We start from the raw sequence: 125714 nt of genomic DNA, 5'->3' as shown, positions 1-125714 counted from the left end.
CCTAATGCTGTATTTCTCCTAGGAGCAAAGGTACGGTGTTTGCTAATTTAGTGTTTACAGTGACTTTTAGAACTTAACTACCAAGAAAAATGAGAATTGACTACATATGACATGACATTTTATATAGTTATATAAATAAAACAATAATCATATATAACATTAACAAAAGAAGGAGCTGACATTTACTGAACAGTTTCTATAGCAAGAAACTCAAGTATTTTACATGATCTCATTTTGTTACCTCCTTTAAGCGCTATGAATTCTCCTACTATACAGTTGAAAAAACTGAGGTCTAGAGTCTTGTGCAAATCATACAGCTGTGAGTGCTGGTGGGTACCAGAGCAGTCTGATTCCAGAGCCCTCCTTAAGAACAAACAGTTCTGCTTTTTAAAAATGATTAAATTGATTTGTTGATTTAATCAATCAAGTTAGCAATCAGTGTTAGACTTGTAGTAGGAGTTGGAGACAATGACTGAACATGATAGCTCTGGCCCTTGTGGAACCTACACTAGTGAGGATACAGGCAAGTAAATGCCCATTTTAACAGAGTACTAAGAGAAAATAGGTGTTATGCAACCTCATAGCAGGGCACCTAATCAAAACTAGGGGTGTCAGGAAATGTATACCTGAGAAAGTAATACCTAAGTTAACCCTCAGACTATATGGGAGCTTGCCAGTTAAAGAGGTAAGGGAGCAGAGTTCCAGGCAGAGGAAATCAACATGTGAAAGTAGCTCTAGAGCAACCCAAATAAGTCTACTTTAAGGAATAAAAGAAATCTCAATCTCTCAATCTCAGTCTCTGTCTCTGTCTCTGTCTCTGTCTCTGTCTCTCTCTGTCTCTCTGTCTCCCCTCCGCTTTACATTGTATTAAGTGTCAACAGTAGCATGGATTATGAATTTGAAAATAACTTCCTGGATTAACTGGCATCTTCCATTCCTTTGTAAACTACACTGACAGCCACTAAGGCACATGCAGCGAACAGGACACATCTTCCTGAATGTCTGCTTGATTTTGCCCCCACAAGATGGTTTATGGGTGTGCTAAAAGTCAGTTTTGTTTGCTCACAAATTTTTTTTTGCCAATTTATGTGTTATAAGAAAGGATGAAATATAAATTCTAAAAGGTACTTTCCTATGAAAACTAAGTTTAATACTAAGTGGGTTAAATTGTAAAAATAATCAAAAATGAAGAATTTGACACTCATTGCTTGTCAAAATCTTTAAGAACTTCCACTTAAACTAAAACTGCAAATCATAGGGATGCATTATAATTGTTTATGATTCAAACCCTAGGATGTGGTTAGAGAGTAAAAAAATTCTTGGCCGTACATCAAAAGATTGGTAAGTGAATATACATTTACTTATTTAAGGAAAAATAAGCAGTGTAAAATACATTTAAGATATATTAATTTTTATGTCTCTTACTAACTTTTTTGATTCACCAACTACTAGCCTGGATTGTATAAGATAATATGACTTGTGTATGTTGCACAGAAGTTAAGCATAAGCTATTTGAGCAAAGGGTCATTTAAAAATCATCTAAAAACCATATAGACAGACAAAAATCTCTCTCAACAGTCCCCAGTATTGAGAGATTTGATGTTCATCCTCTACTGGGGGTTATAGAATCAGTGGTTTGTCTTCAAGGTCAGCTTCTAATATACTAACGATGACTGGACCACCATAAGACAGGATGACAAAAATCCGGGCAGCATCCTATTCCTCTTGATCTGCCAGTCAGGTTTTTAGAGCCATTTTCATTTTTTCCTTTCTTGTCTCCAGGAGTGGGGATAAATTGGGAGAAAATACAACAAAAACCGCTTGATGAAACTAACGAAGGCTCTGTATTCAGCTTTTCCTCAATAGTTCCTGCTCACACAGGGAAGCAAAGCGGTGACAGAACAATGGTGCTTAATGTGGAGCTCTCACTTTGGCATTTATTTTTCAAATAATTCTGTGCCCATGTATGTAGTTCAATGGGCCTAAAAAAAAAAAAAAAAAAAAAAAGCGATACGAGCTCATGGTAAAAATTATCCAAATGGCGCAGAAAGGTAAAGTTACCCATAATTAGTGTATCTTTGGGCAAGTCAGTAGCCTCTCTGATCTTTATTGTGTCCATTTGATATAAGATGAAAGCTAATTTATAAGATTGCTCTGAGGATACATTGGGAGGAGCACACATAAGAATAGTGACAGTGGGGACATGGTTCCATAGTGAAGCAGTCAGCATGTTGGCTTTACATGCAGAAGGTCCTGGGTTTGCACCCCAGTGGAGCAGTGGTCCATGACCTATGGCCATACCACCCTGAACAAGCCTGATGTCTGGTTAGTACTTGAATGGGAGACCACCTAGGAAGACCAGGTTCTGTAGGCATACATAATAATAAATAAAAAATAATTAAAAAGAAAAAGAATGGTGATAGTGGAAAGGGACTGTCTAGTTAGTCAAATCAGCTAAATCAACTATGATGGTAAATGATGTGATATCATAATCATATCACATTTATATTATACTGTGAGATCTCACAGGAGCACTCCTAATGCAAAGAGATTACAACTGGACAAACCATGGCTTATCACTTATTCTGCATTCTGTATTATCATTTAATCTTGACAATGTCATAAGCAGCCACCAATGATTTCGTCTGTCAGTTTGGGTGTCACATTGGCATGCCCATCTTTCTCCTTCCTTCCCTGCCCAACGATCAGTCACATCTCTGTTGATTCTAGTCCTAAACACTGAATCTCCCACTTCTCTCTTCAGTCTCACACACTTACCGCATCACCTCATGGGCTTTGGCAAACACCTCTACATTGGCCTCTTCTCTCATCTATCCCTCTGTAATCCATCCTCTATACTGATAGCAAAGAAATCCTTCTAAAATGCAGTCTGGTAGCAACTCCCCTGATGAATTTCACTATTTCATAAGCACTTGCAGTGTAAATTTCAATTTCCTTATATAGAATCCAAGATTATTACAGGAGTTAACATATATAAAGCACTTAAACAGTGCCTGGCACACAGTAAATACTACAGAAGTGTTTGCTGTTATTTTTTTTTAATGGCCTGATCTCCACTTCCTTTCAGTCTAAAACTCTATCACAATCATTGTTCACAGTTTTCCAAAAACATTGTGCTTTAAACACATTTGGGCTTTGTGTGTGTGTGTGTGCGTGTGCGCACACACACACACACACACATATACACACACACACACCTTTTCGTCGACTCCTATCTATGTGTGGAGCACGTATCCTTCTATAAACCCCACCTCTCCCAGTATTTCATAGCTTGGTTCTATACACCACACAGTTAACGTCTCCCAGTTCAGTGCGACCTGTGCACATTGTAGTGTTTCTCCAGTGGCGGCCACCACACTGGATTATAATATGCTTTCATGTGCCTCTCCCCTGACAGGTAGTGAACTCCTAGAATACAAGGCTTGTATCTTGCTCATTCTGACACCTGACTAAATGCTGGCACATGATTAGCACCTAGTACTCATTTAGCAAAATATTTTTTGAACAAATCAAGTGTAGGCTACAATTAGACAATATGTAATTTAGGATATTTTATAATATAGAAATTCGCACTTGAACAGAAAAAGAAAGTTTAGTAAAATCCTGGAGAACCGCAGTTTAATTTCTAATCAGTGATGGCCGTGAGGCAGCATAGTCTATATATGGTTAAGAGACCCTGGTTTTTTGATCACCCAGTACTGCGTTAAGTATAGTAGGAGGAGGATCAATATACCACCTTCTCCTCTACTTTGGGATCAGGTGGGGGTAATTTTATTCCACCTTCTGCAAAATTTCCCGGGGCCTTGGTAGGAGCTGGAGAATATGAAGGTCTATCAGCTCGCAGACTTCCCTTTCTTGTTTACCCTCGGAGGCCATCAAAGCGTACAGCGCCCAGCACAGAGCCTAGCACGTCCGCTAGGAGCAGCCGGGACGCAGGTGACAGCAGAGCAGCAGCCTGGGCGCTCCCAGGTCGCCCCGCCCCTCCCCGTGCATCACGTGCGCGAGGATGCTAACTTCCCCCCTCCTTCTTCTTCTCCCCGCCGCCTCCCTCCCCCCGGCTTCCCGGCCTCCTCCTGCTGCTGGTGAGAGAGTGTGAGAGGCAGACGGCGAGGGGGAGCAGCTAGCGGGCGCTGCCGGAGCCCGCAGCCCTGGCGCCCGCCGCCGACCGGAGCCCCGCAATATGCCGCCGCGGCCCTCTGGCTCTCGGCCATGGCGAGGCTCATTCGGCGCGTCCCTTGCACCCTGCTCCTTGGCCTGGCCGCGGTGCTGCTGAAGGCGCGGCTGGTCCCCGCGGCCGCCAGAGCAGAGCTCAGCCGCTCGGATCTCAGCCTCATCCAGCAGCAGCAGCAGCAACAGCAGCAAAGGCAGCGGGAGGAGGCTGAGGAGCAGAAGCCAGAGGTGCCTGGGGCATCCTCCACCCGCACTGTTCCAGGTAGGTCACGGCAGCTGGGCCCTGCATTTCCATCTCCGCTGGCCATCTTATCTGGAGTCTCTGGCTTCCTCGCCCCTTCCCTAGCTAAAGTGCTTCCCATGGCCTATCCCACCCATTTCCATCTCCCCAATTTCGCAGCCCAGGACTCGGGCTCTGTTTTGATTTCGGGAATCTGCCCTATGGGTGAGAAGGTTTCTGAGAAGCACCGAGCACTGCAGTAGGATGAGGAGGGGGCGGGAGGGATAGGGGTGAGTGACTGCCTCGACTGATATTTTTCTTGTTACTTCTTCCTGAATTCTTCCCTCTGCCCCGACAACACACACACACACACACACACACACACACACACACACACACACACACACACACACGGTTCTCAAATCCCTTAAGTATTGTTTTTTTTTATCTTTTCTAAAGACTGAAAAATCTTGCAATATACACCCACACACCCCTTTTCACCATCTCACCCCGCCTGCCTGCTATATTTAAAATTAGATGTGGAGAAAGAAATCTTGATTTATTATTTATTTTTACCTCTTCTTATCCTGGGAAGGATTTAAGGCAGTTTGCAAGAATGCCTTCAGTATAATAAGATGTAACAATACAAAATGGAAAAGGAGTTTGTAATTGAAGGAAAAGGAGAGGGGGAAAGATGAAGTCAGAGCAGTGATGTTAGTACAGCAAAGCCTGCCCCCCAGAGATGGGAATCTCCCTACTTGTTAGTGGAACTTAATGAGGCAGATTCTTGACACTGTTCTGTGAGGGTGAGGAAGTACGCTATAGTATATTATGGTCGCTCAGTCCATGCCACATTCTACTCCCATTAAAAGCTCACGGGTAAGCAAAAAGCCAAAAAGCCAGATTATCCATTTTAATAGCCTCTTCCCACCCCTCATCCCAGTTCCCTTCCCTAATGTCGATGCTGGCCTGCTATTGGGGGGGGGGGGGCGGGGAAAAAAAAAAAAAACCATCAGTTTGTTGCCTAATGAGCTTAGGTTTCTGCAAAACCAACATGAATTATAACATTTGTTTTTGTTCTAAAGTCCCGCCTGGAGGATTTTACAAGATGCTGAAAATGAGATTTTAAAGAGTGGAATCAGCATCTTATTTTGTATTGCTTGCTCATCATCAAAGAGCAATACTCAGACATGCCAGCTGCAATTCATGACATAGCCAGGATGATTTAATTTATCAGAGCGCTCTGAGCAAAGAATGAAGTCACTAAAGTGTGCAGGAAAGCATGTGTTTCTGCCACTCTCTTAAAATAATTAACAACACTCATATATGGCTACAAATCCTAAAAAGTCTGTGTGGTGTGTGGTGGTTTTCCTACCTAGGTTTTTATAACCGAAAGTGCTAACAACGTGGTTTAGGCGAGGCTGCTTTTAGACATATGCTGCTGCTGCTAAACTTAAGGAAATTAGAGATGCAGAGTGATTGAGAGCCTGTCTTCATATGACAGGGATTTCATAAATTAATTAAAAAACAGAAGTCGGTGTTGATGGATTTTATGGTTTGCAATATATTTTTATTTCTATGTATCATCTTTCAAGAATATTAAATGGTTTTCATTACACTATAGACAACATTGTAATGAGGGTTATGAATAAGTGCAATAATATGAAATCTAATATGTATATAGTGTGAACATTAAAGTATTTGCTGATATTTGTGAGGGGATATTTTTTAAAAGGATGGTTTTTGGGAAACTAAGTTTTTTTCTTATTTACCTATTAGATTAATTGAGATAAAGGAACCGCTATCCAATAGATCGATCAGCTTACAGCCTGAAAAGAAACATATATGACTCTTTCTCTCAAAAACTCTAGCTCCTCAAGCCAGTGGCAATTAAGAGAACAATCAGTTGATTGCTGTTTATTGGAAAATCTTGTTTAGATATTGGAAAATCTAATTGTATAATGAAACATAACCTATAAACAAATGAAGTTAAAATATTCCTTTGACTGCATTGTGATTTCTAGATTGAACTTGGTCTTCCTGCTTTAACCTTGTTCCTCTATTGTCTATTCTCCTTATATAGCAAGTGATCTTTTAAAAAACATTAAATAGAATCATTTCTTCTCACAGTCCTCCAATGGCTTCCCATCCTTCTCACACTAGATGCCCAGATCCTGAAAATGGCCTGTCTGCCCCTCCCTTTCCCATCTCTCACAGCTCTGATCCTCATTCTATGGTAGCCACACTGGCTCTCTGTTTCCTTAGTTTGCAAGTAGGCTCTAGTATGGGGCCTTTGCACTTATCATTTTCTCTGCCTAGAATTCTGGAACTTCACATCCTTCAGGTTTGCTCACTGGAACAGGGAAGCCTTTCCTGACCAGCTACATGAAATTAATTAGTCATTTGCAATGCCCTTCCACAGTGATTCCCTTCCATGGCACCTAGTATTCTCATCCCTTCTTATAAGCCTGTCTCCCCTTACTAGAATGTAAGCTCTATGAGGGCATAAATTTTGTTTTGTTCACTGTTATATTAAATTATATGGTTCTAATATCTAGAAGATCACCTGTTATGCATAAGCACCCATAGGTTTGTTGAATGAATGAATGAACAAAAATGCTAGCATCAAGGATCATTTTCACTTTCTGAATATTTGTTCTATAACATCTTGTGAAATTCTTTATTGAAATTTAGCAGGGGATGTATACAAAATAAAAAAAAATGTTAGGTAGAACTATTTGTAAATAGAGGTTATAGAGTATATAAATTTTGGATCTTTAATATTAGCTAATTTCAGTGTTTATTTAATACCTACTATAGAGAAATGATTGATACCAACATCAGAGTCCAATTATTAGGTTCTGTCATGAAGATTTTCTACCCAAGTGTACTTGTAATCCTCTTATGACCTAGGAAGATATTAACATATCTTTAAATAGCTGTGATTGAGCCTGAGTTCATTCTTTGCCTCTGTATGGTGTTTCTGATTCTTTGGACATATTATATGAAAAACTATAGGACTTTTCTCAGGAAAAATCTAGAAAACTAATAAATGTGTTTAGTGACTAGTGTGTGCAAAGCATTTCAGTACACAGTAGAGAAATTGATCATTGACCTTTGTTAATATTCTCTGCATTTTATTCTGAAGATTTACGTCTCTTTGTATTACTGAGAAATAACACGAGGGTAAAGTTAAATATGAGATTTTAAAAATCAGGATTTAAAAACAGTAAATTTACTTTTTCTCATTAACTTATAAAACACCATCTTCAGAGAGTATTGAGAATAAAGACTAAGGTTCAGATCTGTCAAATCAGTTGTTTTTTTCCCGTGTATGCAGCAGCTCTGATTTCTCCATCTGTCCCAGTGTTTGTTAGAAATAAATATTTGAGGGGTCAGAGAAGAATTAACTCGAGGACTGATGGTAGCTGAGACAAGCATATCAGATTTATTCTGATGGGCCATTAGATGGGAGGCATGCTGGGGGTGGGGGTGATGGGAGCTGGAGAAAATAATGAGCTCCATTTCAAATTCTCCACGTGAAGTGTAGACACAGGGGACCTCCACTGATTTTAATAAATGTCTCCTGTATACAGAAAAGGCTTTTTAGAGGCATATTTTCATGGTATAAAATTTTTGATAGTGTATTTCACTGATATATATTTTTAAACTTTTTATTTTGGAAAATGTCAAATATATAGAAAGTAAATATAGCATTTGAAAAGTCCATATCCATCACTCAGCTTTAACAATGATCAAATTCTGCTGTAATTGTTTCATCCACACCTCTACCCATTTCCACTATGCAGGCTTCTTTTATTTCTTTGAGGTAAAGTGTACGTACATTGAAATGTGCATGCCTTAACTGTACTGTTTTGACAAATGGATATGCCCACGTAACCATCATCCCTATCAAGATGTAGAACATTTATATCACCCTAGAAAGTGCCCTTATGCTTCCTTCCCAGGCAATTCTTGCCCCTTACCCAGGCAACTACTATTCCAATTGTTTTCATCATTTTGAATTTTCTAGATCTTCATGAAATCATATAGCAGGTACTCTCTTTGTCTAGCTTCTTTAGCTTATTCTAATTTCCATAGGGTTTCTTCTATGTTGTTACACGTTCAGTAGTTTACTCCTTTTTACTACTTAGTAGTGTTTTATTGTACGAATTACCACTGTCTGGTTTATCACTTCTGTTGATGGATATTTGGGCTGCTTCCAGTTTTAGGTATTGTATATGGAGCTGCTATATTTTCATACAAATTTTTGTGTGGACATGTCTTCATATCTCTTGAGTGGAACTAGAGTTCCTTTTTAGAGGAGTGGAATTGCTGGGTCAAGTGGTGTACTTTTGAAGTAAAAAAAATATTTTTTCATATTTTTTGTAGCTAGAACCTGCCTCACTTAATAAAATTTAACCTAATTAACTTTATATATATTATTACTGCATGTTTTTTAATTAAATTCAGATAACTTGATTTAAACAAACCTGATTGAAATCTTCCATCCATGAAAGCATTTTTTATTTGCTCTTTTTGTTCAAGGAATTTGAAAATCAATAAGAGAAGTGGGATTGGAAATCTCATCTATCTAAAGTACTCATGCTTAAAAGGCCATATTCCCAGATGGGATAATTATGATTTCTTTCCAAAGATTTTAATAACTAAAGGGAGCTGTTCCTTGGTGTTGATTACAGGTTGAAAAACACATGCCATTGTGTTGAATTTGAGTCCAGTTTGTTTTAGTTGTAATTTTTCAGTGTTCTTAATGTGACAGAACAGAAACTACCAAATATTTTTCTGAAACAAAACTCTTTCTCCAAAGTATATAAATATTGAACTTGATTATCTTTCAACATTCTGTTTAAGTTAACTGCAGCATTGTTGTCATTCATTCACTTGGCTTAGTGTAATGTGTCTTAAAATTTCCTTTTGTCCAAATTGCCTTAGTTAGGAAATGGATATAGCATTTTCCATCTGCTATTGGTAAAAATGTGCTTTGGAATATTTACCTGGAATGTTCTAAAACTATGAAAGCTATGCATTGTAGTGAAATATATCATAAACTTAAGAAAACAGCTTCTGTTTGCTTTGAAGAATCTATTTGGAGATATCTCTTTAATTGGCCTTTTGTGTAAGCACAATCCATATGTCTAAGACATATCAGATTTTGTGCTTAAGTTCTTTCGTGACAGTCTGTGTCATCAGGTCTAGGCAGTATTCTTAAATACTTGTCGATGATGTCTGTGAGTATAAAGGCCAGTTCATTTAGGCCTGAAATAAGTGAGTGATTCTGAGTGTCATTCCACGTAGTATGGAGGGTGTCAAGGAAATGATCTTTTTTTTTTTTTTTTGAAATGGTAATCTTCACTAACATGTCAAATCTGACTCAGTGACCTAGTGAACCAAGACTCTAAAATGTCTGAGAAATGTATTACACATCTCTGAACCTTTGAATTTTGATGCCTGTTAAGCTCTCTGTATTAAGGTTCTATGTCTTGCACAGAAATTAAGATTTAAAATTACTTTCATTTACATGTGGGTGAGATTTCAGTTTTTATTTATTTAATATGCTTCTGCTCTCAAGTATGGTTCTATATTATAACAATTTAGGGAATAATTTAAGATTTAAACATTCATCAGTATTATCAGTTCTTGTACTTAGTTTATTTTTGTTCCTGTTCAGTAAAGAAATATTATTTATAAACTATATAGTTTTAATTCACTTGTTAGCTCTGCTAAAATTTAAAACATTTAGATAGCTAAGCCAATAGCAGTTCATTTCTGTGGACCTATGTGCTAATTGAGTTTTAGGAGACCAGTTAGTTGGAAGGGTGGAGAGATGCCCAGCTTCAACCTTGGGCTCATGCTGTGCGCCCCCTGGCTTATTTCTGGGGTAAGTACTCCAGGGAGCTTATAGAATTCCATATCCTTTGGCCTTCCCAAAATAAAACTAGTGCCCATGGTTTTATTCTTACTTATTTATTCCTTTGATTTTTTTTGTAATAAGAATGGGACAAACAGAAACAGGATGGGTAGATGGATGATTTGTTTTTCCTAATAGGTTAACTATAATGAGGAATTAAATTTCAGCTTCAAGCATCCTGGATTTTGTCACTTACTAGATTTTGCTACTCATTCTGCCATTGCTTGCTCTTCGTGTATAGAAATTAAGGTTCAAAATGTGGCTCTATATAATTAAGTAGATTAGGTTTTTTGAAAACTTTAAGCATGCTACTCATGTTCTTTCATATTTGCATGAGTAGGGTTTGTTTATAAATATATGGATTACCAAAAGAATTGACAAGATTCTTTTGACAAAAGAGGCAAGATTACCAGAAAAATATCCATTTACTATAAAATCAGAACGAGATCACACTTTTTGTCAAAGGGAAAAATGTCACCAAGACCAATGGGTATAGTAGTAGGATTTATTTAACAATTTTACTAAGTAAAATGAACCATGCATGGATCAATGAGTGTGTCATGAAATATGGATTATGATTAATTCAGTTAGTGTACCTGAAGTTACAAAATATATCTACTCATTTATATTTAAATTGGTGTGTTCCAGATATTTGCGTTTAAAACAACCTATTTTCATAAAATAAGAATTTCCCAAAGTACATTTTACATTATAGTTGTGCTATTAGATTCTGGACTTTTAGCAGAAAAATTATTACCTAATACTTGTCAAAAATTTCAGTGTTTCTTTATATTAATCAGAGCTTAACTCTCATTCATAATCATATGCAAGAAAAATATTTTATAGTAATGTATGAAACAACATATCCAATCTTCTAATGCTATTTATAATGAAGCAATGTCTAATATCAATTAAAATATATAATAATTCAAAATTTTTCACTTCACAGAATATAATGATAAGCCTTTTTGAATCATAGGTTTATGAAAAATTAGATAGAAATGACCTTCTCCTAAGTGCTTTGCTCTTGCAGTGTTTAAAAAGTATATGACATAAGCTAGAACACATCGACATCATAAAAATAAGTAGTACCACCTGGCAGTTACAACATCTGATGAAACTGTTATTTAAGGCTTATTTGAGGATTTCCTTCACAGCACAGTTAACTATGATGAGAGATCTTTTTTATAGTCTAAATTTTCTGTATGAACTGATTCAAGTTTGTCAATCAGAAGAGTTAAAAGAAGGTGTATTTTAAAATTGCTTCTGTATCTTAGTATTTCTAATAGGGAAGGAGTCTTATCAACCAATAAAGCTTAATAAATGTAGAATGTAAAGATGTAGGAGGTGAAAATTTGGAGGCTCACAAGAAAAGAAGAGAGAGTTATAATAACTTGCTGTGACAAGTATCAGAGAGGGTCAAACAGGTTCACGGAAGAGCAAAGTACTCACAGGTGGTAAATCTTTTTCTCTACCTGGACATCTAAGGAACTCATCATCCCTTATACGGCCGAGGTTCTAGAGAGCCAATGGAAGGATGTACACAGTTCATGGGCATCCTGAAATTAATTATACAATCTCCAGTTATCTAGCGGTCAGAGCATTTGTAAGATTCTCAAAGGAGTCCGTGATCCCCCCCCCCCCCCCCCGCCAAATGGTTAATAAAACCTGCTTTGGTTAATTAGGCCTTTGTAAGTGGACTCAATAAGAAAAGAACAAAGGGAACATTCAAACTCAAATAACATTTTTGTATTTTCTTAACATGTGAAGTTTTTTTGTTATTGTGCACATGTGATGGGTAAAAATAATAGTAGTATAACCAATCCTGCCGGCAGGCAACCCTTCAAAGAATTAATTGCTTAGTGTGCCCCTTGGTCAATTCTTTCATTCTTTGTCTTTTTTATTCTGTTTATAAAATGGCCACCAATACATAACCAATATCTTTTGATAAATTTCATGACTTCAAATTGTTTTATATTCAGGTTTTATTATATAATAAACTAGAGAGATACCTTATACCTGAAAAAACTCTCTGTTCAGAAATCTTTGGCAGTCAACTCAGAATCTCTGCATCTTGGCTCTTAGCTATTTCATTGAAGGATAGTGTCACTGAGATTAAGTTAATAATCTTAATAAAGGCTCTGATGACTTTGTGAGTCATCTAATCCCTCCAGGTCTGATTAGAAACCTCAGTTGATCTTAGCAGATAAGGGCCTACCCTGGTTGTTATTAATTCTCAAAGAAGGCATATATGAAAACTTAAGCCTTCATTTACCTGCTGAAACAAGTCTTAATCTTTGGTCTTTAAACAGTTTTGGGGGCAAAATAGTAATTTCAGCCTACAGCAACTTAAATCTACCTTTGAACTTACTATTTTTGTCACCAGTGGTATTCTAGACTTTATCTCCAAACTCAGTGAAACCCATTTTTTCCTTTTTGAGTCATACCTCTCCTGGTTCACTAATAACTGATTACACTGAAAAAGCAAATAGCAAAGTGAAGAATTTCTTCATTTTGAGAAATAGCTTTATCTTGTAGAATTGTTCTCTTATTTGAAAATATTAATGGAGAAATTTGTATTTCAACATATCTGATGTTCCAAAGATAAATAATAGCATATGTTGAGACTTGGAAAGCTGCAGCTTCAGAGAATAGTGTGGGGCACAGATATGGAGGTTAAAAAATGTAGGCACTCTTAACAAATCCAAGTCTTACTGTGACTCTTGTGCTTCCTCTATGTAAGGACTAGCTCACAGACTTAAACTCGATGCAGTAACTGTACGTAGGGCCCATCATGGATACAGCAGCTTAGAGATAGAGATGACAAAGGCAGATGAAAATATGGCTACCCAATTTACTGCCCTTTCTTTCCTATCAATATTCTTATCAGCAATACAGTATCAAGCCTATAATTTTGAATAATTTGCTTTGTAATAATTATATTTAAAACTTGTTACGACCATAAAATGTTTGATAGTGTAATATATAGGTCATTAAAATCTCTATATTCTAAAACTTAAAAGTAGGAAAAGTAGTTTATTTTTCTGTTTAATTTAACATTCTCTGACTCTTCTCACTCTCACCTCTCATGAGGTGATCTCATCTATTCCAATTGCTTTAAATACCATCTGTATGCTAAGATTCCCCAGAGCTCATTCCTGAGTATATTCACCAATTATTTTGACATCTTCATGTGACTATATCACAGGTACCTCAGTTTAAGCATGTCTAAAACTGGATTCTTGATTTCTCACCATCCCTTCCAATATAAAGACTCCTTCCTTATTGCTAATAAAAACCAGTAAAGTTCCCCACTTGCCAACAAAGGAGAGTTGAGAGTGCTGTCCTTGCCACTTGCTCTACCTCCCTCACCATCTGTTCAATTACCAAAGCACATCAAGTCTATCTCTTAAGTTGTCCTCATCTGTTATTTTTTCTCCATTTTCAGTGCCCTTGCTCATGTTACTCTTATGCTCTAGTTCAGGTTATCGATATTAACTCTAAAATCCATACTCCCCAGAGCAACTATAGGGATTATCCACCTCCCCCAACAGTGATTATTTGTCAGTACAAATCTAATCAGGTTTCCCATGACATTGAGAACCAAGTTTAAGGTCTTAACATGAGCCATAAGGCTTGTGTGATTTATCACTCCAGTCTCAGCTCTAGCTTCTGTCTGTCTACATCATTATGCTCCAGTTCTCTTACCTTGAATGTGACAAGTTTTGTACCTCAGGGTCTTTACATAGATTTCTCTGCTTGCAACACTTCCATGATCCAACTCTCACACACACACACACACACACACACACACACACACACACACACCATTCACTTGGTTAATTGCATTCAAACTTCAGATATTAGCTTACGTGAAACTTCTTTCATAAATGTGTCTTTGACTTTCCAGGTCCCTGTATTATGTATTCTCATAAGTACCTCCTGCTTATGTATGTATAAACTTCTTTTATAAACTTCTTTTATAAATGTGTCTTTGACTTCCAATATGAGCTAGGTTCCTCTATTATGTATTCTCATAAGTACCTCCTGCTCAAAGTATCTAATTGATCTATAGGTAGGCACCCCTTCCATATTTCCCTATTTATCTTCTGTAAATAGAAAGCTAGATGAGGCTAGGTGCAATAATAGTTTTGCTTGAAGCTGAATTTCTATATAAAAAATTACTGAACATAAATAAATGGCTTAATATAGATAAATATTTGTGCAATTGAATATCTTCTGCTGGCTTATCTAGAGAGTATATAAATAAAACGGATATTATGTAGGGAAAATGCTGTAGGACTTTTGGAGTGAAATGGCTAAAGTATACAGGTTTTGGATCAAGAGTAATGTCTGCTTTAGGCAGGAAAGAGAAACTGGTATTCAAATTCAACACAACATATGGCGATTTATATATGGGGCTGGAGATAACATACAGGAGTTCCACAGTGACTGATTTCATTCATTTTTTTTTTCTTGTTTTAAACAAAATTAATTGAGTATCTACAATTTGCCAGGCACTTCAGCATCACTGATCACAGAGAATACCCACTGTAAATGTAGATAAAGAGATTGCAGATGATAACAGTGTGATAAGTACTATATTAGAGGTGTGTATAAGATACTGTGGAAACACGGGTTTAGAGGAAAGTAATCTGGCCTGTTTTCTAGAAGAAAGCACACTTAAAATGAGTTTCGAAGTGATGTAGAAAACTCGAAGGAAATAATTATTTTTTATTTAGATCTATTTTTTCCATTTCTTTCTGTGATAACAATATCATATTCTTTTCCCTTTTAGCATAAGTCTTCTCTACAGTTCTTTGTATTTTTTTTACTTTTATGGCTCATCATTCCATATTGTTAGAAAAGAAAAAAAATGTAGCCTCTTCCAAGATGCCCACATTTCTTGGAGACACCAAACTGACAATACACCCTCCTTTCTTAAATAAAGGAATTGAAGTCAGTATGCAAACGTAAGTCCCATTTTTTATCAGTTTAGAAATATTCTGAGCTAGCAATTGGTACTTTTTTACCTTTACCTTGATATGTAGCAGAAATACTTTCCTTTTCCTGTGCCATTAAAACAGTGTGATACACCACTTTGACCAAATTGTGTTGTTTCCTTAACATATCAGTCCTCGACATGAAGACAACATAGACCAGGGGTGTCTTGATGTCTCCTGTAACCTTCCTCCTCCGCCCCCTATCTGTGCCAGCCTGCTGAGTATTTTCCCAGTCTATCATGGAAACAACCTGGCTTCTCTTCTTTCTCCTTCAGCGACCCCAGATTTCATTTCCACACCCCACCACATGGCAGTGAGTGATTTAAAATATATTTTGTTAATGATTGTGGTTGTACCATCTGAATTGAGACTTCTAAAATATGTCATTGCATATAGCACTTGCCTGGTCTTCTGCTAAATCAAAAAGTTTGTGAAAACGAATGGAAATGTTATATATTTTATGAAGTTTTTCTCCATTAAGGTTAATCTAGAGATGTGCTCATATCAAGTGGCCAGTTAGCTAAAAATTACCAGAGCATGAGAAAAGCGTATCACCTTTACTTTAAGCTGCATACATTGATGTAGTTTTGTGGATAGAGTCGAAGTTTGCTCTTTCCACTTAAAGCACCCTGTCATGTAGTTTTTGCACTTTTCTAAAAAATCTCTGAAATTCTGTAAATCTTCCAGGCTAGAGGAACTGAGACACTGAAACAGGTGGCTTAACAGGGGAAGCATATGGGCTGACTGGCTGTTCTTCCTCGGGCTCTAGCCCCAGTGTGTTTGCCTCTCAGGGTACTTGAGTGCTATGTTGCCTTTTGCGCCCTCAGAGACTAAGGAGATTAAACTGCATACACCACCATTGAGAATGTGAACTGTGTTTACATGGAAGAGGCAATATGTAAATCTATTTAATGAAAGGCATTGTCTTAACCCAAAAGGTCTGTTTCCATTTTAGGCTTTATTTCTATCCTTTCTCTCATCATCTGACCTGGAGAACCTGCGATCATTGATTCTGTCTTCTCCCTCTCCCACATTCACCTGTCACTCACTGGGTTCTTTTAAGTATCCATTACCGTGTCTTTAGTCTTTAGTTCATTCCTTCTGTTTTATTTTCACAGCCCCTGTCTCTATCCAGGCCCCCACTCCATCTGTTTGGATTGTTACACTAACCTATTAAATCTCCCTATTTTTTCCTTCCTCTAACGCAAACCACACCCTTACTGCATTCATCTTCCTGAAACACTGCTTTTCTTAAGCTTTGGTATTGTCATTAAAATTTGAAATCTTCTGTCAGGCTTATACTTCTCTCCCACCTTTTATAATGATTACTTTGAAATACATTGAAAAATGATAGTATAATGAATATTCATATATCCTTCACCGAGATGCACCAGTGTTAAAATTTTATCACATTTGCTTTATCTCTATCATTATCTTTCTGTACATACGCATGTGAGTGCGCGCGCGCACACACACACACACCCATACACACACGGTATTGCAGAACCAGTTTAAATGTTCTTTGCATCTTGACTTTTCATTCCTACAAGCTGCTACATACCTCTCACGATCTAGGTAACTTTCAGTGGGCAAGTAATTTTTTTGAAATAGTAAACAATTACAACTTATTAATGAACTATCTAAAAACGAGGAAAGGGTATAGAACTTCAAGTAATGAATGAATAAATGAATTTTATAGATTGTATGTGGCAAATTCTTACGGTTTCTTTTTGACTGGCTTATGTTTATACAAATCACATTTTATTTATCTACTTGTCCACCAGCTCGTGGTAGGACTGAGTTTTGTATAAAGGTAGCATTTTAGGTACATTGCTGTCCATAATGGGAGGTTTTGCCAGGCTTTCAATTTATTTTGTTCTTTGGTCATTTCCTACCAATCTTGAGTCATTTCCCTTTGGTTATCTCTTAACATGTAACTTTTATGGTAAATGTGTGTAGAATGATCTGTCTGGTACCTCCTCTGCCCTTTCTTTTGCTTATGCCACCCTCATCCATCCATAGCTGATGGTGGAAATGGGAAGATGTAAAACATGAGAGTTGTCTTTGGCCATTGTTCCCCACCATATGGGAAAAGCCAGTAGCCTTTGAGCAGAAAGGATGAAGCCAGTACAGAGATGGAGTTCCAGATTCCAGTCATTCCCAAAACCCATTGTTATCCCTGTGGTTTGCTTGTACAACCTTCTCTTGTATTTCATGAGGTGATAAATTTCCATTTTTGCCTCAGAAAATTCTGGATGGATTTCTGTTAAATGCAAAGCCTTAACTTGCTCAGTATGTTATTTCCCAAACTAAGTCCTAACTCCAAGCACACACATTTTAAATCTGCAGACACTTTTCTCTCCCCATTAGAACTGCCCTACCTCTGTCTGTTCCTAAGTCCAGCAGAAACCAGCTTAGCTCTACTTTCTCCATGAAGCTTTTCCAGTCCACAATTATTTTTTTCTTACTAGATCACTTATAATCTCTATTTCAGTACTTGATAGTGTTATTTTAAATTAATCTCTAATTCTTTTGGTACATTTATTTTGTGTCTCTCATGAGTGTCTGAATTCTTTCAGAGCATGGGTATATTCATTCACCATTTTACAGTCCAGAATGCCTAACTCTCAATAAGCCCTCAGTAAAAGTATATTGATTCATTATACTTTATAATTGTGTGTATTGAGAGAAATATCTAAGGAACTAAGTATCTTGTGTTATTTATGTATTTAATCCTCATGCTTATCACTGTACTGGGCACATAGTAGGTACTCCACAGTTCATAGTAATTAAAAGTTGTTCTTAAATTTATGAATTTAGGGGCAAGAGCTGATGGCATGAAAATGAATTGGAAGATATTGAATTGAATAATGCCATATAATGCTTTAAAATTGAGAACCGTCAGTCGGTCATTATATTAATATACCAAAAGATAATTCTTAAACCTGGAGCACTTTTTAGAACCATCTTCTTTCCCTTTTCTATTTTTTTTGTTTGTTTCTTTCCATTTCTCTCTCTCTCTCTCTCTCTCTCTCTCAATCTCTCTCTCTCTCTCTCTGTCTCTGTCTCTTATTAGCACTTAGTTTTATCACTTTTTGGTCCATGATGATAATCTCATGCCTCTCACTCATGCTCCCCTCCTTTTCTCACCTTCAATATTCCTTTCACTTCACAGTACTAATTTAGATGTCCTCAGGATTTCAAACAGGAATCTTTTTTTCTGCTCAAAATACTGCCTTAGGGCTTCTGACTAATAAAAACACATTTCTAAATCTGCATTGCAAACAATCAGTTCTCAATAATTATCAAATAAAAGTTCCCTGCCACAAAATGCATAATAAATGAAGATAGTCATTAATCTATTTTCCTGGCACGTTAAAAAAACTGGGTGACTAGCTGAATATTTGTTCATGATTGAAGAGGACAGGCTTTGGCAACTTAGACATGTAAGAAGACCACCATAGTGGTCCTGGAGTGTGGTGAGGGCACTGTGGGATGGGGTCATAAAGGGAAGCAGAGCTCAGGTGTGGTTGGTCAGGTCAGAAGCCAGGCTTTGGTTTCAGCACATTGACATGTGCTTCTGTGGTTAATGTCTTTTCCAGGGAGGGATCATTCTAGGGTAGCAAGATTGGTGGCTCGAGCACGGGGCTTTGCAGTTTGGGCAACTGAAGTTCAATTTCTGCTCTGCGTCTTCTTAGGAGTGTTCTTGGGCACACTAATTACACTTACTCTGAGATAGAGAAAATAAGACTTAACTTGTAGAGTTGTTAAGTTGATGTATGTGAAATACTAGAACTTAATCAATTACTGTTATTGTTAGAGATGCTTTTTGGTAAGTTAAATATTTCAGAAGTATGAATATTTTGTCTTGATTGATAGTCTTGATTTATATTCTATTAGATTAGCAAGGGTTGAATAGGTAGACAGAAAAGGTAACACACCAGTTTAACAGTTTTCTAGTAAATTAGGGTGGATTTCTTTTCATTGTTTTGTTGTATTTTCTATAAATTGGCTCTAAGAGTATATAAAAGTTTCTGTTGTAAGAAGTATTAAGGCATCTTCTGGAATAAAATTACTGTTTTTCTTTTAAAACAACCTAGAAACAACATTGTCTTTGGAACATTATCTAAAGCAAGCAAGCAAAATATATTTGAAAGCCAAAAATCAGAGTGTGGTATTCATCTGGAGCTCCAATTTTTCTTTATTATATTGATTCCTTTTGTTTTGCTGAGAAGACAAATTGGTTCTTAAGAAAGGCTGAATTCAAACATTAGTTTTTACTAATTTTTTTTTTTTGGTCCGGAAATTCTTAACATGAGCTAGAATATTCTCAGCATACAAATAAGCCAACAAACATTGGCTATGGTCCTTTTAGAAAATTTTGTATTGAAAAGATAGTGTTTCTTCTTTATGGAAAGAACAAGAATGTTTTGCAGCTCTCCCTTCTCTTTGGTAGTCTTGGCCTTGTTACTGTGTTGTTGAGTATTATTTGTCCATTAAAATGCTGTGTCTTGAAACTCTAGGAACAATTCTGCTGCAAAGCAGATGAAATCCTTTTTTTAAATATATGCCTCAGAGGAGTAGTAAATTATGTTTCTCTCTAGAATTGCGGTTACTACTCTACAGCTGAAAAGGGCATTCACATTTTAATGGAGGAAGCTGATTGATTAACATATTGATTGGATCTAGGAGATTGTGTTCTGTGAAATTCGAGGCCATTTGAATTCTCAAATTGTTGTGGCGCTTGCATCTAACCACTTGAAAAATTTCTAATGTTAACAGTATTTACAAGTAAAACAGCATATTAAGGAGTTTTCATTAAAAGATGGGATAAAAAAATGGAAAAGAATTATAAACTACACATTAAGACTGGAGATTATTTGCCACTCTTATTTCTTTAAGTAGGAAGCAGGAGAAAGTTATAAATTAGAAAGGTCAAAGAATTTATCAGGAGTTTACTAAAAATTACTAGTCATGTTATATATAGGTTGTTTCCAAATTAAAGTAAAAAAAAAACACAACAGATGAAAGTGTAGAAAGTTGGTAGGACAAAAATAAATAAGAACAAGTAGTTTAGGAATTATTTTTAGTCCACTTTGAAAGTAACCGAAAACAAAGGATTCAGCCATGTCGAACTGATCCTTTTTGCTCTCTGTACTTTTAAAGCATTGCAGGAAGGCAGTCTCAACCCTGGATTTAGGTTGAGTTTATCGTAATAGCTTACTGAATGGTTGGATTGATGGATAAATGTTTGCTTCTCAATTGGTTAGGCAGAATTGATTGACAGGTGTGGCAAAGGCTAATAAGACAGCTGTGTCTAAATTGATGGCCAACTGAATATAAGATTTGACCTCTATCACTCAGTGCTTAATCTGAAGCAGCTTATGCTATTATCTTAGTCTTTGCCATACTAGAAAGAATTAGAAAAATTTATTTTTGAGGTGGTAATTTCTTAGTATATAACATCTCATAATTAAAAATTAAATATAATATAGTGAAATTCAAAGATGGAAAATTATTCAAACAGTCTAGAGAGATAGGTATGTAATGTAACAGTCAAATTCAGTACAGCAAGTACAGGTGAACATTGACCATGCGGAGCCTCTGACGTTTTGAACGGACTTTGAAGAGCAAGTTCTCTGCTCTCAAGATACCCAGCATTTACGGGAGGAGAGAGCATAAACATATAAATATAATATAAGGCAAGATATCATAATATGCACATTAGAGTTTCAAAGTGCTGTGAGAACCCGAGAGAAGGAAAAAGAAACCTTCATTTATTAACGTGCCGATTTCCTGACTGCTTATATGACTTAATTACCTGGTTTTTGATCACCACCGTGTAGGTTTTAGAACCAACATAAAAGAAGGTGGCAGGAAAGAAATAAGGAGAATGTTTTGGGTTTTTTTTTTTGCCAATTGTCTCTAAATGGAAGGCTAGCTGGTAGAACTTAAGGCAGGAAATAGAATCTAAGATTTTGGTTTGTATTTTTATATTTACTCATGTATTCACTGTAGGAATAAAGTCTCCCACTTCTATTCTGTTTTTATTTTTAAAATGTTAATTTTGAAAATTTCCAAACATATAGAAATACAGTCTAAATGTAATGGGTACCCATGTACTCATCACTGAAATTAATCAAATATTAGCTTTTTGCTTTATTTGCTTCAAATTTCTCTCCCTCTTTAAGAAATAAAAATTAAAGATAAAATCAAGCCCTACTCTCATCCCTTTCCATCATAATTAATCACTATCATGAAATTGTTGTCAATCTTTCTGTTTAAAAAACTGCAATAGATGTACATACATATTATACATGACCTTTTGCAGTTTGATTTTTTTTTCATTCAACATCATATTTGGGGGACTTTCCTTGATTTTCTCTTATTAGTCTGCCTTTCATAATTTTATTAGTCCATCCGGAAGGACTTTATATTAAAAATTTTATTTTTCAATTACAGTTGATATTCAATATTATATTAGTTTCAGGTGTACAACATAGTGATTAGACATCTATATAACCTATGAAGTAACCACCCCACTATGTCTAGTACCTGCCTGGCACCATACATAGTTACTATAATATTATTACTATACTCTCTATCCTGTATATTATATCCCTGTGACTGTTTTTATAACTGGCAATTTGTACATTTTAATCCCTTCTCCTTTCAAAAGAGTTTTTATTTTATATTAGTTTCAAGTATAGTGGTTAGACATTTACATAATTTATGAAGCAATCCACCCAATCAATGTAGCACCCATCTGGCTCTACATGTGGCTGTTACAATAATATTGACTATATTTCCTATGTTGTATTCTCCGTACCTGTGACTGTTTTGTAACTACTAATTTGTATTTCTTCGTTTCTTCGCCCTTTTCACCCAGTCCCCAAACCTCCTTCCTATCTGGCAACCATCAGTTTCTTCTCTGTATCTATGAGTTTCTTTTTTGTTTGATTGTTTATTTTGATTTTTAAGATTCCATATGTAAGTAAAATTACATGGTATTTGTCTTTCCCTGTCTGACTTATTTAACTTAGCATAATACCCTCTAGGTCCATACATGTTATTGCAAATGGCAAGGTTTTTGTTTCTTATTATTATGTTTCTTGATGTCGTCCTTAAGGAAGGAAGAAAGAAAGACAGGAAGGGAGAGGGAGGGCGGGAGGGAGGGAGGGAGTGGAGGGAGGGAGGGAGGGGAGGGAGGGAGGGAGGGAGGGAGGGAGGCGAGGGAGGTGCAGGGAGTGAGGGGAGGGAGGGGAGGGAGGAGGGAGGGAGAGAGGAGAAAGGTGGGTAGAGAGGGAGGAGGGAGGGCAGAGAGAGAGGGAGCGGCAAGTAATGAAGGAAGGAAGGAAGGAAGGAAGGAAGGAAGGAAGTAGGAAGGAAGGAAGGAAGGAAGGAGGAAGGAAGAGAGAGAGAGAGAGAGAGAGAGAGAGAGAGAGAGAGAGAGGGAGGGAGGGAGGGAGGGAGGGAGGGAGGGAGGGAGGAGGAGATGGGGCGAGGGGCGAGAGAGGAGAGGGCGGGGGAAGGAAGAAAGAAAATGGAAGCAAGAAGAAGCATCCCACCTCCAATCCCTCCCTCCACCCTCATTAATCATTCCTCCTTCCTTCTCCTTCCTTCCTTCCTTCCTTTCCTTCCTTCCTTCCTGCTGAGTAATATATCATTGTATATATGTACCACATCTTCTTTATTCATGGTCATCTATTGATGGGCACTTAGACTGCTTCTCTATCTTGGCTATTATAATAATGCTGCAGTGAACATAGGAGTGTGTATGTCTTTGAATTAGTGTTTTGAATTTTTTTTTGGATAAAGACCCAGAAGAACTTAGAAATACCCAGAAAAAGATATTCAGAAAAATAAAAAATATATTTTTTCTCCTCCACAGTGCTCAACATTTTTTCATATTTTTTTCTATTCTGCTTTTCTTTTCTGTGAGTTGTCATTTTATATGCATTGTCTATTTTTCTCTTGGGTGTTTTTTTTTTTTTCTTATTGATGTTTTTAGTTTTTTATATTTTCTAAATAGTAATCTCTATAGTTTATATGTTTTGCAGATTCCTTTTTCCAGTGTCTGGCTTATCCTTTAACATTGATTTTTTGGAATCTTTTGTGGAAAAATATTTTATATTTTAATGTAGCAAGATTTATTAATCATCACATTTATGAATCTGGTTTAAGAATTTCTTCCCACATCTGATATAATTTGTAAAAACCTATTTAATTCTAAAGTTTTTCTATTCATACATGTTTAATTTATATGAAATTTATTCTGGTGTAAGGTGTGAGAGATGAGAAATAAAATAATTTAAATGTTGAAAAAAATCCTTCAAAGGCTGTATATATTCATCCTTTCTTTTTTTAGTTCTCAATAAGCTTTAAGAAATATTAGAAAATTTTAAAAGCACCTATACTTTTTATTCAATATTTATCATTATTTATATTTGGTGCATCATAATTTTTATTTAAATATGTATTCTGTTATCTTATTAATGAAGTAATATTGCTTTCAAACCATTCAAAATGAAAACCACCCATATGGAAAATGATGTCATGTCATACGTAGTATTGGCGTGAAGGATGCAGTAATAGGCTTGGAAGAATGTAGGGAAAATTATTAATGTAGAAAATATTGTGTTCAGTATCTGCTAAGGTTTGAAACACATGCTTTGTGTCATGGATGAGACCACCATTCGGTATCTGCAAAACCAAAATGCTGAATATACTGCCTTCTTGACAGGGTGAGCTATGCTGGTAAGGCACAGTTTTCTCAGCAGAGCAAGAAACTGACCATACAAAGAGTTTTGGGGAAGTGTGGCATTCAGGGGTTAGCGGACTTTCAGAGGTGGTGGTGAGATGATATTAGCGATAGAAGCTGGCACCTGGCTGCTTGGTTGACACAGAACCACTATCATTGGAGTGAGTCCATTTACTATTGGCTGATGCTTGAGAGTGTTGGTCACTGATTGGTTGCCTTACAGAGGAGAGTTCACTGAGGCAAGTAGCCAATGATTGATTAGTTAAAGAAGTTTCAAACCAGTTCTGCAGTTCTAAGTCTATAGAACTGTCACATGTTAATTAAACATGTGTAAAGTCTGTTCCTGTGGCCACTTATTACCATGGTTACAGAACAGCCTGTCTTAGGAGTGTGAAAATTTATTTTATTCTTACATGTACAGTTGTTTTCCAAGTTGACTTCTTCAGAAATTGGGTTTTTATATACCTTCTTCAGAGAAACCTGTATTCACAGTTGTGGGTAGAAAAAAGCAATATTTCTGGTTCTACAATAAATTTGCCTCAATATATCTTTTGGCATTGTTTGATATAGGGAAAAGAATTACATACAAATCCATCTGATGTTCTAGAATCCTCCATAATGGCTAATGTCACATCATTGGATGCCTCAGTTTTTCTACTTGAGAATGATTAACATTTTCAGTTGAGCAACACACTAACTTCACTATTTTCTAGCAGCGAGACCTTAAGGAAATTCATCTTTGAATCCTGTTTCTTCATTTTTAATTGGGAAGAGTAAAATGGGTTTGTGAGACATGAGATGAGCTAATATATACAAGACACTTAAAACACTGTAACTCAGTAGGCAAAAGTGTTATTATCCATCCCAGTGTGATTTTTTTGCTTAATATTTGTTAAATATAGAAAATTTCTTATTTGAACCAGACTTCCTTTTCTAGTCAGTTCATTTTGAATAAATTAAATGAAGGTTAAAATGTATGATTAATATCTTTGCCTAACAGAAATACTAAAACAATTCAAAAATATTTTTCTAATTGCTAACTCTCAAATGTGGATCACTTATCAAAATTTGCTCTAAGACTTTAGTAAATATTAATTAGCACATGTATATATATAACTTGTTTCGTGCAAAAGTATTTTTGAGGTTTAGTTTCATAGAAATAAACAGCCTTCTTATAAATTATTAGAGTGAAAAAAATTTCGGAAAGGCCAAATTATGAGCTGTGTGTAAAATATATGCTAATTTTTCTGAGGGAGATCTTGGTAAATTCAAAAATATCAGAGGAAACATGTTCAGAAGCTAAAGAAATATTTATAAATATGGAGTTATAATACCAAACATTACTAGTACTTGGGGCCAGGAGCTATTCTAAGCATTCTATTTATTATTACATTTAATCCCACAGTAACCTTATGAGGTATATCTATTAGGTGCTATCATTGTTCTCATTGCACAGGTAAATTTTAGGCATAAATTGGCTATATAACTTGCCACAATCACATAAGTAGTAAAAGATAGAACTAGGATTGTAACCCTGGCTGTTTGGCTCTTAAAATATGTTACAACACATTTTTGAAATTAACAGTGATAAACAGTCATTTACATTAAAAACAAAAAAAAAATGGAAAACAAAAACGTGAAGCAGCAAACATGCTGATGTCTTTAGCAATATTTAGAAACACTCATTTATGGGAATCTCTAACCTCAATGAAATTATGTGGAATATTTATGTGCATTTGTGGTTACACACAATTTTGGGGGGGGGATAGAGGTGAAGAGAGATTATAGATTCATCAGATTCTTAAAGGGATTAAAAATTAAAGAATTGCTGCCATAAAGAGGGGAGATCTTTTCACCTGAGTTATGTCATTGAATTACCAGGATGGAGTAACTCTGACAGTGTGTTTCACTCCAGAAGGAGGGTAGGTAGGCAAGTCTACTACAGTGGGTGCCTCTGTTCATATGCCACTCTTTCTTCTCTCCATTCCGTGCTCTTATCAGGCTCCCTTGTCTGCAGTTCCTGCTCTCTGCTGTCTTAGGTCTCAGCTCTTTGTTCACTATGCCTAGAATTCTCTCCTGTCTGGTTAGCTTCTGCTTGTTAAGGTGAGAGGAGCTTGCTGGTGTCAGCTTAACTTTCGCCTCTGTCAGGAATTCTGGACCCTACAGGTCTGGCTTGGTGTCCCTGCTCTGGGTTTCTATAAACTTTATAACTGGATATACAAAAGCATTCTTGCTTTCAGCTCTCCGTTGAAATAGCCTGTTGATTTGTCTGCGGCCTAGTCTTTGCTGTCTGCAGAGGAGGGATTATGCGATCTTGTTTTGTTTGGCTGATTGTCACTGCCTATCGTCTTGGTCAGGCATTATCTGGTACTCAAAAGTAAATGTTAAATGAAAGAACATTATTTCTGTCCTCCTAGTTGAAGCTCAAATATTTCACATAATTTTAAATTTCGCTCAATGTCAATATCATGTCAATGCCAGATCCTCAATGCTTATGCTTGTGATCTTTCTTTGCCCTTGCCTCTGCTCTAATTTTGACTTTCTTTCCTTGATCCTAAACTATTTCAATAGATGCCTCCAGTTTCTCACTATCCAAGTACACTTTACAAATTGCTTCCAGAGAGGTCTTTTTATACCTCTCTTAAAAGGTCTTGTCACGCGCTGTTTAACCTTTCATTATGCAGACAGTGAAGTCAAATTTAGTCATCTCCCATTGTTCCCAGATTCTTTTTCTTTCTTGCTACAACTGTCTGTCATTCCTTTAATATGGCATTTATTTCCTTTTTTTAAAAAAATATGGTGCCCTTCCTCATGCACTTACTTCTTCCTGAAGTATCCTGCCTCAACTCTGTATTTTAAAATTTACCTATTCTTTCTACCTCAGCTTCAATTAATTCCTACTTGAAAATATCCTGAAATCTTTCATTTATAATCCATATTTTCCTTCTCTATATACCTATAATACTTTGTTCACATCATTTTTGTGTACCTTTCCCACTAGATTTTGAACTACTTCAGACTTCTAACTGGGTAATATTAATATAATAACATACATAAGAATTTAGCATCATATAGTTTCCGATACAAAGAAGGTGTCAAATAAATAAAATTTATGATATATGCTTCCATTGAACCTGGTACTTTACCTAATGCCTGGTCAGTATTCAATAAATGTTTACTTACATGAATTTAATGGATATCTGAATTTTTAAAAATAATGCAATATGAACCTTTCTATCATACAAAATGTGTACTGCATATGCATTGTCATATCTGCTTTTGTCCTTTAAGTTCTTTCAATTTCATGTAATTTTTTCACTGAAAAAATAAATTAGTGAATGATTCATTTTACTTAAAGTTCCCAGGCCAGGCAATATGTTAGCTACCCAATACTAGACTGCATCCAATTCATGCTTTGGTATTGACACTGTGCTAATTAATGCGTTAGGCATTTGATGTTCTCATAGCACCTGAATTTTCTATTTACTGGTCAGTATTCCTTTCAAATGTCTAATTACAGGGGAAAATGCTACATTTTATTAAGGTGTCAGAGAAGCATTGGAGAAAATGCTGGGACTTATTCTGTTTAAATCTAATCACTCTCCAAGTGGGGTGGGTTTTATCTGTTTAAACAAAATGCTGACAGTAGGTTTCAAACCCTCTCTAAAAGACATGCTGAAGCATGTGTCTGGCGGGTTCTAAATAAATCTCATTTTCTCTTCATTGATTTAAACATTCTTTGCATGTAGAAAAAAACAAGGAGAGAAAGCCTTCTATAAAAAGGAAAACGGATGTTTTGTAAGCTCTTTCCACTTTTTCTTTGAATAAAGTCTATGAGTTTACCAGTGTAATCCCAAAACAACAAAATAGTATGTATTGTGCTCTTTGTCAGGATATTGTTTGTGTATTTAGTTTTCTTCATAAGAGGCTCTCTCAACCAATCAAGAGAGTGTGAAAAAAAAAAAAAAAACTAACAATGGTGGGAATGAAAAGTAAAGTTAAAGGGAAATAGAATGATTTCAAAACTTTATTGAATATTCTTTTTTATATTAACTCCCTAGGGAGAGTTAATAACATGTTGCTATATCGACTACAGTAAAATAAATATGAATATTCTCCTGTTTATAGTATAAATTGGTATCACATTGTGGAAAGCATTTTAATGTAATACATATCAAGAAGCTTTAAACAATTTATACCTTTGACCTATTATTTGTCCTCCCATGTAAATAGTAATTGAAAGTGCAGATGAAGGTATATGTACATGGATTTTTAATTAAAGCATTGTTTGCAAATGTGAAAAATTGGAAAGGACTAAACATACACTAATAGAATAGTTAAATGAATAACCATAGAATGTTTTTCAATAATAAAATATGGTAATTTTGAAAAATATTTAATACCATAGATATATGTTCACAATATAATCTTAACTGGAAAACAACAGCATATAACATTTTTTATTGGCTTATTTTTTCCTTCCTACCTATAACACATGTTCACTCTACACCTTATGGCAAGTCAAGTGATAGGCCCCTCCCCCATGACCCAATCGACAGAGTCAATATTAACAATTTGGTGAGTTTCTTTCACACCTTGCCTCATGTTTATATAAACATTTACACAGTTATATACATATACACAATATGATCTTAATTTTATAAATCTTTTTTTCAATATGCTTTTAAAAGTACTGGATGGAATCCATGTTACTTCTGCAAAATTGGATTAGGAAATATTTATTTTCCTCTATTTTTTGCATTTTCTAAATTTTCTATATAGAAACTTAAAAAAACTAATGAAAAATATTGAGTGAAGCCAAACCTTGAGTTAACTGAGTATTTTAAACCTGAGAAGGACACAGAAATAAAAGACCAGAAAATGGCAGAGATCAGTGATTAAAAAAAGAAAAAAAGACTAACTGATAATAACTATCAATAGTGACAGCCCCCAAGGTCAACTTTCTTTCTTGTCAGTATTCTGTATCTTTGATTCTCTGGTGCTTGTGCCTCTAAGGGAATGAAAAAGAGGAACCAGAGCAAGCCATGCAATAAATGTATGTGCCCATTTCAATCAAAGATAAGTACTTTAAATTCTTTTGTATCAAAAGAAACAGAACAATTAAACTAAAGAGGTTGGCTTTAGGTCATATTCCTATTTCCTTTGGGATATATATATATATATATATATATATGTATATAAATCATAGGTCAGTGATTCTCAACCTTGGCTGTGCATTAGAACCACCTAGGACTTTTTCAAAATGCAATTCCCTGGACCCCATCTGTAGTGACTCTGACTTAATTGGGCTGGAGTGAGACCTGGGAATATAACAAAAGTTTCCTAGGTGATTTTAATGTCTACACGAGGTTGAGAACTGTTGTTCTAGGCCAAGAGCATTGAGCATACTGGAAAAGTTAACACATTAAGAAATCGGTAATCTTGAGGTTTTGTATGATTTTCATTTAATATTTAAATTATTTGTTCATTCAAGCAATTGGTCATGCATTTAAAAAACATGTTTGTTTACAATACTAAATATATATATATATTTTAAAGAAAAATTGCTTTCTGAAATATTCTTACACAGACAATAAAGTGATCAGGCACTTTTTAGAAAGATGTACACTCAGAATTCAGATATAACTTATTTGTTCCTTAACATTGTTAAGCAGAATATTTTAATTATATAGCTCCCTGAATCTCATATACTTTATATGTACTTTTCTTGGTACTGTCACTCTTTCTATTTGACTTTTTTATGTATGTATTTGAAGGCAACTAATTTCTTTGTGTATCTGAGTGACTAGTACAGCTCTTGCATATAGTAGGTTCTTAATAAAAATGTGTAACATAAATAATTGCCCAAATGCAGAGGTTCCCAGACTCCCTCAGTTCACAGTCCCTTTAGAGTGTCTCAGTAAATTTTTTTGTGGCCAAAGAATTTAATGATTTCTAACAACTTGGTAGTCATTAAAAGAATAATAATACATATTTGCTAATTACCTAATGGGATATATTTGTCTATTAGACGCTGTACAACTTCTCAGACTTTGAAAGGAAAATGAACACTGCTATCCTCATTTCCTGTTCAACATTTATTTTCATGCAGTGTTTGCTTTTTATCAGAGTAATCACTGAACACCCAACCTCAGAAGATGTAATGTCACTGATTAGAGTGTAGTACATCGAATTATGGACTCTCGAGTTTGTGTGGTATCCAACAGATGTCACTAATTGTATGCCTGCATGAAAATTTAGAATATCTTCTGGCATCCCTGTGAGTTTGTTATATCACTTTTGATGGCTTCTAGCACAGTTTGAGAACTTTGGCCGCAAATCTTGGGCTTTTGATGTTTTTCTGTTTTAGGTATTTTAAAGGATGTGTTTATGTAGTATTTGTTAGTTATGTCATTGGTTTTAAATATTCAATTGCTAAACCTATGCACACCTTCTAACAGAAGACTAGTCACACTATTCTTGGCAGCATTAAGATGTACAATCACTAAAAATAGGTACTTAAAAAAAGGCAGTTAACTAGATTCGAGGCAATATTACTAAAAGTACTTTATAGTACCATAATCTTCCATTCTGAGATGTTTTTGAAATTTGAACACATTGTACAAAAAATGCTGAAGAAAACTTCCCTGCTGCAGGATAAAGAGGACTAGGCTTAGAGATGACTATGGTCTTTGGGCAGTGCTGGGCAGGTCTCTTGGCAGGAGGTAGAGGCCGTTGGCCACCTCTATTGGTAGAGTATTGACCATACCTTAAAGCCCTTTCTGGAGAACTGTGCTAACATGGACTCCAGCAATGAGTTCTCTCTCACTCAGGGACCCTAGCTTAGAGTTGTGCAGCTCAAAATATTCATCACACTTTGCAATTATTTGGGGATATAGCCTTTCTAGAAACTTGGTGGAAAATGTTTTTGGGAGATAATTTTGGAGGGACATTTTTCAGTTTAGTATGCTAAATCCTTTTCAGGATATTATATAAGAAGCAATGGCTTGATTCTCCTTTTGGCCTGGATGACAATGTTCTCCAGACTCATCCATCAATTATGCTGAATTAGTAATACTTAAGGACAATGTGTCAGTAAGTTGTAAAGGAGTCTAGAGTATTCTGTGTCCAATTCAAGTAATTTATCCCCCAAGTGGGTGTCATACCCTGGCTAACACCTAAAGTAATTTCGATCGTTACATTCATGAAAGGGAAGATTCAGTGACAGTTCTCCAAAGGTAGTCTTGTCTTATATACCATCATCAATACATATAAACATCTAGGGGAAAAACACGTACTGCTCAAAGATTCCTAATAGATTGCTCCTTTTAAATAGCAATTTAATAAGAATTCTAGGTCTGTGTGCAATATATTTTATAACAAGTTTGTATTTTAAAATTTATTTTCCAACATGGGGCTTTTTCTCTTACAGCAGTCTGTGTCGTAGCCTGTATTACTTGTTTCCATTTTTATTGGAACTGGAACTCCAATTTTGGTTCCTTGATGATATATCCCAGAGTGTTTTTCTGATTATTTAAACTTGGGTAATTTTTGGTAGAACTTTGTCTTCATGTATATAATTGCTTTTCTAAGGAAAACAACAGTGGTTGCCCTAATCTTGTTTTTGGAAGTTCTTTCTCAATATCACAAGAAAAACGTATCTGTTGCAGAAGAAACTGAAGGAAGAAGTGATAGTCAAAGAATTTGTACTTTTCTTAAAGTACATAAGTTACAAATATTCTCTGCACAGAAATGATTGCTTACACATCTTTTTCTTGTCCCACTCTCCATTCGAAGGCTTAACTACCTCATTCTTTATATCACTGATGAATGAGATTTTATATGCCCAAACAATGGGGCATGCTGTTTTAGCTTGTCAAGAGTGTTTTCACAAATTCATGGTATCTATCTTGGGTATCCATGGTAGGGTTCTGGTGTATCTATGGTGGGGTTCTGTGCTTTAGCTATCATGGCTGGTTACCCAAGAGGAAAGTGTCTATGTGACCAGTGTCCTCATGCCAGCCTTAGACCATAGGACTCCACTGGCCTTCCCTGAGGAGAAACAACTTACATGCATCTCCGCAGTTCACAACTAAGAGAGAATTTTTGTACTGTGTAGTTCCAGCAGAGAAAGGACTTGGAAGCCCGTGCCTGACCTCTTTGGACTTGACCGATGCATTTATTTTTCCTGTTTTTACTCTTCATCCTTTGCCGTAATAAATCTTAGTTGTGAGTGTGACCTGTCATTGAGTGGTGTGAGTCCTTCTGGTGAGTCACTGAACTTATAAATGGTCTTGGGACCCCTGAAACAGGGTAAGCGGGAATGGTTGGGTTGGAGTTACCAGAAGTGTAATTTTGACAAAGACTTTAAAGAGGTGAGGGAGTAAGCTACGGATACCTGGGGGAAGAGAATTCTAGGCAAAAGAAACACCTGTGCAAAGACCCTGGAGGTGGGAACATGCCTGGCATGCTCAAGGGGCCAATGTGGATCAGAAGGAGTGAGGATAGAAGAGGGAGTGAGCTCAGAGATACAGTGGGACACATCATCAGACAAGGACATTCTTGAGGGTGCAAGGTGGTGTCCATCAGCACATGTTCCCTCGACGATTTGCTAAATTCCCGTGTCTCCTCCAAGGAGAAATATATTTCTCATGTTTTCTCAGATAACTTCTATTTTGGGCAGAGTCTTGGTATAGTCTTCTTAACCTCATTCTTGTTCTTTCCTCAATTTTTAAAAAAATTTGTAGAGTTCCCTCAGGGAAAATCTTTCAGACTTTTTTCGTCTGTGATGCCAGACATGACCCTGATAACACAGAGTTGAGTTGTGATGTATCAGTACAAAGGAAGAGGAAAACTAGTCCCTTTTATTCCCCAACATATCCCTGTGTCCTGGAACTAGGCGTGGTGACCCAGAGAAGGCCTCATTGTGGAGGTGATAGCTGAGCTGAATCTTAAGGATGTGTCAGTGATTGAATTCTTGGTTTTAGGGCCTGTATTATTCACCTCCACACCCCATCCCTTTGTCAAAACTCAGTTCTGATTTTGCCTCCGCAAAATTCTCCTCTTCTACCTTAGTCTGAGTCAGGCGCCTAGTATGTCAATGGCAGCCAGGACCAATACTATTTCAAACTCATAAGTAAAAAAGGGATCTCTAATTTTTCCTCACTGGGCTATATGCTCTTATGTCTCCATATTTAATGCCTACATATATAGAGTGCTCAATACATGCATGTTGAATGAATTTGTGAGTGAGTAAATGAATAATTCTAAGTGATTTCAAGGCAGTATAAAAAACTGGGAAGAAATGATAAAAGTCAGGACAATAAATGCCTGTGGAGCGAGCTCGAACAATATGTTTTAGGAGCTCAAGTCTGATTTATTCCCATTGAAGAAAAAGACCCTTCGGGTAGGCAAGAAGGAACTGAGTGCAAATACTAAAGGCTCAGCTCTCTCATTTGTTCCCTATTCAGTCTGCAATGTTCTCATTACATTACAAGGACTCTTTGTGTTATTCATTTCATTAGTTTTGGTGAATCACACTCATTTAAGCCTTTAGTCCTAATGGAGAAAATGGGTATTATATTTGCCCCATAACATTTTTCACCTTTGGAGATCATGTCCTTATTTTATCTCTTTAATGTCTTCTTACTTTGACGTTTTCTTTGTGATGAATATTAATGTACTACAAATTTGTTTTTGTTTCAAATAGGCACAGATATTTTTTTTCTTTCAAACTCCAAAGCTTAAGCAATGAAAAGGAGGCTTTTCTACTTTACTAAGTTTTTTTTTTCTTTACTTCAGCACCCTTTTGTTCCTTTAAAAGAAGGACCCTATGTGTCCATGTTTGAAATGCTGTAAAGATTAAACTATTGAAGCCCTTTCCATTTGCTTTACAGAATGCAGAATAATATGTCCCTTTCTCTTTTCAAGCTCCTTTGTTGTCCTCAGCCTTTTCTAAACTTTCCACCTTCCTTCCAATTAAATAGAGAAATTGTGCTGCTACCCTGGGAGAAAGAATTATAAAATGACTTTGTTGGTATTGTTTTGTAATAATAAAAGTAAATTTTTAAAATTTAACATTTTTTGTAATATATTTGCATTACATTTATTTAGCAAGTTTTGCTATTTATGTATTCTTTAGTGAAAATTTCCAAATTAAATATTCTTATGAAGAAGAAGGAAAAATCATATTAATTTCCAAAAGGAAAAGGAATCTTAATACTTATTTGTTGTTGTGATTGTTGTGATAATAATAAAAATATTTCTCACTGGCAACTGTGAGATTAAGCTCAAAATTTCATTGACTACTGGGGCTAGAAAGCTGGCTGCAATTTTCAGTGGCTTCTGTGTATATCCTACTGTTATCATTTTTTCCAGGAATGCTTAGCCACTTCTGATCTCTATCCTTTCACTAACTTTCTTTACTTCTCTCTCCTATACTCATCTTTTTCTCCCCACCACTCTTTCATCTAGTATCCACATGCTAACCCTCTTATTAAGCTCTGGCAAAACACAAGGCTGAGTTTGAAGCAATATTGGCTATCAAAAAGCTGACTCTTGTAGAGAGAGGAGACAAATACATAGAAGAGTAATACACACACCAGAATATATCCTGTGCCATTAGAGCATTCAGTACAGAAGAGAAGACCTCACTCAGCTGACTGGGATAAGGGCAAATTTATTTGAAGAGGAGGCTTTTGACTTAAGCTTTGAAGGATGGATTAGGATTTTGACAGGGATGAAAAAAGAGCTTTCCATATAGACGAAAGAAATGAATACTATAGCAGGAAAGTGGATTGGTTTTAGATCATGACCAGTGACCTCTTTATGTGCTGGTATAGAACAGAGGTCAGCAAACTTTTTCTTTGAAGTGCCAGGTAGTAAATATTTGTCTTTGAAGGCCATATGGCTTCTGATACAACTATCAACACTGCTGTTAAAGCAAAAGCAGTATGGGCAATACTTAAATGAATAAAGTGGCAATGTTCCAATAAAACTTTATTTACAAAAATAGGCAATGGGTCATAATTGGCCAGCAGGCTATAGTTTGCCAATCCCTAATAAAAGAGCATGATTAGATAAGGCTGGAAATGGAGGTGGTGGCCAGATCTCAGATTTTGAATGCTAGACTAAAGAGTTAGGAATTAATTGATATTCTCTTTAGTGAAACCACGATTGTTATGACGTTGATAAAGGTTTTAAATAACCATTTAAATTTAGAATTAGTTCTTTTCTGTTTACATTTTTAAATATTTGTATAGTTAGCTTTAAGATTTCTGTGACCGAATATCATATAAAAACAATGGGTAAAGAGCAAACTAGGCCTCTGAATGCCCATAGTAAAGCCTGATTTGGGTCATAGCTAGAAGTTTGGCATCTTTGGGATTCTCACCATAAAGTCTCTATTATAATGGACCAAAAAGTCAGATCATGAAAAATAGGAGAAAATGAATGAGCAGGAACCTTGGAGATCTGAGCTCAAAACAATGATAGTGTTTTCAAAAACTGATTGTGTGAACTGATTCCAATGTAGATATTAGATCCACATTTTGGATACTTATTTTTTTAAAACTGACTTTGTTGACATATGATTGACATATAAAAAGCTGTACATACTTAATATATGTAACTTGATGAGTTTGGAAATAAGTATACACCTGTGACATCACCACCATCAAGGCCATAGACATATCCCACCTCCCAAAGTTTCCTCCTGTCCCTATTATTTTTATTATTATTTTGTGGTAAGAACACTTAAAGATCTACTCTCTTAGGAAATTTTAAGTAGGTAACACAGCGTTGTTAGCAATAGGCCGTATGCCGCATGGATCGCTAGTACTTACTCGTGTTGCATAACAAACTTTATTCTCTTTGACTATCATCTCCCTATTTCCCCTATCCCAACTCTACTGTCCACTTCCATGAGTTTGACTATTTTAAATTTCACGTATAAGTGAGATCATATATTATTTGTCTTCCTGTGTGTGGCTTATTGCACTTAGCGTAATGTCCTCCAGGTACATCCATGTTGTTACAAATGTCAAGATTTCCTTCTTTTTTAAGGCTGAAAAATAGTCCACTGTATGTATATATCACATTTTTCTTATTCATCCACTGATGGACATTTAGGTTGTTTCCATATCTTGGCTATTGCAAAAAAAAAAAAAATGCTACAATGAACATGGGAGTGTGGATAGCTCTCTTTGAGATTGATACTTATACAAATTATTATACATTTGATTCTGAATTTCTACATAATTTCACGGGAGACTATATTTGGTACTATAGAAAGTTCTCTTGTTTGTGTTTCGATATTGCTTTTTTAAAACTTCTTTTGTGGTAATATCAGATAGTTCTGCAGTGCTATTTTTTTCACGTTTCCTCAGAATAAGCTTCCTCAAGGCAAGAACGTGTCTTATTAATGTTTGTATCCCCAATATCTAGTTAGAGCAGATCTGGCCAAAAATAAGCAGTCAATAAACATTTGTTAGGTGAATTAATATAGGTGAACATTTCTAATTGTTCCCAACCAATTATTTCATTCCACTATATTTTTGTGCTCTTCATTTTTTTCTAGTTCTCATTAAAATGCATAAATTTTAGTTAAGTCTTGAAAATTTTATTTTATTTTTAAAATATTTTTTTTTAAAAAAATTGGACCTGTGACCTATTTATAGAAGCTTTGTGTATCTAGTATATTTCTGTATTTTTTTGTTTTTGTTCTTTTTCCCTTTGTTTTGTTTTCACCTAGTATATTTTTAGCATTATATCCTTAGAGAAGAAAAAATTTATTGTATATAAAATGAAATAATTGTAGGTGCTTGAAACACAATGAGAAAGAAGGCTAGTTTCTGTACTGGAGAACTCTTAAAATACGGTGGTTTCTCCATGGCACAATTGAAACCTGCATAATGGTAGCTGCATAATAAGATGATGTCAAGTCCTCTTGAAAAGAAGTGAATTGTAATTATCAGCCCACCCAACTTCAAGCTCTAGATATCACCCAAATAAATAGGTAGCAGTATTTTTTTTTTTAACTCTTTCTGGACTTTCAGTTAACTATCCGGATCCTGTGGTAAAACCATAATATAGTGTTGGTTCTGATAAGCTTTTTCAAGAACATTTTTTTATACCTATTTATTATTACCTTTTGATTTCAGTAATTCTCACTGCTTAACAGCACTTCTAATTAGGCACTAAATAGTTAAATTTTTTTTCAGCAACTTCAGGACCTTGCTCATTGATGTATATTTTATTTTTACTTATTTCTCTCAACATTTAGATTATATGTTTTCTAAGGGCGAAGTTGAAATCTTTTGATACTGAACCATTTTTAAACTAATAGTGACATATTGAAAAGAAGATTATATAGGCAACATATAATGATTATAATTATGTGACACAGAAAATAATATGTGCATGGAAAGCTGAAAATACAATAGAGAAGAGTAGGTAGACTAATGGAGACAAAGCACTTCTGGTTGAAAACTCATATTTAATCATAGAATCCACTTAATCTAAATGCTAACATGTTTTTGTTGGAGGAGAAAACCAGTAAGGGGGACTGTTATGGATATATATTGCTTCTGGCTGCCAGCTTTGTTTACCTCTTCAAACTTTTTCCATCACTGAAGTCAGAAACATCCTATTTTAAGTCATGGACAAGTAATTCTTTATAACTTTTCCTCTTATTTGGAGGAAAAAGAGTTATTTGTTCTCTTTAATTATTTTGGTGAGGCTTTTAGCAAAGTTCTTTGCTTCTGTTTTGTTTTTAATGCTGTTTTTGCTGCTGCTTGTGCTGGGGATGAGAGTGAGAGGCTCAGCAGGTCAGCAAAAAACACTTAGCACTGGTTGGAAGGGAATAAGTAAGCTAGCTAGTAAATAATGACAAAAACCAGATTCCTAAGGCTTTTCAATGTGAGATGTGTGTACTAAAATTCTTGGGTCCTGGAGTCAGATGAATCCGTCTCTTAATCTTGCCGATACCCTTCTTAACTGAAATTTTAGCCTCTATTTCCCTGCCTTAAAATGGGAGAAATGTCTACAGGTTTGTATTAGGATGAAACTAGACAACTTCATTGTTGTATTGTTGTGTAAAGTTTCCAGCCCTAGACCTGGGTGTGTGTGTCTGTTGGGGATGGGGGCATGTATCACACAAATATCAATAGTGTTTTCTAATTTGAGCTGAGAGGACGCTCCTGTTCAGGCTTCATTATGTCCTAAGTCTATAAGGCTATCTAGGGTACATAGATATAGGGGATCTCCTCAGAAAGGGAAACTGATTTTGGGGGCCAAGATTTGACTTTTGCAAATCTTTTATTCTGAATTTGATATTCATTTCCTCATCGAATTTGTTATATTAACATTATTATATGTGAAAAAATAAAATCATCCATTCTGGATTAGAAAATGTTTTTTAAAAACATTTTATGAATCAAATCCAGCTTTAGAATGTCAGGAGGTTTTAGTGTGTCTTATTTTGGCAACTGTGCTTTTACAAGGAAGAAACAGATGGGATATGCAGAGATTTTTAAAAAATGAATTTAGCTTAAGATGTTATTACACGTTAGAATTTGTCCAGAAATCCAATGGCCAGAGAAAATTTCTGATATTAATCTTTACAGCAAATGAATTAATAAAAATTCCCTATTGAGTCCCATATTCTTTTAAAGAAGCCATTTAAGTACACTTAGTTTGAATAAGACCAGTTACCAGATTTTAATGGAATCCTAATTTCCTTCATCAATATGGTTTATCATATTCTGATATATAACATTATCCTTCATTTGTCTTCTCTTATAAAAGAGCAGCTCTGGCTATAAGAAATAAAGGATCTTTAGAGGGATTATAATATAGGTCACACAGATCAGTAGGTGGGCTGCATAACCCAGCTTCTGGAAGGAGAGTGACCAGGGAAATGCTGGAAAGCCCAATGGGTAGGGCCTCATAGACATTCTAAGGTGGTTCAGCTCCAGCAGCCATTAGCCTCTGTGCATCTGTATTATTATTTTTGTTGTGCTTTTTTGGTTTGTTTTCATTTTTTATTATTAGCCTCTGTGTATCTTTATTCACATTTTGAGGTCTTGGCAAAATTTATCTGTCCCACATTAGATGCTTTATGCCAGTGACTCAGTGAATTTTATCTAGGAAATTAGGGGCAAGTTGCTGCAGAAACTATTTTGAATTAAGCAGCAGTTACTCATCCAATACACATAAATTATTTTCTGTCCTGAGTAGACCTACTCAAGTACATTTGGTTTAGGAGCCCATCATGTCATATACATTACAACTTTTTATTTTTTTACTCAAGTTGTTATTTCGCATTTGAGTTTGAACTCATGGTTTGGCATCAGCATGTATGTATGGGAACATTTTTTAAATCCTTTTTAATTGCTATTATTATATAAGAATTTAAGTTCTCAGTGATGATTGTAATCATATATTCCTTGAATTAATTTTAGTAGTGTAACTGCAAGACTCACTGTAACATGGTGTAAAAATGGCTTTGGAGTCATTCACAGGCACACTTGAAGGCTGACACAGCCTCTTTATATTTGTGAGATTTGGGGCAGTTTGTATCACCTGTCTGAATTCTCATTTCTTCACTGGTAAATGGACTATTGATAGTCCATATTATACAAAGGTGGGTTGAGGTCTTTATGGTGATAATATACATACAAGGCTTGGCACCAGAAACATATATTTATTCCTAGCCCTTTTTCATTTTAAATGGTTACAAGCATGATTTTATTTTAGAGTGAGATCTTAGAAATGAGCTGAACCGATGACGTGAGGGGTAAGTAGTTAAATAATGTGAAGAACAGTGGAATTAAGGCCAAGACTCAGTTGACCTTTTAATGTCTGATGCTCTGGAATTTTACCAATTAAAAGTAACAATAGTAATGACTACTCACAAATAATTTAACCTTTCACAAGGCTGTCTGTTAAAATGCTGAGAAAGCAGAGGTGGGGATAAACTTCAGTTATCTCTATTTTGCCTTGTAATCTATTCTCCATATTTACATTTGAATATATATGAGATTGTTGTTCTGGAAATTAACAGTTTTCAGACAAACTAATAGAATCTCATTTTAAGGTATGACTGTCCAGGATACAATCTTCCCCTTTCCTCCCTTTTCCCAGTTAATTCTTCCCACACTCTAAACTGGGACTAGAGTTGCTTTTAAGAGTATAAACAGAATCTTGTAGTGCAACAGTTTAAGAGCACAAGCTTTGTGGAGAGATAGTCCCAAGTCTGTGTCCTGTTTCCTCTATCTTTTGTGGGTTGGCCATGGCTGATTTATAAACCTCTCTAACCTGCACTTATTAATATATAAAATGAAGAAAGGAATAATATCTCTGTAATGATGGTTTTGAAGAGTAAATGGAATGATGTACTTAAAAATTAACAGCATGCTACAACACATTTTAGTTCTTATTGTGGTTTTAATTGTTATCACATATAAAATACATTAAAAATATGTTTGTGTCTGAATGTATAATGAATCATGTTTGGGTAACATTTAACCTCATTTTCAGATTCTTAAAAGGATCAGAGCTCTTTTCTAACTTGCTAAATTGTTTGTTCCTAGGGTTGGGCGATTATTACAGTGGTTCTCTTTGTTTTTAAAATATTTTTCTTATGTTCCAAATGCAGTTTAAAGCCTAGCTTATTTTAACAAAGTTAAACTAGATAAGGCATACAACAATTTGGAAGTTGTTGTGTTCTGACATGTTCTGACTAAAAAAATTGAGTAAAAATGTTTTTATGCAAATGCATAGCACTATAATCCTTATGAGGCATTTCTGACTGTTGTACTCTGTTTATGAAGTTGTCTTTAAATGTGAAATAATTTTCCTTATTAATAATAAATGACAAGCAAATACTGTACTTAGCACATTATTTGCATTATTTCACTTACTTTGAAAAGGAGTCACTATGCTCTCAATTTTACAGATGAGCAAATGAACTTAGAGAAGTAACTTACAGGGCTACACATCTAGAAGATGGCAGAGAGATAGACCTTGACCGACTGACTCCAAAGCTCATTTTTAGTGGAAGAGAAGTTATCTTTGGCAAAGGTGTTGTGAAACAGGCTTTGCAAAGGCATTTCCATGGTGATACAAGTTCTTTATTAAAGCTAGACATTATCATTGGTAAACCCATGAACACTCTGTTAAGATTTGTACTCAAACAGTCAGGCTGGAGGTTTAAGTAGAAAGAAGCTTTAACTTCTCATTTTTCTTAATTTATTATGTTTGTATATTTTCTCATATATTTAATGGATAATGCTTTTTGACATTTTAGAGAAAGATTTTTGTTTTATATTTTGTATATTTGGAACTGATAAGCACCCCCATGCTTTCCAGACAACAGAACAAAAGAAAGAAGCTAGCCATGCACTAATAGATTTGTTTGGATAACATTTTATTCTAAGTTTGACTGAATTCTGATTTAGTGTTAACTAAATGTAACTTGATGGCATTAGAATTATGAGACAAAATAACAATGTATTTTTCTGAAGGGAGAACCTGTCTCCGTTATTCACTGCTCTCCTTTCTTTTAATTGGCAGGAACAAATAGAGTAGTAATACCACAGCTTATTAATAGATGCAAATGTATTCAGTTTTAGGAAGAATAATGAATGTGGAATGTTTTTACACCTCTTTCTATCAATCCATACATATGTATTTCCTTATTTATCAACAATATTTTATGCTGTTATTCAAGTGTCTGAATTACATTATAAAGTATAGTGATATGTATTCTAGGATCTAACGTACTGCCATTTCTGGCTTTTTTTCTTCCAGTGTCTGTATTTATGCTGAAAGTCCAGGTGAATGACATCATCAGTCGTCAGTACCTGAGTCAAGCAGTGGTAGAAGTATTTGTAAACTACACAAAAACAAATTCCACAGTGACTAAAAGCAATGGAGCAGTGTTGATAAAAGTCCCATATAAATTAGGACTCAGCCTAACCATTATTGCTTACAAAGATGGCTATGTGTTGACACCTCTGCCTTGGAAGACTGGAAGAATGCCAAGTAAGCACTTAAGTAGTGATTTGCCTTCATTGAGTGTAAATGATTTTTTCCTCTACTTTGGGAATCTCTTAGTCTGGTAAATCTGGAAATGAGAATATGTGAAGTCAATATGAGGTTTCCTTCTACAGAGGCTTAAAAGAATTGAGTAAGAGCTCTGCTGTGGTACAAATCTTGTCTGCAGGTGGCAGTGAGGGGCTTGGCACACCCAAAGGTTTGAGAATGATGCAGGGTGGGCCAGGTAAAGTGGGGCCAGATGATGAAAGGATGTTCTCAAAAGGTGAGAAAAACAATTTAGGTTTATGTGCTGAATAATAAGGCGGTTACTGTAGATTCTTGAGCGCAGTGAATGTAAGTTGTTTGGAAACTGAATTTACTTAGTGGCATATATAATGAATAGGCCTATAGCAGGGCTAAAATGGATTAGAGGGCCTGGCTGTGAAGCCGTGGTTGTGCTCCTAGTGGACAGTAATAATGGAAATTCAACAGTTACTGATTGTAAAAAAATTAACATTCATATAATAAATACATGTTCTAACATACCAGAAGTAATAACCAGTTAGGAAAATAACAAAAAGTGATCCCTCTCAGAACAACAAGAACAAAAAATGTGCAAGGAAACCTAAAAAAATATGTGAAATAACTATGTGGGGACAAATAGAACTACCAAACCTAAAAATAAATAAATGAATTAATGAATTAAAACCCTGGATAACTGGAAAGACATTATATTTCTTCTTAGCAAACCTGAATGTTGTAAAGATTTCAGTTCTTCCCAAATTAATTTATAGATTTAACACATTAAAAAAATAACTTGGCAAAATAACTTATGAATGTGAATAGGTCCAAATTTAAAAAAAACTTTTTTGAAGAATAAATGTAAAAATACCTGGGAATCTTATTTTAAAGAAAATTTTCTAGCAGTAATTTGCCATTCCAGATAACTAAAATATTATATACCTACGAATTTAAAACTAAAATATAGCTATAACATTAAAAAAATGTATCTGGTAAAAATCAGATACTAGTACATATAAAAAAATATAATCTATAAAGTACCATTATAACTCATTGAGAAAAGGCTGAGTATTCAATAGGTAGTATTAGGATATTTCGGATAACTACTTGAAGTAAATTAATTTTGGATCCATATTCTGAAATATATTGTTTAAAGTTCAAATGTGAAAAACAAATCATACTAAATATAAGAAAATAATAAATGATCTGATTTGTATTATGATGATTTGTTTAAACTTAAAAGCAATGAAAGATGTTATAAAAGGTAGATTTGACCATATTTAAAAAAACACTATACATCAAAAACATAAAAGCAAACAAGAAGGTAGGAAAAATTTGTGAAACAACAAGGAGTAATATCCTTAATATACAAAGAACTCACACAAACCAGTTAGAAAACACCAAGGCCCTGCTAAATAAGGGAATGGACAAAATCAGGATCTAGCAATTTCCAAAACAGGAAATACCAATGATTAGTAAATGTGACAGAATGCTTTGTCTTCTAATGGTCTAAGATTTATACACCAAAGAAATACATATTCCTTAGATTTTTCATTTTAGAAAAGTTTTTGAAAAGTGAATGTATTCAATATTAACAGAATGACATATGATCAGAATTCTCAAACTCTGTTGGTAGGAGTACAAATCAGCAAAATTATCTAGTTAAAAATTTTGAAATTTGTGTATCAATGTTTTCAAAATCTTTATGACCTCTGACCCAGTATTCCACTGTTAAGAATCTTTCCTAAAAACAGACATACAAATAAAGTTGAAGGATGTTGATTCGAATATTATTTTTGTTGTAATAGTGAAGATGGAAACAATCTAAATATATAGTATTAGTGTAGTGGTTAAGTAACTCTTGATACTTCAAGAAATGAAATATGTGACCTGAAAATGTTATGAAAAGTTTCTATTGAGGGACAGAAATGCTTATGATATTTGGTGAAAAAGCAGAGTAAAAACATTCTGTATGCAATATCATACCCCCATTTTAAAAAATCACATAGCTCTAGGAAGAGCTATGTTAAATTAATAGTGGTTGTCTCAGTTCTGGTATTATAATGAGACCATCATTTTCTTCTTACCCTTTTCTGTATTTCTTAGCCTTTCCACAGTGAATAAACATCCCTTTAATAATCGGAAACATCCCTTTTATAATCAGAAACATTTTCAGAAAAGAAATCTGAATATAAGTTATAGTACGGTTCAGAAAGATTCCCCTCAGGTTTAATAGCCTCAAAAAGCTGTCTCTTTTAAGCTGCCCATGACCAAGAAAGTATCAAATATGGAATAGTGCCCTAATGAGAATCATCTCCAGGTCCTAGCTACAACCTATTACCTCCTTTCCAATCTAATGAAACCGTTAATCAGTCTAAATGTTAATGTATTCTGAACTGAAATTACACTTTTATTTAGTTTGTAGTTCTCCTTTCCTATTGTAGAAGAAAAGTATATTTCATTTTAAGTCCACCCATGCATCATCATTGCATAGTTTTTGTATTTTATCCTATCTTTTCCATTATAGCTCTTGGAAATACCTCAAATTATTAAAAATATTCCCATGCGATTAAGTGATGTAAGTGATCTCTTAAGTGATTTAGGGATATTATGTTATGTCTATTAATTTTAAATACTTAGCATACAGGAGTGATATCAAATGAGAAAGAACTCATGCTTTGGGTTACTCCTCAGAACTTATTTTTCTTTTGCAGTATTGGTAAGCTTATTTGATTTGTTCTTGCTTATAAAACAATGGTCTGTTGTTCCAGCTTCTTGCTTCTGATCTTGAAATAATTGTCTTCCTGGTACTCTGCACTTACTCCAGTTATTTCAGGCTGTTACAGCGCCATTCTGAGTTACTACTGATGGTCACCTATGAATCATTTTGTGTGTTAAACTATTTCCTCATTTACCAACTCAGAGTCTGTGTGGCAGACTATACTGTGTGAAGAAGAGCGCTGCAACCTTACATGGGAAGTTAAAAAAGAAGAGTGGATGTATCCCTATTTTAGAGAACCTTAAATCATGGAGCCAAGAAAAACGTTTTAAAAAATTATAAGAGGGAAGTAACAGTTATATGGAGAAAATAGCAGAAGGTTGTTCAAGTATTTAACTTGACCAAATATATCTTGGGTTGTTAGAGAACATCATTAGTCACTTTGGGACAAACTACTGTATGAAATAGAAAAGATTAGTAAAATAAAATGGGGATGCCCACTCTCTTTATTGTGATCCTTCTTTTTTTCTCCATCATATTTTACATTCATCCTTCCTTTGTTTTAAGTCGCTTTTTCTATTAGTCTTTTCCCACTTTTTAGGGCCTGATGAAACAGAACTATATTTGTCTGTTTTCCCCCATGTTTAATAAAATATTTTAATTGTGCTATATTTCACAGTATATTCATCAGTTACACTTTCACTGTTTCCGCAAAGCCAAGCAAATATATGGCTATTTGAAGACACTGTTTTAATTACTGGAAAATTAGCTGGTAAGTACGACACTTTTTACTCAGCTGATAAGTAAACACTTAAAGTGGTTTTTATGTAAGTGTACTTCTTCTAATGAATTAATGTTGATTATAATGTGGGAAAAATCTAAATTGATCAAGGATGATTAGTACTGACTATAAGTTGATTTGAACTGATTCTTATTTCACTATCAAACTATAGTATGGTTCTTTAGTGTCTGTGTAGTGGGAATTATTCTCTCTTTTACTATTTTAGCCTCCCAGATGAGAACATTGGACTTTTGGAAATACTAGAAAGAGCTTCTGAACTTCATTCCAAATCATATCTCTCACTGAACTTTAGTGGTTGGTTAAAGTGGAAAAAGGGCTCAGCCCTTTGGGGCTAATTTTCAGGTCACTTCCATTCCTGCCTCTGGCGTTAATCTTGCTGCCTGTGTGGGAAAAGCCTGCACTGGGTAGTTATCTGCCCAGCAGACATGATTGGCCCACTCACATATCCCAAGTGGAAGGACAGGAGAAGCCTAATTTTGGGTCTTTTTCAAGCTGTGTCATCCAGTTTGGCCTTACGAACCAGTTGGATGATGGTTCCATTCTTACCTTGCTTCCTTGCCTCCCCTAACTAGTCCATCACAATAATTTAGTTTTCTATTTACTTCTTTTGTATTAGGGAATTCATATTTAGGACTAAGGCATAATGGAAATAATTGGTAAAGGCAGAGAATTCTCAAAGTAGAATTTATGAGAGTTTTGGTAAAAATAATTGTTTTTGAAAGTTCTCTTCATTCTCAGAAGCTATCTTAGAATTACAAAATCTTATACTATTATTTGCGGAAAAATTAAACAAGGGTTTGGTTAATCTTGGAGTAGTTTACTGAATGAGGCAGTAGAATCTCTTACTTTTGAAATGCTAAGGCATTTGGAGAATTTTGATTCACTGACTTTGCTGATATATGGCAGATTGGGTGGCTGTGAAGTTTTGTATAGAAGGATGAAAAATAAATAGGAACTAGATACATGCAGAAAGAAGCTACATTTTCTGCTGCTGGGGCTTTTGTGACAAAACAGATTCTCCAGTTCCTCTTTAATGTTTTGGTTTTGTTTTGACACATTCCTGTTCCTTACTGACCTCTTCAAACCCCATTTCTGCTAGAATACGTGAAATGGATTTGCACGAACATGTCCATGTGCCACTCCTTTGCCACTATACCAAGCAGTGGTGAGCTCTCGTTTGTCTGAGTAGGACTGCTCAGGCCTTGGAACACATCCATGAGAGCACCGTGAGCCCTTTTGAATTCTCAGATCACTGCCTTTTACATCTTTATTTCCTTGAGAGTTGACCCTTTCAGTGAGGCCAAACAGGAGAGGATGGATGTTTCTGAACACATCCTCACTTGTTAACTTCTGTAAAAAATGTTTCTATTTTTTCCTTCCAAGATTGGATCAGGAAGGTGTTCAGTGTGTATAGTGAACATGTGTGAATACATTTGCGGTAACAGGAGTAGGAGAAGTTGGAGACTTAAGGAATGTACAAAACCTTAGAGAAGCTCAGCTAGACACTTCCTTAGTATACATGTTTTCAGTTGTGTGTGGACTCTAAAAAAACGTTGTAGGTAGTATCTAAGTTATCAGAAGGTATCAGATTGTACTCTCAAATAACTTAACCAACAAGAATAATATATTATAAATGTGTTGTTGTTCTTTATATCCCTTAACTATTTATTTTCCAGGTATTATTTTTCTACCTTCATATATAAAAAGTAAACTCTACAGTGATTTCAAGAATTATCTTACATTCTTTTATCATTTATTGTCATGTAACTCCTTAAAAACTGATACTTCTTTTTTTATCCAAATAATTTTAACTGATTGCCTCTGTCTTTATCAACGATCTTTAAAAAGTCCAAAGCAAAAGCTAATGTCTGATAATTTTCAGTTTTAATGACTTAAGAGTTGCCCCTTGAATTGTTAAATAAGATGTTGATTATAGAAATATCAATATCACCACTGAGTTCTTACTCCATATATTATATTAGAGGATAGTCACTTCAAAGGGATTAATGTGAGATAATATTTATAAACCGAGTGCATGGCATTTGGAAGACTTAGTGCATGTTTCGTTTTCTGATAGAGAACCTGCCCACTTAAATATATGGCTGAATATTAGCAAAGGTGCTTTCTGTTGCAATGTGCTGAAAACCCAAAGGAGACATGTATTTATTGCTCAAATAACTGATAAGTATAGGAGCTGGACCCATTTTAAACACGGCATGATCGGGGCTTTTGTTGAGATCATTGAGAACTAGTTTTCTCTCTCCATTTCTCAATTCTCTTCCTTTTAAATATAGTCTCAAATTTCAAACCAGCTCTCATTTTGGGTCACAAAATGGTTTTTGCTACTCCTGGACATACACCTGACCATATAAAATCTAGTGAGGAAGAAGCAAGTCTTTTTTCCTTACAAAGCCAAGCAAAATTCACATTGCATCTCCTTAACTGGTTGTTACAGGCCCCCATCATTGAACAAATCAATGTTGCCAAGAGAATAATGAAATGCTTTTTATTGGTTTTAACCCATCCTGGCACACACCGTTAACTCCTGTTACAGAAATGAAATGCCAGGTGAACCATATGGGCTAAAAATGGTCAGTATGTGCTTCCCTAGTGTGAAACTCAAAAAAGGGTGAAGAAATCCTGGGCAATGGAATCAAGCAGTCTGGGCTAAAGGAGCCTTGTGTGATCTAAAGAAAGGGAAATTTCTTATTCAGTTCCAAATTTAAAATAATTATATGAGGAAATATTAGTAATGTTTAGAAATAATTACAACTGCTTCCTTTAAGTACAGTGTATTGTGCTTAATCTTACTGTGTTTAATATGGATTTATTTCATCTGTTTGTAATGAGGTTTCCTTTTTCCAGATGCCAAATCTCAACCAAGTGTTCAGTTTTCAAAAGCCTTAATTAAACTACCCGACAACCATCACATTAGCAACGTTACAGGCTATCTTACAGTTCTGCAACAGTTTTTGAAAGTGGACAATTTTCTGTATACATCTGGAATTACTCTCGATAAGTCAGGTATTATCTAATTTTTACATAATGTATGTATAAGAAACAGTACATAAATCCCATCAAATACTGTTATTTAGATATTTGATATTCAGATTTTGGAGGATACATGTCACTATTGAAGCAAATCTAGTTATTAAAATGTTTATAAGCAATTAATTCCCTTTTATCTAATGAAAGAAAGATTATAACAGAGTCCTCTACATACATTATTTCAAATTCATGGAAATTTCATTTGCAGGATACTTTTATCCAAAAGAAGTAAAAAAGGTATTGAAAATAGTCTTAATTATTGTATAACTTTGCAAATTAAATACATTTAAAAATGGAAATTCAATTTAAAGAAGTTTACACATAACTTTTTATAATTTAACCTTTTATTCACTTTTATAAAATTGATCAGAAGTGTTAATAATGGTTATATATAAAATAGTTAAATATAAAACCAATATAAATATAAAATGGTTATATATAACCATTTCTGCATAAATGGTTATATATAAATGGATATATAGATATATAAAAATTATATATAAATGATTATATGTAATGGTTAAATATAAAAAAGTTAATAGATTGGAGTAAGCAATTGTAAATTTTTCTTTTTGTATGTATTTGGTATTCTGTATAAGCAAAATATATCTATGCCAGATTCAGCAGCACCAGTACATTTATATAAGGCTGTCATGACCTCAAGGTTAAGGGAATGATGGAATTTCACGTTTGACAGTACGCCTATGAATAACCCCCATAAGAACTCTACATTCCTTCTGTGTCATTCCATTATGTCTACTGCTTGTTGCAATGTAACTGAAACTCCACTGTTTAGTATCACCTCATACAATCTGTGATTTTGATGGTTTCAGTTGTATCAAATTTTTGGTTTGTTTCATTTAGAAAACAGCCATAAATTAGAGTAATAAGGGTAATTGGATGTTTTGGTTAGATGTTTGTTGTTGTTTTTAACCTGCTGTGGCTGCTGCTATCAGTGCCCTAGCCAGATGAGCCTCACCCTTCTGTTACAGGGCTATGTTTCCTATTGCACACACCAATGACTGGCGGAGGGCATTCCCTGGTAGGGGAAGCAGGCTTGGCCTTCACGTGGGGCAAGCTCTCAACCAATGACAAATAAGAGCACATAAATACTCTAATTTCTTTGCCTTGGCTAGGACAACTCTGAGCCAGATTCTGTCCAGTGAGAATGAGCTGGAGTTGTCACAGGGATAACTTCCTTAATACATCCTATGCTGGCTTTCTGCTTTCTTTCTTCATTATTCCTCTACCCCCTCAGCAGTGCTTATCTCAGGATCTGCTTCTTGAAGGAACCAATCTGAGAAACCTGCCACGATTTTCCAGATGTCAATTATAGGATGCTCAAAACAAAAACATGGACCAGAATGGTGCAAATATACTCCATCACCAATGAAGCTCATGTTTGCACTAGAGGGTTTTTGTGGACAATACTCATTAGATTTAGTGGGAAAGGATCATAATGCTGTGCCCTCCAACATTCACTATCACCTGCTTTTGAGATTATTCAATGTTTCAAGTATTCTGAGAATGCTAACATTTTTAAAGTTCTAGAGCAATGCTATCAAAAGGGAATGTTCTTCTGCTCTAATATGGTAGTCACTAGCTACTTGTGGCTATTGAGTTCTTAAAATTTGACTAGTGCACTGAGGAACTACCCTTCTAATGTCACTTAAATTTAAATTGTGACACACTGTGGGTGGCTACTCTTTTGGAGTGCACAATTCTAGAGTTCTGTGAGTATGAAAGTTTTTTTTTTTTTTAAATAAATTTCCTCCTCCTCATGTCTTTCAATCTTTTTTTTCCCCCCTTGTACCATTCTTCCTTGTTTTTGTTCTTTGAATTGGTCTTAACTCAAGGAGTGGCGTATTAATCTCAGCAGTTTCAGCTGCATTGAGTATCTGACTCATAGAGCTGGGGGGAGTGGGGTTGAGAGCAGTCACTTCAGAAAACCAGCTGGCTTTACTAAATAGTTGATAAAGGAGATTATACCTACTTACGAATTACATACTACTTTCTTTGTGCTTATATTGGAATACTTACTACTATACCAGTCTAACACCATTCATAGGACATTACTTTACTCATCTATGATCTGTGTTTCAGGCAGTTTTTAAGAGATAGATCTTTTATTTCACCGAAACTTTTCAGTAAACCAGTATTTGCCCTGTCTGATAACTGATAACACCAGATGATGTAGTGGCAATAATGAAAATTCCTTTCCATAGCCTCCAAGGTCCCATCTCTCTCTGCCCTCCAGCTCCATGGCCTGCTTTCTCTCTCTCTCCTGCCTGGAAAGCTCTTTTCTGAGGTCTTTGCATGGATGGCAACTTCTCATTTGGCCACAGCTCCAACATCCCCTCTTCAGTGAAGTATCTTTTCTAACTACCCAATTACATTGCCTTTCTAGATTTTCCTTAAATACTGATAAGGTACCTTCTATCATGCATGGAGAAAATACTGACAATAAAAAAAGAAAGGAAAAAAAAGGATTTTTGATAATAATGAGGATTGTGGGAAAAAATATTGCAGGCAATGTAAGAGATCGTGTACTCACTGTATCTTTGGGGCCTAGACAACTGCATGGTGCCAGGAGGAGATGTAAATATTTGTGAAAATATTTGGTAAACAAATGAACAAAACTTTAGCTTTTAAGCCAAAGATTCAGGGGATGTAAATATTTTCTAAATGATCAAAACTCTAGCTTTTAAGCCAAAGATTTAAAAGTTAGCCACAAAGAGTAAATAATATGTAATAAGTATACTTTATTCACTATTTCTAATGTGTAGTAAATTACTTGGAAAATCTAAAATTATCAAATTATTTGTAGAAAATTTATAGTTTTAACATCTATAACCACATTATTTCATTCACTGTAAATATTTTGGTGAATATTATAACTTTGGCATTGCTGATATTTCAAAAACAAAACAAAGACCTCTTTTGCTTTTCCCACTGAGTAATAGAAAAATATAGGTAGCTCCTGATATTTAAGGTATAAGTTATATAATCAAATTTTTAAAACCTTAGGCAAAACAGCATAATGAATTCTTATATTAAACTCCTTTCTGCTAGTTTTCAAGCTTTGAAATCTAAATAATATTGTAATACTAATTTTGAAGGCTAAGTTTATATTCCTTTAAATACAGCATTATTAATCAAATATCTATCAAGGCCTATTAATTCTATCAGCTAACAATATTACATTGTGATTTTGTTTGCTGAAACTATATATTAAAAATTGCATTTTGAATCAGAGTGCTTTTTATATAAGGTAACTTTAAGAAGTACAGCTGAATCTATTGGTTCTAGTACTTGAAACAGATGGTCTTGGAAAAGGAGAAAGATGTTTTAGACCCTTGTCTGCATTGATGATGTGGTATGGCAGAACCTTTACTTGGGTACAATACTGATAAGACGTATTTTTTTTGGTTGTTGGTTTTGTAGGTTTTCAAAGACACTGAATTAGATTCCATTGACCTTAAATCAGATGACTCTGAGTGAATTGATTTTTTGATTTTACATATGTATAGCCTATACTGGTATATAACACATATTTTTAAATTATACTTTAAAAATCCTTAATGAGGATTCAGTATCTATTTGCTATTAAAATGGATAGCTCCGGGTAAAGTAGAAGAACTAGTTATTGTAGGCCTATATTAATTTGCTATTAATATGTAACCACAACCTCTGTCTTATGTAAGATTTTAATAAACTATCTTCTCTTTTAGGTTTTGAAAGCATTGAATTGATTCCTCTTGCTGCAATATGTGTGAAAATATATTCTGGAGGAAAAGAATTAAAGGTGGATGGCTCTATTCAAGTTTCTCTCCCCCTTCTACATACAAATGATGTAAGTGCAGGGGATCACATACCTGCCTGGACATTTGATATGAACACAGGTATGTGAGTTAGGTAAAAATATTCTGAATATTTTTCTTTTGAATGTTTGATCTTAGAAATAAGTTTGTTTGTTTGTTTGTTTTGGGTTTATGGAAGGACAATTGACAATATTTCTATATTTGTAATAGAATAAAATTTAATATGCCTTATTTAAAATATATTAAAATGTATCATTTATATTTGAGTGTTTTATCTTTAGTAGAGCACTAAATAAATGTTAAAATTTTAAGCACTTTGTCAACTACCAAAACTGGACCCACTTTGATTAATATAATACAACTGAGAGGGAAAATGATGCCAATATATTATACTAAAAATAGCATTATTTACTCACATTCCTATGGTTTAATATACCCTAACATTTTGAGCAGAAATATTTTTAAAGTATGTCTGCTTTCATGTTTTTTTTTTTTGATAGGAAATAGAACTTTTATCTAAAAGCTTGGTTTAAGCAATTGAGAAATGTAAAAAGAAAATTGATAACTGTATTATTAAGGGATAGAGTGATTATTTTTTAAAAAGTATTGGGTACCAATTTTGTTCCCTGAGTTTAGCCTCCTAAATGGCTGCTGGAATTACTTTTTCCTCCTCTGCTTCCCTTGGTGGTTTTTGTGTTCCAACATAAATAAGGTGGGAGTCTTAAAGTGAACCCTCCCCTTTCGAGAAAAAAGGAAAAGGCCAGGGGTAGAATTATCTTGGGTGAGTCACAGTGCAGAGCTAGATAGTTACACAGGACTTGATTTCTGTTCTCATCTGTTTCTTCGGTGTTACTTCTTTTCTGGGATAGGATTTCCTTTAGCAAGAAGGTTGTAGGTGATCTAATTTTATACCTGCCCAGGCTGAAATCCAATGGAAAGAGATTCTTTTTCTAGTAGTTATTACACAAGTCCTTAGATTAACTGCAGTTATAAACTGAGTTTGCATCCCCACCTCAGGAACCAGAGGTATTTGCGACCAGTGAGTGAAATGTACAGACTTATTTAGGTCATGTGTTAGAGGTGGGGATAGAGCCCAAAGTTACTCGTGAAGATTGAGATTAGGAAGCAGTCAATCTTCAAAGGAGATTTGGAATAAGATTTCACTGTAACTGGAAAGGTAGGTAGTGTAGACAAAAAAGGGGTTCCATGGAAAGTAACCTCACAGAGTGATGTGATAATAAATCCCAAATCGGGCAGATCATGGTGAGTAGTCATGGCCCAGGCATTTATCATAGTAAAGGTTTATCTTTGCCTTAAACAAGCCCTGTGCATTCTTTCTGTGCATATAGGTTAACACATCTTCAAAAGGCCCTTTCAGACACCCTCCGTAAAGCATGACCATCCTCAAGAGAGCACATAATCTTAACTATCCTCTGTTTTGAGTCACTTCTTACTTTCTCCTACCTCCATGTAATTTTCCTTACATTCCCTCTTAATTTCAAATGCATAAAAGAGGTTGCAAAATCATTATCCTCCAGACCATTGGAGGTATTGCTTCCCAGCATGTCATCAGTTTGGTTCCAATAACTTATACAAATTTTCTGCAGGGTTGGACATTTCTTACATCAACATTGACTTGGCATAGTTATGGCAGGATTCTCACTCAGGAACACCCTTGGGACCCAAACCTGGTTCTAGGACAACCAAGGGCCCATTGTGTTCCACTAGCTCCCTGCTTCACATCTGAGAACTTTGGTGAGTATTCTCTTGAATTCGGGGCCTCCTTGCTTTTAATAGCGGATCATGACTTTATGTAACCTGTTCTTAAAAAATCCTCAAGGTGGACAAGGGTTGAGCTAAACAGGGAAAGAATAAAAATCGGTGGCTACTTTTAATTGGATTGCTTAGTAGGAGTCTGAGTTAAAACCTTTGCTGATTAAGAGACTGAACTCTCTTTAGCAATGAAAGAGAAAGGACACTTGTTTCCCTAACCCAAATAGCCAATGGGGTGACAATAGTTGTTCAGATTCCCAAATATCTTCAAATTCCCCAGATCTGGAATAGTGGAGATGGGTGACATGAGGCGTCCAAGTGCAGTAACACAGATGACCACCGAGAAGCCAGTGGGAGCCCCAGGGAGAGGAGCAGGACACCTCGGAATGGGTTCACTCCCAGAGAGGGGCCTATGCCTTTGAAAACATCGTGGTTCTGGTGGCATCTGCTAAGCTCTTGCTGTCCCTTGCTTGCGTATTCTTAGGTGACTAAGAATTTGGGGTGGAGGGTTTGCTGAGCAGAACTTCCTCTAAGGCATGAAGCAGTCCTATGAGTATATTCACTGCATTTGGCACATCTAGAGATGTGCACATGTGCACGTAAAGGCTGCCTTTCCCTAAAGTTTGTCTAGACTCTGCAGATCTAAAAGTTAACATGGGAAATCATGCCTCTGAGGCCTCCAAGCCCCATGACAGTCTCCCATTTTTTATAACTGAGAGGGCCGAGATGATGAAACTTTGATACTTCTAAATTAATCTTTTGTGTGCACAGTTAGGAATGTCCTGCTGTAAAGTTAGGCAGACTGAATGGAAAACATTTAATTAGTCTCCTGAAGCTTTAACAAAGGATTTAGATAAATAGATCAACCTATGACGTCATTTAGGTGTCAACCCACTTCTTTGAGCTATTAAAAATGGCTGTCCTCATTTTAAAAGGGAGAAGGTAAGCCATTTGGAACTTGACAGACATAAATTGTAAATGCCTCCAAAACAACTCAGATCCAGCTGTTCTCCGTGCATGTCTGTATGTCTACACTATTCTACCTCTGGACGATATCAAAATTAACTTACAGGCAAGCACTTGTAAGGATTGAGTAGTCTAAAATTCTCAGAAATATAGAAACTAACTCAAAATGCTTTTCGAGTTCACGTGATCTGAGACTAATCCTTAGTAAATAAACCTAGTTTAAGTTTGATAAGTCCATGTTAATAATTGACTTTGATGTCTATAAATCTCCAAGCTAAAGAATGCTAATTGCTTACTTCTTAGTTTTTGTTAGAAATTGAGATTGTAAGAGTCAAAATCTCAACATGTGTGGAAATAACTCTGTGGTGTTCCAGAAGGGCCTCTGAAACATCTCAAAATTATCTTAAGGAGAAGGGAGAACATTGTAAAATAAGTGATGGAAAACCTTTTAGGGTGTATCATATGGGTGAACAATGGTTGTAAATTAAACTGTCAGGGATATGAGAAATCTAACATGGCCACTTAGTTTTTTCCCAGCTCCCTGACAAAACCACTCTTTTTTTTTTTTTTTTTTTTTTTTGCTGTTTTTGTATTTCTTCATGCATCATAGTGCATTTAAGCTGGACTTAAATTAGATGAAGGAACTAACTTAAGACAGTCACCTCCACCTACAGTGGATGGCAAAGACTCCTCTAGGATGAGAAGCTGCTAATATCAGAGGTAGACAGTTCGACCAATACATCAACAAGGCCTGTATATCTACAGACTGATGTTGAGCTCAGAATTAATTTTGTCTGTCTGTACCTGGCTGCTAATTGTATTAGTCATAATAATAGCTGTTCTTGTGTTTTTCTGTGTAGCCCCTTTATGATTACTGAACATGCATAAGAAAACTTAATACTCTTTTCATGGCTTATGTAAATTTATACTAGCTGCTACATACAGAAAAATGAGACAGAAGGCAAAACTTGGATCATGATAATTCATAGGATACAAATGATCTGGAGTGGTTTTTTTGTTTGTTTTGGTTCGTTTTGTTGGTTTTTCGTTGTTGTTTTTTGTTTTTTTTGTTTTTGTTTTTTTTTTGTTTTTTTTTGAAATGACAACCATAGACCTGACTGTCTTCAATTTACTTGCCTTTTGGGGGAAAATGTGGCCTCAGCTCACATCCCAAGGTTACAGCACTGACCCTCCCCAATGGTTAACAAGACAACGTCCATACTGAGACTTCCTAGGAATGAGACTTTAGAGTGTTATGAGACCACACTATCCAACCAAAAATATGGTCATCGGTGCATCCTTTGGATGGATTTATGACCAAAAGGGAGAACTGTGGACAAAAAAAAAGAAAAAAAAAAGGGTTCTAAGGAAATTAATTTCACAGAGTGGTGTGATCTTAAATTCCTAATGAGGCAGGTCATGGTGAGTAGTCACAGCCCAGGCATATAACTATTTTAGTAAAAGGTTTATCTTTGCCTCAAGGAAACCATGTCCATTGTTTCTGTGCATCTACGTTAATGCACCTTTGAAGTGCCCCCTTTCAGACCTTTCCTTTTAAAGCATGACCACCCTCAAGAAAGCATGCAATCTTAACTACCCTATAATCCTGTCCCTGTCTTGCTTTTTCTCATCTTCATGTAATCTCCCTTATATTCCCTCAATTTTAAATGTATAAATAGATGGACTACATAGAAAAACCCAAAGAATACTATTATGACCAATATCATTAACAGACAGGTAGATAATTTAACAACTGATTTGAGTCAAACATCAATCGTAGACATACAGGTGGTGATAGAGCTGTCTACCTGTGATGTCAGCAACTTCTCATCCTAGAGGAGTCTTTGCTGTACATTGTAGGTGGAGGTGACTGTCAGAAATGGGTTAGATGTCCATTCATGGTTAGGGACCTGACAAAGGTCCCTTCTGAAGAGGTTGGAGAGTGTCTTTAATTTGAGTTCCTTTCCAGTAAACAAAATCTTCAGGTGGCAGTCAATAATCTTTAAAGTCTTTTCCCCTTGAGAGCTTGCTGTGAAGGGAAAAAGTCATCTATTTGGCATTTTCTTGAAGTGACTCTGCCAAACCTCGGCAATAGGGTAAGATGTCTCCTTTCAATAGCATCAGCTCATAAGTTAGTTCCTTCATCTAATTTAAGTCCAGCTTAAATGCACTATGATGCATGAAGAAATACAAAAACAGCAAAAAAAAAAAAAAAAAAAAAAAAAAAAAGTGGTTTTGCCAGGGAGCTGGGAAAAAACTAAGTGGCCATGTTAGATTTCTCATATCCCTGACAGTTTAATTTACAACCATTGTTCACCCATATGATACACCCTAAAAGGTTTTCCATCACTTATTTTACAATGTTCTCCCTTCTCCTTAAGATAATTTTGAGATGTTTCAGAGGCCCTTCTGGAACACCACAGAGTTATTTCCACACATGTTGAGATTTTGACTCTTACAATCTCAATTTCTAACAAAAACTAAGAAGTAAGCAATTAGCATTCTTTAGCTTGGAGATTTATAGACATCAAAGTCAATTATTAACATGGACTTATCAAACTTAAACTAGGTTTATTTACTAAGGATTAGTCTCAGATCACGTGAACTCGAAAAGCATTTTGAGTTAGTTTCTATATTTCTGAGAATTTTAGACTACTCAATCCTTACAAGTGCTTGCCTGTAAGTTAATTTTGATATCGTCCAGAGGTAGAATAGTGTAGACATACAGACATGCACGGAGAACAGCTGGATCTGAGTTGTTTTGGAGGCATTTACAATTTATGTCTGTCAAGTTCCAAATGGCTTACCTTCTCCCTTTTAAAATGAGGACAGCCATTTTTAATAGCTCAAAGAAGTGGGTTGACACTTAAATGACGTCATAGGTTGATCTATTTATCTAAATCCTTTGTTAAAGCTTCAGGAGACTAATTAAATGTTTTCCATTCAGTCTGCCTAACTTTACAGCAGGACATTCCTAACTGTGCACACAAAAGATTAATTTAGAAGTATCAAAGTTTCATCATCTCGGCCCTCTCAGTTATAAAAAATGGGAGACTGTCATGGGGCTTGGAGGCCTCAGAGGCATGATTTCCCATGTTAACTTTTAGATCTGCAGAGTCTAGACAAACTTTAGGGAAAGGCAGCCTTCACGTGCACATGTGCACATCTCTAGATGTGCCAAATGCAGTGAATATACTCATAGGACTGCTTCACGCCTTAGAGGAAGTTCTGCTCAGCAAACCCTCCACCCCAAATTCTTAGTCACCTAAGAATACGCAAGCAAGGGACAGCAAGAGCTTAGCAGATGCCACCAGAACCACGATGTTTTCAAAGGCATAGGCCCCTCTCTGGGAGTGAACCCATTCCGAGGTGCCCTGCTCCTCTCCCTGGGGCTCCCACTGGCTTCTCGGTGGTCATCTGTGTTACTGCACTTGGACGCCTCATGTCACCCATCTCCACTATTCCAGATCTGGGGAATTTGAAGATATTTGGGAATCTGAACAACTATTGTCACCCCATTGGCTATTTGGGTTAGGGAAACAAGTGTCCTTTCTCTTTCATTGCTAGAGAGAGTTCAGTCTCTTAATCAGCAAAGGTTTTAACTCAGACTCCTACTAAGCAATCCAATTAAAAGTAGCCACCCATTTTTATTCTTTCCCTGTTTAGCTCAACCCTTGTCCACCTTGAGGATTTTTTAAGAACAGCTTACATAAAGTCATGATCTGCTACTTAAAGCAAAGAGGCCCTGAATGCCGAGAAGACTCTCCATAGTTCATCCTATGAGAAGCAGGAAGTGATGGTGCACAATGGGCTGTTGCTTGTACCTAGCACTGGGTTCAGGTCTCCAGGGTGGTCCTGATGAATTTCTTTGGAATCCTGCACTAAGGAAGTGTCAATGAGGGAAAATAAGGTTAAATGAGAGTGAGAGCAAGCAAAGTAGTGATTGAATTACAAGATTACATCCTTTCTTGAGGGTGGTTAGGCCTTCCAGTGGTAACTGGCATTGCAAAGGTGTATTTAATCTAGATGTACGAGAACAATGGACAGAGCTGACTTAAATACCTTTCACTAAAGAAGTTGTAGACCTAAGGAGTAATTATCCACCATGGCCTGTCCAGTTACAAATTTATGATTTAGTACAGCATCTCTTTTTGTCAACAGGGAAAACGTTTTTTATTCTCAACATTCCATTCTGTGCTCATTAATTCACTTCTGATCAGATATACGGGAGTCTGTACCCCTTGCACCAAGCAGTTTTCTGTCAGCAGCTGGGTGCTCTATAAATCAGACACTCTCTGGAGTTAGCATCAGATCCCACAAGTTAAGGGCTTAGTACCCCAAGACTACCCTTCCTCCCAGAGTCCACTTTGTCACCTGTACTTCTTACCAACTGGCTATAAATTGGAAGTTCCCATGACCCTTTCTTCTACTTTGAGTCTTTGCTAGCATAGCTCATAGGAAAACAGTTACTTATCAGATTATTATAAAAGGATATAACTAAGGAACAGCCAGATAGAAAAGATGCATAGGATAAGGTATGGGAGAAGGGGCCTGGAGCTTCCATGCTCTCTCCTGAGTACTCCACCTTCCAGCGTCTCCATGTGTTCACCATCTCTGGTCTCTGAACCCTGGACTTCCGGGATTTTTGTGGAGGCTTCATTATGTAGGTACGATGGATTAATCATGGACTATTGGTGATTACTCTCAAACCACCAGTCCCTATTCCTTTTCTGGAGGTATGTGGTAGGTGGAGCTGAAGGTTCCAATCTCTCAATCATTTGGTTGTTTCCCTGGAAACCAAACCTTTATCTTTAAGGCCTTTTTATTATTTATTATTATGTATGCCTACAGCACCTGGTCTTCCTAGGTGTCCTCCCATCCAAGTACTAACCAGGCCCGACCCTGCTTAGCTTTTGACATTAGATATCGGGCTTGTTCAGGGTGGCATGGCTGTAGACCATGGACCGTGGCTCCACTGGGGCGCAAACCGAGGTCCTTCTGCGTGTAAAGCAGATGTCCTAACCACTGCGTTATGGAACCACAGCTTAGGGCCTTTTGAAAAATCACCTCATTAACATAAAAGCAAGTGGGGTTGAAGGCTGCTTATTTTGCATAACAAAAGACACTCTTTCATCTTTATGGATCTTGTTACTTAGAAAATTCCAAAGATTTTAGGAGATCTGTGTCAAGACTGGGACCAAATATGTATTTCTTATAAATTACGGTATCACAGTAATATGTTATTCTAAATCATTGAATTAAGAGCTCTGAGACCTGGATTCTAGTCCATTCACCGGTAGTGCGATTTTGAACGAATCACTATTTGGGCCTGTTTCCTAATATGTTGAATGAGTGAGCTATTTTAAAACACTTTAAAAAGGAATATCTACTTCGAGTCCTTATTTTTGATTGTTCCTTCTTGCAAAGGTCTTTGTTTCTAATGTACCTTCCAATGACAAAATTACTGAATTGATTTATTGCATATGCAACACTTATACACTCTGTGCACTATCATATGTTTAATTAGAATCCTAGAACACGTGACAAATAACAACCTATTGATAAAGTTAGATTTCACTACTCACATCCTCAAGGTATAGCTCAATATGCACGATTTCAACATTATTTGGATACTCATGATTTCCTTACATATACCTACATCTTTCTTTATAATGATTTTATCTCTTGTAGTCATAACAAATCACATTATTTATTTTACATATTATATGTACTCTATTACCATGTAATATATATCTGTATATATACATAATCCTATATATATTGCTACAGTTTTTGTGATCTTTGAAAAACCCTGCAAAATATTCTATGCATGATTATTAGCAAACTTCTGTCGGCTCTAAATAGAGATAAACTATAACCCACTGGTACTTTTTCCTTACTTTCCTTCTTAGGTACTTGGATAAATCATGGTCGGGGACTGGTCAAGGAATATAATAATCATTTAATTTGGACATATGATGCACCATATTTGGGCTACTGGATAGCAGCTCCACTTCCAGGAACTAGAGGTTTGTAAAAATGACACAAAAAATTTTAAAAATACAAATAATCATACTGGAATTGATATAAAGAGATCTCAGTTTTATTCTGAGCATTGCCACTTAACTGCTGTATGACACTAGAAAAATCTTCTAGTCTCTTGATTTCACCTTACTTTTTTCATGTATATAAGAAAATCTTAAGCTCCATGAACTCTAAGGTCTATTATACCTATAATGTCTGATGAATCTGTGAAATATGAAGTTTGTTCAAATGAAATATTTTCTTAGTTTACTTTTTGTGGATAAATTCTACCCAGATCAGTTAGAGCTATTGGTTGCAAGCAGCAGGAACAGATTTTGGATAATTAAAATAATGTTAGGATATACGGAGTTCACAGGATCCTAGGGCTGGCTGAAGAACCAGATTCTAAAAGGCAGATATCCCAGAGAGTCCACCAGGCCTACGTGAGAGTCTTAAGATTATTGCTGCATGGTGGCTGACTCCAACTCTTTGCAGTCTTTTCCTCACACTGTTCCTCATCATTCTAGGGATGAAGAATTTGTTTGGTCTAGGCTTGGGTCATGAACACACTCCTCGGTCGGGGTTGTGGATGGTGGTGTGGAGGGAGGGCTGTTGAATGATAAAACCTCCAGACTGTTCTGAAGAGAAGACAAGTGATACCCCAAAGGAAGATTGGCCTGACATATGACCAGAGTACACAAAACCAAGAACTGTCCACTAGGAATGATCTGTTCATATTCTAGGAAAAATGAATTTTCATTTTTTTTTCTAGTTTTAACATGGTATCAAATTATATCATTTGTATCTAAGGAAATTCTATATCTGGAATTGTGTGAATCTCTCAAAATACTCAAACAGTCCATGTTTTATCCATTAAATCTTCTTAAAAGAAAACTCTTTTAACCTGCTGTAGTATAGACTGGTTGCACCATGGGCATGCTACCACTTTCTGGGCTTTTTGGGTGTTCACTGGTATAAATTGAGATGCTTCTTGGCTTTCCTTGCTGTCGGCTTTGCTAAGTCAACTTTCCATCCTTCAGCATCTTGTTGATCTTTTATCATCTGCCTTTAACCTGTGGGTTTGTATATTTATAAAAACAAAACAAAGCAAAATTTTCAGTGCAATTTTAGTGTAGTTTTGGGAGAGCATGAAAGTTGAATGCATATGTCATTCCTTCATCTTTAATCGTGTGTCAGAGATAATTCTTTTGGTTTTTCAAGTGGCATGGCTCCCAACTGAGAGGCTGTTTCAGTTTGGTCAGGAATAGTCCCAGTACACATGCTGTTGAGGATGTGGATGACATCTAACATGCATTGCTCTATAGTATTCTATCATCTAGTTTTGTTATGGCTGTCTATTAATAATGTGAAGGGTCTAAGAATTTTTCCTGAAAATATTTTTTTAAATAGTTTTTAATTTTCATTTTACATGACACTCTTTGAATTTTAAACCATGTAAGGTAACATTTTTTTTTTCAATGAAGCCAAAATTTAGTATTCCAGTAAAGGAAATATGAGGCATTAACCATATGTCATCAAGAGGGATGCTCTCTCTGTTTCTATTTGAACTTAGTGCTTATGAAATTATTTATCCAGAACCAGAGGGTGGTTACTTTTGTTCTTCATGATGCAAAATATCATGCGGTCTTGCCACCTGTCTGGCCTTATCACATTATAGATTTGCAACTATAATGAAATATTGATGAAAAAGAACAATCAATATTTAATACTTTAACTCAACTAAATCCAAGTTATTTCACTTCTAATAAAAATAGCTTAAAGAGCACCTTCCACTAAACACATAACTGAAACAACTAATTTATGTAAAATGACTTTAGGAATTATAAAAACTCAATAATTTTCTAAATTAGGTTAAAGATTTGGTTCAGCTTATATGTTGGAAAATATTTTGTGTGAATCAGAGTACTAAAATAGAAGTGTGGGATTCCCATTTAGTTTGAATTAGATACCTTCTAGTGATGTTTTTATTCTGCAAGCATTTCATAGTCTAAGGAACACTACTTAACTGTAGCCCTGGCTTTACCAGTAACTGAGTTTGAAACAGATACTTTCCCATCTGGGTATTAGTTTTCTTGTTCCCAAATTGTGGGAGTTTGATATGATGATCCCTAATATCCCAAAACATTTTAGGATGTGGGTGTTGTAAAATCAAAATTGATCCTATAATGGGGCTACTTACTGTGCTAGAGCTACTTTAGTTGTAATTTGGTTAATATATCTTTTTAAAATAAATCTTAAATAAAATTCTAGAGTTCCTTGAAAGCAATATTAAGTGCTGGAAATTAGTTTTTCATAGATTGTTCTAGGAAAGTATGCAGCTGAGTATAGTCTTTAATAAACAAGTGCTTATTAATGTTTTTAAACATGCATTTCAATCAACTTCAATGAAAATATATTATAATTTTCTACCTTTTTAACTCCTTGTAGGCATACACACACATATGCAGATGCATAAGTTTTTGCTATTGTCATATATACAGGGTTTGGGGCAAACCTAACAATATCAAATTCCTATTTCCAAAAGTGAGTTTCATTGAAATCTTGTAGATTGAAAATTGTTAGCATCACATATACGTTCACATCCTTAGAAGTTGAATTTCCTAGTTATAATCAAACTTTCTTGCAGCTCTGAAACCTGATAAGAATCTGCAGATAAAATTGTTACTCTTATTTTTTTTATTGTTTGAAGAAATGTATTGTGTAATACTGTATTTAGTCACCTATTAGATATCATAAACACTTTATTATTTGTTACCATATATGAATGTATAGCCAGTACTAGAGTCCCTATTCTTATGTGACCTTGACGCTTAAACAACAGTATACTATAGCTAGCACTTACAGAATGCTTTTGTGCTAAGCACTGTTTTAAATGTTTTAAGTATTGCCTCATTTAATTCTTGTAACAACCCACATGGGTTAAGAATAACAGCTATGGACTGAGACACAAAGAAATGAAACTTGCCCAAGACCACATAGAACCAAACGGTGAGGCCAGGATTTCATTTCAGGTACTTACTTACCCTGGCCTCAAAGTCTATATGCATATCAACAATACTCCTTCTCCAAATTCTTTATGATTACTGTTACTTTAAATTTTGCATCATTTAATTTAATAAAAGTAAAGTATAAATCTAAAGACTTTGTGGCCCTTGGTCTCTTCTAGTGTCCTTGGCGAAAGTGAGAGCTCCATTCTGGATGTTTTCTCTTGCTAGAGATTACCAGAAAACCAATTGTCTCACCACTCTCACCGCCTCGTCACCCTCATTGCATACTAGAATCTAGTTGATACTGATCAGTAGACGTTACATCCATTCTTGAACAAAATGAAGCCTTAATGATACTGAAACAGATTACCTTAAGATTAGTTGCCCAATAACATTAATTTTCACACAGAGTCTTAATAGCTTGTACTTGCCATTTTAGTGTATTAATCAACTTTTACTGCACAGCAGCATTATATCTATATGCTCTCTCATAAGGAAAGATGGGTTATCTGTGCCTCTGCTGGGTTTAGCTGTTGGGATCATAGCATCTTATTACAGAGCCCAGGCTGAAGAAGTTGCAACTTTTAACTCTTCATGTCCTAGAATTTTTGGATTCTCTCTAGTCTTTTCATTCTTGTTTACTTTGGCAAATTCTTTTTGGAATTTATCTTTACAATTTTTTAAATTTTATGCAGCTAGTAACAGTCCACACTATTGATACTCTATCTCAAAACCTCTTTGCACAAAGCTCAAATTAATTAGAAATATTTTGCTTAATGTAACTTGGGTCACCAGTTTTACTGCCTACTGAAACAATTTTATCACTGCTTCTGTCTAGCCTGGAAGCCAGTGTCTTGTATTTTAGGGTTTTGTTATATCAGTATTTCAGAATCTTGGTACCAATGTCTATAATAGTCAGCCATTGCTGCAGTAACAAACAAACCTATCATCTCAGTGGCTAACAATAGCAAACATTTATTTGTTGCTTACATTTCATGACTGATGGGCTTGGCTTGGTTCAGTTCAGCCTTTCTTTCTCATTCCAGAACCTAGGTTGAAGGAATAGCAACTCTCTGGGCTATACTATTCACATAGTATAGAGCACCTTAGCAAGAGAGCAGGGGATTTCATGAAGCCTCATTTCAGTGGGCAGAGCAAGTCAGTTGGTTAAGCTCAAAGGGTAGAGAAGGTATTCTCCATCCATAAGGAAGCCTGCAATGAGAGGGGACCAAACAAATACAAATGTGTCCATATATTCAATCTGCCTCACCCAAGAAAGGACAGAGTTGAATATTAGATCTAAAATTATATATTTTTTCAAGATATATGCACCCCTCTGTTCATTGCAGCATTATTTACAGTAGCCAAGATATGGAAGGAACCTAGGTGTCCTTTGATAGATAACTGGATAAAGATATGGTATGTACATATAACAGAATATATTATGCAGTAGTAAAAAATGGCATTTGTGACAATACAGATGGATCTAGTGGGTACAGATGGATCTAGTGGGTATTATGCTAAGTGACATAAGTCAGGCAAAAAAAGACAAATACAGTATGGTTTCAATTATATGTGGAATCTAAAAACAAAACAAGATCAGATGCATAGAAATAGAGATCTAAGGGACGGTTACCAGAGCAAAGAGGGGTAATGGGTGGAAAGGGGAATATAGTAAATATTGTGATAAGTTTACATGGTGACAGATGATTACTAGGATTAGTGAAGTGATAACACTATAAGGTTATAAGGTATAAGAATGTCAAATCACCATATGTACTTCTAAAACTCATATAACCAATATAAGATTATATACCAACTATACTTATCTAAATGCAAAAAGAAAAAAGTATTTTTTCTCTTTGTTTTGTTTCTATTGAACTATTTAGGTTCAGGTATAAATGGAGACTCAAAGGACATAACTGCCTACCACACAGTGTTTCTTACAGCCATATTAGGAGGAACAATAGTCATTGTCATTGGATTTTTTACTGTACTTCTTTGTTACTGCAGGTAAGATAATATTAATCAATGGGTGAAAACCCTGAAAACTATCAAACTATAGTATCATATCAATATGTTCTGTGTATTACAAATTTATTTGTAGAAACAACAGTTTGACCTTTAAAATATGTAGATTAAAACAAAAAGGGATATATTCCAACAGCATTGCCTTTATAATGCACATATTGTGGGATGATATTTTTAAATGAACCTTCTAGATTATGAGCTTGACACATTTTTTTTGCCTTCTCTTTTACTCTAGGGATAAGTGTGGTACTCCACAGAAGAGAGAAAGAAATATCACTAAACTTGAGGTCCTCAAAAGAGACCAGACAACTTCAACAACACACATAAATCACATCAGTTCAGTCAAAGTAGCACTAAAGGCTGAAGACAAGTCACAGTTATTCAATGCCAAAAACACTTCCTATAGCCCTCAGAAGAAGGACTCATCAAAAGCAGAAGCAGAAGAAAGAGTTTCCATGGTAAAAACTCGGGACAATTTTAAAATCTACAATGAAGAGATTTCGTTTCTGTCAACCAATCAAAATAATTACTCAAGAAACCCACCACAGTCCTTGGAGTCCAATGTAGGGTCCAAGCAACCTAAACATATTAACAATCTATCTTCGTCTCTAGGTGATGCTCAAGAGGAAAAGAGGTATCTCACAGGTAATGAAGAGGTATATGGACATTCTCACATTCCTGAACAGCTTATGCATATCTACAGCCAGCCCATTGCCATCCTTCAAACATCTGACCTTTTCTCTACTCCAGAGCAGTTACACACTGCTAAGTCGGCTACTTTGCCAAGAAAGGGACAGTTAGTCTATGGCCAATTGATGGAACCAGTAAATAGAGAGAACTTTACACAGACATTGCCCAAAATGCCAATGCATTCTCACGCACAGCCCCCAGATGCCAGGGAAGAGGATATCCCACTCGAAGGTCAACAGAGCTTGCCGTCTCAAACTTCAGATTGGAGCCGGTATTCAAACAGCTTACTAGAATCTGTTTCTGTTCCTGGAACACTAAATGAAGCTGTTGTAATGACCCCCTTTTCATCAGAGCTTCAAGGAATTTCAGAACAGACCCTCCTGGAGCTGTCCAAGGGAAAGCCCTCCCCTCATCCCAGAGCCTGGTTTGTGTCTCTTGATGGAAAGCCAGTTGCACAAGTGAGGCATTCCTTTATAGACCTGAAAAAGGGCAAGAGAACCCAGAGCAATGACACGAGTCTGGACTCTGGGGTGGACATGAATGAGCATCACTCAAGTAGAAAACTCGAGAGGGAGAAAACTTTCATCAAAAGCATGCATCAGCCTAAGATTCTTTACTTAGAAGATTTAGACTTGAGCAGTAGTGAGAGTGGAACCACTGTTTGTTCCCCTGAGGACCCAGCTTTAAGGCACATTCTAGATGGAGGGAGTGGCGCTATCATGGAGCACCCTGGGGAAGAGTCTCCAGGAAGAAAAAGCACTGGTGAAGATTTTGAAGCCAATACGTCCCCTACCAAAAAAAGGGGCAGACCACCTCTAGCCAAAAGAGATAGCAAAACTAATATCTGGAAGAAGCGAGAGGAACGCCCACTGATCCCTATAAATTAACACCAAGGATAGTTATGTCTTTGCCGTCTCTTGCAGTTTATTCTTGCTTCTTGTAAATTACAGTATGGACTTCTTAAGAAGGTGAGACTGAGCAATCTCATGGCCCCTGGATGTGTCTCAAGCAGAGTAAATAGTAAAATGGTAATTCGGTAAATGAAAAAGATACTAAGGAATACTTTTTCTGACCTATTGTTTATTTTTAGGTGATGAATTTGAAGTATCCAAGAGCACAAAATGTAAAATAGCTTCAAGATGTTAGTTATCTGAAAATGTTGCTCAGTCAGCCAATTTGGCCTTCTATTAAGAATCACATTGTCAAAACTGAACTCGTACATTTGCTTCCAAAAATGTTGCCTGTGCTTTGATGAAACATTTAGAAATGAGGCATATTTTTGTGAAATGATACTATTATGTTCTCCACTGCCTATACTCGAAAATAACTTGATAAATGTCCTGGATTGATGTAATTCTAGAGTTTAAAGGCCAAACAACATTTTTTTTTTCTGTAATAAATAGCATGTGTATTGTATCAACCCCAAAGTAAATCCCATACTTATATAAGATGGGCGAGAGCTACTTCGTTGTTAGAGGGAAACTCCGGCAATTTGATTGTTTTGAGATATAATCTTACAGAGTAAATGGTAAGGTGTTAATTGGTTATTTAGGAATCTGAAAAATAAATGATACTGAATTTTTTATTTTTTTTTTCTTCTTCCTCAAAAGTGACATGAGCTTAGCTGTCAAGGAAAATTTAAACCATCTGAAGAAACCCACCCATACCTTTTGTTAAAGACCCACTGATACATATAAGCTAAAATCAATTTTAAGATATTTCTTCTATTAAAAAAATCCTGGCACTTAAATGCTATTAGACTTGATTTTTAAAAAAATCGGTGAGTTGAAAGCGTCTTATGAACACTAAAAAAAATAACAAAATATATGGAGCTAAAGGAAATAAACATTTCAATTTTTTTCTGAAATGTCATTGAGCTAAAAAATAAATGCCAATTCTCTGAGACTCAAAAATACCTTCAGGATGTTAGGTAAATCTACAAATTTTTTCCCCATAAAGTCTTTTAACAGTCATAAAAGATGTTTAAGAAAAACAGTTTCAGTTTCATGGGAAAAGTAAGTTTTTTTCTTAAATCACTTACAGGCTTTACAACATTCCACCCCCCTAACCCCCACCCCAAGTTTTGTGAGTAATGTATTCATATCATTTTCATAGGAAAAAATTCAGTGTGAACACATTCAACAGCTGTTTTTAATTTTAAGTGTCTTCAATCCTGAATTATCATTCATATGTCCTAAAAATAAAGCTATTTGTTAATTGTAATCGATTCATCCTATTTTTCTTAAAATTTCCATGAAGGCAAATGTCTGAAGCAGCTTCCCCTTTCCCAGGGGAGAAAAATGAAACTAAATTGCTTTATTACTCATCCCTTACTAATCAATATGGGAGCACATAAACAAGTTGAAATAAACAATTAGCTCTGTTAGCTTTAGTCAAATTATAGAGGGATGTATAATGAAAGACAACATTTTTCCCAAGATAGAAGACTTCAGCCATTTTTTTTTCCTGTAACCCCTTCTGAAGCATATAATATCAGATAACACTGCTACCTTTATGTATTAACCCAAAGAACTTAAAGACCAAGGCAAAAGTTTGTTATATTTTACTCCAGTCCATAGAAGAGATAAATGTTTTGGGTAATACCTAGGTTTACTTTCTTTGCAGGGGGAGGGTAAATGATAAAGCCCAAAATTAGAGGAGGCTTCTTAATGGTCTTATACAGAAAGATGCATTAGAAGAGGCATAAATGAAAATGACTTGGAAAATGTTAAGGAGTTAGTGCTCTGCTGAAGTGCCTTTGATATAGACTTGCTTTGTTAGAAGGATATGATAACATCTTTCTTAAATGTGCATTTTCTTTCTGTTAGCCAAATTAAGCAGATGTGCAGTTTTTAATAAAAATATAGACTTAGTGTTTCATGTTGGAACAATGAATTTTGCATGCAAGTAACATTTATCTCTTTTTTGAATCCAGTTTATATTGATATATTATGTTGGAATGAAGTTAGAAACTATACAGTAAAATATATTTCTTCAATATTTCAAGTGTATATTTCTCCCGCCTTTAAGTAAAAATGTTTCATCTCGGCTTAGTAATGGAATGCACATGTTGAAATAAGGGGATACCATTCAGGTATGCCACTCACTCATTCTTGTGTAAAAGAAATGAGAGGCTGTATCCCAAGGGCTTTTCTAGAAATACATTTTTGGGTTTCAGAATAAAACCTTATTTTTTATACACTGCACATTCTGTTCTCAATTGGGAGGTATAGTCAATTTATCTTTTCTAATGATTAAAAATGTGTAACTTCTCATTTGTGAGTTCACAAATTTCCTGTTAAAAAGCTGAAGCCATCAACTTTTTCTTAACTCAAGTGATAATGAACCTACAGTATTCACAGCTTTCTTAAATTTTTAAATTGAAAACCAACCCAGTTTTTTTGCAAATGTAAACCTAGAGAATTTTGGTCGCAAATTATTAACATTTGTGGATCCTTTGTATATACTTCGGATATATCTTAAAAGCAAAATTATCTCAATTAACTGATGGATTCATTTACTAAAGCACAGCTATATGCATTTTTGAATACATATTAAGATCTTGAGACTTTATAAAATCCATTTTTATGACATTTATGCAGGTGTATGGGGATTACACCGTTTTATAATGCACAGTATACCACGAAGGTCACAAAGGTTGAGAAATAAAAGCACTTCTTTGCTTTGGCAATCATTTTCAGATCACTTTCTCTGTGTTTGATGCTCTGGTATCAATGCATATTAGAGAGTTTTAGGCATCTGTGGGTCAAATAATGTCCCTCAAAACTTCCCAGAAAGGTGAAGCTCAAAGTTACATATTAATTTATAGGGGATGAGTTACTCATTTCCTCATGTACTATCTTTGTAAAGAATTTGATCATATTAATTTCCATTTTAGACCTAGAGTTGACATTTTGCCCTCTTGTTTCCAAGCGTTTTTGTTTTTTGTGTTGTTTCATCAGAGGAATCTCACATTTCAGTGTATATTTATTGTCATTACTGCATTTACTGCTGAAACTGTAACAATCTCAAAATTTGTAAAATGTTAAACATAGTTCATTAAAGATAATAAAAATAAATCAAGCTGTATTTGATGCATTGTTTAATTTTAGATAGTAGTCCTCTCTAAATTCTCATTTAATTCAGTAAATATTACTTTTTTTTTTACTATACTCTCTATAGTAAAATAAACATTATATGTTTGAATAGACTTTGTTTTAATAATAAACTTGATCTCTTTTTGTGTGTCATGTTCTCCAAAGTTCACATTTTTACTATTTATTAAAGCTGAGTATAGACAAATTATTTTTCTTCCCATGAGAAAACTCATAGACTGTGAAATAAATTGCAATTCTTAAAATACCTAAGTGAGAAAATGATACAATATCTCCTTCCCACCTTTAAAAAATTCTTTGAACTTTGAACCTAAGACTAAATAATAACAAAACCTGTTTACATTTAGAATGTAGATCTTCAAGTACCCCTCTGCTCCATGAATTGGACAATACTTAAGTTCAGCCAATTTGTATTTTGAACTTTAGAAAATCTTTAGAACTATAATCCTGGCTGCCATGGTTTTAGACATTTTGTATAACAAATTTAAATGGTACTAGAAATACCTTTGGTCAGTTCTAAAGGGAATTGGGCTCTGCATCTACTCACAAATACAGTGGGAATTCTGATCCCCAATACTGACTCATTGAATTAGACACTTCCATTTGGATCCCTACTGCGTAGAACTAGGTTGTGGCTGCTTTTGTTTCAGGGCCTGGTCTCCATATAGGAGAGTCTAGAGTCTTAACAGAAATGATACAGACTCTGGAAGAGTCATGCCAGACCCAAATGCACATGGAACTTGTAATAGATTATATTTCATAAATCACAATCAGAAACTTAGCTGCCAAACAGATGATATTCATGAGCTAGTCATCACATTCTTTTCTCAGAAGGGAAGTATGAGAAGACTGATATATTAAGAATTATAAGGTAGTTGGGTGGAGTTAGGAGGTATTTTAATGAGTTTATCAACAGTGATTTACCTATTAGTACTTGATAATTGTGACAGCTAATCAGGGACCCTTCCCTTGAACTATATGCTAAAAAATTGTTAAACTATTCCACAATGTTGCTTTATCTAGACTTTGTAAAATCACCCTTTGGCCTTTTTATATAAGTACACTGTATACAAACATACAGTAAGACAGCTTAATTCCATCAGTAAGTTCTAAGTCATTTGTGGGATTAAGAAATCTGCCCTAATGTCTTAGATTTGCATTTGTTTGCTCCATCAAAATAAACGTTATTTCCTTGACTTTTTAAATTTGAGCCTCTGTTTGAGACTATGGACTTATGTTCATCGAGTTAAATATTTTTTATAAAAATAGTTTCAGATTTTGAGGGGGAAAAAATCTAGAAATCAAATGTAATTTATGTCAAATACCAAAATTAATAAACTCAGTTACTAATGATGAGGGAACACTTTCATTAAATAGCAAGTCTCTTAGGAAAAAATTGTGATAACTATTTTCTTTCTAAAATAGCTAAGCTTAAAGATCACACCTACAAAACATTGTAGAAATAACTTTTTTCCACTTTGCTATAGTAAATGAATATCTTCCTATTTCTATTGGGAAAGCTCATATATTGAAAAGTTTGTGTGTGTGTTTTTTTTCTTTTGTTAACAAAACCCTTCCTGGTTGAACCCTGTATTTCCTGGTTTTAAAACCTATGCTTGCTATTGTCAAATAATATTTCACAGTCCTATAGGGATACTCTAATTTTCCACATGATTTCATCTTTTTTTCCCTCCTTCAGATTGACTAAAAGTTTCATAATTCAAGTGTTGACTGGTTCTAATCCTTGTAGACCTTATTAAAACACTAGACTAACCACAGACAGTCTAATTCAAAACAAACCAGGTAAATACATTCCCAGGAGACTCAGGGCTTATTACACTTTAACTGCTTAGTTAAAAACCTTTCCTCAGTACTATATTGAAAAGCATAATTGTGGCTATTAAGCAACGTAGAGTATATATCTTAAAATAATTTTTATTCTATATATTTCCATATTTCAGTCTAGAAAATTAGTTTTACAAAGAAAGTTTTTTTTAAGTAAATTTATTCAGCTTAATTTATCTCACATCTCTAGCATTCTGTAATAAATACTATTTTGAAAACTTGATTTTGTAATTTAGATAACTTTTGAAAGATTTTTGACTATTAAATACATAAATGTTTTATTATTAATTTACAGATATTTTATTCTTAACATTTTAATTCAGTGTTTATTACTGATTATTGGAGTAACTGGGTGATCAGAGGAAGGTTTGAGAGGAGACCTGTCATTTTCTTTTGGAAATTTCAGATTATAAAGATTGATGGGACATCTTGAATCATTCTTAGGTTAGTTATTATGATAACTTCAGATGTTAGGGCTGATGCAGGCAGTAGAGTTTGGGGGTAATTCCAAATTGTTGTTTGAAGCTTCGGGTGAAGGAGAGATGATCCGAAGAATACGTAGGATGTCATTACATTGTTTGTGTAATAAATAACTTAAAATATAAGTAAAATATCAATTCCATTTGAGTATCAAGTTTTACAAACAAGCTAATATACATATTTAAGTTGAAAGAATAAAAGGGTAACTACGGTGTGTCCTTTTAAATTTTATACATATGACCTTCTCTTACAACTCAGGTATAAATTCAATTTTCGTAAGTAGAATCTTATTCTAAAATAAATGGTAAAGAATTTTTATGTCAATTTCTTTCTCATTACTGAATTATTTTTCCTGTATTGCATTTTCATGACATGGATTTTCAATAACTATTTGACAAATGGGAGCATTTCACATTTCTAGTAAACTTTCATTTCCTTGGAGTCAAGGAAATGAAATGGAGTCAAGGCAACCATTCCAGAGGAATTGCACTTGCACTGATAATGGTCATAATACTTCCCTTACATGGCCAATGTGAGACTTAAGGTGATATAGAAGAAAAAGCACAGGCTAGGTAAATATTATTGTTCTATGACACTACATTTGATGAAGTTAATGAAATCACAAAGGGTCACTTTTGTGAATTAACGTTGTTAACCAATGGGATTATCTCCAATTAAAATCTGATTATTATCTCTGCAAACTAACACCTATATCACTGAAAGTCAAGTATTATAGGGTAGCCTCTAGATGCCAGTTATCCTCATAACTACTACTGTGCTTTTTTCTTAGGACCATTAGGTACTGGTGAAAGAAGAGCATCTCTAAAATTATTTAGGGGATTTCGAGGATTGGGGTAGTACTGCTCATCTGCTCTCAAGCATAGTTTGCTCCTATACTTTATATTAAGTCACATATAACTCAACGACTGCTCTCTGGAATGATTTAGCAACAATTGTTGAAGAAGCATGCAAAAGAAGTGTTTTATGGGCCTGTTATCCAGTGATTCATGAAAGGAAAACTAGGTTATTTTATACATCCCCTTAGTAGTTTTTTTTCTAAATTTTTATTAATCTAAGGTATAAGTTTTACAATTTCCAAGTATTTAATTATACATTTTCCTTCAGGAAAAAAAAAAACATTTCTAGAAAACTTTTATTTTTTTCTTGATCACTGATATTTTGAACGTATTCTAAAACTAGTAAGAGAACTGACCAAAATTTGACTAGGAGGTTTCCTGTTGCCTGAAAACTCAGATCCATAGGAAAAGAACAAAAACATATGTTTTAAGTCAAGAGAACCCTCAGTTATCAGGCCAGCCATCTCTTGGAAGGGTTTGGTGAGAGCTTCCCTTTCAGCAGAATTGGTATTAGTCTCCAGTCCAACCTCAACTCCATCTCATTAAAGTAAGAAGACGACTAGGAAGCAGATAAGTCCCCTACCTGGGAAAACGGTTTATGAAAGGAGCTATCCCCTCAACTCACCTCGTGTGGTGGTTGTATAGAGAGCATTTTACTAGTGCTCCTCCCAGAAGTTTGGGTTGGGGGATAAGAGGGCCACTGGTAAAGTTTGAGGCATCTGTAATAATGGGAGACAGACATCTCTTTCCATGGTAGGAATGCTGCCCTGTCCTGCGCATGTGGGCAGAAAGGACTGGGGGAAATGGTGATGTGATGTCACCAGGTGAGCTGGGCATAAAAATTCCTCCTTTAGCAGTGAGGCCTAGAATTTACAGAAACTTCAGAAATCTTAAAAGGAAATGTGGGTGAGAGTGTCAGTGGCTCACTCTAGAGCACAAAGCCAATTAGAAGCTGAAATCTGACAGGAATCAAATTTCCCAAGTTCAAGTCTAGTTTATTCTTCGCCCCCCTCCCCTCAGTTATTGGAACTCTTTCTCTTTTGACCTTTAAATCCATAGATTATGCAATCTTTGGTTGATTATAGCTAGAAAATATTTTCTGAAGTCTATAGCAGTAAAACATTGTTCTAAACAAGGGAGTGGCACCAGCTTATATTTATAGAGTTATGCTTATAGATAGCTTCATGCTTATCATCTGTGACGAGTTGGCCTAAGTGGAGCCATTTTAAAATGGAGTCAAGGCAACCATTCCAGAGGAATTGCACTTGCACTGCATACCTTACTCCTTGAACTTTTTGAATGCTGGAAGTGGGCAGAATAACCCTTGAACTTGGCTAGAACAGCATCGTCATCTAAACAACTGTTTGTAAAGCTAACAGGAAAGGAGACCTTCGGACTACAGGACTGAAAATTAAAGACATTCTTTAGAATTAGCACCACCACATACAGCTAAAGAATAGCTTTGCTATTAGTACCTATACGAATTCCTTCCTTGGCTGATTAGCACCTATAATAATTCCTTCCTTCTATTCGGAATTATTTTCCTTCCCTTTTTCATGAAACCCCTTGCCTTCACTCCATGATTAGAACACTATTTGGGTTTATGTCTGAATCAGTATTTTCCAAATAACTATTCTTTAGTCTCCAATAAACACTTGTTGCCTTTCATTTCAGCTTTTTATTTTAAAGCTAACACTTCATATTCCATTGTCTCTGTCTGTAGTGTTTCGTTGGTCCCTTTTTAAAACTTGGTAGCTATGCCACTTAAAAAGGTTTTTTTTTGTGTTTGTTTGTTTTGTTTTTTAATGTCCTTGGGTCATATTTCCAGAAATTCTGAGTGAGTGGGCCCAAAAAGAGCACATTTATAAGTAGATGATTTTGATGATGAGCTAGATTTGGAAACCTAATACCTAATATCTTTCTAATGTAAATGTGTTTCTACCATTGTTCCCTACACTGGAACAGTATATTCTAGGCTGACTGTATTTTTTTTCTTTTTTAATTCCTTCAAACTTCCAAGACATTTTCAGCCTTTGAATCTTATATTGCCCTTCCCTTTTTGGAATGTTTGTTTTTGATAATTGTTATTCAGGTTGCTTTTGAATTCCTGAGACCTCTTACCCCATCTAAGTAGCCTTCTGACCTCTGATCCCTAGGCATTTCCTATCATATTATTCTGCCTTTATTTTTTGATTCATTTTCATTATCTGAAAGTATCTAGGTTGCCTGCTTAATTCCCTTCCCTAGAAGATATTAAACTTCTTGAGGATGAGGACTCTGTCCTTTGGAATAGAGATTCAATAATATTGTGCATAGCTAATTGGTTTTCTGAACTATTGTATCAAATTTCAATTGTTTCTGTAGTCATTCATTTATTTCTTGAAACTAACACTTTCCTGAAAGCCTGAAGTAAAGATTTTGAAATATATGGATATCTCGGAGTGATGTTAGCATCACAGTAAAGTGAGAAAAACCCTTTGTATCCCCCCATAAATATACAATTAGTCGAACATCTATAATCCTCATGGATTCCTCTGCACAACACATTAGGGTGCCTGAGAGATCCACACATTGGTACATCTGAAGGTGAGCATATTGGAATGGCAATGTGGGAAGGCAGGATAATACAAAAGACAGGGACAATGCCTGCAGATGCAGTACCCTAGCTGCCTTTGGCTCCAGCAAATGTAGTAGTGATGAAGGGGTCAGGGTGCAGCACCCACACCACGGCCAGGAGAAGGTAAGAGGAGCAGCAGCATCAGTGCCCAAGAATCTAACTTTCTTCCCCAATTGTGGTGGAGCCCGGTAGCAGCAGCAGAGATGCATCTACAGACTCCCACAAAGTCAGCAGCTATAGGGAACCAGGTAGCAGTGTAGCAGGCTTGTGAGCTTGGCTCCCCTTCCTCAGGCCATATCTCTGCACCACGGTGGTAGCATCTGAGACACAGATGACTCAGATGCAGTGGTGGCATCTACCATGTTGATCACCCAGCTGGTTACTTCCACCTACAGTGAGGATCCCGTCCACCGCAACCCTGGAGATGCAAGTAGCACAGGTAAGAAAAAGCAAAAGCTTGGGCATAGCACCACCTATCGGAAAATAAAATACCTAATTATCGACCTGCTAAATTTTTTAAATCAAAATGTTAACCTGAAAGAAAGGCGTTTGCTACTTCAAATGAGCCACCAGTGCTACAACCCATCAAGCACCATGAACAACCAAGATAACACAGTCACATAGAAATAAAGTGACAATTCTCCAGAAACCAAACTCAAAGTCATGGAAGATTGTGATCTAAATGATAAAGAATTCAAAATAGCAATCACGAAGAAACTCAAGATACAAGTAAACTCAGAAAGAAAATTAAATGAGCTCAGGAATAAAATTAATGACAAAAGTAATACTTCATCAAAGAGACTGAACTATAAAAAAGAAACAAACAGAAATTCTGGAGCTGAAGAACTCAATAATTGATATGAAGCCTCTGTTAGAAACCAGTGGAATTAGAGCAGACCATATGGAAGAATTAGTGAGCTTAAAGATAGAAATAAAGAAATGATTCAGGTGGAAGAGGAGAGACAACTAAGATTTAAAAAACATGAAAGAACTACGAGAATTATCTGACCCCTTTAGAAAGGACAACATAAGTATAATAGGTGTCCTCTACGGAGAAGAGAGGAAGAAAGGAACAGAGAACCTTTTCAAAGAAATAATCAATGAGAACTTCTCAAACCTAGATAAGGAACTGGTCATTCAAGTTCAAAAAGCTAACATAACATTTAATTATCTCAATGCAGAAAGACCTTCTTTAAGTCATATTATGTTAAAACTGTCAAAGTTAATAAAAAAGAATTCTCAAGGTAGCCAGGGAAAAAAGACAATAACCTACAAGGGAAACCCTATAAGGTTATTATCAGATTTCTCAGCAGAAACGCCACAGGCCAGGTAAGAGTAAAGTGATATATTCAAAATATCAAAAGATGGAAATGACTAGCCAAGAATAATATATCCAGCAAAGTTATTCTTTATATCTGAAGGAGAAATAAAGGCTTTCACAGACAAACAGAATTCGAAGGAATTTACATCCATAAGACCTCTATTACAAGAAATGTTGATAAAAGAAAATTTAACTTTGGGTGGTGAACACAATGCCATATCCATATGATGTATTAAGAATTGCACACTTGAAACCTATGTGATTTTATTAACCAATGTCACCCCAATAACTTTCATAAAAAATGTTGAAAGGTAAATTCTATCTGAAATAAAAAGACAAAAGTACACATAACTTTGAGTATAATAGAAGCAGAAAATTTTAACTCCATTTCAGAATAGGGTGTTTAAAGACTTAATTATGACAAAGGTTCAAGAGAAAAAAGCTTTACAAATAAATATAGTTACTTCAATTTGACAACAAAAACGTAAAAGGGTAGAAGTAAAAGGATGGAACTTGTATAAATAAATGAAGATAATATGCTATAAGAAGGTATTTTATCTATGAGACATTTTCCACAAACCTAATGATATACTCACAAAACAAAAATCCAGAGCTGAGACACAAAACTTAAGGGAGAAAAACATGATAGAAAACCTATTATTATTTCTAGCTTGTACATGTTTTTCCTAAAGTCATAACTCATAAGTAGTATTTTTTGGAAAAGAGGAATTTTTATCAGTATACCTTGTCTCATTCGGATATCATTAAAATATCACTGAAACATACCACTATTCCATTATTGATGTTTTTCAAATAAAAGCAACTACTTAAAATATTTAATTTTCTTTGCTATCTTATAATATAGGAATAATACACTCGTATATATAAGTACTATAAGTACTATATTAAAATTGTGTCTAAACATAATTTGATCTTTAATGTTACATCTTCCAGTACTTACTCTCAGGAGTTAAATATTTGAACAAGCATACATCTTGGAAACATGTTTTGATTATGAAACAGATGGCCATAAAACGGTACAATTTATTTACAAACTGAAATCCAACTTTCAAACACTAGAACCTCTCCAATAATTTAAACCTTTGTGATATGCCAAACTTTCTTTTATTTGAATCAGTGTCTCCAATTCAAGCTTGAAAAATGCTCACTCTGCCCCAGAGAGATCAATTTTCCAATAAAATGATATTTTAACTTAAAAGTCATATTTTTCAAAGAACACATTAAGGTAAAACTTGTTTCACAGCAGTCACCACTTAGAAAAAAAGCAGTTCCAACAGTTTTTAATCTTCTAATTGCTTTTGGAAATGTTTCTGCAAATATGTACCTCTAAATATTTTATTATAATGGCTGCTTCGAATAAAATATTTATTACCGTATGTACAAGTGACACATATTATATATGTAGAAATTAATCATGATAGTACTCATGATGGTATTTGCTCAGTATAATAGACTCTTAAACATTAACTACACGCCATTCTTAAGAATATTCTGCCTTTGCAAACTCCAGAAAACATTCTCTAGTCATAAGATGAGTTTAAAATCGGATAATATAATACTCCCCCAATAGAGAGACAGAGAGGGTTTGAGAAAGAGACAGACAGATGGAGGTAGATAAGTGGGGAGTAGGCAGGAGGGAGATTGAGATTGAAGCAGGGGGAAGAGAGAGAAAGAGCATTAGACTTGGAGTGATAAAAAGCATATTATTTTCCTCTAATTTTGGCTCCTCATCTTGGGTGAGACATTAAAACCCCTTGCACTTCGTTTTTCTCATAAAGAAAACAGGATCTCCAAAAATTCTTTCATCTCTTAAACTGGCTCTGAGGAAGTGCTAAGGGAAATGAAGATAACAGAATTTTATGTAATACAGCTGGGCCTCATAAATTTGCTACTGAAAAATTAAGGGTAAAGAGCATAAAATGCTAAAGCTCACATCCATCCACTTGATGGGGCTCTCCACCGGGCCACAATTGAGCAGGACCAAAGCTCTGAACAGTCACTGAAATGACTGTTCACTCTGCCTCAAACTTACATTTCTTGATCTCAAATTAAGCCCCATCTTCTTTCCACTCATTCTTATCTTCATAATACTTAGTATTCCTTTCTTCTCTCCTAACAACTCACTCCTCTTTCCAAATCCTACGTTTTTTCTCTCAACTTCTGATTCCACTACCAAGAGCTCGCTCCACCTGTGACCTTTCCATAAACTATTTTGCTGCTTACCTTCTCGCCCTAACCTGTGCTCCTCCTCAGAGACTCCACTTCCCAGCATACTTGTTTTTTCATACTGTCCTGCAGCAGGATTGAGAGTTGGGATCAGTTTTCTCTCTACTTGTTGCCATTTTTACGTCACAGCTGCCAACCATTTTATAACAATGCCAGTTCCCTCGAAAGGTTTTCCATTTCTTCATGCTTCCCCCCTTAAGCCCCACTTCTCGGTAGACCTTGTAGGCTCTCCTTTCCTGAGGATTTCTGGCAACAGCTTTACCAACTTTCTTTCCTCACAAATTCCTGTTGTCAAGAGGGATGTGAATGTCCATGAGGTTAAACCACCTCTGAAATCTCTTCTTTAGCCATTACTTTTCCTGATCCAAACTTCTTGTCTAAGTACCCTTGTTTGACTAATCTTTATCTTTTAATTTATGTACTCATTTATTTTACCTTGAGTCGGGCTTCTCCTATATTCTCTTCTGATCTCGTTTAGGCTTTAAGTCTATCTCTTTAATCTCTCACTGTTGAGGCATCAAACTTTCTTGTTCATTTTCCTTTAATTATAATTGCTTACCATAGGTGAATTCAAATCTCCAAGTTCTCTATGGCTGCACATAGATTACTTCGTGTAGCTAGAAATTACCCAATAACTCAGATTAATGACATATAAATTCAGAGTCAACAAACTTAAGCAGTCCTTCAAACTCCCTGAATTTTCTGTTTCACTACCAAGTTCACTTTCCATTTTTCTGAAGAGAATAAAAGTTGATTTAATCCATTTCCATGACCTCGAGCCTTGTAATTCTCTACCAGTCTGACTACAACTTCATCTCCTGTCAGCAAAAATTCAAACCTGCCCACACCTATACTACTCCCCCTTTCTTCCTTATGTTATAGTGGATAAGTCCTTGCATCCTACTAACAGGACATCTTGGCACATGTGCTCTAGATCATTCTGTTATCAATTATCACACACACCAGCTTTCAATTATATTTAAATGTGTTCAAGTCTTGGTTTTTAAAAATCTCTGAAACAAACCTCTTCTACTTTTCTCTCTTTTCCTTTATAATCTCCCTTCTGGAGTATTGCATGCTCCTTGTTTTAATGTCTTCACCTGCATTCTCTCCTCAATGCAATCTGGGCTTTGCTCCCACCCCTCCACTAAAACTCTCTTAGCTTAGGTCATAAATGCTTTTCATATTGCTAAAGCAAAATTGCATTCTTCAGTCATGATCTTATTTAACTAATCCCTATACATTGATTACGTTTTCTTTCTTTAATTTTGTAATGCCACATTAAAAAAAAAAATCTTCCCCCTCCTATCTGGCCACTTGTCTTTATAATTCAATTATTCAACACATATGACAACCACCGTATGCTGAGCATTTAGCAATGACAAGACAGCAAAGTCTGTACCCCTAAGTACCTTACATTTTAACAGATTAAATAATTTCGTTTAGTCTTCAAGAAAGAGTTTTGAAGATAGAATAGTTAAATATTGTTAAATCCCAAAGTAGAACATTTTTCGTCCTTTTTTGGCCTCCTTCACTAGCATCTTCTCCCAAGTTTTAAATATTTGAGCTCTTCAAAGCTCTGGCCAAAACACCCCATTTTCTCTGTACTTACTCCTTGGCGGATATTATCCACCTATTCATTAATAGGTCATAATATTTATCAATATGGTATGACCCCTAAATTTATATTTTCACCTCGAACCTCTTCTAAGCTCAAAGCTTAACATTTAAGTGCTTACCTCCCATTTACATTCATGAGCGTCACAGAGCTTTGCCTAACTACAGTGGGGCTGGGAATTGTAGTTTCCCAAATATCCAGAAACAAACAAACGAACAAACAAACAAAAAACAGGTATTGGTTCCTTCATCCAAGTAATATCTACTACAAAAATAATTATTTTAGACTTCTTTTTCCCTCCTTTCTCTTACCAATTACCTTTTCGGTGTTCCTTTAATTCAATAATTTTCTCCATCTATACTTATAGTAAACAGGAAACGTGTGGCCCAGATCAGCCTTCATGGAAGAACTTGTGGCTGTGGCTGCTGGGAGTGTGATCAGCGGGCAGCCTGCTGCTCTCAGCTTCTTCAGAGTCTGCCTCAGCTGCAGAGCACTACCTAGGCTGATGGCACACTCTCCCTAGAGTGGCCTACAACCCATGATTGATTGTGACAGGAGTATGACCAAGGCTTTACAGTTCTACTTCTCCTGCCAAATTTGCTTTTCTTACCCCAGGGAAGGGAATCGAGTAAGGAGAAATGATGAACAAAATGCCAAAATTTAAATAAAGACAGGATCAGGGGCTTCTTTTTCACAGGTGTTAATGCTTAATAAATACCTTGCACATCAAATTCTATTTAAACATTTGCTTTTGAAAGAAATAATCCATGCCTGTTGGTAATGGAGGGGTCTGAGAAAGTAGGTGACAAATTAGGGTTTGGAAGGTGGATCACTTTCAGTCCAGGAGTCATTGAGACCTTGTCATTGGTAAGTGAAACAGACACCCATGGGTATAACATGTATATCCAATTACTAAAACTCTCTTCGTCGGTGAGTTATGTTGGAATACCACTGGGGGAGGGGAGTATGCATCAGCTGGTGTAAAGTATCGGACATTTGAGAAGTACTGGGGAAGATAACTATAAGGACAATGTCAATGGATGGATATTGTTAAGCATATTACTACCCTAGAAAAAGATGATGAAAAGGCGTGGGCAACTGAACACTAAGCAGGAAAGCCAACAGACCTTCCTGGTAGCTTGTAAAACCGCTCTCCTGCAGCAAGAAGGCAGAGGAAGCTGAAGATCAGGAGGTAATGGAGTGGTAGAGCTCCAGTTAAGGTTAAATGCCCAACTGAGGCAGATTAGTTATGATGAGATCAGGCCTGTTTGGAAAAAAATGGGATCTTCATTTTTGGGAAGAGAACATCTGGGTATATGACTGAACAGTTTGAACTCTCAGACACTTCTGAACTCTGAAAATGCAGAAGCGAGTCAACACTTTCTTTTAAGGGCTAGTCTGCCCATCCCCCCTTGCTTGCAGCTACTGCAAAGTCCTCTCCCCACAAAATATCATGTGCCCTCCTTGAGGGTCTGCCTTTACCTTCTGTTATGACCACTAGGTATATAATTAGGTTAAGTCACAGCGTAAGTCAGCTAAGGATAGGCTGGTGCAAATAAGGCCTAATATCCTAAAAAAACAGTGGTCCAGAACCTTTATGGCACCATGGACCAGTGCTCCTATGAGAATCTAATGATATGAGGTAGAGCTGAGGTAGTGATGCTAGTGCTGGGGAGCAATTGCAAATACAGATGAAGCTTCGCTCATTCGCCCTCCACTCACCTCCTGTTATGCAGCCCAGTTCCTAATAGGCCACAGACTGGTACTGGTCTGTGGGCTCCTGCTAAGGAAGCTGCAAGACATACTCATTGGGTTTTGGTAGATACTCAAGAAGAACTCGATGGGTTTGAATTCTGAGAGTGCTTAATTAAGGGAACCAGGTCAGAGGTGAGTTTTTGACTTGGGAGCAATCTAATGATATTGGATTTAACAGCGGGTGAGAAAATGGATGGTGAGGTCCCTCCAGATTATGGTGTATACTTACTATTGACATTATTCCTAGAGGCATGGATAAACAATGGCCAATGCTAAGTGAAGTTGAAATACCAGAATTCCATAGCAGACTGTAAACCAAGGGATCAACAAAGCCCAGTGAAAGCCAGCATGCTGGAATAAGTGTACTTTGTAAAGCCAAGAGCCCCACCAGATGAATATGTCCCATGGGAAGGCCTGTAAAATAAACCACTTACCAAAGCTATAAACAATGTTCTGCTGTGGGGCGCTAAAATCACTGGAAATTTAGTGGTGGCTCTTTCCTATAACCCAGGGCTGACAGGAGGAGAGGATCTTATTATTAGTCTCAGTGATAGCCATGGGCATGATTGGACCCAAATAAAGACCAGGTGTCAGCATTTAATTGTCAAAATCCAGGTAGATGAAATTATAGTAATAAGTGGCAGGGTCAGAGTAGCAGCCAGGAGGTCCAAACTGAGAGATGGAGATGGTTACTTAGAATGTCACTTAGGAGCATAATAGATGGGAATCCAATAAAGGTATTCTGATCAGCTTGCATTATCATCATAAGAATGGAGAATGGATGACCAGAAGGCCAAGGCCAATCATCCTAATTAAAAGTCACAATCCAGTGCTAAGTTTCTGGATCTGAGGTAGTCTTCCAACCCAGAATTCACTGACTGAAGAGGTGACTAAGTCCCTAATAGGAAGGAAATAGCAATACCACAGCACACCCAGTAATGATTTTCCCACTCTTTCCCCAAAAGTCATTTACTTGGTAACTAGTAGAGTGGGCAATCGTCCCAGTTTTCTCAGAACTCAGAGGCTTCTTGGAACATGGGACTTTTTTTAATTTTTTAATTGGAAAGTCCTGAGTTAATTAGAATGAGTTGGCCACCCCAGTACTGTAGATTGGGGAAAGGGAAATACCTAAACATTTCAAGGACTGTTGAACACTGTCTGAATGTATAGCAATACCCAGAAACTTGAAGCACTATTAGAATTGGGGCATATGGAGGATAGGTAATAAATAGAGTCCCGAGAAACATTTGGCCTGTGATGCTCCACATCCAGTAGTTATTCTCCAGTCTCTGAAAGGATAATTGAGAATAAATACTGACTAATTAGTACAAGTCCCGTAGTGAGATCTGTGGCCTGTGGGATAAGCATAATCACACCCACATGGAAGCTTCTCAACTGATTCCCCAAATTCAGACAAGAAACAAATCTAAACCAATGGTACATCTCAAGGAAGATGATAGAAATTAGCATCACCCTTAAGAATCTAGACTACGCAGAGGTGTTGGTCCCTATCAAATTTTCCTTTAATTCACCATTATGGCCCTTGCAAAAACCAGAAGGATCTTGGAAATATGACAGCAGACTACTGCAACCACAAACTCAATGAAATAGTAATCTCAATTGCAGTGACTGTGTCAGATGTGATATTTTTGCTAGAGATCATTAACAAGTCCTCAGGTACATGATATAAAGCCATTGATATGGTGAATGCATCCTTTCTATTTCAGTGAGAAAAGAGGATCCAAAAGAGTTCTTTCACACAATATAGGCAATAATATATATTTATATTTTTGCACCTGGGCTATGTTAACTCTCCTGCCTGCTGGACCATTTGAACATCCTACAGAATGTTACTTTGATTCACTATATTAATGCTGTTATGTTACTTGGGTCAGGTAAGCAAGAGATTGCTATCATGCTCCTTGGTAAAACACGTGTGCTCCACAAGGATGGGAGATAAACTCACAAAGATTCAGGAACTTATCATTAGTAAAATTTTTAGTTTCCTGTGGCCAAGATATCCACTCCAAAATAAGAGACAAATTATCACATCTTGCACTTTCCACAATAAAAAAGGCAGCTTACTACCTGGTTGGTACTTCGAGGCTTAGAGGCAGCATATTTCCCTGTTCCACACCTGAGAATACTGTTGTGGCCTACATACTGAATGACATTAATGGCTGCCAGCTTTGGTGGGACCCAGAGCAGAAGAGAGCTCTGTCAGAGGTCTAGACTGTGGTGTAAGCAACTCTGCAAGACCCTATGGTATTAGAGGTATTGGTGATGGATAAAGGTGACATGTGGATGTTGTGGCAAGCCCAAGTGGGAGAATCGCATGTATGTTCTTGAGGTTTTGGAAGATGAAATTCACCTTTGGAAAAACAACTCATGGCCTGCCATGGTAGAAATGAAGCCCCTAACCATGGGACACCAATTAATTGATCACATATCCATAAATGTCTATCAAGAACTGGAGTCTATCAGATCCATCGTGTCATAAAGTTGGTTAGGCCCAGCAGCAATTCATCATAATATGGAATTGGCATATCCAACAGCATGTATCAAAACAGCAGTATCAAAAGGTAAGGTTCATGAGCAGAGAGCCCAGACCTCCAAGTTATCTGTTAAAGTTGGGTAATGTTAAAATATTGCACCTCCTTTGGCTTATACCTATGACCATCTGATGGAAAAAACCTGAGTTTGGTTTCTGGATGTGTCAGATGTGTATATGGGTGTAAATTAAAAATGGATGGCTAACTCTTGTGTAGCCTCACTAGGAGCAGCCTTGAAAGATGGCGGTGAGAAAAAATTCTCCCAGTGGGTGAAGCTTTTTGCAGTACCTTTCTATACGTCCATCCACACCTAACCTGTTTGTCTGCAATTTTTCAATTTTTCTTCTTTTAGGCCCCTGACCAGCCTCACAGGCCACTCACCACTGCCCTCGAATCTGTATTTTTCCAATCTCAGGCCATTTCTTCTTCCTCATAAACAGAATGGTCTTTATTTTTAGAAATCATGCACTTTTTGTGATATGTGTCTAATAAATAACAAATCCAATAACTATTTAACCACATCCATACTGAGTCACCTATACGCAACTCTTTCTGGGCAAATCTTGTTCAGAAATTGTTATACTAGCAGTTGATATCTGTTCTCCTTTTGTAATAATGGGTGGAATATTTTGTATATAGTATACTACTGCAATAGTGAAACTAAAATAACTACTGAATGGTCATTAATAAGTTTGACTAGTATAGAAATACTATCTAAATATCTTAAACTGAAAAATAAAATTTTACAGTATTATTACTTCTCTCTACCAGTAGCCCAATTTATTATTTTTCTTTTACAACTCTTTCATGTTTTGCTTTTTAAAGCATTTTCTATACTTATTTTTTGAAGAATTCTTTTTAAAAGGAGAGCACAGTATCTATTAGAAGATAAGTAACATTCAATTAATTGGAAAATTAATTTGCAGTTTTCTTCACTCCACTTTGCCCCCCCTGCCAAAAAAGAAGGCTGATACAATCCTGAATTGCTGACAAATATATTGGACCCTCCATTTATATAGCGGAAACAAGCCAAACTTTCTATTCATTTTTAAAATGCAGCTCATGTTCTAATTTACTCTTAATTACTGTTTCTGAACTACATTTTAGTAATTATTTTCTTTGGTGATTAACCTCAATTTTAATTAATCATTTCTTTAAGTTCAAATGTTACTTTCCAAGAACTTTCTCTGCTTGATGTCTTCATGATTTGTTTCATAGAACAATCATGTATTCTATTACAACCATGACAAAGAAAAAATTGTGAGGTTTTTTCCCTTGTTATAGATAACAAAACCAATAAAGTCATCAATGTCTGTTTTAAAAAAAATTGAAAAGCTACTGAGCCATAGAATTTAAAAATAAACAGAATCTAAGCATTATATTTTTCAAATGAACATTTTAGAAATATAACTGGTTTAAAAAACAGATCCATCTACTACTGATTGTATCAAGAAATTTGGTAGCACTTATACTCTTCTTGAAAATAAAACAGTACGACCATTATAAACTTGGCATAGCTTATAGTATTAAAGATATATTTTATTTTCATTTTATGTATAAGAAAACTAAGGAAATAAGAAAACCACCAGGATTTTCTTGTAGGTTTGTGGTGATTACCACTATAAGTTAATGTAAAAAACACACAAGTACTTAGAAAGAATCCCAGCATGTTATATGTTATCAAGTGGAATGTTTAAAAACAGTGATTCAATGCAAGAAAAATCTTAATCCTTAATTAATAATTACTGTAATCAGTATAAAATAGGATATAAAAGTTCTAGAAATTATTCATAATTCATAAATCCTGAACATACTCCTCAAGACATATAATGCTTTCAGTTTTATAAGGAGTCAGGGTAATTTCCTTTAAGTGTAGTTAGTTATTCATAGACAAGTAGGCAAAATGAACAGAGAATTTGATACACATTTATCAAGAGTATATAGTGTTTTTTATGTTCTACAAATAAAACATTTTATGTTCAATATCCAAATATTTAAAAGTGCCAATATTAGTCAAAAATATATTTTCATAACTGAACTCCTTTCAATATTAAAGATAGCTCAGTTTTTGTATTTAAAGGGTGAGATATAGGCCTTCTTGATAGATGACTATTTTTTTGCCTAATTTTCCCCATACAGTTATTATACCTTTTAGACAAACTAAGTTTTGTTGTACCCCAATTCACAATAAGGTTTAAGTCTTCTGGAAGTAAAGTATTTGATCTACTGTTTTCCTCTCTTATTTTAGTACCAAGAATCTTCTTTTGATTGTGGTTAATAGGTTTACAGCCTTTGGTCATCTTCTGGCTTTGATCAGTGTGGTAATTTTCATTGATACATGGGCTTTCCATCCCAGTGGGACATATAATATTCTTGTGAGCAATAGAAGGAAGAAATGTTTGAGATGATATTTTTCCAAAGGATCCAGTGGGTAAATCTTGAAGATACCTAGGGAAATGTTGGCTAATTTTATATTCATAGATTAGTTTTCTTGAATTTGAATCATCTAAATTGATAGAGCAGAGATCATCTGTTGTTTTATTTTGATAGGTATCTGTTGAACTTTGAGGTGTATTCAACTTTTCAGAATTATGATGAGGTATGCTGGGTAAAATTCCAGGCCTATTTTGTTTTAAGATTAATCCAGTACCAGGAATAAAAAGTCCTGGTTCTTCCTGTTTTGACAGATGAATGGTGTCTGTGTTCGAAACAGACTGATGTATATGTCCATTCACTGCTGTATCTTTCCAGATTAATGGGTTATATATAACTTGTCCATCAACAGGGCAGGAATTGCACTTGTGGAATAACCAACTGTCAATACATTTCCTATGAAACTTAAAAACAAAAAGGGTTAGAAATTAATCAGGGATAAGAATATCTTGTGCATAATGTATATTATCTATTCAAAATTTTTCAAGTTTCATTATTACTATTAAAGCTAGCAAAAATGGAAAGTAATTATAATTTACCAAGTTTTATGAAAATATTTTGAAATATTAAAAATCTAATTGATTATGGACTAATGTCCACTTTCAACATTAAAATGGAAAATCTTCTATGGATATCATTTTTGTAGTTTCATTAAAAACTAATTGCTTATTCAAACTATTAATTTTATTATTGCTAATGAATAAAAATAAATGATAAAAAAAGTCATAACCAAATAGAACTGAAAATTGATCTGAGGATGGGTAGCATATAAAATAATAAATCACATTCTTGAGAAGAAAAACTATTAAACATTTTAATTTTAAGTAAGGGTGACTCTAAAACTATACATGTTTTTTTATTGAGATTACTTGATTTCATTAAAAACCCTGTTACCAACTACATAGTAATCAAATAATATTAGACTTTGATTTCAGTGAGTTCATTTGAAATAATAATTGACTATATCAAATTAAGCATATGTCTCATCCAAAGAATCACAAAAATACATTAAAAAGTTAGTATTCTTAAGCTTTTTCTTTTTATAGATAACTAGATAAAGTCATCTAACTTCAAGGGCCATTTTATCTTTCCTAGATGGTATATACAGAAATGAGTTCTAATCAATAAGAATCCACACTTAAGGGGGTAAAGCTGCCTTTTCAATAGTTTCTGCTGCAGCTCCTCTGCATATACTGTTCAATGTGAACATTTCTGCACATAACTAAAAAGTGAAACGAGAGATCTAAATTGTCATGTCATTTGTGAAAACTGGCCCTACAGAGAAAGTCAAACTAAAATAATATGACTTCTACCTTGTGAGAACATGGTAGCAATCTTGTGTATTGACCAAGACAAAATTCCTTCAAACAAAGGCGACACTGGTAGCCTGGAGCAAGCAGCTTACTATTCTTTGTGATCAGTAAGAGAGGCAGTGACTTTACCACGGGTTTTGGGGTGTGTACCTGGCTGAATGGGAGCAAGCAGAGACATGAATGTTCATATGCGATTACAGATCAGGAAGTAATCAATAGTGTAGGTAAAAACCTCGATATAAATAATGCAAAGGAACCCACTGTTTTCTTGAACTAAAGATAATAAATCTCATACATTATAATGTTTAAAAACTACTATGTTGATCCTGAACATTGATTTCATAACACAACAAATTTAGTCATTTAAAATAAAAATACTTACCTGAAATTTTTTTTGATTCGTATTTTTTAATGTCAATGAAACGGAACAAAATTTTGATATATTCAAGTTATTTTAGTCTAAGCCAACACTTAGGCTTGTTTTTAGAAAAATATAACACAATTTACTCTGCCATCTTGTAGGAAGTAAAGTTCACAGCAAGCCACATTAAATATTCCAGGCTACTATGATAAATTGGTTGATCATAATACATGAAAAAACTCATTTTCCCTTGCAGTATATACTTACATTGTCAGTATTGTTCGACCATGTTATTATGACTCTAAAAGCACCAACTGCCATAATTAAGATCATACAATGCAAATTAACTGCTATTTGATGCCATTAGCAACTGATAAGACAGAGAAAACAAACATTTAAAAACAAAAGCTTGCTCAAAAGATTAGATGCATTCCTATTGTTCAAAAGTCATTCAGAAAAAGTTCATATATATTTTTCAGAAAAGCTCATACTTCTCATTATTCCACAGATGTACTTCCATCATGCTACAAAAACTGCTTTTATCAAGGTCATGTAATTGTCCACTAAAAAAAAAAAAACCAAGTATTTTTATTCTTTTAGGTTAACCATGCTCTTAAAATCTTGAAATTCCTTTTATTTGTTACACTTTCTCTGCCTAGAATGTCCTTCTACCCCCAATGTTATCTTGCCTCCCAGCCAAATCTCCTAAACCCTTAGTTATACAATTTGTCATTCTAATAGGTTGAAGTGTGATACCTAGCCAGGGTCGAGAGAAAAGGAGGTGAAGAGTCTTTGTATAGGCTTTTTATATCTATAAGGTATAAAATGCTCCACAACAGCTCCACAGGGCATAGGCTAAATATCCACTGGGTTGGATAGTAACATGCATATATATATATATATATATATATATATATATATATATATATATATAGTGCTTGTTCATATACATATGAACAAGCACAATTTTTGTTTGGTTAATTTACTAAAACTATTTTTTAAAATTTATTTCAATTTTAGCCCATCCTTTAAAAATGATATTTTGTATATATATTTTATAATATGCCTAACATGTTAATAATAAACAGCAACTTTAATTTTCTTTAATTTACAAAGAGTACGACAAAAGGTCTAGAGGCCTGCCCACTAGTAAATGCCCAGTCTGTGTTCTGAAATGCAATCGATTCGCTCAGTACTCTTCCTCCTTGGTGTGGAGAAGGGGGGAATGGGGCAAGAGAGACTTCATTCTTCCTTCTCAATTACTTCAAAGCAAATCTCAAATCACCCTGTATTTTTTTTAATATAATTTATGTCAGTTTTAGTTTTACATTTATTTAGATGATCATTTACTTACTGAGGAAATTGCTATATCCCTATTATCTAGTATAATCTCTGGTAGAATTGATAATAATTATAGATAACATTATTTGAATATTTACTGTGTGTATTTATTCATTTCATACTCACAAAATTCCTGTGAGGCTGGTGTTATAATTATTCCTATTTTAAAGTTGGATAAAATGAGGCAGAGAGAAGTAAACTAGCCCCAAAGTCACACAGCCAGCTTGTGGTAGTACTAGGACTGGATTTAGGCAGTCTGACTCAAGAGCCTTGTTCTTCACTTGCATAATATAATGTCACCTAGTATATAATAAGTCTTCAATATATATTTATTGAATAAAGGAATGAATAAAATTTATCTAACTAAAAAATTATGTTTCCTAAGTCATACAAGAACTGTAAATTTTACTGAGAATCTCACCCTTGCTTTTCTTGAAAATGTGGCATCTTTTCTTCTATCTCATTTTTAACATCTATGTATTTTACAAGTTCATCTGATCTTTTTTCTAGTGATTTCCATCTTTGATTTCTCTTCTGCAATAGGTAAAAAGTAAATATTACTTTGTAAATCATGGAAATTTTTATTTTGTGAATTAAAATTAATAGGCTGCATATCAATAACATAATACTGTAGCAAGTCAATTTGTAATGTCTTTTTTAAAAATGAATTTTAAGGGTTGATGGCTGTCCTTATGATTTATGTAAAATGCTATCAGATGTTTGTTATTGTGTTGGATTTTATAAATTACCAATGTAAGAATGGATTGTCTTGTATGTCCCTGTGAAAAAGCGTTCTTCAAAAACTATGGTCTTTGATTGTTATTAAAACTCAGTTAACTCTATTCCAGAACGTTACTTATTCTTATTATTCTTATATTTATTTTACTTAAATTTACAATAGGACAAATACAAACACTATACGAAATTCAAGATGGATACTATACCTCACGAAAAGTAAATGGGTGACAATGATGGCAGCAGCTATCAAAACATTCCTGGCATAAGTGAAATTCTATACATTGGGTACACCTAAAAATACAAAACACCAAAACATACAAGAAAAAAATCAAATTATTTTGATGTGTTTTGATGAAAATTTCTGGCCAAACTTCCCTGGGAACTATACATATATGACGAGGCCCATGTTAATTATTATCCTGTATTAGTTTCCTCTACTGTCAAAAGGTACATCAAATTTGACATCTTAAACAATACTATTTATTATTTTATTGTTTTTGTAAGACAGAAGCTGGACATGGGTCTCAATGGGCTCAAATGAAGAGGTTTGCAATGCTGCATTTCTTTTTGGATGGTCTTGAGAAGATCTCTTTCCTTGCCTTTCTCATGTTGTCCTCCCCTTCTTTAGCTTAGCTTGTGACCCTTTCCTCCATTCTAAAAGCAAGCAATGTGGCATCTCTCTGTGCCTTTTTTACATGGTCACATTTCCCTCTGATTCTCTTTGTTTTCCTCTTCTACTTTAAGAACCCTTGGGATTATACTGAGCCCAGATATAGTGGTTCCAGGAATGAGGATATGGACATATTTGTGAGGGTGTTATTTTGCCTACCACACATCCCTTCCATGATGTCTTCCTGGAGTACTTTAGCTTTTATTTATCTTTTCCTCTAAATTCCCCTAGAATATACAGCCTATATTAGTCTATCATTTGATTATCCAGTATTTTCAAATTGTTTCATAAATGTTAGAGTTATACTTAGAAAAATACATCTTGAATACAGGAATTATATTTTATTTCTTCTCTTTACTCACAAAATTGGAAAAGGTATGTATATATATATATCAATAAAATATCAATATAAATATATATATCAAAACTATTGACAAATTTAAAACAAACTTCACTTTTCATAAAAGCTTAATCTCAAACTTATATCATTTATGAACATTTTGCCACAAGCAAAGAATTTTAATTTTCTTGCAGCAATGCTCATCAATAAAATCATGTTCTGAGCAAATAAATTTATTTTATTAGTCAAGTTATCTAAGATTTAGAAGACTATTTCTATGAGAAATCTGAGAAAATATGTCCTTAAGACATCTTAGAAGCAGCAAGTGCTAATTTATTTATTATTACTATTTATACACACAGAGAAGATTCTTAATAATTAACATCAATCGATCAGAGCAGTGATGCACTTAATTCAGTGCATCAAATTATGCTGGGCTAGCAAAAGTTAAGCATTTTTATATTTTAACACATTATGTTATTTTTAGAGTTAACTTAAAAAGATATGTAGCTATATTGTGAAACTCTAAGAAACTGAAAAGTTTTCTAAGTTTATCTTGTTTTCTACTCTATCTTTTCCAAAAACTATTGGAATTAATTTTTTAAACTAATGACTGAAATGTTAGTATTTGAGGGAATGGAAGGTGGGAAAGTCATAAATGTTAGAAATTCATTTTTTAATTTTTAAAAAAGGATTGATAGAGACATGGATAATTGTGAGCCAAATTCAAAGAGAAGTTGTTCTCAGAGGAGAGTTCAGAGCAGCAGGCTGGGAGCAGTACAGTGGGAAATGTCTATATTGAGGGGTAGAAGAAGCAGCATCCATGAAAACCGAGAGAGCAGCCAGAAAGCTCAGAGTGACAGAGGAGTATACTGTCATCAACAAAATACTTAAAAGCAAGAATTGAGATAATCTGCTAAAGCCACATATTAACCATGTGAGGAACCCATGACTATAAGAACCGAGAATTTTACACTGTGGCTTTCATATACCCTTGTCCTCCACAGCTGTTCTTCACAACCCCCCTTTCCTCGTGTTACCTTAGCCCCTTGTTGTTCTTATCCAAACCTCTTGAAAAAATATCAATTGCGCAAACAATGGCTGCTAATACCACATACCAAGACTTTCATTTTTTTAGAACCCTCTTTAGCCAACATTCCTAAAACTAACTGAATACCTCCTGCTAAACCTCTGTAAAAATTATGCCTTTGTTGATTAATAAGTACAAATTGGTAGTTACAAAATAGTCATGGGGATGTAAAGTAAAGCATAGGGAATATAGTCAATAATATGATAATTACTATATATGGTACCAGGTGGGTACTAATCAGGGGAATTACTTCATAAATTACATAAATTTCTAACCATTATGCTCTACACCCGAAACTAATATAAAATATTAAATGTTAATTGTAAATGAAAAACTTAAAAAGGGGGGGAAAGATGAAGTGGAATAAGAAGTTCAGATTTCTAGGTATAAAACAAATAAAATATGGGGATGTAATGTACAGCACAGGGAATACAGTTAATAATAATGTGATAGCATTGTACAGTGTCAGATGATTGCTGGACATATCATGGTGATCATTTCTTTAGGTATATAAATGTTGAATAACTATGGTGTGTACCTGAAACTAATACAATACTGTGTGTTAGCTATATTTTAATACAAATCTTAAATAAAAATTCTGCCCTTCTTCCACAAGTGAAAATGTTCCTTTGTAGCCTTCTCAAGTTAGCTGTGTTCCAATAAGGACTTCTGCTAATGGTGATACAGTTGATTTTCTTCTAGGTGTTACATAGAATAAAGAAAGAACTAAAAGAATTCAAAGGAGAAAGGCATCATTCACTGTTTGGGGTGATAAAAAATATTTTTATGGTTTTATAAGAGGGTTTTAAAAAATAATTGAACTCAGTGTAATTCTGGGAAGACCGAAATGTAAACTTATGCATTCTAGAAAAAAAATTAAGATTAAACAAAACATTTTCTTCTTAACATACATTTAACCTAAAATTTTAATTAAGAAAGTGCAATTTCCTGAGTAGAGAAATTAATTGATGTTTTATGTTTAAAGATTAGTCACAAAAGTAATGGAAATTGTTTTCTCTAATAAATATCTTCTTGTTGAGGTATAAGATACAAAAGAAAACAAAACATGCACTTACTGCAATCTGGGGGACTCAAACATTCAGTCAATCTAGTCGATGTCCCTTTAGCTCAATCCTGGGAGTTTAGGGCAATGAATTCACTAGTGGTTCAAAGAAAATTAGAGAGGGTAGAAGTCCATCTAGCAAGGGCTCTGAGCTTGGAAACTCATCTAGGGCAAATCAACAAAGTCTATGTCCAGAACTTCCAGGACAGGATGCTACTTCAGACTCAATCTAGACTGGAGTGCAAAGTCAATTCCCTTGTGTAAGTGAAGAAAACAAAACATTTGCAATTCTGAGGTACTAGGCTGACATAGATCACCAGTCTGTAAATTCTAAACAAGCAGCCATCAACTAAGGCAAATACACTATATAAAGGAGGAAAGAAAGAACACAGTCTAGATGACTGGTACCATAACGCTCCAAGTTTCCTAACTTAAAAAAAAAAGTTAGAATACATATTCCTAATTTTCCTGATGATACTTACTTATAACACTTCCCCTCAATTGGAAATTGTTTACAGTTATTACAGGGAATTCCAAGGTGTTTGTCCAGTCTCTCTTTCTCAGCTGAAGTCACAAGTTTGCTAGAGTTCTTGAATTCCTCTAAAATAAGTTTTAATGGTGCAAATTCTTTCCTACACAGAGGACATTTCAACATGGAAGTGTTTGATATTGTATCCTGATAATTAGCTAAGATCTTCATGCATTTTATATGAATACTATTGCCACAGCCAAACCTGTTTGAAATAAAATACAAGGTTACCATATGAACATGCAGTTATATATACCTACATAAATAAATTTTTCTCTGCTACCATATTTATTTCCCATAAAAATAGATTCTGATTTACCAGATATAGCTTGATTACATACATAAGTACATACCTTATTTTATGTTATTCATTTAATCTAGCATCTTTAATTTAGTACATCAGAATTCCAAACAAATTTCCCCATGCCAATGAAATGGTGGTAAAAGATTTTGCGTCATTAAAGTAATTTTCATTTGTAGAGTGAGAATGCATATAGATTTAATAAAAAGGAAAATTATAACAATAATTATTACTTTTTAAATTAAAAGCATCACTGAGAGCTTGGATGTCGCCTTATTTTTCTAGAAATCATTCAATATGTGATAGTACTCAATAAATGCCTGCTGAGAAAAATAATGTTTTGGGGAATAGTTAATAATTTTAAAATACTCGATAAAAACAGCATTATGAAAAACTAAAATGTAGATTTTAGAAAAATTTGAGAAATAATCAGGAGAAAAAAGAATGAAAAAGTTCCATAGCAAATGGTTTTCCATATTTTCCAAGTTCAACTTTATAGAGCCTTTAAAAATAGTTGACTGACACTCTCAATAAACATGTGTTAAATTTTGAGTTATTTAGGTTTAAAAATAGAAACGAAGAAGTTTTATCATTTTAAAGTAAAATAATGTTTACTTTCAGAGAACTCTTTGTAGCTACTCTAAATCATGGCATTTATTCATGTTAAAACAAAAATATGAAAATTATTCTATTTTAATAACTTAGAGTGATAAGGGGAATAAAATGGAGTTACATTTTAATTCTCATTCTTTAAAATGTAGCCTAGATATATTCAGAATAAGAACAGGACCTCTCACAACATATATGTTAGGAAACAAAAGAAGGTCAATTTAAATATAATTGTTTAAATAGATATTGTTTCTCTATCAACATGTCTCATAACGTAATCAGTTACAAACATATTAAACTAGAATTTTTTGTAAGTTTCTAGATACCCTTTTCCCTCCCAGTCCCCCAAAATCACCTGCAAAAGGTAACAGGAAGCTTTTTCTCTAAAAGTGCTTCTTGACAAATAGGGCAGATATCATCTGAATCAATTTCCTTCTGTTTAATGTATCCGTCTTCTTCAATATGTACATTGTCATCATCTGTTCCTTTTTGGGGAGTTTGAACTCGATATATCCCCCGAAGCAAGTCACTGATTTCTCCTTCCATGAGACCTAACTGCAAAGCAGCTAGTGAAAAATCCCAAAGCATTAAAATTCAGTGGCAAAATTAGAGATACAGAAATGTAACAACTTGTGCTAAAAGATAGCACATTATTTCAAATGTCAGAAAGACACTTTTGGCTAAATTATTACGCTGACCTTTATCACTTATTTGGTACCCCTTTCAGAGAAAAATAGTCAGATAAGAGTCATTTATAAAAAGAATGGAAACTATCTCTTTTTTCTTACTAAAAAGAGTCAGTGCAACTAGTGCATTATGAGAGTTCTGAATTAATTTTATGATAGTGTTTATCCTTAGGTTAGTGTTATAATAATGTGTCACATTTTGATCTGTTCACTTATAAGGCCAGCAGGATCAATATGCAGGAATATTAAAAAGGGACATGAATACATAAAGATGAAGCAGGGATATTTGAGTAATGTAATTAACATTGGTTAAATGAATGAATGAATAAGAAAGCAAGATTCAATTACTTGTGCCTATTTTCCTGTCTGTTTCTTGTTTCTATAAGAGTGTTTCGGTAGCCACATCATTCACAGATTTGGTAGACATTCCTCTGGACAATCTATTAGGAACTATATCGCCTGTACCCTTGGGATGTGCAGTCTTTGAATTCTGAATTTTCTCAATCCTGCTGTCTTTATAAGAAATTGTATTCTAAGTGCATATAGTTTTGATTAGGGCATCCTAGATTCCTTTGTTCCCTGGCCCACCCCTATGCTTCTTTCCCTTTCCTTCTACTTAATATGCCATAATTTAAATACCAGATATTATTTGTTCCCTTGAGTTCTGATATTCATTTTACATATTTGTTAATACATATAGATTAAACAATTATTTGCAAGAAAATAAAAAGCTCAATTTCCTGGAAATTTAATTAAGCCCTAAAAATACTGAAAACATCAGTTATATTTCAATATAGGAATTTGTTCCTTGTCTGAGGTGGAGCGGTGAGTGAATGTAGGATGGTATATTTTAATTAACCATTACTTTGGAGGATGAGGGCTATTTGACAAAGAGACATAGTAACAGCTGCTCCCTAAAAAGATGAGGAGGAAAATGAAGAACAAAAGATTGTGCTTTTGAGATCAAAGATTCTCGAAGATGGGGTAAATACAGAAACATAACAGTTGAACATAAACATAAGAAAAGTTGGCCATATATAGTATAACATGAATCAGATAATAAAAGGGAAGAAAAAACTCTTCTGAAATTAATTTGGAAAAATTAATGTGTGAGACTATGAAAGAATATTCTTTTATAGAGAAGAGCAAGGCAGCTCGTCTGATCAGATATCATGGTGTATTACAAAAAAATTAAATAACAGAACTCACTAAATAATAGCCATTATGAAATAAAGGATGAATAAAACCACTATTCGATAACTGTTATTGAAAGAACTGGTAGCAATATGGAGATAATTTAATTACTTTAAACCAAATATGAATCTCCTGTTTATACCAACACAACCACACATGGATGCCACACTGAAGGATAAAAATAAAATAGAAAAACAATAGAAACAACCTCCCAAAGACCATCGATACTATGGCAGAAAGACAAGCATTGAAACAATACACATGAAAGGTAAAAATGGTTAGATTTAACAACTCAAAAAATCTCTAATACAATTTAATAAAAAATAAAATTTAATAAAGCCATATAAAAAGAATTATGACATTAGGAAAACATTTGCAAAGAGAGGAAATCCCTATATTTAGGTAGAGTTTGTAGTTTTATCCTAATATATAAATAACTAAAGTTCACACAATTTACACACGAAGTGCAAATAGTAAAAAAGGCAAGGAAAGGTGAGTTAAAATAAGAATGGGGTACAGACATAGAATAAAACCTAATAAATAAACAATAATAAATAGAATGTATGTTTTGTTTGGTTATGTTATTTCTTTTTGTATTTAAAAAAGTTATTTCAAGGCACTCTAGATCTTTTAAGGATACGTTAGAGGTATGGGAGAATGGAAACCATTTTCTTATTTTAGATATAAATAGATTACTATGAACTCTGTATCTTGTGTTTCCTACATTGTGAGACTTGGTCTTATTTTGTAGTATAGAAATATTATTACCATTTCAAAATATTTCTATATATCTTTATTGTTTTCAAATATATTGTTCATGTTTTTCATTATATACTTAAGTAACATATAATTAAATGTACCTAAAACATGAATCCAAAAAACAAAAGTAGCAGAAAACTGATATATTGTTGAAATTGTAAATCAGCCAAGGTATTTTAAAGACCAAGTTGGAAACATATGTGGGTGGCAAATATAGACATATTAATACTTAAATTATAAAATAAATAAGTAATGGGGATATAATTTACAGCATGGTGACTATAGTAAATAATATCGTACTATATATTTGAAAGTTGCTAAAAGAGATCTTAAAAATTCTAATCATAAGAAAAAAACTGTAACTATGTCTAGTGATAGATATTAACTAGACTTATTGCAGTAATCGTTTTGTAATATATACAAATATCAAATCCTTATGTTGTACATCTGAAATTAATATAATTTTACATATCGATATTTGTCATTGATGACTTTAATTGCAGAGATTACATAGCATTGAAAACATTTATAAAGTCACTATGATAAAAATGGAACACAAATTCCCACAGACTACTAGGTACACATAAATACAAAATCAAAAAGGAAAATAGAAAATAAAAAGCTTATTATATATTTGTGGTGGGAATTTTAAAAACTTTCCTTTAATATGGCTTTTATTTTATTCATAAAATATTTAATTTAGAAAAGGAACAGATGGCATTTACTAGACATTTAAAAGAAGCTATTAGGTGATAAATCTATGTTTTGCTGGAAAATATTTGTTGCACACTCCTCTTTTATTACTAGTAATCACCTCCTCCAAATTTATGTACATACTTTACATAATCCTAATAAATAATCATTTATAGCTTTCTTTGAATTACTTTAATTTTCACACACATTAGTTCTAGCTTCCATTTAAATGATAAATTTCAAAGTCATTAAGATTTCTACTTTCTCCAAATATTTATTTTCTCAATTTTGACTAATTAAAACTTAATTTAAACATAAAAGATATGGAAAATTTTGTATTTTAGTAGGAGGTATAAATTTTAAAAATTCATACATAGGGTTAATTTTAAACATTTAAAAAATTCCCTACTGTACACTGGTATTTATAAAAAGAACAAGACATGGTTTCTGTCTCCAAGTATAAAGGACAACACAATATAATTGATTCATGTGAAATTGCTATTTTCATAGATTAAAAAATCAGATATTAGCAATTCATATGATTCAATTTATAAAAAGGACCTAGCAAAGCTAATTGACTAATATACAGTATAATAAATATTTGTTGAATAATTGGGTAGAGTTGCATTGTACAATATGGTAGCCATTAAGCCATATCTGACTACTGAGCCCTTGAAATGAGGCTAGTGGGACTAAAAAACTGAATTTTTAATTTTGCTTCATTTAATTTTAAATGGAAAACCAATAATCTATAATTATTGGGAAATTTATAAGTTTGTAACATTTGGGCATTATGAAAATCTAATTTTTAACTAAATATTTTATAAAGTCTAAATGCAGATCAAGTATTTCCAATTAAAATATAATGTCTGAGTTGATACACTGTCAGACTACATTTTGAAGAGAGTGCGAAAAAACATTAAAATATTTCAAAAGGTTTAAACTGGTTACATGTTGACGTGATAATATTTTGATATGTTGTGTTAAATTCAAATATATTATTAAAATTATTTCTTGTTTCTTTTTACTTTTTGTAGTATGGTTACTAGAAAAATACACATGTGGCTCATGTTATATTTTTGTTGGACAGCCCTAGTATATAGAAGCTTGAGAAAATGACATGGGAAATAATGTAGAGAACAACTAAGACTTTGATGGGGACATAAAAATTCACTTCAGGTGGATAAAATGAAGCAATAGATAAAACAAACATCTATGAAATCATACAGCCTAATCATTGTTTATGAAGATACTGGAAGAGAGGATAAAGTAGAGAGTAAGTGACATTTCAGAAATTTTTGTCTACAGTGTGAAAGAATAAGCAACAAAGTCAGGTGCTAGAAACAAGGGGGCCATAAAGAATATAGTACTAAGGGCTGATGAGGTTGAATAACAGTGAGAATGAGGATGGTGAGATAAGGACACTATTGAGAAGTAGGTAGGACATCAACATTAACGGGATTTGTTTATAAAAGAAGTAATAAATGTATGAGAGAAGAAAATGGGACAGGAAAAATCACAGAGAATCCCAAGATATCCAGCTTTGGAGACTAAAGAAGAAGGAAAGCCAATATTTGAGGTAAGGAATACAAAAAGGGAGCACAGATAGGGGAAATTTAGTATTTAAAATGCCTGTAGGACCTCCAAAATTGAGCTTCCCAGAAGGTAACTGGAAATACTGGTCTGTTGATAAGATGTGGAAATCACTAGTATAGAGGTAACAGCTGGAGACATAAAAAATGGGAGACATTTCTGAGAGAATGTATAGAGTGAGAAAAGAGTAAAAAAAATCCCTGTGAAATACTACTAATAATTTATTATCTAGGATAACTTTTAAATGTGTACTATGATTTTATTTATAAATAATAGCCGGGGGGAAATGAACTCACCTAAATAGAACTGATACTCTTTGAAGTTAAAAAAAAAAATGGAAAATTATCACTTTGATTCTTTATGGATATTACAAACATTTATTAATAAATTTTAAGATGCTGTTGTTGTTCTTCAGGGAACACTTCCATAATGACAGCATCTTTATTACAAAATGTACAAATCTAAATGACCTGTAATAGATTATTTTTCTTTCTCTTTTATTTCTGAGGACTCTAGAATGTAAAGTTACACAACTGTACTCCTGGCTTTAAACTCAATTGTAGTAGTGACCTAAAAACTATTGTACTCTAAAAATATACTTTTTTGGCATAAAAACTTCATCCACAAGCATTTTTGAATGAAATTATGTGTCATGTCAATGTTTAGTTCTCGGCTGTAAAAAATTACATGTTTTTTTTTCTCATAATTAAAATAATTTAGATATAGAAAGTACTGTATATCTTAGAACACATGAGAGATTTTTTCTACTTCATAACTAGCCATTTTCACTTCTTTTTTTATTAATTGTCTCTGAATCTGAAAATGATATATAAAGTTACATTTGTTTTTTATTAAATAGGAAAAAAACATGTTCTAATTGTCTTAAGTGTAAAAAACTGGGCTACAAATGGTTGTCAAACTGTCTAGAAAAATAACTGTCTACATTTAGAACTTGTCTAAATAAAAAATTATTAAATTTGTTAACTTCGTATTAGTAAAAAACAAAACAAAACAAACAAAACATACAACTTACATTCATGATTCCTTGGAAGCTTGAATTTCTTCAACAAGATCCTAATATTCACAAGTGAAAAAACAAAACATTTATTTTGACATAACTTCAAAAGATATATTATTTCATTTTAATTTTAGAATAGGAATGGCATTATAGAATTTATATTGCTGAATGTGTAGGGATAAACTTAAAACTCTTACCAGTTTTCTTTTATAATAGTAGGTAAATTTATGTCTTACAATAAGCATATGTGAAAGAAATTATGAAAAATGGAAACAACTGACATTTGCAGTAAAGAGATTTGCAAGAGAGACCATGCATTTCTTTATGACATAAAGTCTTCGTAGAGCGAGGTTAGTGAGCAAATTTAGGTATTCATGAACTTTAACTTTTCTGTTAGTTTTCCACTCCTAGAAATGGAGTAATTTTCTGAATACAAATGACTGTTTTCCTATATGTACCAATTTAATGTGTGACAGAAAGAATATTTTCAAATGTCACCAATTAAAATAGGATATGGCTATTTTTAGAATGGAAAACATATATTATTTTTACTAAATATATTAAGCATACTTCAGTATGTTGAATATTTGGATTATGTTTCCATGTATTTTATAGTTAATGAACAGTAAAATAGAATTACGTTACATAAAAATCAGAACATAATACCCTTGCCCTGAGGATGCTGGCATAAATTAAAAATGGAAAAAAACTATTTTAAGTACAATAATAAAACCACGTCATGAGTTTTGAGAGGATCATATTTTATATCTTTGCATTAACTAGAGCAAATAACATGTTAGTAGATGGTCAATAAAAACTGATCGAAACAACAAAAAACTTAGTAAATAAAAGCATTAACAATAACAGATGCACAGTTTTTTAACCTGGAAAGAAAAATATTAGAAATATGAGATAATACTCTTTTCTTAATTTCTTGTTTGATATTTTCCCCTCAAATATTGATTATGAATTTTCTATAATTAATGATTTATTGGTAAACAAAATGAATTGAATTAAACTAAATGCAAAAAAATTTTTTTTCATTTCTGGGATTCCCTTGCAAATAGAGTCTGACACCAGAGGAAAAATTTCATATTTGACAAAAGTAATATTCAGTAAAGCCCTACTTTTATTTTGAAAGACTCATTGTCAAATGTTTATTGGAAAAGAAAACAATAAATTTAAATATATATATATATATATATATATATAATGAACCACATAGTTATCAATGATCAATGATGTGAATCAGGAAGTTTTTTTCACTCCTGTGTTATAGTTCGATTTCACATTTGTACATAATGAGAATCTAAAATTCGATTTTTTTCTTATAAAAACATTAACATTCAGAACATGTAGAGGTGATAGTGTTTTCCAACTTAAATCTTAATTTTTGTAATGAAATAAAATACCTAAAAGTATATTGATAAGCAATGACCATTTTATCTTGATATTTTACCAAACCAAATTTCTTTAGTTTTGCAATACTCAAACCACAAAAAGGTAAAATATATAATATAACAAGATGCTCTTTTGTGTAGGATCTCCATTACAAAGTCACTTACCAGCATATGTGCTTACAAAGTTCCCCTCCTTTCTGAAATGTGGAACAGTTACAAACATGAGGATTTCCTAGAAAAACCTTTAAAAGAAAAATGCATACTTAAAAAATACTCCAGTTAATTTTTAGAGTAAAACTAAATTGATAGGTAATTAGATTAAACGAGATTTCAAGAGGTAATTTAGTTTAGATGATTCCAAAAGTTTGAGTATAATTACTGGAACTTCTTAATTCTTGACACCCATATGGTTTTTCACTTCCATATCTTTGCCTTAGTTAACAACTTGTATTGTCAATTATGATTGTTTCTAAGTGACCTATATTCAGATAAGTGAAAAGAAATCTAATTTTAAAAGCTTTAAAAGTATCTGTAAATTTTTTACTAAAAGGAAATTTTGCCTTGCACTAAAGTTAAAGACCTTTTGTAAGGTAGCTCATCTTGGAGTTTTATTTGTTTTGTGCACTTGAATTGGTAAGTTTATTCAATCTTATTTAAGAAGACTAATTTTATCCATCAAGTGTAAACTATTTTAAAATACAGTAAGTGTTGTGAGCAACAAAGTAAAAGAGGGATGTCTTAAATAAGTACAGTTAGTAATCTATATTCAGCATTTAAAATGCATGACACTGAATTAGAAATTCCCAAGTCAATTCAAGAGAGGTAGTGCGATGGCTGATTTTTGAGTGGTGAAAGTAGAATATGCAAATATGAAATATCTGGTCTTTGAGCAAAAGTTTAAAAGAAATTGTTAAGACCTTTCCAAGTCACCACCATTTAAACAATACTTTATAAAAGAGTCTTGTTATAGTGTGAGAGTGACTAAAGAGTAAAGAAAAACCGATTTTATATATTAAGCAAATATGTACGGTAAACACACTAGAATTTTCATTTCGTTTGAGTTACAAAGGTAGTGACTGCTAACAACGGATCCAAGAACGCACGTAACGTAAACCACACATTCTTATAAAACGTCTCATTTTTTCGAGCCCAAGGATAAAAGGGCCATCATCTTACAATAGTTGGATGCAATTTGGGGTCCTAAAATCCAGTAGTATAACTTTTATAACAAATATTTCTGTCTGCAATTTGCACACCCTTAGAGATCGGAACACTTGAGGGTAGGGTGCGGCAGCGAGTAGCCGCAGAGTTTGCGATGGGGGCTAGATAAAGTGTGTGTGTGCTGGGGGTGGGGGCGGAGGTGGGGGTGGGGGCGGGAAACCAAGGGGTTTTCGTCCATGCGGGAGCAGAGGCACTAGTTACTCGGAAATCCTTGTTTTCCGGCTCCTCCTCCCTCAGCAGGAAGCCGGTAGGACCTATCTCTCTTAAGAGGTAGATGCTGCTGCTCAGCGCCTGGTCTTGTTGACAGCTGAGGCGGTCGCTCAAGTGTCTTCGCCTTTCAGAGGCCTTAGAGCCTCGGCGAAGCATCCTGTCTGGGTGTGGGCAATGGCGGCCCCTCAACGAGGCCCTCGGAGCCGCCAGCCGGTCTCCATGACAACCGCGTGCAAGCCGGTTGCCATCGTGACAGTGATACAGATCTGCGGTGTCCCGGAGTGCCTTGCGCAGTTAGAGCTGGCGACAAAGGTGCGATCGAGTGTCGGTTTCGCAGCTGGCACCCGCCTTCAGTCCTTGTTGAGGCACAGCCCGTGACTGAGGAGTGTTTCCAATAACCAACTGGCTGATTTAAAAACTGGCGGCCGAAGGCATAGCTGTCAAATCTCTCGCGTTCCTACAGCTGGTTCCTCGCAGGCAGGGCGGCTGAATTCTGGTGTGTTAGGACAGTCGTACAACCTGATTTCAGTTTGGGCTCTGGATGCTAAAATTATCCTGTTTCTTAACTTTTTTTTTTCATCTTAAAGCCAAGAGTGATTGTTGACATTCAACAATATTTTACAAACATTTCCCAATTGCTTACTATGTGCATATTTTGAGCGATTCGATGGGGAGAAGATCAAAGATGTAGAAGACAGGAATCTAACCTAGGAAGCAAGATCCTTAAATCAGAATGTGTGTGTGTGTGTGTGTGTGTGTGTGTGTGTGAGAGAGAGAGAGAGTGTGTGTGTGTGTGTGTGCGCGCGCGCGCGCGCTGGAGTGTCTTAAAGTGAGAGGAGCATCTCTAAATTGCATGTTTCGGTAAGGATGGATGTTGAGGGGAGGGCGTGGAACCCATTGACTCTATGCCTTCCAAATTTACAAATCGCTATTTAAGGAATAAGATTTTCAAGGTATGCAATACTGTCCCGATACTTCAAATTGTGTATGATGAGCTTTGTTACTATGTTCTAGGGGGAGAACTGTAATAAATTATGAGTCAAGTAAAGAAGCTGGATTGGAATCTCTCTAAGAAATTGGAATCAGGAAATAGCCACTTGGTAACATAAAGTTGGAGGCTATTTGTCCTGTTTTGTCATGGGTGGAAGCCACAACTAGATTATGTATGTCAAGGGCGGGAGAGAAAATGGCTAAAAGGCCATGATATGAAAGAAAATGATAGTGATGACAGCTTTCACATATGAGATATCCAAATAAACACAATCCAATCTTAGTCCTAAATTTTAATTTACTAAATTTTATTTCTGCTCTCCTATTCTGACTAATAACTAACATGTATACTACTATATTTCCAACTTTACAAAGTAAGACTTTATACGTTAGGAAAAACCTCATACTGAAACCAGAAGAAATTATACATTGAATTCACTTAATAGTTTAATTAAAAACTCAAAATTAATGGCAATCTACACTTTATAACAAGATGAGTAAGGTTTCAGAGTCAAGGCACTTTATTCACCACCATTCATTCCCTCCCTCCCTCTCTCTTCATATATGGGTATATACATATGTGTATACATAATATATATCTCATATATCTCCATGTATAATATAGCTCCATTTATATTATATAGTATGTGGAGTTCTTTAAGAATTAGCTTGAAGAGAGCTTTGAAAAACAAATAAAAGCAAATAATTTGTAAAATTGTTGTGTTTTACTTATAATTAGATGATGATACTCCATGTGTAAGTGATAAACATCATTTTCAGAAAGGTCACATGTTTAAGACACAATAACTGTGTGTAAATTAATATGGTTCATAACTTCCAGTTTGGGGACAATAAAAGCAGCAATATTCATGCTTTCATGAAAATTAAAAAGAGAAAGCACAGATTGCTAGACAGAACTTCAGTCTAGCTGTAAGACATTTGTTTTTATATCTGTCAATTAAGTCTTTAAAAACATTATTATAGCCAGGCGACTATCCCACATGCCTCCTTCATCTCTTAAGAATGTGTGACAGGGATAATAGTTTGCAAATATTAAATTAGGGAATTAAATTTCTCTCTTAAATTCACAATGTTCCCCTCCGAGCTATATTTTGAAGCATATTGCCCTAGGGAAGAGGAAAGTGGTTAGAGCTAGAATCAAATCATTGATAAGCTTTGCATTTCATGAATTATCTTTTAGCCCCGTTAGCAATAAATTTGGTTGTGAAAGACAAGAATCAACAAATTACCATAGTTTCAGATTAAGATATAAAACCTGGGCCTAGACTATTGGACCTTGGAATTGTCTGGAAGAATAGCCTGAGGAGGTGGGAAGAAGAGCAGCTGAACTCTGTGGAAAAAGTAAACTGCCAATCTCAATTTGAGTGAGTGTGTATTGGAGCGAGGGTGGGAGTTTGTGGAGAGATAGATTGAAACAAAGAAATGGATTTGGGAAAACTGAGAACACCTGGGGTATGTGTGTGTGTGTGGAGATTTCTTACTTTTGGCTTGGTGCCCTAACACATGATAAGCAATGTGCATAGAGGTCCAGTGGAAGAAAGACAGGTAAGTGAACTGTATGTAATACTCCGATTCTCAGGGATCAAAGATAGCCAATAAATATAGGAGTTTATGTTTACTTCTAGAGAATGGTCAAGAAAGTAAGGCAATATGTGTCTGACAAAGAGAATGCAGAACTCAGACTTCAAGACTGGAGGAAACAGAACCAAGGACTCCAGTGGGAGGCAGCAACGTGACACCTTCCATTAAAAAAAAAAAAAAAAATCAGATAGGGCCAGTTACCACTCAGTGGTCACCAACAGGGAGTACTTCAGACTGGCCACAGTGCAGAAGTGACCAGCAAGAATCCAGGGAGCACTGTGCAAATTCAGGGTCCTCATCTTTTGTCATCAGATGTATGGTTATTTTAAACTTTAATTTCCTCATGCACTCAAATACCTTTTTTGCAGAGAAATAGCAGATGGGTAGAAATATGAAATGCTAAGCACCTTAACTTTAAGTGACTAAGGCAGCCTTAACATTCTTCTCAGCTTGTCTCAACTTTAGACAGGTTTCTTCCAATTTTAAGTTCCTGAACTCTCTTTTCTTAGAGCATTTACTTTAAAAAACTTTTGATTGTAAATTTTTTCTCTGCCCCTTTGAGATGTAAATCTTCTTCCAGTCTCTTGGCAGTTTTATAGCCTAGAAATGTCTTTCTCAAGAATTTGAAATAGAGTCATCAAGAAAAATATTGCCGCTATCTCCCAGTCTTTGTGGCAGTGTGGAGCTTAATTTTCATAATCACCAGTTAGCAAACACAGATGGCCTAATCACATTGTCCTCTAGTATATTTCTACTGGCCCTCCCCAGGCTTCAAAATTTCCACCTTTTGTTTCAGCAGTTGAGATCAATCTTTCCTACTGGAGTCATCTTGAATGAAGTCTTTCTTGCCTGTTTAATTCTGTCCAGTGAAATTTTTCTTTGGCAATAGATACCATTTATGTAAAAATATTTTAATTATTAAATCAGATTAAACTTACAGTTTACTAAATTGTTCCTCACTCTTTCTTGTGATCAAGGGAAGTGGCGCCTAGAAAAGGTGATTGGATCAAATATACTTCAATTTTTTGCACATCCAAGTATAATATAAATAAATTTGCACACCACTGTGAGTGCGATTAGAACACCTTAGTGATTTATGAGTGTGATTTAGTTTAAGATGCCAGAGTAGATATGTTAGCTCCTCTTTCATCTGAAGAGCCTATGAAAATAATAACAAAAATTTAAAACTTCTGATATTCAAGAGAACTAGAGAGAGCTGAGATAGGCAGAATTCTAAGAATGACCCCAATGACCTTTGCCTTTGTGTAATTTCCTCCCCTGTGAATATGTCATGTTACATGGCCAAAACACTTTACAGATGCAATTAATGTTACTAACAGTTAAAGGAGATAATTTGAGTCATCCTAATGTAATTGTACAAGTCCTTTTAAGGAATCAACTAATCAATCGAACAGAATTTTCTTTGGCTGGTGACAATAGGAGAGGTCAGAATTGAAGCATGAATCACTTGTTAACCTTTAAGATGGAGGGGGCTATTTGACTAGGAATTCTGAGGGCCTCTGGAAGAAGAGAGCAGCTTCTGGCTACTAGCTAAAAAGGAAATGAACGCCTTAGACCTATAGCAACAGGAACTAGATTTGCCTGCAACCTAAATAAGGTTGAAATCAGATTCTTCCCCAGAGCTCCAGATGAGAGTACAGCCTATCTAATATCTTGATTTTAGCCTTATACCTTGATCAAAAAACCCGTTCAGGCCTGCCTCAACTTTTGACCTACAGACCTGAGAGCTAATAGAAAGATTTTAAACCACTAAGTTTGTGGTAATTATTTACACAGTAATAGAATATGGGGCAGTTGGCAAATTTCGACAAACTGCTAGCAGAACAAACATGGATGAAAAGTGCCGAAGAAAGGGAGAAAAAGTGAAGGTATGAACACAGAGCAGTTTACTCCTTGTTATCTGTCAGCATTGGATTGGACAAGAGAATCACTCTGACTGGTTCTAAGAATAAAGGGATTTATTATAGGATATGTTTGCTCACAGAAGGTCTAGAAAGGCCACAGTATCAAACTTTGACCCTAAAGTGAGGTGCTCAGGAAAAACTGCTTGCTCATACCTGAGATTTTTCCAGAGGAAATCCCTTTAAATCACTCAAAAAGCTAGGGATTAGACATCAGTGCCTCCATTATTGTTGCTGCAGAAAAACCAAAAGACTTTATAACTGCAATTGCTAGTTGGACTATGTGGTCTCAAGAACTTCTGCCTTTCAAGTCTTGGCGAAAGCTAGCCATGTATTTACAATCTAGAGATAAAAAAAAAAAAAAAAAAAGGGAAGTACAGAAAGGTGGTAGTGAACTGGAGAACTACCAAAATGGGTAAGAGGGGAGAGATAAAAATAATTTGGCTAGCCAAAATGAGCAATCAGAGAATAAGAAAGAGCTTTCTGGTTTTAAAAATGATTGTCAAATTAAAAATTTCAGTGGAAGTTTTAGAAGACGAAGTTAATGATCCAAAATATAGAGCAAAAAATGAGCAAGATGCAAAAATATTAAAAGGAAAGAAACGAAAGGATTAATCTAAGATGGGCGATTCAGACTATTAAGATTTCCAAGGGACAGAATGAAGGTGAGAAAATTATTTTAAAAATAATAGAAAATAAAAACTTCCTATAACAAAGAGGAACACTTACATTCAAGTGGAAAGAGCTTATTAAATGCTGAGTAAGATCAATGAATGATGATTCATACTATATCTAGATGTGTGATTAATAAATTTTAGAGCATTGAAGAGAATTAAAAAAAAACCTGTTTACAGAATGAAAAAATAAGTACAAAGAGTCAAAAATTAGATAAGCACCAGAGTTTTCATTTGTGTCAGGGGATGCTAAAAGACTTGGAGAACTTCTGAGAGAAAATGACATTGACACTAGTGTCTTATATCTTGCTGTTATCAAACTAATGTAGAAAGCTTATCTCATGCAGTAAAGGCACTAGAGGATATATATCAGCAAAACCAGTTGTTTAACTTTGTATTTATGTATTTTTTGTTGTTGTTTATATTTAAATGGTTCTTATTAATCAGCATCAGTCCTTTTATATTCTCTTTAGTTGATTGATTTATTAATTGGTTTGAGTAGCTTCTCAAATACTTTGTGTAGGAAGAGAATGTGAGTAGTATACTTTCTGTAATTTCTAATCAAAATTGTTTTAAAATTGCTTTCACAGGTGAATGACAATTTGGCTGGTTACAAAATACTTGGATAAAAATCTTTCTCTTCCAACTCTAAAGATATCATTATATATTCTGCAGGTGATCCATGATATAGAGGGTATAAGTCTGAGACCAGCCTAACTTTTCATCTTTCAAGTAATAGTGACATTTTTATTCCTGAAGCTTAACAATTCTTAGTATGCAACACTTGTTCAACAAAGATTGTTTCATGAGTTTTTTATTAAAATTTTCTGGCACTTGGTCAACCCAGTGTTTTAGTCAATGACATTATGGATTATTGCTTCTGTTCTATTGCTTCAGATTCTGTTTAAGGAACTAAAATATATGCATTCTATATCTGATTTTATTTGCTTGTTTTTGATCGTTCTTATCTATTTACTCTTTTATCATTTTTTCTCAATCTTTCATTCTACCTCTGGGAAAGCTTTTCATATCTTCTCTCTTCATCATAAATATTTCATTTTTCAAACAGTTCTTATATCTCAGCCACTTCTAAGATTGCAGAAAGTTATCTTAATTTTATTATTATTATTTTTTTTTTGTAAAACCATTAGACCATGTTTTAGTGTTAATTTTACAAAGCATTAAAACAGATGCTATCTAACATTTACAATTTCCTTTTTTAAAAGCACATCATTCCTCTACCTCTTGGGAAGTATGCCTCTTTTGTTGATCTTTTCTAAGTTGCTTCGTTCTTTTTATTCATCCTTAATGGTGGTAATATCTTCTAGACTTGATATTGGCCCCTAATAGCACAAGTGGAATCTTCTTGTTTTGTCTCAATATCAATTTGGAATCGTTAGACTCCTCATATAATACTTTAGGCTGATGAGGTGGCTTATAGTTCAGTGATTCAGGAAGAGGAAGAAACTAGGACTTTGGTCAATACCATTACAGGAACTTATCTCTGTGAGGTTTCTTCTTATATTTTGTGAAACAATTTTTTTAGGGGCTTTACCCACTGTGATCCAAGTTCCTTTATGTCTGTTGCCCACAGCATCAAAGAAGAACCCTGATGTTTAAGGGGGAAACTTCTTCCTAATGCCACTAATATATTATTTTGTGTGATTTCTTTGTCTTTAGGTCTCCTGACACAGCTATGCAATCATTTTGAGATGAAATAATTTTGCTGTCTCTCCTGTTGCTGCAGCTCATGTAGTCAAGGTTAGAGTCATTGACTTTTATAGACTTGTTCCTTGATCATCAGCACAGTCTAAATGGTGTATCTTCCTGGCTCCTATGGCACAGTTCTCTGCAAATAGTGCAGAGAAGTGTTCCAGATTTTCTCCTATTATTTTGCTTTTATTTAATCTTTATGCCGTAAACTAGTCAAGCAGAGTAAGATGCCTTTGTTTTTGCTGTCACTTGCATTTGGATATCTCTGGACACTACATCTTATGAGGGTTTCTTAGAACACTTATGAAGCAATACTTTTTCAAAAGGCACACATGTGAAAGGGTGACATTTTGATCTATGTCATTCTGAAGGACTAGATGTACTAGAGAGGCGGAGTGACTCATTATAGGAAGGAACTTTTGGACAATTTCAGCTGTCTAAAAATGAATGGGTTTTCTTATGGTATTTTGATAATCCCATCCCAGAAACCATTTAAAGACACACTGAATTGGCATATTTCAGGTGTACTGTGGAAAGTTTTCTTACAAGGGTAAGAAATTGTCCTAAATATCCTCATTTATCATTTTAGCTTTGAGTGTACAATTATGTAACTTTAAGCTGTTTTATAACTTATTTAAACTAGTTGCCTTTCACTGTTCACTTGCCATAGAAGTCATATCTAATCGGAGATTTATGATATAATTTTCAGTAACATTCATGTATCTTTCCTGTATATATGATATATTAAAATATTAAGTTACTATACTGAAAGAAAATCAATATGAAAACATTTTGAGAGATCTCTATATACACAAATTCCAATATTCTGTGTATAAATATAAGTATCTTATTCATTGGAGAATCTTTCTTGTGGACCTCATGGGCCATAATATCACCAGTGTAAATATTTGACATTATGGTCTGTATAAATGAAAAAATAAATTAATATTTAAGTATTATCTTGTTTTGTTTTAATTGATTAATCATTAACTTGGAAAATACTTTAGTCTATTTCTTCTCTTTATTCTTCAGATGCTGATTTTTCCGATGTTATTTTAACACTATTCTTAACTGTGTAACAGGAACTGAATAATATATATATATTCAATATTATATTAAATAATATATTCAAGTAATATTGAATATATTACTTGAACATTGTCTTTGTAACAAATATCAACACCTGAAATTCTCAGGGTAGAGCCAATAATATTATCAATAGAAAAATATTATATTCCGTAAGCAAAAGGGAACAGAAATGTGTGTGTGTATCTATGTGTGCATATGCGTTTTCAGATTCAGCAAGAAAATATGGTACTTTGACCTAACCATTGTGGGAAATCTAAAAGTAAGATGATGCCTTGGAGCAAATATCTATGTGTATATCATCCCACATTTTGATTTCTAAAAGTTGTTTCCTGAACTTCACTGGTATAGTTCTGGATAGGTATAATCAATGTTAGCATATGTAAGCTAAAGGAAAAAAGGGTGGAATCTACTGTACACCCGTGTCTACTTCTTGGTGACTCTCTTTTCTGAAGAAAGGAAAAGTTTTCTCTAGGGAATCTGCCCAGCCCAAGATGAAAAACCTTTATGTTAATAATAGTGGCTCCCCAGTGAGGATGACATGTCTGACTAGGTTACTTGCAGTGATGCTTTCAGTCAGCAAGTCTCACCTGCATACTCAGAGTTTCCAACTGGAGTTTTCCATTACCCACTCTTAAATATGAGCTAGTAACCAAAAATTCGAAACTTAAAAAGACCTTTAACATAAAAGATAGAGATCAAATAGCTGAAAGTAAAAAAACTTTGAAGAAGAAACAAAGACTCAGCAGGGACAAGAAAACATGAAAAATTTTGCATAATCTCAGAGAGATAAGTTTACTGAAACCACAAAAAAGAACATAATGCTATAAGTAAGAAATATTAAGAGAACAGATAAGAACTTTTAAAGTACAACACAAGAAAACTCAAGAGGATTCTAAGAGCTGAGGAAATCTTCCCTCCGAATAAAATAAACCTAACGAAACAACAACAAAGCTACCACCACCTAAGTATCACCACCGGCAACAAAAAACAAGGAGAATTTAAGTGAGAAAATAATAGATAGTACAAGAGATCTAATAATTAAAAGAAGTTCTAGAAAAAGACCAAAGAAAGAAAAAAACATTAATGAAATAATTCAAAATTTTTTCTGGAACCGAAAGGCGTGAGGTGACCAATTGAAAAGGGCTCAACAAGTGTATCACTTATGATGAGGTGGGTGTATATGTTAGACGCTGAACAACTCCAAGGGCAGCCTGTATACATGACAGGAGTTGTGCAGCGTATATCGGGGTGCTGTATGTGGTGGCCCAGTACCAAGGCCCATGATAGTAAAATGTCCTCAGGAAGCTACTGGAATATGTGCTCTCCCAAAACACAGATGTAAGCCAAGAAAAAGAAAGACACGGGATACAATCTAACAAGAGGTATGGGTGGAGGGAATCCCAGGACAATAACTGTACACAAAGATTACACGAAAAATAGTCCAGACTGGAGTAGTTCAGAAGACTCCAGATTTGCTTTTTAAAGAAGATGGAATTGATAGAATATGATGTGTCTAAAAGTTTCAAAAGGACTCTTTGGTATGTTTTTCAGAGTTTCTTCTTGAATCAGTGATAGGGACAGAAAATTCACCTGTTGCTGTTACGTATGAGATGTCTTTAGATGACCAACTGTCCTGGTTTTCCTGAGGGGGCTGCCCAGGAAGCAGGATTTTCAATACTAAACCTGCAAAACCATGGGCAAACCAGCACGACTGAGGATCAAAAATGTTGAAAATTTAACATCCCTGGGGAATGATAACTCGTGGATAAGTTGTTTTCCTGCTTCCATTCCAAACTGTCCTGAAACAGACTCCAAAGATGGTCCTGCAAGATGCAGCAGTCAGGTGTCTTTGATACCAAGCCCAGATCAGTTCAGTAACTCATTCCCTCATACTTGTTTGCACTATTTTCCTGCTCTTCTCTCCTTTCCTTTATTCCTGAGTCCTGGGTTTTCACCCCCAAGTAAATACTGGCCTACAAGTTTTACCTCAGGTTCTGTTTCGTAGGGAACCCAGGCTTAGAGGCAACCAAACACTGCCTCAACAATTATTAGTTCTAGGAGTAAAAATATTGTACAGAAATATAAAACATAATCATAGTTTACTATATAGCTTTCCTCTAATTAATGTTTATATATTTGTGATATTTTAACATATTGAATAGTGACCTAACTAAAAATATGATTGAACTCTTTTATGAGAATGAGAGATTGAGGAAGATAAATGTTTGGGGTTGGATAGGGCGAGAAAAAGTTAAACTCTTAATTTCCCTAGTGGAAAGTAAATAGAAAAATAAGACATCTATTGAAGATACAGACATAAAAATGAAAGGAACTGGCTAGAATAATTTAAAGTATTTGCCTCTGGGGAAGGAGAAATGGGTATAGGGGGAACAGAGACCATTTTTTTTTTATCCTAATAAAGATTAGTTCTTGAAACTAAATTTATTTAAAAGTTCCTTTAAAATTTTTATTAAATAAAATTTACAGCTACTTTTAAATATTCTAATTTTTATACAATTTAGTGAGGTATTATTTGAGATCCAATAGCACCTGTCAATCGCTTTCACGTAATTTCTTACTAACTTGGCCCCATGACTACATTGTATTTTAGAGTATATTTATGATATGTGTATCTTGTGTGTGTGTGTGCGCGCGTGTGTGTGTGCGTGTGCATGCGCATGTATTTAGTCTACAGGTTAACTTAAGTGTCAGAAGCTTAAAAATGTAGAAACAGCACTGGATACTGTTTTATTCCACTAGGTGTCAGCATAGCATCATAAATACTTGGGTGAACAATTACTAAATCATTGCTTATTCATAAACATGTTTTTGTTTATCTTTTCAAGGATAATAACAGGAAATTTAGATTTAATAATGTAATCAGCTCATGTATTACAATGATTATTATCTTCTCAAATATTCATTTCTATTTTACCTATTCAAATTAATATCTGCTGCTTAAATTAGTTAAGCTTGGGTGCTAATCTACATCAAGAGAATAGAAAAAGAAAGTCATACACAGGAATGACATTAAAGGGGTTATTTCCTGCATCTGTATTTTGAGTTTTCAGTCAGTGGCTTATTTCTTCGATAGGTTATGAAAGACATTTGGCTAATAGAGAAGATCAAAAACACAACATTTCACCTTCTGTTATCTGTTTATAAGTATGCTTTACAGGATATGAGCAATAATTGACTAGCTCAGTGTCATACTAACTGACAAACTTTCTTGTCAAGAAGATGTGTTGGGTAATTCATAAGTTAGATATTTTTAACTTATTTTTTTCCCCTCTGCTACCTAATGTAGTATCACATGGGCTTTGCCTTTGTGTTGACTTAACCCTGACTCATCTGAGCATCAACTTCATCTTACATTAAATAGTGAAAATATGTGTTAGGTCATATCTTTATAGGCCAAAAATAGCTAAATATTTGTGAGTTATTTCACACTGAGTTCTATTTTCCTTAGTATGCAAAAATTTTGTCATTTTGCACAATACAACTGTTACTACATTTTAAAGAAAAAATGACATGATGACGTATTTGTCATATAACAAAATATAAAAATTTATTAAAGTGTGCTGTCTTGGGAACTTGTTTTTAATGTGGTCAAGATTTTAATAAAATTTTCAGCCACAGGGGATAGGGGATTCTTAATGGCAATGTATTCTGATTTTAAATGAAGTATTATAAATCTCTCATTAATCAGTTAATTTATGTTTATAATCTTGTAATTTTTCTCTGGAAAATTCCCTCAGAATTCACAGGAAATTCCACTCCTCCATGCTATTCTTCATATAAAAAGACTTATTTTCAGTGTTAATTCACTTACAATATTAATTACATAATGGAAAGCCAATATCAAATAATATAAACTATAGAAATTTAGTGATATTAAATTATTCCATACTAGAGGGAAAGCATATAGACAAATGTTAGGTAAACTGATGTCCCTAAAAGCCTTTTTTTTTTTTTTTTTTTTTTTTGCAAAACAATCTTTTAAAAATTTAGATTGAAGAAATTTTATGATACAACTCTAAAATGGAGGATCAATATACACACATATCTAAAAATACAAGAAATAATCTAGCTTTATCTTCTATTCATTATTAATAATTCTAACAGTATCTGGAACATAATAGATGTGCAATAACTATGTTAAAAGGGTAAGTAAATAGAGAAAATATATATGTAAGAGGATTGATTAATAAGACTTGGTCACTTATGAAAGCAGAAGGTTGACAAATTTAGAAATATTCTTGGGGTTTTCTTATTTCGAAGGCTTGATGGTGGCTTTCATTAACATTTGATACTCCAGGAAGAGGCACAAGTTTCTCAGGAAAGATAAGTTCAGATTTTGCCATTTTAAGGCAATGTAAACAGACAGCAAAGTAAAGCTTTCTTACAAGCATTGCCTGTAAAGCACATGCATTAAGTGGAAATGTTTGAGCTGAAGATACAGAAGTTATCATGATGCAGGAAAAGTCAGAGGAGTGGATTACATTATCTGGCAGAGATGTTCAACGAGTAGAGAAAAAGGCCAATAGAAGAAACCTTGCAGAAGAACATTGTAGGATCGTCAGTAAAAGAGGGTCTTGGAAAGCAGGCCAGAAAGGAAGGAGTAAAATGGTAGACATAGAGAGTAGTGAATATCAAGAAAAATGGAGCGGTGACCAGGGTGAAATGCTGTAAACAGTCCAGCCATTTGAGCAATAAAAGAAGTTTATGGATTTGTAAATTAAGAAATAGTGACTCTTAAATGAGCTGGTTCAGTGGAGTTATGAGAATGATACTGTTTACAGTATGATTGAGAAGTAAGTAGGAGGTGAGAAAGTGAAGAGTGATTATAGATTATAGACGATCTTTTGATGGAATACAGATATTCAAAGAAAGGGAGCAAAAGAATGTGGCACTCAATGTTTGTTGAAACCGCTGACCCAAAGGTGGAATTTTATGGGACCGTGGATCAGCAATCTTCAAACTGAAGTATTTGTACTTGAAGTCCACAAAGACATTACAAAGGACATGAGCTTGGAATAATTTTAAAAAAGAGTCGATGTCCAGATCCTCAACTGCAATATTCACTTTTCCTAACATTAAGTGACCTGAGAACTTTGGTTAAAACATCATGCTTCTCTTCTTTCCCCACTTTCCTTTTGCAACCATACTTCTCTCACTTTAGAAAACAAAATCATATTTCACATCCAGTCTGGCGTTCATCACCCCAGAATGTGAAAATCACTGGGATACCAAATAAAAAACAATTTTGTATTGATGACAAGAAAGTGACTATCTCTAATGCTTAGGATCCTGCCCGGCATAATATTTACTCCTGAATGAATTGACAGTGGTTGGGGATAGCTAAGACTCCTGAGTACTCACTTAGTGGAACTGATTTGAGTTGTCAATTTTAATGAAGCCTATTTAAAGTTATATATTATTTATTCGTTCCATATAGAATGGAACAAAAGTAGGTTCCAATTATATATTTGTATTTATAAAATTCAGTTTAAAGTTCTCTTCCAATAAATCTATCTTTTTTATTAGCTAAAAGAAAGGATAAAAGTGCTACATATTACCAAAAAAAAAAACCATATAATTTAAACTATAGTGTTATTAAATTACATCTATATACCATAATTAAATTATTTGTTTATGGCAGTATGTATTAGAGTACTTGTGTGTTTAGATGATAGTAGAGAATGGGCTAAAACTATTCAGACATGGGGTCATAGTGTTGAAAATGTCACAGATTTAGCTTTTAATAAACTAGAACGATCATGTAAAATAAGAAGACTAGCAATTATTTCCAAATGCCATTCTTGAGAACATGGGATGACTTTGAAGTTGAGAAATATTTTTAGATGAAAAGTCTTAATGATGTTTCTGTCAATTAAAATGACTATAATTAACAGTTTTAGTCAAGAGTTATTTAACTGCGGATTATAGAAACTCGACTTTAATTAGTTTTAACCAGAAGTGGGAATTTATTGGCCTATAAAAGTGGGGAGCCCCAGATACATGTAGCTTTAGCACAGCTGGATGCAGGAGCTTTAATAATATCATCAATATCCCCTCCGCCCTACCCTTTCTCTCCTCTCTTGGAATTGTTTCCTTACGTGTTGCATTTATTTTTAGGCAGATTTTCCCCATTTGGTGGCTAAGGGAGCCTCAAGAATCCAAGCTTGGTTGGTACTTAGTGCCTTTAATCTCTGAAGGAGAAGATGGATCTTTATACTGATATTTTTAACAAAATCGTTGGGAGGGCTTTTATGGTCCTTCCATGGGTCATGTATCCAGCCATGAAACAATCATGATGGTCAGCACAGTGCAATATTCTGAGCAATCAGATCTGGATTCTTTGTATACCTGTTGAAAAGCCTTCCCTATCTGAATCACATGAATTGGAAATTCCCTTACATAGATTTTTGGCAGATAAAATAACATGACCTCTAAACATTTTGACATATTATAATCAGACTGATTAACTATATTATAAAAATTGATGCATCGAATAGGATAAGCACTAAAAGAATGTAGGTGAGACTGTATAATAGGAAAATTAGTTGCCACTGCAACACTTCTTTTAACTTTTAGATGTACTAAATTAAATAAGAGTAAATTTTAAAAATTACCTTTACTATACCACATGATTTCACTTATATGAGGAATCTAAGGAACAAAAAGAACAAACTAATCAAAAACAGACTCACAAACATCGAAGACAATCTGGTGATGGTCAGAGGGAAGAGGGATTTGGATGCTGGGAGAAAGGGGTGAAGGGTTAAAGAAGTGCAAATTGTAGCTGATAGATGGTTGTGGAGGTGGGGAGTACGGGAAGGAATGCAGTCAGACATAATATAATGACTATGTGTAGAGCCAGAGGACAGATAGAATAATCAGGGGAATCACTTCATATGTCTAACCAATGTACTGTTTACTTGAAACTAATAATAAAATTAAATTACAAAATAAAATAAAAATTACCTTTACTATGGGAAACATTGCTAAAATGTGTCTTTATTTATATGGGAAAATGAGAAAGAGGATTTCTGCTTCGATGTTAAAAGAAAAAGTAGCAGTATAAATGTAGTCTATTTTAAAGTCCTTAACAAATGGTGGTACTATTGAAGGATGCTTTAATTTTTGATATTACTATGCAAATATTAGAAATATTAATGCATTTTTCATTTTTAAAAGAATGGATATGGAGGCTCTCAAAAGGATTATAAATATTTTAGTTTTGAAATTAATATTTGCTTTTAGTCAGTACATCTACATTTTTGAAAACATGAAATTTACTATCTTGATTTGTAGAGAATCAAATTACAGTTATATCTCCTGTAAAAGAATAGATTAAAAATTCAAGTCCAATAAAATGCAAGATTGTATCTCTAATACTAAAAACTCACTGAGCTGGAAAGTATAAATTAGTACAACACCCACATGCCAAAAAAAAGATGCCTGGCTTGGATTTCATCCAGGAAGACATCTGTTTGCCTGGAACTAATAATAGTACAATCCTAATGATGTGCCAAACACGTTATTTTAATAGAAACGCTTTGTTTTGAGAGGTCAAGTTTGGTTACTCAGCAGAACTGCTGTTTATAAGGGTATTATGTTTGATTCTTCAACCAGGAAACAATATTCTACTTAAGACAAGCCTGGGAAACTTGGTGGGAACTGCTGCACATTTTAAAACTAAAGTAAGAGAGTACGCTTGATCTCTAAACAATCTCTGAAGATTAACCACGTTGAGAATGGATACAAGGTAGTAGCAGATCACACTTCAAATTTTAGAATAGATACTGGAATCGTCCATCGTTTCAAAGAGCACAAATATTCATTCAAATGCCTATCAACTGTTTCTCAAAATTTACTCAAAATAAAAATTCTCTTTGGTTCATTATGGTCCCACTATTTGTAACTCCTATTTTTCTTCTAAAAAATCAAAACATTTGGATGAAATGAAGAAGAAATATTCAAATATTTAAATATTGGTCCACGAAACTTTAAACATCTGGATTTTATTCAAACTCCCTATTGTGTATATTTAACATGTTAGTAACTGTGTAAATACACCACAGACATGTGAACTAAACCAATATGTAGGGGATGTCATTTATAATAAGCCTTTTAGGCCTGTTGCCTGGCTTTAGTGACTGCTCTGTTCATTTCTCATTGTGTTAACACTGTTTTTTTGTTTGTTTGTTTGTTTTTTTAAGCATTAGACCAATGGCTAATACTCATTTAGAAATATATCTAGAATTTTATTCCATATAATTTTGGTTGTTAGTTCAGAAACATTGTCTACATCAAAAATGAGAAACTATAATGTCTCCTTTAACAAGATTAAGTTCTGGGGGTTAACTAGTGTAAGAAAATATTTAGTGTTTCATATCTTACTTTCTTGAACTAGGGTATTAAAAATATAATCGAAGAAGTATAAAGAGGCTAACGTCTTAAAATTGAAATAAAGTTTTCCATGTAAGAAATTTCCATTTAAAGAAATTTTATAAATTAACGTTTTCTAAATGTTTTCATTCTGAAATGTGACTGCTATTAGGTGTAATTGATCATCACATTTTTATATTAATTAGCCATCTTTGACTCTGAATGCTGTGTACAGAGAGTGTACAGATGAGCATTTTCTGGCTAATGCTGGCTCCAGATTTTGTTGCTCACCGCGGGCAACATATTTTTGCCAAAACAAACGCTATGATTATACCAGGAACTTTCTGGTACACCTGGACTTTTTTCCCTTAATTAATTAGTCTCTACTGAAGTGATTTTCCAGGCTTAGGCTATTTTTGGGGTATAGTATTTAAAAAAAAGATTTTATTTTAGATGTCCATATAGAGTTTCAGAATATGCTAAGGGTCTCAAGAAGAAATAGTATTAGAGAAAGTTATAATATACATTGTTAACAGTCTTTGCAAGAGAAATTTACTTTGTTTGTTTTTTCAAATATAATTTACTTACAGTAAAAGTAATCCTTTTTAGGTATATACTTCTATGAATTTGGACAAATTTAGGGTAGTTTAACTATGACCACAATCAAGAAAGAGAACATTTCTATTATCTGAAAGATCTCTTTCATGCCTCTTTATAGTCAATTCCCTTCCCCTAACTCCAGCCCCTGAAAACCACTGATCTGAGTTCTGTCCCTATAATTTTACTGTTTTAAGACTGTCATAAATTGAATCATACAGCATGTAGCCTTTTGAATGTGGCTTTTTTCTTAGCATACTGCTTTTGAGATTCATTCATGTTGTTGCATGTCAGTAGTTTATTCCTTTTTTTCTTTTCTTTCTTGCTGACTCACCCCCTTTTAATGATAATGGAACCCCAAATTTATTTGTGTAGACTGAAAAGTGTTCTGAGCCAAACATGGCAATCACATTTTCCTTAGCCAAGTAGTACCTTTCCCATAATCTTTTGCACCCAGGAATGGCCATATAACTATTCAGACAAATAAGAAGTAAGGAGAAATCTGTTGGAGAACAAATAGAAATATTTTTCTCTCTCTTATAAAAAGAAAGGAGCAACACAAGTTTATCGTACTCTAGTCCCACTGGTTGCTCCCACCCCCTTCCAGAGTCTTGTCTTTAGACAAATGATATTTGAAGCTATGGCAGCATTCTTACAAACATGGAGGAAAGGCCAAGAGAACTGTAGATAGAGATAAAGTCCCAGAAACTTATCATTAGCTTGTCAACAAACCTTGAAAACTGCCCACCTTCAGAATACTTATTATATAAGATAATTGAATGTGTTTGCTATTTAAGTCATTTCATAACATTATTTGCAGTCCATGGCATTCCTTGCTGAGAAAGTATCATCTAGTTTAGAGACCAGTTCAAGTTGGAATAGGGGCTCACAGTTTTAGAGTTCAGACTATAGTAGAAAATTCCACTATTATTTTCTACAGTAATTGCTTTTTGTACAAGTAATAAATTTGAACCTAAATATTTTCCTGAGGAATTCCAACCTATCAGTTCATGTCAATGATGAACATTCTATACTTTCATGATTTGCCTTGGGATCCATTTACTAGGCCTTCTCCAATATATTCTGGACTAGTTTCAGAACTATATAAACAGTTCTGAAAAATATGTTTTTCAGTAAAAACTATACTGTCTACTGATTAAAGGATTGCAATCCTCTTCTAGAGTCAAATTTAAGCATAATTTTCAGATTATTCTTTAAAAAGGAAGCAATAATTAACCAGACTATTTAATGAGTTTTAATAGGAATATACTGCCCATATTGCCCATTATTGTAGTTTCATAATGGTTAATATAGAATTGCTCAACTGATATATTTTATTATTTAGGCATACATAATCTTAAAATAAAGACTAGAATACGTCATTTACGTTGGATAATTGAAGGAATGTAAATTAATGCCTTTAAAACAAAATAGAAAATAAATGAAAATTATTTCTCTAGGTAGACCCACATTTTAATCTAGAATCTGTCAGATGTGTGCTACTATTTCTTACTATTAAGTATTTGGCTCAAAATTATTCCAAACCAAGATCTTTGTAATTTTGTGGCCACTGAACAAGAAATCCTGTGCTTAAAGAATTGTTCTCTCAGCCATTAATGTAGGGATGTGCCCACTGGGAATAGCATGAGAGGGCAATTGGACCTACAGAAATATTGGGATAAGATAATATAAAACTATAGAATGTTTTTGTTAAGAAAACATTGTTATACTAATAATTTAGAAGGAAGATAATTTTAGATTTAAGTCTATTTTATATCAAACTCTTTTGTAAAGAGGGCCGAAGTTTTCTGACTGAAGGAAGTGGCCATATGCAATTACAACCTCAAAATAAACTAGAAAGATGTTAGAAATGAATTATTCTTATATATATAAGCTATTCTATGAATTTTATATTAGTGTGGACAATAAGAAAGTAGGTTGGGTTTGGGATTAAATAATAAACTCTATATGTCTTTGTCACTGTTTCATAAAATAGTTCTATAAATGTTAATAGATAATAGTTCTGTGAATATGATTTTATTAGTCCTTCAACCTGCCTATGGGACAACTACATTCTTCATTTCCAGTATGTATGAAATGCTCATTTGTGAAAATACTTACCCAAATCTTTATCTATTTAATGTAAAAAGGCTACTCGATTACTGGAGAAATGTAACAAATTTACATTATTTGGATTATCTAAAGGATCTTTTTTGAATTTGCCTTGAACTTTCTTAGATTTGTAACTCTTAGAACAAAAGAGATTTCAGAAGTTGTTTATTTTGGTGTTTCAAAAGCCCTGATTTATCCACTGCTATGTATATACTTTTTTTGAGTTGGAGGAAAAGGCGTGAAGTTACAGAGAAAGTGTTGTGCCTGTGAGCTGCCATCTGCCATGGTTGCATGGAGAGAGAGTTTGAGAAACACTGATCTATATAAATTACACTATGTAATTGAGAAAACCAGTGATCAGAGATGTGAAATAACTTGCTTGGCATAAAATAGCTATTTAGAAGTATAAGGTAGAGGAAAAAGGTCTTGAATGGAAATCAGTACACTTTGGATCTAGCCATATATGTGTCACCAATTTGTTGAAAACAGCAGAAAAATGACTATAACTGTGACCAGTAACTTACCAGAAGTACATAGTTTATACAGTTTCCTAGATATTTCCATTGCTTGTGTAAATTTAGCATGCTCACATCTCCTAGACAGGGC

The 125714-nt window shown here is 34.6% G+C and overlaps 2 protein-coding genes across 2 annotated transcripts; one reads left to right on the top strand and one right to left on the bottom strand.

Moving 5' to 3' along the window:
- Positions 1-4095: 4095 nt before the first annotated feature.
- FAM171B (family with sequence similarity 171 member B) lies at positions 4096-71135 on the top strand. Its single transcript, XM_016151158.2, has 8 exons — positions 4096-4453; positions 41916-42149; positions 45563-45655; positions 48551-48709; positions 52465-52635; positions 61206-61322; positions 66215-66338; positions 66592-71135. The coding sequence occupies exons 1-8, from the start codon at positions 4231-4233 to the stop codon at positions 67931-67933; spliced, it is 2463 nt and encodes an 820-aa protein (XP_016006644.2). The 5' UTR covers positions 4096-4230; the 3' UTR covers positions 67934-71135.
- A 17183-nt stretch (positions 71136-88318) lies between these two features.
- On the bottom strand, positions 88319-106196 carry ZSWIM2 (zinc finger SWIM-type containing 2). The gene is made up of 9 exons (XM_016154499.2): positions 106007-106196; positions 104750-104826; positions 103200-103240; positions 97597-97807; positions 96285-96536; positions 92846-92930; positions 92323-92435; positions 90200-90353; positions 88319-89290 (listed from the first exon to the last, which is right to left on the bottom strand). Exons 1-9 carry the CDS (start codon positions 106169-106171, stop codon positions 88481-88483), a joined length of 1908 nt encoding a protein of 635 aa, XP_016009985.1. The 5' UTR covers positions 106172-106196; the 3' UTR covers positions 88319-88480.
- Positions 106197-125714: the final 19518 nt, after the last annotated feature.

The sequence above is a fragment of the Rousettus aegyptiacus genome, unplaced genomic scaffold (assembly GCF_014176215.1).
Source record: "Rousettus aegyptiacus isolate mRouAeg1 unplaced genomic scaffold, mRouAeg1.p scaffold_m13_p_2, whole genome shotgun sequence".
NCBI classification, from domain to species: Eukaryota; Metazoa; Chordata; class Mammalia; order Chiroptera; family Pteropodidae; genus Rousettus; species Rousettus aegyptiacus.
The sequence above is the reverse complement of the archived record's forward strand: the minus strand, read 5'-3'. Positions and strand labels throughout refer to the sequence as shown.

Coding starts and splice junctions, on each gene's coding strand:
- ZSWIM2 (XM_016154499.2), bottom strand. CDS start 106,171: ATGCTTCGCCGAGGCTCTAAGGCCTCTGAAAGGCGAAGACACTTGAGC. Junction 103,241..104,749: donor CTTTGTAAGCACATATGCTG/GTAAGTGACTTT, acceptor TGTGAATATTAG/GATCTTGTTGAAGAAATTCA. Junction 92,931..96,284: donor ATTGAGGGGAAGTGTTATAA/GTAAGTATCATC, acceptor TTGTATTTTTAG/GTGTACCCAATGTATAGAAT.
- FAM171B (XM_016151158.2), top strand. CDS start 4,231: ATGGCGAGGCTCATTCGGCGCGTCCCTTGCACCCTGCTCCTTGGCCTG. Junction 45,656..48,550: donor AATTACTGGAAAATTAGCTG/GTAAGTACGACA, acceptor TCCTTTTTCCAG/ATGCCAAATCTCAACCAAGT. Junction 66,339..66,591: donor GTACTTCTTTGTTACTGCAG/GTAAGATAATAT, acceptor CTTTTACTCTAG/GGATAAGTGTGGTACTCCAC.